A 144,179-nucleotide genomic window follows, 5' to 3' on the forward strand; every position below is an offset into this window, starting at 1 on the left:
CAGGACTCCCAGCCAGGCACATTCTCACAACTCTGTTCTGTCAGTCAACCTTCTACAATAACCAGAGGGTCATGACGTCCAAAGGTCAATGTGGAGGCTTTTGGAAGTGAATTAAAACACACCAGAGCCTGTCTATTTGAGGTGTGAACTGGCAGCAGATTTCTACTCAAAGCCTGTGAAAAGTTCAGAGTAAACTAGATAAAGGAGACAGAGGCGATCTCGTCCTACTCTGTAATTCACAGTGGAAAAATAAAAAACATGTCCTCTTGCATTGTTTAGAAATCACAGGCACGGCTGGCACATTCAGGATAGCACAAAATGTCACATATTTACATGTCAAAACCACTCCTCTCACTTCCCATTTGATGTGACCAAGAGTTAATAGTGTACCACCTTCCCTTTTAACCCCAGTAAACCTTTTAACACTGGTGATCTTTTTTTAATATTTTTTAGCAATAACTTACTTAGTTACCCCTTTTCTTTTATCTTTTTTTCACATTTTTTAATCTATAAGAAAACCAAATTCGAAGCTGTAGCATTTTTTTTGTTTCTTTTTTGTCAAATAACACATGATATAGCCCATACTTAAATTACAAGGGGAGTAAACCTGGAGGTTAAGGCACAAACACAACTCCATTAAGAATAAAGTTGATAACCAGGGAAACAACCAAACATGAGGGGGGAAAAAATCTAAATAACACTTAAAAATGTCACTTTCTATTCAATGACCTTGACACCTCTGTAGATAAGGAATGGGAAAGGATCCAAAAACAAAAACAAAACACTTGTCCTCTTAAATATAACTGTGCCTTGAGAGGAACATAGCATTATTGCCTCCTTTTAAACTTTTGGGGGACTTTTTTCTTCTTTCTTCTCAAAAACTGCAGCAGCAGTGACCTCTTCAGGTACATCCTTCTTTCACTGTCAGTTACATGGCAGCCATGTTGGAATGCTCTGGTTTGCCACATAGTAGTTGCTGAAGTTCTGGTCTCGAACATAAGGCGCCGGCTGGTAGTAGCAGGTGACACAGGATGCGTTGGGGATGATGTTCTGCTCTGCCAGGACTCTGAGGGCCATGACTGAGATGAGCTTAAGGGTCTGCCGCCGCTCATGGCCCATGAGGCACACGGTACTCTCCTTGACCACTCGCTGCAGAATCTGGAGGTATTCATATTTGCTCTTCTCCTCACCAATGAAGTGGCTCTGGAGGTAGGACTCCACCTTGCGCTGCTGCTCTCCGATGTCAGGAAAGTCAATGAAGAAGCGTGAGCACATGTACCGTTCCAGGCCCTTGAACTCCTCCTCACTGGTGGGTCGAAAGTCCCGCACTAGCAAATTGCAGTACTTCAGCAGGCCGCCACCCCGGATCTCCTCCGGCCGCTTAGTGGCAATGACCTTGTTCCGCAGGTGGCTCTGCGCTGTGTTGAAGTCCCCGTACATGCTCTCCCCTGTGACTTTAGGGTGAAAAGCCTGAGACATGGGAGTGTTTGGCTGCTCATAGAAAGAAAGCATAGAGTCCAGCACAATCTGAAAGGAGTCCACACTGAACTCAAACTGCCGACGTATCGAGTCCACAAACTTCAGCTCCACATTGCGGCCGTTATTGTTGGAGAGGGAGATGAGACTCCAGCGGTCCTGCTCTGTGTTAACCTTGACCAACTTTTGAACATAAGCCTCTTTCAGTGTCATGGGAGTGATTTTTTCTTTGTTCACACCCTCTGGCAAAAAGTCCAGCAGGGTACCAAGCACGACATCCTTAATGAGCCTGAACTCCTCTTCGTGCGGCAGGTCCACCCTAAAAATGACATCCAGGTCCTTGTAGCTCCAGCCAATATCCTGCACTAGAACATGGCTGGCTGTGGAGCCATTAAGGCGTACGTCCTTGACCCTGATGCCGCTCAACTCCAAGTGGGAGCGCACCCGAGCCACAATATCATTCAGCTGCACCTCTAAGGTTGGGAAGTTCCCCCGTCCATGAACAGGCACAACTTCGGTCAGGACTTCATTCAGTCGGCTCACTTGCTCCCAGGTCAGAACACTGACTGAACAACTGTTTGATTCCTCCTTGTTATCCATCTTCTCCAACAGTTCAGATTAACTAAGATGGCAGGACAGAAATAATATTAGCAACACAAGCATACATGAATTATAATTCAAATTTATTCACAAATTTCAAAAACTTTTGGGAATAATGGTGTGTTTTCAAAACATACGAAGGTTTAAATCAATTGTTAGTGTGTACATATCTCATGGTGTGTCGAATGACAAACTACAATCCTGCTATATTCTGAACTAGTATTTCAGCAATTCAAGCTCCCTCATCCTAAAGTATTTCATTCAAATGCCTCAAAAAGTCAAATGGTGGTTCACTGAACTCATGCTACCATGGTGTCACTTACAGTGTAACATTAGCATTTCCTCATCAAAAATATTACTGAACACATCCTACAAGAAGAACAAACAGATCAGAGGTCATCTAAGGCTACGTTCAGACTGCAGGCTGAAGTGACCCAAATCCGATTTTTTTGCACTAATGTGACCTGTATCTGATATTGTCATGACAGTCTGAACAGCTCAATTGCGATTTTTTTTATATCCGACCCAGGCCACTTTCATGTGGTCCTAAATCAGATATGTATCCCATTTTTTGCAATGCGACCTCAGTCTGAACGGCTATGCGGCATATATGCGACTTGCGCCAGTGAAAGGCGACAGACGTCACAATTCTGCGACACAGGAGCAGGCAGACAAGCAGTGATGTTAGCAACAAGCGCCTGTTGCCAGGAAGTAGAGCCCAACTCCAACGCGCTTGCTCACAGATGAGGGAGATGTCGACTCTCTTGCCATGAAAGTGATACAGAAAGGCGCTCGCAGACGTATTCAAAGGTTCTCGTCATTATGAAATTACGAATGAAGTCAGTGTGGCTAAAAGCAGTCACATCACTATCCCACCATGGTTGTAATTATGTTGGCTATGATCGTACATTAACCTAAACAAAGCTACACAAGCACACATTGTGTGACGTTGTGTCCTTTTCAGCGCATGCGGGTCACTTCAGGGCCGCAGTCCGTTCACACAGGAGTGTGGTAGCAGTCGCATATTATTTTGTAAACACAAAATAAAAAAAATCGGATTTCACCAAAAAATCCGAATTGAGCATTAAGACCTGCAGTCTGAACGTAGCCTAAGTAATACACGTAACACAGCATGATGCTGAATTTCTTGTTTGACTACAAAAACTCAAAATCTTTGTATTGTATTATTGAGTTAACTAAACACGGATATTTCTACCCACAACCCTAACCCTCACCCACATATCTAGTGGGAAAAGAAACCAAATAAAAATCTAGTATCAAGCCCTATGCAAAAACTGTCTAGTTATCCTGATAGCAGTATCAGAAGATTTTAGTAACACTGGCGAACAGTGGGTATCTCACTAGCTTTGGCTAATGTCACTGTTTTTAACCACTTCACCATCCACTGCTTTAGAAAGACTAAGGATAATTTATATCTAGTAGTAAGACGAGTCAAAACTAGCCAGATATTCAGAATTTAGCAACTAGTAAAGAAGAGGGCTCTGCATATATATAAAAAAAATACCCTTCACGTGGGTAAAAGAATAAATTGGTTAACATGGGAAACCACAAACAAATTGACAGTGTAATATTTTTTAATTTACTAAACGGGGTGCACTATTTTCTAATTTCCACTATTTGTTTTTCGTTTTAGTTGTGACTGCTGGAGAAGCTAGATAGTAAAAGGAATATCTAGTTGTTGTTAATGGTACTAAAATGTCTCAGTTAATAATCTGAACAGATTTTCTTTCAGACGCGGTCAATAAAACAATAAATAAAAGTGATAAAGTGAGAAGACCTGCTGCGCAGCTGCAGAACATGCCCGCTGAACAGCAGCACGAGCTGGGGCAAATTGTGAGCACGAGACAACCTGCTCGCGCTCCGTTACAGAGCCCGTGAGGTTTCTAGAACAGCTCACCGCGCGAGCCTGGCATTCATTCCAGAAACAGCGAGCTAGCTTAAAGTGTCGCTATCGTTTGTTTAAATAAAAAATAACCACGGCCGGGGTCAAACACGCCTGCTCAACAACAACACAGAATTCACTAACAGCATTTATTTGCTCCAGCTGACTTTTCAATTTAGTCGTGACGAGCCCAACATGGGTTTAAACCGGTCAAAACCCCTTAAAATATTGTTCTAATGTAGCGCAAACTCACTTAATCATCACCGTGTCGGTCCATATGGGCCGTCTAACAAAGCAGCAGTAAGTTACGTAAGTTACAATAGTTTGTATCACACAAAAACTAAGTTAAAACATCTCGCCTGGTTTAACATTTTTCTTGTAATCATGGCTGCGTAAACCTTAAATCTAGCTGCTACCACTTTACTAAAACGAACATTTACTGAAGGATTCCACTAAATAAGGCACTTACGTTTTCAAGAGGCTTCTCTGCGACCACTCAGAGTCCAAAAAAGAAGATGTTGACTTGTCTGTCGTGCACGCACCTCCGCATAATCTACTGCAGACAAATTCACACACGGAGCGTTTAACAAGTCAGCGTTTGAGCCACACACTCCGCTGAAGACACGCCTATTTTATACAGCCGAAGCACGACTCGCTGCGCCCGCTCAACGCCGTGACACGACACAGTCCCTCCGTGCCGCGTCACTTTCATTGTTTAAGATAAACACGAACAACAGTTAGACCGAGTCAATAACACACAACTCTTATACATAAAAACAGCTCATTAATAAACATTAAGTCACATACTAGACTCACGCGGTTGTAAAACTGTCAAGCTTGATTGTACCAATGCGCCCAGCGAGGCTTCTGATTGGTCGTCTGTTTGAAGTTGTGGCGTTGCCATGTAACCGGGGGCCGTCTCCGGACAGCCGACGTCCTCTGTGACTGTCAGCTGGAGTACAGCAGTGTTTATACTGTCAATGGCTGTTTTCTGGACTGTGGACCCATCACTGTACTCTCTCTGAACTGTAAAACTGATCTGATCAGTAAACAAAGATTTATGTATATGTAATAGTAAACAACACACCAAAATAATTACATACATATCATAGAATATATATTATATAATATATTCCTTTTGAACCAGGATCTTATAATATACCAGATTAACAGAAAAATACTAATGTATCAGTGGTAAACAGTGGTTCCACACAGCAGTATATGTTTCAGTTATTGTATATGATCACCTATTCAGAACAAAATATCACAGCTTGAAGTGTATTGAAACAAAACACAGAACTACTACACTATTATTTAAAAAGAAATGGAAGCAGCAGAAAATATGCAGCATGTTTATTTTATTTTTTTCTTAGCCCAATGTTCTATAATTTTGTAAGGCACATAGACACCGGAGCTTTACATCTACCACATGGATAATAAATTATTTATTTATTTATTTAAAGTATTTAAAATAAATAAATAAATAATTATGTTTCTGAACATTTGGCTGAGGCAGCGCCATGCTGGCCAAAGCTGGATATTTTATAATGGAGATATGTGCTGATTGAGCCACCAGAGGACATGTAGGGAACTGCAGTTTGTGGTTGGCTTTGAATTGCAAGTGTAGTAGAAGTTTTACAGTGTAGAAATCATCCAACAACTATTATGCATTATGACCTTCAGGACACATTGGCTCAGTAGCCCATACTATGGTTCAAAGGTATTATGAAATAGGTAGATATCTTTCTATTAGATAGATGTACCTATTAGTGGCAACTGCTTGCTAGTATCAAAGTACCAAAATAACTTGTCAAACCATACCTGCACCTGTGATGTAAGCAGTTGTTTTGGCTACAAGAAACACTGTATCAGGGGAAAACGCTCTCAGACTTCAACATAAGAACGATTGTTCAGTCATTTCAGCAGAATTTTAAAACATTCCTCTGTACAGTAAATCTCTCTCTCTTCTCCAGAAACAGCTGCACGGCTGATGTCCCCACAGGAAGCACGTTTCCCTTACTGCACCAAAAGTGCATAACTGTGAACAATGTTACGTATGTGAATGAGATGATTCTCTGGAAAGTAAAAACCCAGAACACCCCCAGGGGTAAAAGCACGTATCACGTGGGTGAAGCTGGAGCTGTCAGCTGTAGGGTTGGGGGAGGCCCCTAGAGGAGTGAACCGTCAGTGTTGGTGAGTCTGATAAGTCACAAAAGGGATTCCTTCATCATAATACAACAACAGTTTTACATTCTTCATCACTGTGATATCTCTGAAAGGCCTCTGAAAGACTAATTAATGATTTCAGCTCAGAAAAAAAAGTGTGGAGAGGTGGTAGGAGGCAAAGACAACTGAGACCAGAGAGTGGGTTCAGTTAGTGGCTGCTGACAGGAAAACACCTACCTAGAAATTACACAGTGGTCGAGTTCAGACAGTTCATTATATGTTCCTGAGGAGACACTCCTCTACACCTGTGAGAGAGCAGCCATCTCAGAAACTAGCTCCTCTCACAGTTAGTACCTGCTCACAGCACTTACTGGGCTTCCAAAGAAACTGTATTCCTCCCTCTGGATACTGAAACAGGCTGGGACACCACCGTCCATTCACAAATGTAAACATGTAAACACTCATTTGTTTATAAGGCTATCTACTTGATAGCTGCTTGGCAGCAACAAGCAGTAAACACATCATTTTCACTGTATAGATGTACAGTAACAGTTTGGTTTCTTTGAGGTGGGGTTGTAGGGGATGTCAGAGGTTGTCATACCGACGCACAAGACAAACAGCGAACAGCCACCGATGGGGTCAGCGGCAAACTGTTACAGTCACTCTGCCTTTTTCTGACTGAGACCTGAAGCTCAAATAATGAGTCCATAAACAGAAACCTGTAGTTTCACCTTGTGCTCACAGCTAGGATACAGATGTTCTGCCTCTGCTCACCTTTGCCTCCTTGTGAACTTAAAGAAAGCATAATGCCACCTTGGTGCCACTGTGGTCAGCTGTTTCCTATGGAGAGTTCCTCTGTGCCGGGTCACCATGTCATACAGCAGTACTGCTGCTGCCTCTCAGAGATGAATCAGACACACAACAACATGTTTTGCCTTTGGGTCTTTAGCATAGTCAGTGACAGTGATGGGACAAACAGAGTTCAGGCTGTGTATCATTGACACTTATCCTCACCCTGCAAGCTGAAAGCAGACACTAAAGAGTTAACTTGTACATTAAAACGTGAGGGCTGTATGTGACACTGGCTAAAATCCTACAGGCAGCAAACACTGAATGACAGACAAGACATATTTGATAAAAAATGTTTAGAGATATATGTGATTATTGTTTTACATTTGGATTTTGCAAACATTTTTTTGATCTCTTTATTTTTCCGCTTTTTGTTTTTCAGACTGGATGTCCAGCAAGTTTTTATTTAATTTGAACTTTTTGTAGTTTCAGTATTTTAAGCCACATTTTAATAAAGGTTTCAGTTCATTGTTAGTTTTACTAACTAAATATTTTACTAGCTAGAAACAACTATGGTGTCTTAAGCATTGCCTGAAAGTGATTCTATCATATTTGGCTTAGCCGTTTAGGATCACTACATACAATATATACTGATCCATATATATATATGTAGACACACACACACACACACACACACACCCACACACACACACATATATATACTGACAACAACCATTTAAAGTGAGTACTGCAGCAACGATTCATGTGAAATAGAGGATTCATATGCAATACTCTGCAAACAACAGATACACACACAGGTAAACAACAGGTACATCTGCAGCTGAGGAGAGAGGAGGAAGAACCTGAGGAGGAAACCCCCACGCTACCCGCACAGGTGTACTTAAATATGTACATAAAACACCAAATATAAGTATACAATTTCAAATAGTTCACATTCAAATTTAACAAAACAGACCAACCAACCTGGGTGCAGTGCAGTGAATACTCACACTTTATGAAGCTTGCTGTAGAAAGATAAAGACCTCCAGGACTGGATCAGGGACATCAGGGAGTCAGGTGCTCGGACCCTTGTAGAGTAAAGAGTGGCAGTGATTGGCTTGTGTACACAAAATATACATAAGATGTAACTATTAACAGTGCGTGTGTAGCTGGGTGTGCAGCAGAGTATCAGGTACTCTGTCTCATGTTTTGAGTCAGTGAAGAATACACGCGTGGTTTCTCTCACGTGTTGACTGTAGTACTAGTTCTTCAGCCACGCGCGACAGTGAACAACAAGCCGTGACCCGCCCGGAAGTGGATGTGACCGATAGCAATCAACGTTAGCCTGTGTTAGCATGACACCAGACGGAAACAATGACCGTGACCGCAACAGTCACTGTCCTAACAGACAAACTACACACAAAGCACTTAAACTTAAAGCATGGCTGCTAGTACTCTGAATTTATTTCAAAGGACGGATCCCTCCAAGTAGCCATGAGAAACTAGCGGCTAAACTAGCCGGCTAGCATTAGCTTAAGTTGGACGCTTGCCTCGCTTGCGTCCGTTTCTGGGCTTCGAGTTGTCCCGACGTCCACAAGTAGCACTAACAATAATCCGTGTTACACACCTCTGCTCATGGTGTGTTTTGTTTTTCAACGAGGCTGACGCTATTAGCTCGGAAAGAATCCGTTACCTTGGCTGCACTTCGCTTGCTGGAGTTTCATGGCCGCGGTCGGAAGAGTTTGTCACCTCATAGCCGGCAAAACCAAGTGTTAGTTTGTGTGGCGTTAGCGTCTGAATGTTTTTTGGGGGGGTGTTTATTCACCCTGGTGGATAAAACAAGTCACATAAAAATCATCGTCTTGATTTTGTAAACAAAGCTCTTGTTTACAGAAGATGTCTCACTCTGCTCCTGATCACTTGTCTCATCACTGCAGTGAACATTGGAGTCATTGGAGTGAGAGCTCGCACCGTCAATACAACATCTTTGTTCAAAGCTGAAGTTTTTGATTCATGTCAGCAAAGGAGGAGGGCAGGATGAAGAGTGAAGGTGTATTTACAAAATACCATAAAAAATGTAAAACATGTTCATTAAAAAACAAGATACATATTTCCTGTTTAAATATTATATTATTATTTTTTATTAACATATATGTTAATATTGTGGTGTGTGTGTGCCCATGTGTGCACGCTTACAGTGATTCAGTGTGTCCAAGCAGTCACGGGTATCAGTGGCCATTAACACATTAAACACACACAGCCGCACAAACACCATTGATTTGCATGATGCACATGATGTACCCAAGCTGGCGAACACACACACGAGAGAGCCATTACAGCCTGCAGTCCGTCCACAGACCAGAACACGTGACTCAGGACCGGTCATTAAATCTGCTTCCTCTGACATCATCCTCCCTGTGCACTCATTACAACCATACATCCATCAAACGTCATCACCCTCACTTTCACAGTCTACACATGAAAAGGAAAACATTCTGCTTTTTTGTTTGCCCCACAGAGTCACGTCTGAAATATTCACAGTGATAAATAAAGAGGATCGTTGGCAGTGGAAAAGGTCTGATGTTCCTCCGCATCCCTGGAGGACTGTGAGTGGGAAGTGTTCATGTCTGCCTCTGTCTCACCGCAGGAGGAAATCTTGTAGTAACATCACAGACCAGAGGCCAAAACTCACAGAGGGAAACCCAGCTGGACTCTGAGAGTCAGACTCAGTGTGGTGGAATAAAGAGAGCATGTCTCAGTGACCTGAAGCCTTCAGGAGGCCCTCAGACTGTCAGCTGTTCTGTCTGAGGCTCACAGAGAGAACTCAATGGAAACAAGTCTGTGACTCAGATGGTTCATTATATTTAGCCTACTGATGATTAATGGAGAAACTTCAAGTACCTAAATGTATCAACTTTTTTTCACTTGCACCAGCTGTGGATCGAAACCACTGATAAACCTCAGAGACAATATCTGAGCTGTACAGAGAAACAAAGACTTCCTTAAAACTACTTCTAACTTCTCTAAACTACTTTAATGTCATTATATTTGCTTCAAATTAAATTTGGGCAGCAGTGGCTCAGTGGTAGAGCAATATTGTCCAATAACCGGAAGGTTGGTGGTTCGATCCCAACTCCTCCCTAGTCATTGTTGTGTGTCTTTGGGCAAGGCACTTTACCCACATAGCCTCCAGTGCACTCACTGGTGTGTGGCGCTCTTTGCTGGGCTGCCTTAAGCAATTTCCCTGATGGCATTAATAAGGTATTTTAAAAAAATTTAAAAAAAGTTAAAGTGTCCAATCCGTAGTTGATTTAGTTAGATATTCCCACGTTGCCTGAGTTTACCGAGGTCAGCTGCTGCTCAGAGGCTCTGAGTAATTTGTTAAACGAGGCAGCTCCACAGACGGAGGTGGAGAATGGACAACAGGAGCTCCACTTTTATCCAGGAGCCAACTTGAAGCAGTCAGTTTTAAGAAAAAGTTCATAGTCTGGGTTAAAATTTTGTCCGAAGCCTAAATTAACACACTGAATTGTTCGTGTGCTGCATCATCTGCATCATCGGGACAGGAAGTAACTAACATGCTGACACTGAACAGATGCTGAAAATCTGCGGCTGTTCTGTGATCATTTCTGGCAGCACCACAAAACCTGCTGCAGATGTATTTCCTTTATGACAGCAGTTACACTGAAACTCACACTGCACTTATGTAAAGCTCTCAGACATGGAGGGAGGGGGTGTTAAATGAAACTCTTTTATGACCTGTTGATGAAGATTCTCAGTCATCCAGGTCATAATGATACGTAGAGAAGATTGAAGCAAGGCGTCTGGACTTTTTAGAGTTTTCTTGAAGACGTTTCGCTGCTCATCCATTGTTTGTAAGTTTTACCCAGACCCACCCACTGAGGTCCTCCACCACATACAGTGGGGAAAAAAAGTATTTAGTCAGCCACCAATTGTGCAAGTTCTCCTATTTAAAAAGATGAGAGAGCCCTGTAATTTTCATCACAGGTATACCTCAACTATGAGAGACAAAATGAGAAACAAAAATCCAGAAAATCACATTGTAGGATTTTTAAAGAATTTATTTGCAAATTATGGTGGAAAATAAGTATTTGGTCAATAACAAAATGTCATCTCAATACTTTGTTATATACCCTTTGTTGGCAATGACAGAGGTCAAACGTTTTCTGTAAGTCTTCACAAGGTTTTCACACACTTTTGCTGGTATTTTGGCCCATTCCTCCATGCAGATCTCCTCTAGAGCAGTAATGTTTTGGGGCTGACGCTGGGTAACACGGACTTTCAACTCCCTCCAAAGATTTCCTATGGGGTTGAGATCTGGAGACTGGCTAGGCCACTCCAGGACCTTGAAATGCTTCTTACGAAGCCACTCCTTTGTTGCCCGGGCGGTGTGTTTGGGATCATTGTCATGTTGAAAGACCCAGCCATGTTTCATCTTCAATGCCCTTGCTGATGGAAGGAGGTTTTCACTCAAAATCTCACGATACATGGCCCCATTCATTCTTTCATTTACACGGATCAGTCGTCCAGGTCCCTTTGCAGAAAAACAGCCCCAAAGCATGATGTTTCCACCCCCATGCTTCACAGTAGGTATGGTGTTCTTCAGATGCAACTCAGCATTCTTTCTCCTCCAAACACGACGAGTTGAGTTTTTACCAAAAAGTTCTATTTTGGTTTCATCTGACCATATGACATTCTCCCAATCCTCTTCTGGATCATCCAAATGCTCTCTAGCAAACTTCAAACGGGCCTGGATATGTACTGGTTTAAGCAGGGGGACACGTCTGGCACTGCAGGATTTGAGTCCCTGGCGGCGCAGTGTGTTACTGATGGTAGCTTTTGTTACTTTGGTCCCAGCTCTCCGGAGGTCATTCACTAGGTCCCCCCGTGTGGTTCTGGGATTTTTGCTCACAGTTCTGGTGATCATTTTGACCCCACGGGGTGAGATCTTGCGTGGAGCCCCAGATCGAGGGAGATTATCAGTGGTCTTGTATGTCTTCCATTTTCTAATAATTGCTCCCACAGTTGATTTCTTCACACCAAGCTGCTTACCTATTGCAGATTCAGTCTTCCCAGCCTGGTGCAGGTCTACAATTTTGTTTCTGGTGTCCTTTGACAGCTCTTTGGTCTTGGCCATAGTGGAGTTTGGAGTGTGACTGTTTGAGGTTGTGGACAGGTGTCTTTTATACTGATAACGACTCCAAACAGATGCCATTAATACAGGTAACGAGTGGAGGACAGAGGAGACTCTTAAAGAAAAAGTTACAGGTCTGTGAGAGCCAGAAATCTTGCTTGTTTGTAGGTGACCAAATACTTCTTTTACTGAGGAATTTACCAATTAATTCATTAAAAATCCTACAATGTGATTTTCTACATTTTCTTTTCTTATTTTGTCTCTCATAGTTCAGGTATACATATGATGAAAATTACAGGCCTCTCTCATCTTTTTAAGTGGGAGAACTTGCACAATTGGTGGCTGACTAAATACTTTTTTCCCCACTGTATAAACCCAGTTAGAACTGATGAAGCTGCTTGGATGAGCAGCGAAACGTCTTCAAGAAAACTCTACAAGTCCAGACGCCTTGCTTCAATCTTCTCTCCGTATTATTATGACCTGGATGACTGAGAATCATCTTTAACATTTTGTGTCCTCCATCGGCCACATCAGACTCCCCTCACTACACCATCCTGATGGTTATGTGTAAACACGCATAAAGCTCTTAGCAGTCAGGATCAATATTCTGCCTGTACGCTCATAATATTTGAAAGATCACACTTTCAGAGGTGTGTGTGTGTTTGTGTGTGTGTGTGCTGGATCACAGCTTTCCAGTTCACAGCCATCTCTACAACAGGAAGCACCTGTGTGCGTTCCCTGTGTCTCAGATAAACAAACACTTGACTCTCCACACCTGGTTTCCACAGGTTTGTTTCTCTCACAGACGTGGAGGCCGACTAAAGTTAATCTTATCAGAAGACTCATTTAACTTTTAACTTTACTACGTAGTGATGAGGGAAATAAATGAATAATAAAAATTATCATAGCCAAGATGGTGTCTCTGTGAGGATGTACTGAGGTATAATGAAGGCTGTATATGTTCAATACATCATCATGTTTGTGCTCGATGGCCTGGACGACACATCCATCATGGGTATGAATGCAACCAGGAGTCCACAGAAGGAGGCGGAGAATGGACGAATAGAAGAAACTTTTATCCAGAAGGCAACTTAAACCGTCACAAGACGTTAGTTTTAAGAAAAAGTGAGAAACAGCTGCAGTGATTGTTGCTGGCTAAATGCTAACAGTAGCTAAACTAAACTACACATAACAACAGATGGAATCACACAGATTCAAGGCAACTATAAATCAGTGATGTAAGAACCACCCACAAACAACGTTTCCCTCAGAGAAACTCAGACTTTCTGCTTGCTGGGGTAAAGAAACCTTTGATGTTTGATGTCACTTGTGATGTCAGACGTTTTGCGGGTTTCTGAAGCACACAAACCCATCACTGTGGTTTTGTTTTTGGTGGCAGTCAGGAAGACAGAAATCCCCCAGACAACATGTACAGCTCAGGTTTCAGCTGAATATGAAACACACACACACACAAACATGTTGGGCTTCCTTATTCTACAAAACTAGGCTGACTGGATTTTCTTAGCCTGTTTTTTTAAACATGTTTACACTGTAGCCGTCACTGTAACACTTCAGCATTCTGTGACTTCCTATTGTGTCCATAATCAGACAGTGTTGTATTCCCTCTTTGTTCAGTTTCAAAGGAAACAGGAAATGTTTCTCTCTCTCTCTGCTTTTGAGCTGAAGACCTACATTTTAAAATGATGAGCACCTGCTGACGTTTTATTTTTAACGTGTCTCTTTCCTGTTTGATTTTTATTTTCCTAATTCATGAGCTGATAATGGTAAAATGAGTCTACGTCCACTCTAGTAAATGAGGTGCTTTGAGCTAAATGCTAATGTCTGTATGCCGTTCAACTGGTAATCAGCTTAGTGCGGTGAGGCCATTTACATGCACACAATTATTCCACTATTACTCCAAGTATGTCCTCATTCTGAACCTGACACAGCATTAGGCCTCATATCATTTAATAATGAAGATATTTAGGATTCGTTGGTTTAAGATACATTCTAATTATTAGGTCAGTTGGTCTGTATGTTGTCCTGTGATGGACTGGTGACCTGAGCTGGGTTAGGCTCCAGCCCTCTGTGACCCTGCACTGCAGGACAAAGCGGGGTCAGATGCTGGATGGATGGTGTTAGTATAGCTTTAACAGGATTTTCTGGAGATACCTTCAGACCATTGGTATGATTGTGTGTGTGAAGAGATGCACACCCAAAATAAAAACCCCTGTTTTAGGTCAGAAAGTGACACACACATACTTTTCAGCATTATTAAAGATGTTATATGACGAGGTTTTTGGATATGCCAGAAGGTGTTTGAACAATGGGAGCGAGAACATTTATTCTCACTAATTTAATAAATTAATTAAGTCTCATTATTGCCACAGTAAAAAAACTAAATTTTCACAATAAAGTTATACATTCAGATAGATTTCCTGATCGTCACAATCTGCAGGTTTAATATCATCATATTATGACTTAATATAATGGCAGCTAAAGTTAATGCATGTTCTGTGTTTTGAAACCACTGACTATGGATGTAAATAAAGGAGGAGGTGCAAGTCCTCTCATCCTTCTGTTATCCCAGTGTCATCAGCGAACCTGCAATTCCTGGAATGTCCTGAAGAGGCAGGCTCCAACGGTGAGTCAATCTCCATGTTCTTCCATGGTTAAAACGTTCCAACCTTGCAGAAGAAATGAAAGATGTTCACACGGTGACACAAGAACAATCAAACATCTGTCCCGTCGCTACAGGGACAGGAACCAATGAATTTGATAACTTCATCCAGTGATCAGATACAAAGCCTGTGATATCATCCGTCCATCTGTCACACTGCTAATGAGGCTGAAACACTTTGAACACATGTAAAAAAAAGTCTTATTGATCTGCCTTTATGTTAAACCATCCATTTCCAAATGACACAGCACAGATTGAAACAGGAATAATCTCTCGTTTTCTGATCACTTTTCGTAACATCTTTATTGAATTTGTGTCTCAGTTTTAAACATATTTACAGATACTTTAATTTTATTTATTTTTTTGTAGCTCAGTAAAAATACAAATACAGAACACTCAAGTTTTCAAAATGGTCGCTCTAAGCGACTTGATTGGCCGCCCAGGATTTGCCTTGGGCTTCCTCCTTATCAGATATAGGTGATGATGATGATGTCAGCGTGATGTCAGAGACTGAAGGGAGACTGTACTGTATGATCGGAGCTGGTAATAATGGCTGCCACCAGAGATCAGATGAAAGACAGAGGGAGAGAGTGAAGAAGAAAAATAACAGAGTTCATGGGTCACTCTGAGAGGTTCCTCTAAACGTTACATGTTACTTTTCATTGGTTTGTCTGAGGTCATTAAACAGCCAGAGTCTGGAGTGAAGCTGCATGAACTACAGAGCAAGATGACTCACTCTTACAGGCTCTAATTCCAACATTTACACATCAGCGTGACTATTTTTGGGCCTGATTACCATCAGAACTGTTTGAACATCGGCTTATTGATGTTTAATAAATAACGTGTGTGTGAGTGATGTTGATCATTTAGCATTACAGAAGCAGCTAGGGCTGTTGGGTTAGCATTACTGAAGGGCAAACAAATTCAAAGTTGGTCGTAAAGTGAACTATCGTGTTTTTGTTGCATTTAAAAAGAGCGACTGATAAGTTTGTGGCCTAAGGTAGAAGGAGTGGAGTCATTCGGCTCTTGAACTTTTAGTTCAGGGAGTCACTGCAGTTCCTTTAAACGGCCACTTGAGGGCTGAGGAGTGAAAAAAAGAGTGAATCCCGACAGACCTCCGAAAACGTTTGCAACCAGATCGTGCTGACTGAGACAAATATACCAAAGATGTTACTGACTTCCTGCATTGTCATAGGGTTGAACTATACATATTTATAATGACAGCTGTGTAGCTCATGTCCTTCTACCTTACAGGCCATAAACGTATCAGTCATGACAGGCAGGAAGGAGAATATCCCAGGGTTAAAGCCTCTTTCCATCATCCTGATGCTCCGAGCTTTTCGTCCATCACAGTTCTTTCAGAGGAAAGCGTGTGCAAACATGATGTCATACAAAACACGATAAAAAAAGTGAAAAAGCACAATAATAGCCAAGGCGTCACATTTGATAATAAGGCTTGAAAGGAATCAAAAACCTACACAGAAAAAAAAACTTCAACTTCACCGCCTGCATAAAAAGCACCTTCAGTAGTCAAACCTGCTGTTTCCTCTACACCGGTCAGTGAAAGGCTGATCAATGAGCCCACAGACGGAGAGAAAATATAACACACACAGTCATCGCACAGATTTATCAGGCTCATTATTAAGACTGAAGTGAGTTTAAAACAGGTGGATGATTCATGATTGACAGACTGAGCAGAAATAAAAATAAATAAAATGAACTATTCATGTCGATGTATGTCGTTGTTCCTGTAATATATGACGTTACGGTCCCAAAAAGTGCTCTCATGTTACCTAAAGACGATGAATTAATGATAAATGACACCAATGTGGTGAAAAAAAAGTAACTGGAAGTTCAGCATATCTATGGCAGCAACTATTTAATTGATATTATAAATGAAAACAATAATTTCCAGACCTCATTTCTGTGTCTTTTTACTGCTGCACCCATTTTTTTCTGAATGATTGAGTAACTAGTGAGTGAGTATGGCCCCATGTTTGCATGATAAACATGCTTTTACTGCCATATTTTGAGTCTGAGTCACCTTTAACCTGTAAAATCAGCTATTTAGCACGCTGTGCTTCAATGTAACAGAGACAGCTGTGTGAGGGGGTGATCACTGGCAGCAGGACTGTGTGGTTTATGCAGTGACACTGACTTCTATCAACAAGGTTGAGGAGTCTCAAGTGAAGTATTCTGATGTTGACACTCTTACAGAGGAGAAATCGGGCAAGAGACGAATGTTTGAAAATGTAAACAAACATTTCCTTTATTAGCTGTGTATCATACCTCAGAGTTTCCCCAGACTTCAAATTAAATATTTAATGATTTAAAAGTTGGACAAATAAGTCGGTCTGTGCAGACGCTGGTTAGGAACTATGTACATAAAGAAATTAAAGTTTTATAGTTTGAGTTTTGGTGGAACCATCAGACTAAAGGCCTTCCGGGTTTTCAGAATTAGTCATGGTGAATTTGAGAGGTAGAGGTTAAAATGAAGGAGGGAGAAAATGGCAGAGAGATGACAAATTAGTTAATGATACTTGAAACTGATGATGTAACAGCGGAAAACATGAAGGTGACAGAAGGTTTCATTTAATCAGCGCTTTCAGTGCTACACCTCTACTCTTCTTCTTCTTTATAGTCCTCCCGTACAAAGTGCACAAATGATTTACAGCAGGGGTCGTTTTTTGAACCACCACACAAACACTTACAAAAGCATGGCTGAGCATGAGCTGCATCTCACAAGGTATAAACTGAGAATAGTGCGATTTATGAAAAAGTGGATCCAAAACTATGTGGAGGAGAGAGAGAGAGATTAAAAAAGCAGCATCCAACTGAGTAGCAGCAGAATGGTTCGGGGTGGCGGTGACGATGAGGACGTCTGCTGCTGTCCACGTGTAGTTACTGATCCACTTAACGATGGTCCACTTTTCTGAAAATGGAGGATTAGAGGAGGTGCCGCGACCCGTCCTCACGCTGATCAAGATCTGCTTAGAGTTCCAGGTCAAAGTTTATCTGATGAAGACTAAACAGGGAGTGGACTGTTGTGACACAGGAGTGGGTGGGTCAGGGAGAAGCGGAGGGTTTGATTCAACCCTGTGTCCCCATGTTGGATTTGTCCAAAACAAACAAAAATATCTCTCATCAACAGACCCTGTAAAGTCCTAAAGTCTGTATTCCAGGAAAAAAAACACTTCCTTCTATCAGCACAGTGTCAAACTGTGTAATCCTTCACTGGATCCCATATGGACTCTCAGTGCCTCAGCATGAGTCTCTATGGGAGGAAAGTTTGGTCAAATGAAGACTGAAAGTAACAACAAAAACCTAAACAGACCTTCTGGATTGGAGCTTCAGAGAAGAGAGTCACTTCAAAGCCAAACGTGAGGCTGAGCAGCTCACCCACTGTTTGATTTAAGCAGAGAAGACAAAGAGAGAAGCAAAGAGTGAAACATAGAAGAAGAGAACAGAGACGACTGCCTCCCGGCTCAGCGGCAGTCTGTGCTGGAGGCCAACTCTCTGTCCTTCTCTCTCTGCCTCCTCTGGATGATGCCTGCAGTCCAAAAGCAGTTAAGAGTCTGAATGTAAGTCTGTTTGGTGGGTGAGGGGAGAGGCGGGTAGTCAGGCAGGGTGAGCAGACAGGTGGCGCCCCCTGGTGCTGTGGTGGAGGAAAAGAAGGGCTTGTCTGTCTACCGCTGAGAAGGTTCGCTGCCAGGCAGGGTGATGTTGCCCAGGTGGAGGACAGGAAGTGGGTGAGCCTCTGTATTGAAGACCCAGCTCTCCAACGGCAACAGGTCGTCACTGGAGAACAACAGGTAAAGATACCTGAAAGGAGGGGGAGGGGAGAAGAAAGACAAACAGCTATGGTTTGACTTCAGAAGGTTTGAGCATTTTACAATTTAAATCAGTTTCAGGTGAACCCAGCTCCATTTTCTTTAGTAAAACATTCACATTGAAAGCTCCACAAAACTTTTTCTAGGACGTAATGAAAAAGGAGGACGTGGAAATCGATGACAGCAAATCCTACACTATTGACACCTCTGCTTGCCTCTTCACAAACAAATAGAAGCAGGAATAGGAACAGGGAGACCTGGGTTTGTTGAGGACGTTTAGGACAACCGACTGAACTCTTTTTTCCCCCTTTAATCAATAGACAGTGATAACAAACTGTCATTTAATCACTGTGTTATCTGTGAAACATGGAAATGAAGCTACAGCCCCCTAACTGCAAATGAATACTTTTGCTTAAGTCGAAGTCTCAAGGAGACAGAGCAGGTGAATCATTTGAAATGCAATCAAAGAACGTCCTTCCTTCTATTCATTTGTACTTGTTGCAGTTATTCGTACTTTTAAGGTTTAGTAGCGAGTGTGAAACTCACATTGTCCTTATTTCTTAACTTCTATCAGTGTGACTGGTAGCCAACCAGCCGCCTGCATGGCGCTGAGCTGTTGTGTTGCTTTGATGCCACTGGCCAGCAGCCAGCAGGGACAAAAAGCTGAGAGCAGATAGACACAAACGGTTGTGTAACACTGAGGCATTCAAATGTCACCGTCTCACACAGTTAGCAGGCCGTGTGGCGGTGACCTTTAACGACTCCGACACCAAAGACACATTTCACTGGCATTTGTGCGAGTTAATTTCAGGCACAGAGAAGCTTAGAATGAAGCGCTGATAAGTCGCTTCATGTAATTACAGAAGGCAGAGTCTGCTCAGTTTTATTCATATCTTTGAGTCGTCGGACTGAGTGACAGAAAACAACTGAATTACAGCAGGTTACACATTCAAAGAGATGCCAGCAGAGGGACTCAGAGAGCCACAGTCCATTTCCTTTCTGCACTCAGAGACTTCATCCATCAGTGATGATGGTGATGCACCAGAGACACAGGAGCTGCTGGCATTAATCAGACTGTAAACCGAGCCCGATGCCTGCTCACTGCGGCTCTAATAGAAAGAAATAACAACAGCTGGCAGCGTGCTAACATGTTATTACCCTCTAAAGAGTGGTACCGGAATAACCTGCACAGACACAATTTACAGAGAAGTGAAAGACGACAACGAAAATGGGAAATTATTTTGGAAGTTATATTAAATCCAGAAATAATACAGCATTTAAATTCTAATAATTTAACATGAATGTACCTATTTAAGCTCATCAAGACAAAAGGCCTATTATACAACCGATTGATATTTATTCTAAAGTAATTTTTGATTTTCATGTTCAGTTCATTTTAAAGCAGCACTCACAGGACAAATGACACAGTCATTAGTCACTGTAATTGTCCCTCTTGTTCATAGTGACCCTGCAGAGGTCCGTCTCTAATGCTAATGAGTACTGTTCTGTGCAAAACTAATAGATCAGCTCAAGTCAGCGAGGCTTCTGCAGTGACAGTTTTGTGTTTTGCGCTTGAAATTCTTTGTTTTTCTGGGATGATAACTTCATCCTTAGAAATAAACACTCCCCTAATGCTGGAAAACATGTATGAGAAGAAAGTAAATCACAAAGTTAGGGCCACAAAGAGGATCAACTGATATTAGTATTTTTCTGTTCATCTTCTTAGATGAGATATGAAGACGTTTGCCATCTGTTGCCATGGAGAGTTCTTACGCAGGCACAGAGTTGTTTATCTTGGTTGGCTTAAATCTTTTTTGGTTCCTACCACTGTCACCTTTTTGCTCCGATTATTGGCTATCAGACTTTGTAAGCGTGTCAGATCTTTAAAAAGGCTCCTTATTTTTGTGACATGAGAGGACACAAAGTTAAGAGGCGGGGCTAATGCTGAGGTGGTAGTCCAGGAGAAGGCTGTGATCTGACGGACTGAACTGAAACTACCCAACACAGTCAAAGCACAGCCTCGAGTTCTGCAAGCGGTTTAGAAACTTTAAGATGGAGCTAGCAGTTTTGTGGCCAATGGACAGGCGTCACACTCCAGGAAGTGGACACCCTGGTGCCAGACGCTGAGTTACACGCACTCTGTTCTGCTCTCGGTACGTTCTTTGATGTTGGTTTGATGTTTTTGGGGCTTTAAAATCCACAAATGCTCCATGAGCTGTGTAATAAGTGTGTAAACATCTGCCTCATGAAAGTCTGTGACTGACATGTTGAAGACACTTCTATTGGGCAGTTTAAAAGAAATCACTGTTGCAATCACTTTTCTCTGACGAGTCCTCACACCTACCTCTTAAATTACTGTAATTTTCCACAAAAGTGATTATTAATTGAAAAAAAAATACTTGGCAGATTGAGGGAATTAATCAAACAATTAGTGTTGACTTACTTGAGCGTCTCGGCCAGGAAGAAGCTCTGCTGCACGTCATCGTAGGTTGGGTTGGATGAGTAGACATCTTTGACCCCGGAGAAACCTCCGCTCACCCTGCAGTACTTGTCGATGGCCTGGAGCAGGAGAGGTGGAGGAGAAAACAGTTAGTGCAAATGACAGAAAGAAAAAGAAAGATGGAGGAGGAAAATGAGGGCAAAGAGAAAAGGTGGGGGGGAGCTCGGTTTTAATAAGCTTATAAAAGCATGCTATAATTAATTTCTGTGCTTGTGACAGATTAGAGCAAGTCCTGGGGAGACAAACAGGAAAGCAGCAGCTGCACAAAATACGAGGAAAAATGATTAGCACAAACACTTTGCACTGCCTCTCAACATTTACATTTCATTCTCCAAAACGTTTCAACACAAAGCGGCTTCGTAGCCAGCGCACACTCATTCGTTTCCTGCTGCGCTTCTTTTTTACTTGAGGAACAAGCTTGCAGCGGTCTCACGGGGGTCATTCTTTACAATCCCTGCATCAGCTTTTCAACTTCATCTGCAGGTTTTTCAGTCAAAGAGAAAAAATAAACACATCTTTTGTTGTCATTTTACTTTTTAGTCACGCAATGTTTTCAGGACAAAATTAAAACACATTCGTAGGTGGGTCGAACTGTGATGTAAATCCGCTCTTTGTGTTCACTTCAGAGTGTTAACGGCCGATTCTCAAACCGTGAAAGATGTGATGTCAATGACAATGTGTCAACATGAGCAAAACAACAAACATGGAGGACAGCCAGTTCGACAACAGCAGAACTAAAAATAGTTGGACAGCTCCACTTTGTGCACCGTGACACCAGAACAAACAGTGAATTAAGGATGATGTTAACTACAGTTCTTTGATGCTCCGTGTGTGTACAGGTCTCATCTTCAAAAAAAAAATAATAAAAAATTCCATCAGGAATCAGTGACGTTACTAAGCCGAGACTGGAGAAACCAGCTGTCAGTCACAATCAATTATCAACTAACTTCAACCAATCAGATCAAACAAATTGCTGAAGAGGAACCACAACAAGCTGCTGAGGGACTAAGAAATCCAGCATACAGTTTGTTTCAATTGTGGCGTTTCGTTTTGTCTGCCTCCAGCCATGACTGTGCTGTTTCCACAGATGTGTAGGACCTCATATTGCTGTGAGCCCACAGTGACAAAAGGGTTAACAGATGTATGTAACCTTCTGGGGTTCTGATTTTGATTCTAATCACACTAAACTAAAACAATTAGTCCTCGATAAATCAATCATCACAGTGTTAATGAATGCTCTGATAATGAATCTCGCTTTTGTGGATCCAGAGAACAAGCTAACATAATAGTTTTTCATCATGTCTAATATCAAAACCAAATGATCCAGATCATAAATCATGTTCCTCAGTACTCATATTAGTTTCTCTGAAACAGCTGCATCTAATACTGATGACACATTTCCCACATCATTTGTGAGCAGGTGCTGTACATATCTGAGCGCACACACACACACACACACACAGCAGCAATGCAGCTACAGCCCAGCTGGTGAAACCAACAGTCCACCGTACCTGTATGCTCTATTGATTTGCAATGAGGACTTGTTACATTTAAATTAGTGCTTCCATTAAAAAAAACTGCATCACACTCCTGCTCATACCTTATCGACTCTCACTTTTAACGCATGTAATTGAAAGCATTATCTGTGTCCTTGTCTTTCAGTCTGTCTCTCACACACACTCACACACACACACAAACACACACACGCTCTGTCCTCCTGTGACCATTGTGCTGTCAGCAGATTTCTGTCGTGAGGAGTTCGGTCCATAATTCCTGTTATTCATGGGCGGCTGCGCCCAACGTCCTTCTCCGTCCACACTGCAGTGCAATGGGCTGTACACACACACACACGCTGATATCAAGCTGAGTGTATCTTCCATTATATATGGCCGCTTATGTGACTTGGCACATTTAAACTCAAGTCACATCGACGCCTGAACAAACGTTTAACAGTCTGGTAACTTTAAATCTCATGCTGTGTAATGCCCAGTTTGGGGAAGCGTACATGTAGAACTCTCTCTCTCTCACACACACACACACACATATATATATCTCGACCATCTGTGCTACATAAATTATCTGATAAAAAGTCTACCTGTAGAGGGGGGAGGAGCAGTGAGGACACATTTTACATTACAGCAGCTGGGCTTCACCTTCACACACAACGCTGAAGTTTTACACACACACACAAAAAGCCAGCCAATGTTAATGGCTTTTGTGAACAGAGAAAGCGTGACAAAGGGATGCAGGTTTGGTGGTGTAGCAGATGGATGCAGCTGTGGTGTGTGTGTGTGTGTGTGTGTGTAGCTGAGGTTTTAAGCTACATACAGAGAAGACCACAGGTGTGCAAAGTATATGTGTGTGTGTGTGTGTGTGTGTGCAAAGAAGCCAATAGAAGAAGAGTGAAGTGTGCATGAAGGTGAGAAAAATAAACTACAATAAACTATAAAAATCAAAGGAGACATCAAATATATATTATAAAACTAATTCCCAGCCAACACCGACTAATTTTAGCATGTAGAGGTTTTGTTGAGTTACATTTGTCGCTTCGCTGACCACATTTCAGTCAGGATTTTAACATTTGTGCACATACCAGCTTTGCAGTGCATTCAGCAGCGATCCTTAATAAGCATGCTCTCATTTATGTTTGCGCCGTGGGGCAGGACAATTGTGTGTGTTTTTGGTTATCAAGGACATTTGACCATTTTCTCATTATACAGGATTAAAAACACATTCTAGAAAGTCCAGGTTCTAATCTAAGCTGAGTTTACAGACCCTAGAAAAATGTCTGTTCATGACAAATGACTATTTCTGACAGTATAAATTAAAGGCTGTTTTATAGCATGCAATTAACACCAAACAGTTATCTGCTATTAAAATGAACCTAAAGGCTCAGCCAAAACTTCATGACTTCTGAAAGCATCATTAAATTGGATGTGTCATATTCATTAGTATGTCTGTGTATGCAGTATTAAATAATGCAGGAGGGGCCCATCTCTCTTTTTAGTGTCACTCATGCTCAGAACAATCACACTCCATCAACACCCCTGCCAGTATATTTACTTGGCACATTTGCTGATACACACTCCCACCCAGAACAAAAAAAAAAACACAAACAGGATAAACATGGAGGAAGAAAAGGTGATAAGAAGATTGACAGAAAAAAGGAAGAGAACCGAGAGTACGACAAAAGCTGAAGAGAGAGAGAGAGAGAAAAGATGAGGACCAGCAGGTCGGTGGAGGTTTATACACACTGAAGGTGAACTCTTTAATCCGCTGTCAGAAGGAAGTGGAGCCGGAGAGTTAAAGGGATAGAGGGGGCTTTCATTTCTGTTTCATTTCCATAAAGATTTTCAGATTAAAGCACAAAAGGAATGTGTGAACATCTCACGTATTTCCTCTGCTGCTGAAATCAGCCGTTTGAATGTGTGGCAGGTATCTGCATAAATTACTGTGTATGGCCACACATGGTTAGGGCCCGGAAAGTGCCACATATACAGAGCAGAGGGAAGCTATTTAGCATCAGCATTAAACAAGAAATGTTGTCCAATAGATTTCAGTGGAAGCCCTGTAGCTTCTTTTCGGTTAATCTTGTTGAAGGGGAGGAGAGATGTAACCATGGAAACAGGCCCCTAACAATGATGCTCTTGCTAAAACTAACCGTGTAATGTAATCCCAAAAGTCAACCATTGAATTTCATGTCTAAAATCCAACAAAAGAGGGTGATTGAGTTAAAAAGTAGAGCGAGAGTGGTAATAAAACTTAAGCAATTGATGAGACTCGAACCTGGGTCTCCTCTTCCTAAGTCTAATTTGTTCTTTTCCTTTGATGCAGTCCACAAACTGCCTCCTTTACAACACTGCCAGTCTACCAGATACACTAACATAGATACACTATTGCTGTTTGAAGGTTGAGAGCTGCAAATCTGCTCAAATGGAGCTCAAAACACCTCACACTTCGTCGCAGATGTTCACTGTGCGACAAGTCTTTTAGCAGACAAATTAACACTAATAAAGAAGTCTGACCTTTGGACTCAAAAGTCAAAATTAAAATACAGAAATGAAGCTCTGCTGACTGTTTCCATCTTGCAGGAGGCACAGAGCAGAGAATGGAAAAAAAATCCTCCAGGAGCCAAATCAAATAAAGAGAAGGTAATATATTTGGAGTAAAACACAGCGGCGGTTTTTAATCTTTATCCACAACTAGAACTGCTAAAGGGAAGAGCATGAACCTGCCACTGGCGCTGCCTCTCATTCCATCGATAATAACATTACTGTATTTTTAATGTTTCAGCTCAGGCTATAAAGCATACTGAATGTTCTCATATCTCTAAGTGCCTCCACCATCAGCATTGAATTCACCCACAGATGCACTTCACCTGCCTGTAAGCCACTCTCCTGCTGTATTCATGCAAGTATTCATCACATTCTCTCTCTTGAGAATATCTTTTCAGTATGAACATGTTTAAAAGTAGACCAAAACCAATCTGTCTGAGGACTCGTGGTGCGCTTTTAAACAAATTTTGGTATACTTATCTAACCAAACCAAAAACAGAAACTGTCACAAACATGATCCTAAAAATCTGTTTATTTGACAACATAAAAAGAGGACAGCGTGCAACCAAACCAAATGAGCAGGAGGTATTATTTTCTGCTTTGCTCTGGATCAAAACAACAGGAAAAAGTAGAAAATAGCACCAAACTTCTGTCAGCCTGCTTCCCAATTAAATCTGCTACAGATGGATATTCTATGGCTGTGTGATTTGAAACTTTAATGTTTCAAAGAGTGGGCGGAGGAAGTTTGGATCATGAGATTTTTATTAACAACATATTACAGATGTGGGGGGAAACATAGGCCCAGTCATGACGGCTTGAAACGATGACATATTCTATCATACAAAATACATGTAGTCTTTTTGTTTTTACCTGTGCTGCCTCCCAGCCCCACTGTCGGTATTTGGGATCGTGGGTGAACCTCCACATGTACCAGTAGGTCTCGATCACCTCTGGTCGTAGGATGTAGTACTTCTCATTCTGCCGAACGGCCACCGCCTCCAAGCCGCTGTCAAACTTGAAGGCCTCCGGCCCGAGCTTCAGCACTGGAGAGAAGAAGGGGGAAGGAGGAGAGAGAGAGAGAGAGAGAGAGAGAGGAATGAAAGAAATGTATGATCGGTTTTACACACGTTCACACACACACACACACACACACAAACACACACACACACGTTCAGGAGTTTTTGGGAATGACTGCTTGTTAACTAACAGGCCAACTTTAGACAGTCTGTACGTCAGTCTCTTCTCTCGCTCTATTTTCTCCAACTTCATTTGTTGCCACGGCAACCTCTCTTTCTCAGAACAACCTCACGACGCCTGACTACACACAGTCCTATGATAGAGAATCACACACTTAACATTACTTTGCTGACAACTATTGATCCCTGTCAGTCTGAAACATCTAAAAAAAAAAACCAACAGCTATTAAAATTTTATATATATGTAACTAAAACAAAGAACTGTAAAATTAGGACAGACATAATCAGTACTAAAGAAAAATGATTAATATACGGCTTAGATTGGGAGCCACAATGTAGTTTTATACAACATAAAGTATTCTGTCTGTCATACACTGCCTCAGTTTATTATGCACTTTAACCCTTAATGCTCCTGACCAGCTGTTTGTAGCAGCAACCAGTAAAGAAGGTAGCTGTGGGTGCTAAAGTTTGGAATATCACAGCCTGTTTTTTTATGGTTCTACCCAAGAAGCGAACTATCATCCTTTCGCTATCTTCTTTCCTGGCTATCTCTGGACGTCCCCCGATATTTGCTGTTGAGTGTTTGTTGCCATCTTCTTCAGCATTTTTCACTTGCCTGGACAACATAACAGAGCCTACCTACACTCAACTGCGTACTCAACATGGGGTTAACACAACACCAGCGTGCGCTGGTATTTGTGTATGCAGCAGCCTCCGCCCTCCTCACCCGTCCTGTCGTAAGACTCGTGGCAGGTGTGAGCGATCTCAGCTCCAAGCTGCAAATAGTGTCCGGCCTTGTCGTCCGGCGAGCCATCAGCACCCAGCGCAAACATGCCGCCGGCGAAGCAGGCCAGGTGGCCCATCTTCCTCTCCAGGTGGCCGTTCTTCCACTCACCGATGAATGTCAGGCCGCCGTTGGACTTACGAACCAGGTGGCGCTCGATGGCCTGGAGGGAGAGAGCGTGTGTGTAAGTGCGGATATTTGTGGGAAAATAACATCCAAACATGGAAAGGAGCTGTCTGTTTGTAGGAATGTGGACAGAATATTAAGTATATGTAAGGGCTTTCCATTGAGCAATTCTATGCAGGAGTCGAACAGCACGCCTGAAATTCATTTATGTATGAAGACAAATGTGAATATTTCGAGAGGAAATGGATGTAGAGGAAGGTTGCGATGTGTCGATGGGTCATTGATATTGAGCACAACTAGCTCGAGTGCAGGTAGGGTCAAAAAAAAGAAGAAAAACAAAAACAAAGTGGAGAGTGTGGAATTTAAAATCCAGCCACATCCCTCACCCTTTGCTCTGCAGCATCTGTTCTGCCCGATCTCTGACACTCTTAACGATTAACAGACATCTTCATCAACTGCAGACTGTGAACATCTGCTGTCTGCTAAATCCACTCAACAAACAATGCAACATCTCTGTTTAGCAAAGGTGGACACTCAGACCAGAATGTAGATGGAGGGCGTATGCATTTCCTGCCTGTAAGGGTTGCGAAGGCTGGATTATATTAGCCTACCTCTATGGCGTCATCGTAGGTCTTGCGAGCCTCTGTGTCAGTCCTGTCAGACATGAGCCATGCCTTCAGCAGGTACTCATAGAAACTGTCCCCAAGTCCTCCAACTGAGGTGTGATCTGCAGAAAGAGAGAGAGAAAAGAAGGGTTAAAATAAATCAGGCTGTACGGAGAAGAATGGACGTGGAAGTGCCACAAGAGGAAAAACAGCAAGAGTGGGACAAATAAGAAAGCCGGAGTGAATTATTCATTCTTCGACTTTGCCTCAAAGTCCTTGGCGGAGCTCAAAATATGGCATCAAAAGCATCTATCCAAGCGTATGTTTTCTTTTTTCTTCTTTTTCTCCTTCACGTCCACAATAATATTGGCAGCGATGTTTTCTCTCCTTTCCTCGTTTTGTTTACCCTCTCCCTGATGAGCTCACATTTCAATGTCCCCCATCGTCCTCATCAAAGTTTACACAGCTTTTCATGGCTGTCCTAATTTGCAGGACAGCACATAGTGCCAGGATCTGGCAGAGTCGGATCACCAAAGAAAAAAACACTACATTTCCCTGGAGGGTGATTTTAGCCCACTTTAAAAACACTTTGGTCTATTTGAGGGGAAATGTCACTTTAAAACCACTAAAGAAGAGAGCTTAATTTGACTTTTCCAATTTTTTTTTACTTTTTTTTTTATACATTTACTACTGTATTTCATTGTTTTTACCAAACTTTGATTCTTCTATGACCTTGCACTGGTTGTTGTTGTATGTGTGCAGCCAGGATCAGCTTTGAATGATGACAGTTCTGTAGTAGGAATCACTGCACATCACTCAGGGTCACCTGTCAGTGAACACTGTTCATCTCTGCATCACAAATAACAATTTAAAACAAGACTGCGGACGTTTTGTGCTGTCTCTGTGCCCTGAGCTCATTTAAGATGGACTCAGACGATGTGCAAATCTGCCCTGTGGAAATCACAGATGCTGCTTTCTCCGGGCTGAAGAAGAGGCGGATTATGTGGATGAAGATTCTCAGTCATCCAGGTCATTTTTCATTCAACAGTTTGAAGCAAGGCAACTTTACTTGTTAGAGCTCCTTGAAGATGTTTTGCTGCTGCTCCGAACAGAACTGATGAAGCTAGTTGGACGAGAGTTTTCAAGGAATTGTAAGAAGTCCAGCCGCCTGGCTTCAACCTGACCATCCGGCTTGTTATCAGTGCATACTTAAAAAGGGAGCGTCCTTCATGGCATGAATAAATCACACATCTGTGAAGGAACCACTAGTGCAGAATGATGGATTGTAGAGCAATTGCGCCTCCATCCAGACATGTGTCTTTCTTTCTTTTCTTTCTTTTTTTTAAAGCAAGGCCTTTCAGATTTCAATGAGACAAACTATATTCTCACAGTGCTTCTATGTTGTCAAATCACACGATTTGTAGGATGACATCACTGCCTGAATTTTGATTACTTTGGATTTGGTCTTGGATGAGACTGTTTAAACAGGTGGGAAGAGTTGAAATAATTTTCCAATTAATCTCTCCTTTTAATGGCACCCCCACCTTTTTTGAAAACAGCATAGAAGAGTTCTTTCAGCCTTATTTTCTTCTCGGCCTCCTCTCACAGCAACATGAGCTCAGAAGTCTAGATAGGGAATTATGATCTTTTCATGGAGAAGGCCTACGTCTTTAGCCCTAACTTCACTGGCCGTGAGGACATCCTTCCTCAGCCTCTGTCTATAACTATCCCTTCAGCTCTGTATAATCATATTTGATATCTGAGCAGATGCTTTCTGTCTCATCATCAGGGAGATTCTCTGCTGTATGTGATTAACATGCCCGTAGGTAAATGGAGGGAAGATGAAAAAGCACCGAGCAATGAATTATTCATCTTTTGTCACGGAGAGAGTGCAAACCTCACAAACAACCTTGGAGACATTTCTGAGGGCAGTGTGTGCTGATGTGTATGTGCTCATGCCTGGAATTTACATGTGGCTGCTGGAGTTTGTGTATTTACTCAATGACAGCAACACAGCAACGACGTTAAAAAGAGCATAGCGATATCTCTGACATCTGACAAGCGTTGACGAGTCAACCATGGGGACCCTAATATGGTTACGACGGCTATAACAGGTCTGTGTGTTGCTAATTCAGGCTTTTTTTAGGAGTATTTTGGGGCAGCATTGGCATTTTTGCTGCAATAGATTGTGTAATTAACACACCTTTTATGAGATCCGTAACAAATTCGCAGGTGTTTCTGCAGCATCAGCAGCACTTAAACAGCCTCAGTGACATGTTCTCTGAGGTGTTAGGGCTTTTATTTGGCAGTTAATGATGCATATGTGAGGTATGAAATGCGTTCAGACGTAGTAATATTTCAAACGGTGCATCTACACTACACCAGACACAGAGAGCCAGATGATATTTTATGCCAGATTAATTATATGTTGCTGTTTTGGCCCACGTCACAAGGTAACTAGCCAAAGGAGTTGTTTTTGGTGGAAAGTTTTACTTAAGAGGACGGCAAGTGTCAAGAAGAAGAATATGGGCTGAACGAAAAACTAAGCTTGGCTGGTCGACTCTCTAATGTCAGCTCTCTGGATTATAGCATGGACTACATGAAACTTCGAGCAGAGTACCCAGTAGGACTTTAGAGGTTGCTGCATCTTTGAAGCATAATGGTTCTAGATGCTTCCAGCTGGAAATGTTTTTATATGTATGTATAATTTTGTTCAGTTACTTTATGCATAAAATAATGTAATGTAAAGATAGACAAAAGACAAGACAAAGACAAAGACAAAACTAAACATTTATGGCCATTCAAGAAACAGTAGAGTTATCTTTTTCTTCATGAAAAGCTTTTAAAACTTCACAAGAGATGGGTGATCTCTTTTTTCTTTTTTTCAACACTTATTATTTAAATTGCATGATTTGGTCTTCTCCCTTCTGATCTGAACCACAGTGACACAGCTCCGATTGTTAGCATTTTTTTCTTCTTACAGACAGGAGCTCAATATTAGCACCCCTAAACCTTTCCATGTGCACTCTCTCATCCATCGTACATATTTTCTTAGGGTTTGGGAGTGATTTGAAGATCAAGGCTGACACACGTGAGAAATCCTGCTCACTGACAACAAGCGTTTCTTACATTAAAGCCCTTTAAGTCTTGCCTTTTTTCTGTGTGTGATAAGTTCTTTTAACGTACTGGGTGTTTGATTTTTATGCTAAAAATGTGAGGGAAAAAAAATCAGAAGGAATTGGACATGGCATGTTTTTTAAAAAAAATATGATCTCTAGGTGAAAAACACAAATAACTGAAATCAGAGACATTATTTACAAGGCTAAAAAAATACACCACCGCTCGATTGTTCTTCACAAAAACACAGTTTGAAAGTGTAAGGGGAATAATAACCAGTCAGAGGAGATTAAAATACAAATTGGTCTTTCTGTTCTTTTCTTCTTCCTTTCACCTAAACCTCTGTTTCACAATCACCTCCCACACTCTTTCAACGTAGCATCCACCCCCACACACACAAATACAGGGAGTATATGTGTGTGTGTGTGTGTCTACTTCTCCATCATTTTTCTGCCAATCAAAGGATCTGGGTAGTGCAGGGAGTGCCTGTCAATCAAAGGCAGAGATTGCAGAAGGAGCTGGCTTCAAACGCACATTAAAGAGACATCTTTATAAAGCTTCAAACACATCCTGTGTATAAAGCAGAGGTCAAGGACACGGGCCTCCGGGGGTAAATGCTAATAACATCTTTGTATGATACAGAGGGTGACAGTTTAATTCATGTCTATGCAGCCTGGCAAAGATAGCCTGTAGTTTCCATTTTGTACACCACTCAAGGTAACCAGACAAAAAGAGAGTTTTATGTGGAATATTTTCCTTTTAACAAGTGGAAGGAAGGCAGAGGACCAGCTCTCCAATTTATCAAGCTCTCCAACGTCGGCTCCCCAGATAATAAAATGGACGACACACAGAGAGAGTACAGAGACTGCTGCATCTCAGCCTCAGACCCTGACACTCAACTACATGGGTTCAGCTTGTTTCCTGCAAACAGGCTGTGTTTACATTAACTAACTACTTAGTGACTAGTCTCTAATGGAGCAGTGGAAGAAAGCCCACGATTCATAGTTCTGCTTTGGGTGGAAAAATAAAATTGCTTGTTGTAAAAATAGCTGGGACTACTGATATAATGATTTGAACGCGACACATCAGGAAAAAAGTGACTTCAGTATCTAAAGGGTATTCACAGAAACCCCTTATGGTTGAAAAACATTATTTAAGTTTAATTACATTTTGTTTTGTGCTGACTTTTGTATGTGGGATGCATGCTGACTCTTAATTTGTTCATTCACAGCAGGTTATTTTTGTTTAATTGACTGAAAAATTAGAGAAGAAATTAATAACAAGTAATGCTTTACAGAGACCATCGCCGTGATACAGACTTCACTGATTTGTTGCCTCTGGCTGTTTAAACGGTTTGGACTTATCTTTGGTTGGAGTGTTGTTAACCCAAGTCTCATTCATGGTTATAAACTCAGGCAGATGTCTCTTGACATCAGCCCATGTCAACACCTTGGCGATTTGGAGTTTGTTGTGTATAACTGCATGGATACATTCCTCGGGGATATCCAGATCTGTGCCAGTGTATCACTGTGTTATTGTGTCCTAGTCCTTGAGAGTGAGAAAGTAAATAAATATTATTTATATTATGAATCACCCCACAGACTATACGTTCTGATTTTGTGGCTGATGGACACATCCTATTAACACTGTAAATCCTAATGTCTTTTCTAATGATCTGTGTGTTTGTTTAAGCTTCTGCTTGCGACATAAATACGGACAGAATATTCAATTTTCCTTCCTTTAAACACAATCCTCCATTTCAGTAATAATTAATTAAGATGTATGGCTATGCACAGATGTAGGGACGTCTGACAGACTATGTTTATGTGAGCGCCTGTGAGTAGGTTAAAACAGGGAGTGGGTGGTGTGTGTGTGTGTGGGTGTGTGTGTGTGTGTGTGTGTGTGTGTGTGTGTGTGTAGGTAGTGCTGTGTCGTAGTAAGACAGAGGAGTGTGTGGGTAATAAGACTGTCAGTCACAGCAGGATCTCATTAGGACAGAGGAGCTCAGACTCATTCCTCATTAGGTTGGCTTAACTACAGTCTACACACCTACACTCTGCAAAGAAGGAAACACACACACACACACAGATTTGTACACTGTAACACACATTCGCATGTATCTCTCACCCAGTACTAACAATCATACTTCTTCAAGCTTCCACCCACACTCGTCAGAACAATGGCAGGTGAGAGATTGTTAAAGTTTTGCACTCAAAGTTTGATAAACCAATTAGACTTTTTAAGACCAACACAAAAAACCTACAAATAAATGTTGTTTACTTGTCAGATGATGTTAGACAGAATTTGGCTGGTGGTGTTTGGATAATTTCTGATGTGAGTCAGCCTCGCTGCCGCTCTTCAGTTTAAATGGTCCTGTAATGAATTTAAATGGATGTGGCATGTGACTGTTTGACTCTGCCTCACTTACAGGTGTTCCAAAATATGCAAATGACAACCACATCCTGTCAGCAGCACGCTTTATACATAGTTTATTTTCCTAAATGTGATTTCATCTTAGTGTTAGTGCTGCTGTCCTCCTACAAAATCTCTGATTATTGCAAATATCAGAGCCCTGGTTTTAAATAGATGGACGTTGTGGACATCATGGAGTCAGAGGGCAACTCTGTGTGCCTGAAAAAGTGAGGGTTGAGGGTGTTGGCGCTTTGATTGACAGGTGGGTGCTGTCTACATAAACCTCCACCACTTTGCCTTGTGTTAGTTAGTTAACAGTTATTAAGTTAAGCTGTCAGAAGCTGACGGCCGGAGCCTCATACTTTGTTTACAGTCTTATTTTGCTGCTTATTTTAAAAAGTACTGCATGTAGACCTGCACATCATCTGCTTTAAGTCAACCATGAGGGAGCGTTTGAGGCTGTTTTCCACAGATAAAGGCAAAGTTCAAGAACACCATTTCCATTACAGAAATAAATCTGACAAAAGTTTGTCTCATTTACAGCTAGAGTGTACACACACCAAGACACAAAACTTTCATTTTGTTTTTTAAGTATTAGATCTATTTCTGGTCCACTGCATCACATCCATATTATGTTGTCTCTTATAGCGAAAACCAGCTTATTTCAAACTCCCTCAGCTGTTGTTTATACAGATATTTAGCTGTTTTTCTAGTTTATGTTGCTGAAGTTTAAGGTCTTCTTTTGCTTGGTGTGTAGTGCTAACATTTTGTGTCCATGCCCCGGGCTGCTTTTTCAGCAAAAACAGCTCATTTTTTTTCCCCCCACATTGCAAAGAGTCACCCGGCTTCAAGCACCAACAAAAAAACCTAATGTGTAGACAAGGGTACAGTAAAGGTTACGCATGACTGGACGTGTTTACTTCATAGCTTAAATGGCTAAACTGGAAACATGGTGATATATTTGAGGGAAAAAAAACTTTCGCCTCATTACTTTTTTTGTTTTTGTCACCTTTCAAGGACATTATTTGCCCAGAGCCCCTTCAAGTTACACATTAATTACCCTGCGTGCACCTAATCAATAAAGCTGGTTGAGAAAAACAAAGTAGAATGGCAGCTAATTAATGTGTCCAAGCTGCAAATACACAACATACATACATGTTACAAAGAATAAAGAGAAAGCATGTTAATGGAGAGGAGAGTGGTGTGTGCAAAGAAACACTGCTCATACACACAAACCCGCCCTCACACACACACAAACACACACACACAGAAACAAATAAAACATCCATCATCACCTGCCTAGTCATGCAGCTCACTATCCATCTGTTAATGCACTCATTCATCCATCAATCAATCCGTCCCCCCTCCATCTTCCGCCCATTTATTTTTCTCTGCGTTTGGCCCAAAGTCTGTGCACTTACAAGTGCATCACTCTGACTGTCAAGCCACCTATCCGTCCATTAATGAGCCCTTCCATTTATCTATCTGTCCATGACTGCTTTTTTTTTTGTACTTGTTGACTTGTAAAGACAAGAGCGACAGAGATTTCATCTGGTGGGCCAACTGCAGTCTTCGGTAATTCTTTTTGGTACCATTGCCTACTTTGTTTTCTCTTCTGAGCATAGTGTATTGTTTTCCCTTCCACTTATTTGTGTTTGGTAATTGATTTTTTTAAAAAAAGGCACTCACTCACCGAGTCGGAAACCCACAATATATTCAGATTTAAACAGATTTCATCTTTTCATTTCCTCCCAGTGAACGAAAGAGCAAACCCTGAGAATATCGTCATATCTGATCGACGAGCAAAAACTACACAGCTCTGTTTTAAAAAAATACTTCTGAGGGCATATAACAGAATATTTTATTATCCATGAAGTTTTAATATTCTGTTGGAGCGTTAAGATAAACTGTGACCCTCTACATATCTGTCATCCAGCATCTGAGTCTGTTAAACGTCCTCTCAGGTTTTAAACTGCAGAAAAATAAACAAAAAGAAATATTTAGTGCGCCTTCATGAATGCTGGGATTATAGCTTGAAATGTTGGGAGAGAAATGTATACACACTCGGTGAGTTTATATGAAAAGGGAATGTTCACTATCTGATCTGATTTTTTATTTGGGTGATGACTCAAAAGACTGACACTACACAGTAAATAAAAGCATATCGGTTCATTATCAGCTGTGTAAGTAGGACAGTCAGACAAGTCTGGATCAGGATTTATTCAGTAATTAGAATCTTTCTGCATCCTTTAAGGGTATAGAGTCACACTGTGAAGATAAAAGACACATTTTGGGGCAGCATCTGCAGCCAACAGAATGTACTAAAACCTGCAGGTCCATGATTGACAAGTTGAGGCTACTGGTTAAAATACTAGACATTAGCTAAGGCCCCATTCACACTGGAGAAAGTCAATCCAGGATTGAATCCGGATAGCCTTTAAGCTGGATACACTCAGACCTAATTTTAAATCTGGCCATCACACACGAGTGTCCATGCTCAATCCGGCTTAATCCGGCTTGTTTGTTGTCCTCCAAACCGCTAGGGGGCGCCTCGTAATATACAGAGTCTGTTCAGGGCGCGGTATGACCGTGTGTGTGAATGTGTCGTGCGTTTTTTTCATCCTGTGTCGCTCATTCTTTCATTTTTTTTTGGTTCAAAAAGCTTTGTTTGATTGATATGACAGGGCTTCTATTAAGTGCAAGTGACACCTCTTGTTTGTCCCTTTACGCTGCATGAAACTACTTTTCTGTATTTGTTAAAAAAATGATCAGGAATAAGATGTTTCATGGGGAGACCGACGAGTCATGCCTAACTTCAGTGAGAGAGCTGTTAATTTCCACAGGCACCCTGCCAAATGAGATCAATAATACTGGGAATACTGTAGTCCATGTCCTCCATCTTCTTCTACTCTGTTCAATTTGTTCTTATTAAAGAAGATTCATTCCCTTCCCTTACTTTTAGCGTTAATCTCTCCTCCACCTCTTCATTGCATATCTGACTACATGATCATCTAAGGCTCACAGAACATAGACGCTTTCTTCCATCAGTGAGCCAGAAATTCTCAGATTAAATACTGGAAACACAACAGAAATCACTTTTTTAAAAATTCAATGCTGTATTTTTATTTCCTCCTGATCTTAAGAGATCCTTAAATAAAAGCTGTACTTACGCTGGCCCCAGCGGCCTGTGCGGGGGTTCAGGTAGTTCGGGTAGAGCCCGTTGGGTCGGTCCATTTTCGCGAGCAGCTTTCGGATGTGCATCACCTGAGATGATCAAATGATGCAGAATAATTAACCTGATAGAGAAGGTGTTTTCATACACAAATTGCTAAGATTTTATGATAACTACAGAGTAGTAGTTTGGAATTGGCTGTCATCGTGAGGAAAATACGAGCAAAAATAGCCAATTAACAAACTATTAGCACATAAGAAAGATGTTTACACGAGAACAGTCGCTTCTCAGTGTCACTACACCTTCATAACTGCCAGAACATTCTCACAGGTTACAAACCATCAATGTTTTTGTTATATGTATGACCACATGCCAACATGGACACACCCTGTAGCAACACAGTAGCACAGCAGTACCTTCTGGTAGTAAGCAGGGTTTCCTGTCAGGTAGGTGACGTGAACAAACTCCATGTGCAAAGTCCCAAACTCAGCCAGGATGCTGCTGCCTGCTGATGCCCAACCCCAGTTACGGCCAACACCGCTGGAAAGGAGGAGAGGTAAAAAAAAAAAACAGACAAGAAGAAAGAAAAGTGAATTAATCGACCAAAATTGGGACAAGCAGAGGCTGCAGTACCACAAACGGCCACTTGAGGCTTGCTCCATTGATAAAATCGCAGAAATAAACATGTTTACAGCCTGGTGCAACATCTCCCCCGCTTATGATGACAGTATCCATCATTATATACAGACTGTGAATCAAATATTTGTGGATTTCAAGACTATAGTTTCTAGCTGTAAAATAAAAAAAAAACATAAAAAAATCATTAATTGGCACTTCAGGCAAGGCCAAAAAATTTGAAAAAGATAATTTTAACTATCTGTCAGATTCTGAGTCATCCAAGTCATGTTTTTTTATTCAAGAGCTTGCAGCAGGGGCAGGGACTGCTTAAATTGGATGTAGATAGTGAATTGGACTTGTCGGGGTTCCTTGAGGACATTTTGCTGCTCCCCTTAACAGCTTCATCAATTCTGTGAACTATTAAGCATATAGATCGTAGTCACTATGAAAACTACACCTAAAAAAAATAAATAAAAATGACTGCACACAGTTTTAGCTCTGAAATGTTCATAATTATGTCAATCGTTTATAGGAAATCTCATATAGGTCTTAAAGGATAAGACTATCACTAAACTACGGAATATATTAATGACCAGAGAGATCTGTCTGTGCGACAGGTTCACTACCTGTTCATGATTCACAGCAGGAGAGGAACGACCTTTATTCCTGACCATATGTGACACAGGAGGCAGCTGGAGAGGCTTCAATTTTATGAGTGCATGTAACATTAATGTGATGTGTGTGTATGTAGCACCTTATTTGTCCAATCTAATGGAAATGAGAGAGGGGCCTGTGTGTCTGTTTTCTGTTTAGTTTGTGCACAATTGGTCTTGAAGGGCATTTGCTTATGTATGAGCATGTGTAGCAGTGTTTTTGTAAGTATGAACATGCTTTGTCTGGCTCTGTGTTGTGTGTATTGTGTGTTTGTGTATGCTTTAACATGCTTTGGATCTCTGATGAGAGATTCATATAAAAGACAAAGCATCTGCGCTCTGACAATTCAGAATTACCTTGAGAAAAAGGACCGCTCTTCCTCTACACATATTCTCAACAACCTGCAAATGTCTATAACAGGATGCTAGGGTCACACACTCACACACACACTCACACACACACACACACACACACACACTCACACACACACACACATTCACACACACACTCACAGACTCAGACTGTGACTGGCTGCTTAGCAACAACTGTGGATTAATAAAGCAACTTCATTGTATTTTATTGTTTCGCACAATGAATAGGTACATGTAAGTTGATTATACGGGCAAAAGGTGCACACACACACACACACACACACACACACACACACACACACACACACACGAATATCACAGTGGAATGAAAAGAAAGAAAAAACCAACAGAGGGACCAAAAAGGAAATATTATGGCAATATTCATCATTCATATATCAGCAAAGTAGTCCACTGTGACAAGCTGAGTGGTAACATGGTGACTAAAAGATTCTCAAAGTTCAATGTAACACTTCTTTAAGATTTTCTGCAGCCGGTTAACACACACACACACACACTCCCCCGCTAATTCTTTCTGTACTTGAGGGCAGCTACTGTACATTGTGAGTATACAAGGTGACCAAATTATGTAAAAATAATAATGATGATGATAATGATGAAGAAAGTGTAAGTTGTCCTGCCCTTGCGGCACAGTTTGTACACACCCACACACTCCTGTGAAAAGGTCTAATCATTGAAAATGAATGTGTGGGTGTGTGGCACTTTAAAAATATGAGTTATTTGAGGTCAGAGCAGTTTGATTACTGAACAATAATTCAGGTCTCAAATGTCACATTTAGGCTTTGACAGTTGATAGTCATAAATCGTAAATCGTTGTTCTATGTTGTTGTAGTATTTCTGAGTTACAGTATCAGATATTCAGTCTCAGCCAAATAAAAATGCACTTAAAACTCACAAAACTATTGTATTTATGAGTCTTGCCAATAGAGTTTAAAAGTGCCCTGTAGCAAATCTTTAATTATTCAGCCAACAGCCAACAGCCAAAACACAGGTTTTTCGGCTTTATCTGCCAAATTTGGCATGTGCACCATGACCTGACTAGCTGTGTAGCTTGAGACTGAGCCAGATTCCATCCGAGTGTCATGTTGAGTTAGTCATAGCACCACCTACAGGCAACAATTGGTTTTAGCGTAGTCTGTTGGAAGCTGTCGTCATGGTAACAAGATAAATGTTAAAAAAAATGTTTAATGTGATGTGACTTCTTTTCTGAATATTTTAATTTAAGAGTTCAAGGCAGGAAGTAACCATCTAGTGGCTAAATTACACAGACAAAGGAAGTACCATTTAATAATATCCCATGCACACACAAAACCTTTCAACTGACCCCTCACTCGTGAAGTGTCAAAGCGCGGGTGCATATCTCTTTTCTTTGATGATTGATTCTAACAGGTCTGACTTCATAATAACAGCACAGGTAATAAGATGACAGGCTGGTTTCCTGTGGTAGTATTACTAACCTCTTTAGGTTGACCATGGCCCAGGGAATCCCAGTCGGGGTGTTGAAGGCAGGAAGCAGCTTCTCAGCTAGCTGGACTGCCTTCATTTTGAACACCTGGACAGAGAGAGAGAGAAGTAGAGGGAGAGGTTTGTCTGGTTAACTTAAGAATTCTCTTTCATCATGTTCACTTGCAATATTCTGCAGTCCATCAACTTTCCCTGCTTAATATTCTCCTCGAAAAACCTGACAAGTACAAGCATAAAACAACTGCCGACAACCAAAACAAATGCAGGATGAAGGCAAATAGAGCCGAGTGAAACATCGGGAGACAGACGATTGCTAAATGATGGGCCACAAAGTGTCAGAGCTGAGCAGATTTATGGAGGAGAGTGGCACCCTAATATATGCAAAACCTCCCCTTCAAATTGTGCTGCAGTAATATGAAATGTTTCAGAAAAGCTTGGAGGTCAAACTACACTGACTGAGCAGAGGGAGAGAGAATGCACAGTCAAAGTTGGATTTCTATTATCGTGACTGGCGTCTAATTTATATAGACTGATGCAAGGAAATGGACATGTGTTCGTTTTGAGATTACACAAGTTCTTGCTCTCGTTTGACAGATGAAGGCTCTGAAAAATCTGCTGCAGCCCTTGTTCTTTTCTCAGCATGCCAATCAAACAGATAAAGGGAAACTAAGGTTATTCCGCTGGCTGAACTGACGGCACACCAGCATCTGCTACAAGATTAAATGTTACTGGATGTTTTCAAGATGCTCAGCAGCAAATAAACTAACAAAACAAGCAACAGCAGCAAGTGATTAAGTTTCTATCATGTTTATATGTTGGTTCAAAAACTCAAGGTTGAGATTTCAAAGTTCATGACTGGTCTTTACTGGATCTTTGTTACCACAGAAGAACCATAGTTTGTTAAAGGTTCTCATTTCTATTGCCAAAAAGTGAGTGCATTGTAACATGGCTTTTCATGTCAGTTTTACTGTTACTGTCATGTAGTAACTTTATGTGAGGGACATCCAAAGCATGTGATGTTTATGCTCACCTGAGGGTCCTACTGCAGCAGATGAACAACACTAGCTAGCACTAACTTGCAGGCGACTTAAGGAAGCAACCCAAACACCGTCTCGAGACAAAAGCTGCTCTGTAAGTTCATGTATAGGTCACAAGTGTCACTGTTAACAAGGTGTAGGAGTCAAATGTTCCTTTAGTTTGCTTAAATGAGGTTATGTATTAGAGATCAGGTGGTGAGTGTTGAGGTATATGTGCTACTGAAAAACTGTCTTCACACTCTTTGTTGAACACAACCACTAGGTCAGCAAGTGTAGTAGCATCAAGTTTAGCATGTCAGCCAGAATGGTCTTAGTAGCTCCGTATTAGAGCAAACTTATTTAATACAAAGATTTAAAACCTTTAATTTTCTTGTAACCAAAGTATTAAGTACAACCTTCCACTATTTCACATCTTTGATAAACAGAGTTTTTTTTTCCTGTCACAGCTTCTTTGCATGAAAAGACTTATATTTAAATCCATATACATAAGTAAAGCATCCTAAATTCAAAGTTGAAAGGTAAAAAAAGAGAAAAAAAACACACACACTACAACTTTAATGGACATAAACTACATGTAGACATCGGTCTGAGCTGCTTTTTAACTGCACTCACGCAGATGGAAATGACACCCAAGATATAAAATGGATGACTGATTTTAATTTCAATGGTGAGAAAGATGGAAAGAGAGAAGTCTTTTGTTGACATATGAGTTTATGCTTCAGCATGTTATTCCAATGTAGTGGCATAACTTGGATGGGTATCAATTTCAACACCAAGACAAACTGACTTCAAAAAGTTGGCTCTATTGCACACTGCAGCTGTCCACATGGAGCAGCTGGTTGCATTTTCCTAAAATCACATTTAGTTGCTTCTATAGAGTTATGAATCAGACAAACCTTCAATCCTAATAAATGATCTATCAAATTAATGGAATATTTGAGCTTACAGAAGGGAAAACACTAAATACCTGCCAGATGGGGAAGAAACATGTTCATCAGACAAAATATCAAAATATAAAAGTTCAAAATTTCAAGTTTTGCAATGTGTATTTTACTTTTGGAGGACGGTCATGGGACAAATGCACAAACAGGGGAGTTATACAACAGGCAGACAGCAGTCAGGCAGAGCAATGCCACAGAGAAAAGCACTTGTGTGCAGGGCAGACGGAGGCTGATTCATCAACACAATCTGTCAGGGCTGAGCAGTTTTATAGAGAGACCAGATCTATGGAAAATTCCTGCTGTCTCACAAAGTAAGAAGGAGCAATAACACATGCTGGTGTTTGCAGAATACTTAAGCAGCAAGTGGGACACTGTACAGAGGACTTGGAGGTCAAACTGTGGAGCTAAACATGAAATGAATGCAAAGACAAGAGGAAGCAGAGAGAGAGAGAGAGAGAGAGAGAGAGAGAGAGAGAGGGGTGGGGGTGGGTAACAGATGCAGAGATAGACCTGAATATGAGCAGCGTGTGAATTGCATGAAAAGGAGGGAAGGCTGAGACAGTGATAAAAAGGAGAATGCCGTCTAAAAGAGAGAACACAGAGGGAAAACTCGCATCATTCCTGAGGACAGATTCTATCCAAACTTTTCTGATATACTTTAAAATCACACACTCAAGAAGGCTGGTTAAAAGTTGGGGATGTCCTGAAAAAGTTTTTTCCCAAATCCCAAATGGAAACATTTAATATTGAACATCTGCCAAGTGTTCGGATCTGAAAGTTGTAGTTTCCTTGTGCACAAGTGACTTGATTCAGACTACTAAATCAGCGACAAAATCTTTGAATTTAACACCTTCCTGTAGTGTTCTTCAGAATAGAAGAAGACATTTTAGCCACATGATGTGATGGCCGACAAAAACGAATGGCCCGGCTTCGGTAGGGAGATAGGAAGGGGCGGGATTGTGGCTAACCCAAATAAAACCACCAGTAAAAAGCAGAAGTGCTGAGCAGCTTTCCTGATTCTCTTGGCACAATAAAGGAAACAATACCAGAAATGGTTTTATATTGCAGTCTTTTAAGTGCACACCTCTATTGACAACGCCTGTGTAGAGATATGTTATGGCTTGTAAACCTGTGTCAGGTTGTGTACATGTGCTGCTGTGTCTGTACTAATGTCCCGTTATCATAAACCCTTCCATCCATCTGTGGCTTGTCTGTGAGCTGCACTGAGACCCTTAAACTTTTTACTGCTGCTAATCCCATCAAGCAAGAACAAGATCCAAACGAGCCATCGGAGGTGACAGTCGGCCATCTTCACAGATCACAGATGTCTACTTTATGAGAATCATCTTCTTCTACTGCCTACATGTGCAGACAGCAATAATAGAAAAAAAAGCTGCTCTCATGGAAAACAGGCCAGGGACTAAAGAGGTATTTTAAAAATACATCCACAAAGAAAACTAGAATTTTTGAATATACTGTTTAGAAATGCTGCTACTCCACCAACCAGTGGGGTTGGTGTTTAAGCACAGCATCATGACGTGTCCTTTAAGATTTACCAATGTCTAATCATGTCATCCTTCAAAGGCCATGCCTCCGTAGACAGACATGGATGCGCCGAGTGTTGTTAAATGAGACTGACCTATGGAAGATTTCCCATTAGTGTCTGTTGTCACAATGTGCGGCCACCCTGACAGCTGCAGGGGATTTCAAAGAGAACTCTGTGTCTGTTGGACATGTTTTTGTGGAGTTGGCTGCTCTTGGGGGGGGGGATCCAATCACAACCAGCCGATTTAATCTCGGAATGAGTTGGGCTAAAAACGATCCACCAACTACAACCTTTTGCTAAAAGGGAAAGAAACACTGCATTTCTGTGCCAGATTTGAGGAGGTCTTCAAAATGGAACAGCCTTGTTGCAGCTGGTGATACAATCAAGTCCTTAAATGCAGCCTTTGGAAGATGCTGTCCACAAATTTAACCTAGTGCTGCTCAAAGTGGAAATTCTGTCTAAAAATTCTTGATATCTTGCATTTGAAAAGTGTATTCAGTACAAGTTCCCCCTTGGGTCCAAGTGGACATTAACAGCAGATTTAAAGATTTCCATGAAGATATCAGATTCAGTGGTTAGCACTGTCGCCTCACAGCAGGAAGGTTCCAGGAGCCTTTGTGTGTGGTGAGTGCAGGTTCTCCTTGTGCCTGATGGGTTTTCTCCGGGTACTCCGGCTTCCTCCCACATTCTAAAGATGTGCTTGTTAGATTAATTGGTGACTCTAAATTGCCCGCAGGGGTGAGTGCAAGTGTGGTTGGAATGGTTGTTTGTCTGTGTATGTTGTTCTGGCGACGTGTCCAGGGATAGACTACAGCCCCCCATGACCCTGTACTACATGACAAAGCGAATTCAGAAGATGGATGGATGGACTGATATCTGATTTAAGAGTACCAAATAAGCTACCAGTAGCTAAACCTCATTTGTTATTTTATTTATAAAAATCAGAAGGTACCCTATCAAACAGTGTGAAAGACAAAAGTGTTTTGAGTCTAATCTAGTAATAATCTGATCAAACCTAACAGAAAAAAACATCAGTGACTACGACCAAACAGGAGAAATTTGGCATTGAGTTATTTCCTCATTATGCATTCCTCATAGTGAATGAAATTTATTCAACCCTCACTTTGACATTCTGTCCTGTTCTACTCATAACCACTGAATTGTGAAATCTACCTCTGTTTCAGCATCACCAACAAAAAAGTTTGTGTCCTGTTCTTTCCTTGACACATTTCCAAATCCACCATAGTATGCATCCCTTCTGTTGACATCATATTTACTGTAGCAAGAAGACAAGATTACGACATTGAGAGCTTTGAGGTGAAAATCCTTGGGGAGGACGAGCCCAGACGGTTGGTTGCCTGGCATTTCCTAACTTGTTTCTATCATTCTCCCTGCAGGGCTGACAGCTTTAGTGTCTAGCCTTTTAAAATGCATTACAGCACCCTTCAAAATCGATCACTGAAGGATGTACCCTCTTGGTGAGCATGCGCACGCAAACACATACACACACACACAACGATTTTAAACACACAATGTGGAATCAAGACAAGGTTAGGCTATAAATTTGGTCTGCCACTCAGTGTTTAAGTGTTTAAGAGGTTGAAGTAGTACTAACACGACATGGATGAAAGACAGGACTCATATCATCAGTAGGCGTCTATGTGTTGGCACTCAACCCTGCAGCTTCTGACATTATAGCTGCAGTCGGGGGCTTAGTTTGGAAGGGAGGTGTGGGGGTTACAGCCAGCTGGTTTTGTGGCCCTCACAGTGGAGAATGACACCAATACTGCCAGAGTGAGAGGTTTGATTCTTATTCGGACCAGCTGTGCTGAACACGTGAGCAATGGTCCTGTAAGGCGCTTTGAACGAAACCGTCTGCCAAATGGCCCGTCAATGTCGCATCCCAGGCACAGAGCGAGACGTAATCCACCACTCAAACGCATCCTAAACTCTGCCAATGATCCAGTTATTACACATGAGGATATAATTTGTAAGCTGTGACCGACTAGGGGAGACTAAAAATCACTGAAAAACAGAACCGGCTCTGAGTCTACACACATGTTGTCCATTGTCCCTTCAATCCCAACTTGACCACACCATTAACAGACATCCTTCTCTTATATAAAATTTACTATGTATGGAAAAAGTGATACTATGTATTTTTTCCCTTAAAATAATGCTTACAAAATCATGTTGATTGCATATCAGCTAATAACTATGTGAATGCAAGAGGCTGAACAGGTCTAAAGTGTACTAATCATCCCTATTGTGATGAATATGTGATTCTATAATGATAGTGATGATTATATCACTGTGTGTTTAGGGTAGGAATACACAGGAAACTACCCATGATCTATTGAGTATTAGCACTCATACCTATGATTTAGTGCTCCCAATTAACCTAACAAGCACAAGCAGAACACGCAAACTCCCTAGCTGGATTCAACCTTCTTGCTGTAGGGCGACAGTGTTGTGTGCAGGGCTGTAATTTTCCCATTATACTCCATTGTGTTGCTTTAATAACTTACCACTGAACACAAAAAAAAAATCATAATCCTGAGCATTTTGCAAGCTTGTCATTTTACCTTAATGTCATTCCTGAACATTGGTTCAGCTCATGGTTGTTGTTCAAATTATCTTGTAGTACAACAAGTTGTTTATTCCAGGACATTTTACTATTTTTCCTCAATTTCCATACATTTTTTGAACATGTGGGGAACCCTGCATTTGTATTTTAAACATGCCGGCAGGTTATGGGGTTCAAAGGGTTAAAATGCAGTTCTAATTTCTACCATTCAATGCAGGTAATATTAATATTTCTATATACTTAATCTCTTCTTACCGAGAAGTCTCCATAACAAACATATTGCGAGAAAAGAGCCAAGACTAAGTGCTTTCCTAAATGACTTAATGAGATTTTTCAGTTTTCACACTGCAATAAAGAATCCGCTCATACACACTGCATACTGTACACAATCCGACCCACACAGTCTCTGGTGTAAGCAGTGGGCCACTGTTGACATGTAATGGAGCCTCCTAAAGGGATTAAGGGCTAGACTGTGAAATGTGCTGAATGCACTTGCCTGGTAGGAAGGCCCCCAAGGGCCAGCAGGAGAGACAGGATTAAGTCACCCGCTGTGTGTGTGTGGTTACTGTGTGTCATCTCCATACTTTGTCATGCCACTTCACCGTCAGTTGATCCATTTGCTCATTTTGTTTCTCATCTAGTGGCCCAGCATCAAAGGCAGGAGGCACAAAGAGGTGCTGCCACGAAGAAAAACTCAAAACTAGTGTCAAATTATGATTGTTTTATTCGTTTCCCCCCACACAGTATCAAAATGACTGCTGTCACATCTGACAGGTGTTTGCCATTGAGCATTAATAGAAATGCTGCATTAATGTTTTGAAATAAGACTGAATGAATGATGAGTCAGTCTGCCTTCACTGTGGCTTTCTGTTTTGTTGCAAACCTGACGTGTTCATACTGTCTCTACTGTATTTGGCATTAGTCCACCAGACAATCGTCTCTTGCACGCTACTATGTTCTCCCTTGAGGACAGCTGAAAATAGAACAAGCTGATTTTTTTTTTCTATGCAAGAAAACATTAAGTAAAAGGAAAATGTGGGACAGACACAGTGGTGAAGTGAGGGATGTCTAGAATAGTTTCAGTTGGATTGTACGATTGTTTGGCGAATGTTGGCACTGAAAAGATGCCATAAACCTTGAGTATATATGGAGCATAAGTCGCTCTTGAACATTTTTGTTTTAACCTGTTCCTTTTAAAGATCATGATGTTTGTACCCAGCATTCCCCTGCTCATGTGTGGCCCAAGGCTTTTCGCGAAAATGTCTGTGATCCCAAAAACACTGACTGCTGCAGACAGCATCTCACCAGCTGTCCCTGCTCGGTACTAGGCAGCTCTGCATCACACTCCTTGCTGGCTGGCATCACTGGCCTTTTTTCTCCTGCCTCCAAAAAGTTTAGCATTAAGCTAGGAACTTCTCAAACAGTTGGTGAATAATGCAAAGCCAGAAGAGTTTGAGCAGCAGTGCTAGAGGTGACAAGATAACACATTTTGTTACTGGTAAATGAATGGGGAACTCAGGGAGCAGTCTGCAAGGAATGATTGGAGACATTGTTCATTCAGACATACTAACCACATTCTAATAATACAAAGCTTAACGTTGACATCAATCTATGTTACTCTGCTTAAGACCAGTAGATCCTGTACTTGAAGCTTACACCTGCATGTTGTCACTATTAATTCCTACAGAGATATCATTTCCCTCATTTCTCACCCCTCTACATCAATCAAGTCTTTCCCTCATTAACTTAATTCTGTTAACCTCTACCCTCTACCTGTTCCTGTATTCACTGTATGGTCCATTTCGTCCCTTTCCCCACATCTTTCAGCTTGTCATTTCCGCTACAAAAACCTCTCACTCTTTTTCCGTCCTCCTTTTTTCAGTTCACCCATTTCTTCCCATGCCTCCTCTGACTTAATCTCATTTGCACTAACCTCTTTTGCCTTTCAGCTCACCTTCCTGTGTAAGTTTGCACTTTTTTTAATCTGTTTTCCTGTTTTGTATAAGTACCGTATTGTATTTGTTTGCAGAGCGGAATGCATAAGGTGTGATTAAATTAAAAGTTTTCTCGTTTGTTGCACAGTCTTGGTTTTCCTTGTTCTCTTGGAGTGTGTGTGTGTGTATGTGTGTGTGTTTGTGCGTGTATGCTTGCCTGCTGGCACAGCAGCAGCCAGTTACTGAGCATGTCATCACAGCAATAGCTGCAAAAGATGGGGGGAGGATTCTCAGGGGACACTAGACAACTGCTGCTAGAAACTACTGGGGTGGCCTAAATATGTGCTGCTGTGTTACTGGCAAGTATGAGGGGTGTAATAGCACAGAAAATCGTTGTTGTTTGTTTTCAGATTTGAAGTCACAGTTTTTGGCATAACAAGGGAAAAGTACATATTTTGTATTTTCCTTTCCAACTGATGTCATTTGGCAATAATATTTTGTACTATGCTTTTCAGCATAGGAGTGCATTATGATAATAAAGGGCTGAGCGTTTTTCTTGTTGTCTTTTTGTCTAGATTGAAGACACTACTATCATGTGTAACAAAACTTTCATGGAACGGCAGGTGGGATAAAAAAAAAAGTGACAATACTTGTGAATGCTACACATTGGACAGTTGATGTGCAGAGAAGATCACACAAAGATTCCAGCCTTGCAGGAACACTAATTAAAACTCCAGCTGTGTCCAAATTCAGAGACTGCAGCCCTTATTTAAAGAAGTGGGTTGAAAATGCTGTCCCATTTTGAAAGGTCCTGCAAATGTGGCAGAGAAATGACCTGAATGAATAATTTTTAACCAGGTAAATGATCCATAAACCAAGCTAACTGTACCAACCAACCAGGGTGTCCTTCAAAGCCTTCAAGAAACAGAGCAGGGAAATGTAGTCTTCTCTGTGATCTCGTTTCCTGGATGGCAACGATGTAACATCTGTGTAGTTGCACACCAGTCTCCACAAACTGAACTTGGAGCGGCCAATAAGTACCCTTCTAATAATTCTAAGCATGGTCTGTAGCTATCAAGGTTGCAGAACCACAAAACTATGACACCGGGGAACATAATATATGAGAAATCGAAGATTCAGCCCCTAAACTGAGTCAGTTGGAGTACTGAACCAAGATAACTTCAGAATAAATGCATTACTGAAACAGTAGCTAGAATGTCAAAATAATAGGGATACTAGGGTTTTTATTTTGTGAATTGTTTCATGTAAGATTGTTTTACTCACACTGCACACACTGCAAAGACAACAAGCTAGATGCAGTGCTGGGCTGGAGCTTAGTTACAGTCTGTCAAACAGCAAAATAAAAAAAAATAAGAGCCCACACAATAGTGTGCTCCTAACTTGAAGACAGTAGTTTACATTGTACCATTTGTCACACCACATAGAAACAGTAAGCATGGCCAACGAATGACGACAGAACCACAACAATCTCATTATACTTAATAAGACCGCCCTAACAAGCTCAAACCGTTGCAGTCATCCTCTTTCTATTTTTGCCCTCAGTGTTCACAACTAATGAATGAGGTCTGATTTGTTAACACCCTGACTTCAGCATATTTATATTTAAATTTGGAATAAATCCTTTATCCCTCGTGTATGCAGTTGCCTTCCATGCTGGGCATCACTGTTAACAACCATCAGTCAGTGGGAGAAACCTGCCCTGAATTTGTTTGACAAGCTCAGCTGACGATAAATGAGCGGCATTCAAATGCTCCCAAGACAGCCTTTGGATATACTGCAGTATGCAGTCCCTTTATCAAAAGACAGCTAAGCCCCACATCAGAGCGCAGACAGACACAGTGAGAGGAGAGGAGGTAAAGTTTGGGGGTAATGAAAGAGATATGAGGAGAGGAAGGAGACGAAATAAAACGCATTCATCATAATATCTTCTGTCCATCTTCATCATTCCAAGTCCTTTTCGTGTCAGTCTGTCTGTCTCCTCCACTTCATTTGTTTTTTCTGCCTCCATCATTTTCCTCTCTATCTGTGATGTTTCTCCATCTCCACTTCTTTCCTTCCTTTTTCACATTGTGTTGCCGATATACTTTGCAGCCTCTGAACTTTCCCCCTCCACCCACTCCTCTCTCTCTCTCTCTGCTCTGGCCCCTAAAGTCTTTCCTTCTGTTCTTCATTCCCTACCTTCTAATTTCCTCTTCTTCCTTGCTGCGTTTTTCGGCCCTAACCATCATTATCTCTGCCCCTCTGTCGGCACCCTTCGCTTCATTTGATGTTCTATTGCTGTCATTCTCCATCTCTTTATCTCCCTTCCTTCCATCCGTCCGTCCACAGGGTGGCTGAGCTACAGTGTTTATGCCTGCAGAGTCTGCAGCTTTTCTTTTCAGACGCTCTCATCTCATTATCCTATATTACAGGGCTTGGCTCGCTCCCCTGACCTTCTCCCTTCTCTGTACAATCTGGTGTTCTTCCCTCCAACCACACCTGTGTTGCATTTTTCCCTCTTCGCTCTCACATTTTTATTCATTCCCCGATCAATACTGCATCGCCTGCTGCTAATTTCTTCTTGTTTGTTCAGTCATACACCCACCCAAAAACAATAAAGGAGTAAGGAATGGGTACATTTAGAAACAACAACAGGAAATTCAACCAACACTGTTGTTTTTCTTGTGAAGATAAGCTGATTCTTCATACTGTTTCCTATGTGTAAAACACGTGACATTCTTTATAGACAGTAAACTAATCCTAAATATGTTTACAGAAGCAGAAGTTGAAACTTGATTCTGTTTCAGTTAAGTTGCTCTAACTGCTCTTCCATTACTCATTAGTTATTCTGGGTGCCACTTTATTCCCAGTAAATCACGGTGATGTGCTCAATTTGGATGCCAACGTCAACCCAGTTTGTGGACTTTAGACACTTCAAGGTTCATTACCAGCTGTCAAACAGTGTATAGCCTGAGAATTATCTATAAACCACTAATGAAAGACTTGTTTGCAAGCTGTTAAGAGTCACCAGGCATTATTCCGGAGTTTCCAGTAAATGCTAAGAGCTGCAGGTATTGGCAGAACAAACATCACACACCAAAATAGCTCAAGAAAAAAAGAAATGAGAACAGAACATTGAGACTGATTAAAAGAGTTTGTGGTGAAGTATGCCAAAGAATAACAGGCTTTGTACATTCATCAGTCACTGTTAACAAAACGATCCTTACCCTGTCCTCTGCTGCCCACTTCTTTGAAAGTTAAGGGGACAGCTAACTATCACCCCAAAGGAAGAGTGTGATTAAAGACAAACACTATTCACAATATTTCTGCTGTTTTCTGACCTAAAACTTCCATACCTTACATTATCAAGACAGAAAAGTGGACAGTGGAGTCACTACAAGCAATTAGTGGGAGGAAACAACCAATACACTGAAACTGTCACTGAAGTCACTAATTAGCAGGGGAAAAACCGCTTAGCTTGGCTGTTTCACTTGATAAAAATCCACAAAAAAACAAGTGAAGAAAAAGAACACATTGTCAGGACAAGGAGCAACAGTGGGGAAAAAGGAGCAGAGGAGATGAGTGGACAAGCAGTGACAATACTAAGCAGTGTGTAGGAGAAGTAAAAACAGATAAAAGCACTTGATGCAAGTCTTTACAAAGAGGAGAGTGCAAAGGACAAAAGTAAAAAAAAAACTGAGATGGATGTTCAAACACAGCAGACACAAAGGAGAGAGACATTTGGCTGACAGGGACTTTCATGGAAGTCCACAGCCAGGGGACAGTTCAACAAGAAACAAGAGAACAATAAACAAAGCACTTCATAAATTCAGGCAGGAGTAAGGAATGCGATGGAAACATAATCACAAACAAGAACAAACAAATAGGGAATCAGCAAGATGAACAAATCAGAAAGGATAGGCAGAGCCAAATGTGGACAGGTGGCGAGGAGATCAGAAGACAGAGTGTGAATAGAGCGGAGAGGGGGGTGAGGGCATTAGAGAAAGAGGTAGAAACAAAATGAGAGTGTAGAAGAATAAAGCCGAGGACAGACAGAGGAGTAAACACAATCCATCACTGCTGCTCTGCTTCGACTCTCCCAGACCAACACATCCTCCTCCTGAATGCTGAAACTCTCCTTCTCCCCGTTCTTCTGTTTGTCTGTCTTTATCTCTTTCTCCCTGCTTGGCCTTTTTATCGCTCTGCTCCTGCTCTCCATCCTTTCTTCAATTTGCTTGAGTGTTCTCTCATTGATCTGTTCTTATTTTCTCTTTTCATTTCTATTCATTGTGTCTCTGTGTGGGCTGTGTTGATGCTGACTGACAGAAAGCTCAAGAAAACTTCATCTGATGAGTCTGACCTTCACTTCATCTACACTGGTTAGTCTTACAAACAGCTCCATAAACACCAGCAAACACGCCAAATGTGGAATGTGCAGATGGAAAAGGGGAGCCAGCACGGGTGACTCTAAATGTGACAAGAAGCCTCTCCAAACTCACTTCAGTCATTTTTTTGGATTTAAACCAAGCTGCCTCATTCTGCAGCATGTGTTTTTGTGTTATTAGACTATCAGGCACTCTAAGGTCCAGCCTAATATTATCAATGACCAACAAAGTCAATAATATAAAGAAAATACTCCACCACATCACATTAATTCAACATCACCACCACGACCATGTATGCCCCTCCCACTAACCTCTGTGGTCTCTTTAAGCCCACCGTTAATGCCAGCCATGTCTTAGATGCAGTGCTGTACTTACTGGCAACATTGTGCCGTAGAATAGAACACACCAATCTCTTGAGAGTGCACAGTGAAGTGAGACTCAGTGAAGAATAGGACAATACTGAAAGACAGGCTGAATGTCCCAGACAAAAGAAAAGACTAGAACAACAGAAAGAATATAAAAATGGTCCAAGTAAACTGGGTTTAAAAGAGAACGTTTGGAGAATCTTTAGTTTTTCTCATCTTCAGGGAAAACTGGACAAAACATATACACTAACACAGGCAGAAGACTAACACTGAATGTTGTTATCCAGAGACAAATGAGCCAAGACCGTGGAGCAGCAAATATTCTGGTAAACTCATGCACAAATTTTGCAAGTTTAATTAGGAAATAAAATATAGTAACTGTAGGTGTAAGTGTGTTATTCTACCATTTTGAGACATGTTGAGCTATTTACTAGAAGTCAAACAGATTTTAACCCCAGTGATGGGTTAACTTAACTGTTTATCCCCCCCTTTAACAAACTGTATCAGTGTTCAATGGGCAGTTTCATATTCATGCAGTCACACACCATTTCCCTCCTGGGAGACTCCCAGTGACAACCATCTATTCCACTGCTGGTTGACTGGAGCAGCTGGGAGGGTTAAGTGCCTTGCTCAAGGACATGTCCAGTAAGAGTGAAGAATGAGTCTCACTTGCTATTCTCCCTTCTGGGCCATTCATCACCTTCTTTCTCCACTCCCATCTCTTTATCAGGGACAATCACCTCCAAACACCCTCCACTCATCCTCACTGTCCCATCTCACAGTTTTCTCCACCCTCTGCTCTCTGCACCCTCCATCACTGTCTCTTCTTGCAGCCCTCCCATGCTCCATCTCCCTCCTTTCCCACCACCCACTGCTTCTATTATCACTCCAGTGGGTTCAGATGAATGAGTTTGACATGGGTGGAAGTGGAAGAGGTGGAACTGAGAGTGGAGGATAAGAGTGACATTAAGTTTGATTGTGAGGCAGAACTCCAACCCACAACCTCTGCGTCACTCACTGTGGGTGAAGTTAAGTAACTTCTCTTTGTTATAGCACTTGACAGGACAAACAAAACTGTCCACCAAAATCACTGGGAATAAATTATAATACTGCATTTGTGTTTTCTCAAGAAAATCTTTATTGTAGCTGAGACACAAAATCCAAAGCCATTTGCAACCCTCATGCCAATCTAATTACTTAATTTATACCTCTCCTAATTAACTCTGATAAACAGTTTAAACTTGGAATCGTTTTTTTTCTGGGAAACAATTCAACACTGCATTTTTTAAATTATTATTTATCCAACCCACTGAACCCTGAAACACAACAGTGGATTTGAACCATGTTTTCTCAAAAAAAGTGCAAAATTAGACTATTTAAGACTGCCAAAACCAGTAAGCAGTAAGTACCCAACAAACCTTGAATGCATCATCAAACTAGATTCTAGATCAGACCTGGGCAAAGTATGGCCCGCGGGCCACACCCGGCCCACGCACACAATATTAAACAAAGGCAGCAAAAGTCAGCTGTTGAGCACGGCATTACCGGTAACATCTTTCCAACCCTCCATGTCTCTTCCACGCTGCTGTACTGCGTAATCCCACCTACTCTCTGGAGAGACACCGTCGCGCTGTGTACACTTTAAAAATGCTGCGCGACTATGCTGAAATATATGGTAAAGCACACAGAAACTCCACGGCGCATTCAGATGTTACCTGGGTGCTGCAGCCGACACATTTCATCGTCATCTGCTCTTAAAAAGCTCAGATCTTGCCCGACTTTCAGAACTCTGGGAATTGCTACTTTAACTTTTACTTTAACTCTAATGGTTTTCTTCTGTAAAAATATCTCTACATCATCTATGCTGCTTTGCACTGTGTGTGTGTTTCAACATACAACCAGCACACACTCAAAATAGACATGGACACACACAGAGAGGACAGAGGAGTAACCAGAAAGCAAAAGATTCTTACAATGATGAAAATGTAACAGGAGCATATTTATAAAGGCAGATACTGTGCCAGTGGTCTCCAATTTATATTATTATTTATGAAAAAATGTGGCCCTCGCAAAAAAATAATTGCCCCTGTTCTAGATTCTATTAAAAAAAAAGGAAGAAAAATGCCTTTATTTTATAGGATATCTACGTAAAGTATTGCCACTGACTGGATATGAAAGGACAAAATTTTAATGATAATAGCAGCTTTTATTAAAAAAAAGGTCAATGTAAAATGATACTGCTGGCATTTATATATAAACAAACACTAATATCAGCTATAAAAAACCATTTTCCCCTGAGAATAAAATTACAATAGAACAGATAGTGGTTGTGGAGGCTGTGCTGAGCTCATTTTTTTAATGTATTTGCTCCCATTAAAGAGAGAGCACTGCTTGGCTGGCCATAACAGCTGAAGTGGGTGAGATGGGCACAGAGAAGGAAGGAAATGGGACAGAAAAGGGAGATGGATGGTTGGATTTAACTTTAAGGAGAGGATGGATGGGAGGTGGAAACATGAAGGAAAGAGCAGAGGAGGAGGAGGAGGAGGGTTTCCTTATTCCCTTTTTCCTACTGCACAGGTAATAGCAACACACACACACATCCATCTCTCTTGTCAAACACTTTTCATTAAGCACACAGACACACAAAACTACTTACTTCTTGTCCAGAGAGGTAGTAGGCAGCCAGTAGTCCTCCAATAAACCGGATGTTGACTTCGAACACTGAGACCTCAGCATTCTGGGGAAACGAGAAAAAAAAAACAGCAAAAAACATCAGCATGGAAATGTTTAGTTGTAGTCTGCAACCTCTCCTTTTCACTTTGAATGGAATTTGCATTCCTAAACAAATTCTGTGTCAGACAATAAAACTGTAAAGGAAACCTCTCCAAGTGAAATAATGTTTCAGTCACTGACACTCAACTGCTGTGCTTACAAACACATGTGGACCTGCACATTGGATAAAACCTTAAAATGCTGTTGGAGCTGCTAGGAATTAAAGAACTTTAAACTACATCCTCCACAAGCCAACTATGCGAGGATAAACAAGGTTTATGTGAATTTTATTCCCTAATTAAACTCGGAGTCAACAACCTGGCTATTGTTTACCTGCTGGAGGAGAAAGAGAGCTCTATGCTGGTGTTCACCTTATTTTCCTTGTCTGCAAAGCACAGCTTAATTGCGAATACATTTTATATAAGCTTATAATCACCTTACTATTCTTGCAACTTCCCCACGAACCACAGCAACCTTTGTGTCACAGTAAAGAGAAATTAGTACATTTCTGTGTGACTGAGAGCATCCGTAATGACAAGGCTACTCTGCTACAGAACAATGTCTGGTCTGTACATGCTGAGAGCTACGTGAAAACACACAAGAGATGGAGTTGAACCTTTAAAGTGCAGTCTGAGTGACCTTGGTGTACAATAAACTCTGTCAGAGAGAGAGAAATAAAAGAGAGCACATTGTGTGGCTTTAACATGGTGCAGGCTGGAAGCCAGACAAAGAGTTGCATGCCTCCACCTAACAAACACGTTGCAGTTAACATCCATATCTGTCCAGATTCATTTATTATAAAAAATAGAATAAAGACTTAATCTCACATCGACCTTTACCTTTGACCACCAAAATCCAACAATGAATCCTCAAATCAAAGTGAATATTTGGACAGATTTTGAAAGCTTTTCCATAAAACCACTTGTGAAATCAATAGTAAATTGTTCACTTCACAATAACCTATGACCACCAAACTCATGGTCAGGTCAGAGCTCCCCTCTGTCACCAGGTGATTGTATTCAAGAGCAGATGTCAACATTTATAGCTTAGCCGTGACTCCAGTTGGATCAGCTCTGATGGGCATATAAGCTGGCCTTGAAAGCAGGCTTCATTTATCTAACCTGCATTGGCTCCATTTAAGTGGCTGCATCCTCTTCTTGCCCCATTCATCAACCCAAACAGCCAGTCAGACATCTCTGTTACTGAGACAGTATACACTTTACAGTATACATACAAAAAATGTATTTTTTATCCACAGTTTTAGGTCTTCTCATAGAGTATTGATGCTCTCTCAGTGTCTTGTGATCTGTGAGTAGAGTGCAGCCGGTTGTATTTTGGCCTGAATCCCCCCCGGGATCACTTGCTTTTTTTTGCATCAATCACTATAAACTTTCACTCTGGTATGAGCAAAAAAACAAAGAGTGCAGCAGACCTACAGTCAACCTTGAGTTAAATGGTTCTGCACACTGTCAGAATGTGTGATAATGTACCAGTGTCACTTACAGCTGGGTCCTGCCTCAGTTCCCATGTGTGCAGTTGTGCTGGGAGGGGAGAGTGTTGAGTGCAGACTGTAAGCAGAGTGAGGTGCGCTCATCTCCACAGCACTTCATCTGCTTCCTCCTTAAGTGGATCTCACAAGTGCAAATCTCAGCCGTGCTGAGGTTTTTTTCCTCCTTATGTTTCCCCTCTTTGCTCTTACCATCTGTCTTGTGTTTGGATACTTTCAGAATTCAAATTGCAGATACTTGCATATGTATATTACATCTAGGTTTGAAAGAGTTCACACAAAGAAAAGCCAAATTAGCATACATACCATGGAATATTTCATTTTCTCAATAATCAGGGATGCTTTACATTCCACTCCTCTGGTTGTTTACAAATAGCTAGGAGTTTATTATGTACATATATGGTTTTAACACACAGCTGTGTGTTCATTTCTTTGTATACAACAACAACAACAAGATGTAGACTATACAAACCAAGGACCACTGTTTCCAGTGAATATAATGAACATATATTACAGTATTTTCTGGACTATAGGTCGCACCAGCGGACCAGCGTAAATTACTACGTTTTTAGCGTAACATTGCCTCTTGAATTCCTCTTAACTTAAGTGGTGCAGCTGCAGAGCATTGACAGTGAGACACACGCATTTCAACAAGTTCTCATGCAGAGAAATGATTGGCTCCACCGCACAGAAATTCCTATAAACATCCTGTAAATGAGTGAAAGGCAGACTACTGTCTGGAATGAGCAACCTATCGACTAATCAGAAAAAAGAATTCCTTGTTGCCAGGTGAGGTCTGAGGCTCAGATGCAAGCACACGTTTCATGAACGTCCGCGTCACTTATGCTCGGAATGCAAAGTGTGGATGAGCTGGAGGTGGAAGAGAACCGTCAGGAGAGGGACAGAACAGCTACCATTATATTTGTAATGGGACCTCAGGACACACGGCTAACTAATAAAACCAAGGAGATTGTATATTGTATATTTTTTGTATACAATTGTGTATATATATATATATATATATAGCTAGGAGCTCCGGACTTCCAATCCGGAAGTCCGGAGGCTGGGACCTCAGGACACAGTATGTCATTAATGGTTCACTTTATTCTATTAGACATTTGAGTAGAAATATATAATAATTTAGTGTATACATTCAGGAGTTACACACAGTGAACATGTCCTTTGACAACTAAAATCCAACCAGTTCATCCTCATGTGCCAAAATTTGAGAAACTACATTAAAACATGTTTAATAAGATATCAAGTTCATAATAACACAACAGACAACCCAAAAATATTAAGCCTCTGACCATGACTGTCCTCAGCAGAGAGGGATCAGGTCATGAGGTAGAAATTGATGAGGGTGTTAATAAAGCCAGCTTCATTCAGCAGCATCCAGCATCTATCTAACCCCCCATCTGTCAGTCAGCCTTACTTACATACAATTTATAACTGTGGTTTAGAGCTCAGAACCCAATAAGCAGAAGAGCTATAAAATAACCCTGATTTTTTTTTACAAAAAAAGCCTGCTGTGAACAGAGAGAGAGCAGGCGGTGCAATGGGAGCAGCACAGGATTATAAGTTTTGATCTAAATAAATTATTTTGTCATGAAGCTTTAAAATAGGACAGCCGAGTCACATTGTTCTCTCATCTTCTACCATAAAGCAGCCCCTAAAGACTTTGCTTCTTTATTCAATCCTTTCTAGTTTCTCTATTAATATACCATGCATTGGTATAAAGAGACACATGTCAACACATCTTATAAGCACGTCTTATTGCCTACCAAAAATAATCAGCATTTATTTAAACAGACAGGAATATTCTGACTAAAGCTCTGACCCTTGAGCAGGAGTTACTATTTTCCAAGAACCTTAAACATAGCACATAGATATATAAAAGGCGAGATGAAGCATCTCTCCTCTATGTAAATGCTTTATCAGTATGTTGGTTTTGAGATATATTGAGTCAGCCAGCAATGACTAATTTTAGTTTTCAAGGAATCCTGTCAGTTGCATTGACTTCTTATTTGGTTAAAATGTGGATTATTTTCTGACCATTTTGTGCATGCTCTCATCACCTTGACTAATTTTGTGGTGCATTCTCAAACCCATACTTTGTCACCTCAATATAAGGATTTCTTTCACACAGTGTAATATGTAAAGAAATGAATACCTCCATAGGAGGCAGAGACTACACACTGGATACACTTTCAGTTTTCATTCGTTGTGTAGCAGTATAAATGTCCTGCCATTGCTGGCAATGAGATGGCCACATACATATATATATCTTCTATTGTTTCATTCATAGTCTATGCTGCATCGTATCACTGTGCGCAAGAGTACCATGGTGTGGCTCAAAAACCTTCACCACAGCATGAAAAAATGATGATGGTCTTCAGGTTTGACAGAAAACAATTGAAAACATGTTGCGACTCAACTAAAATATTAAAACTCTGCAACGACTCGTCATTCCAGGTAACGAGACAGAGAGGGGAGAAAACAGAGCTGAGGGGGCCACTGTCAAAAGTCTTTCACCTTCAGCAAAAGGCAACATGGCGAGGGGGAACAGATGGGAGAGGAGGCATCTCATCATGCCAAACATGACAGCTTTCACTGTGTAAGACCATGAAAGACATATTTTTTTGACTGTGAAACACAAGTCTGCATCTCTTCCCGTCTGAAAAACCATGTAGCGTTTAAGTGCTGACGTTTCCACTGTGTCAACTGCAATAAAAAAATCTGACTGCTCATGTTATAATTGAATCCAGTAAATTAATCCGAGCTGAAATTCACTTGACACCCAGAAGTTAATTTATCTCTCCATCTCTGCTGTGGCGTCACTGATCAAATCTTCGCTTTAACCAGGGTTATTAATGCGCTAGTTAACAGAGTCTTTTAATTTGCTGGATCTCTGAGCCTGATGATAGGATGCCCACACATCCATCATCTGAGGGCAAGCTGGCTGTAGTGCGGGGGCCCAACCAGGACACCGGAGAGTCCAACAATGACTCACCGCTTGGCTCAGCCTGACATGGCAGCTACTTAATCATTCATTAGTGGTGAAGTTGGAGCTGGAGGATGAGGTGGTGGTGGTGGCAGGTGGGTGGCTGAACTGAGAGGTGTTGGAGCAGGAGTGAAACATATGCAATAAAAATGTGCATGAATTTGTTAAAAGCCTATGAGAACCATAAAATTGTGCTCAAGGACCGAATATTTTGACGTGACCCGAGTGAAATCGTGTCAAGGCTGCACTCGCATAAATTCGGACACACTGAGAGCCAAGATAACCCTTAAAAAGCTGGTTACTTTTTCATGTGCAGTAAGTGTGCTGAATTAAACTTGGAGTTCAAAGGAATACAGCTTAGAGCAGAATTCTTATTTCTAATCTGGTTATTTGGTTATGATTATCAGGGCCGAAAAATAAAATACCAACATCTGCAGTACCTCAAATGGCCACTTGAGGCTGGTCCCGAAAATAAGTCAATCTATATATCTATAATCTATAGACCATGCTAGCTGCCAGGCTAATGTTTGCCTATTTGGAATAACCAGGAATTAGGTGGACACAGGCACAACCAGATCATAACAGCCCGAGCCAGCATGGCTGAATATGCTGCACTTGGAACCAGAACAGCATTACATCAGCTCTGTTATATGTGCACAAACCAAGACCTTCAAAGAATTATAATGCGTATTTGTGCTTAGCATGCTTAACTCAATCTAACTCAAAACCCAATTTGAAGTCAGTCCCAACTGATGAGAGTAAAAACGAAAGGCAAACTTGCTCCGACAGAGAGACAGCACATACACAGCAGCAGTCCAGCTGCAATGTTGGAGGAACTTGTTCTCATATATGCACAGACGAGTGATTAAATTGAGTAAGACTGATGTCTTTAATCTCCTAAATGGAAATTCAGACTATAGCCGTATTCCAGCCCCAGAGCTCTGACTACAGAGGCTGGGTGTAGTTGCACCCTTCAGGCAGAGCAAATCTTTGATATTCACAAGGGCCAAGCTTAATAACACTTTTGCTGTCAATTACGCTGCCAGGCCACTGCAGGCATGAAAAATATTGCTCCCTGTGAGCAGAAGGAATTACCTGAGTAATGCCATGACCATATTGCTAAGATTTAGCCTAAGCTAGCTTAACCTTTCATGAATGTTACAGTGGCTGGAAGCTAATGCCTGAATCTTCTGCCTAATGCAAGCAGGTATAAGGGTATCAAACCATTAATGAAAACATAGCGACACACCTCCTTCCTTCTCTCTCTTGTTAAAAGTGCTTCATCCTCTCTTCTCCTCCTCCGCCTCCCTCTCCGCCCTCTAATCTCTTCTTTCCACTCCCTGCCTTTGTAACCACAACACTCTTCTCCTGCTTCTTGTTCTTATTAATCAACTCATTTTTTCTCATCGTCTTACCCCCGTCACTGTTATTGAATTCGTTTTACGATTCTCCACCTTTTTCATAAGGCACAAATCTCATACTGTGTGCTGCTAAGAGAAGTTTGATTGTATTGTCTGCTCCAGTGAGTATTTTGGATATAACCATGACATTTTTCTATATTTAATAAATCCAGCGGCTGCCATTGTGACGTGAAGAGACTAGATTTTGTTCATGTTTTGTTAGGTTTAATCATCCCTGTGTGCAGGTCATTTCTTCTTTTCTAGACTTCAGACTCAACCATCTTTAGTTTCAGAAGTATCATCTACCAAAAACAAACACATAGGTTGATGTGTTATGTTATATAAGATATTATAGGATAGGATTTTAGCACCAGCATGTGCCAGAGACTTTGTGTACAGTTCAACTCTAAAGCTGTCTTTTCTTTCACATCTCCACTGCCTCACATTCCTCCTCTATTCACCCAAACTGTGATTGATCATCACCAATCACCCTCCCTTTTTCCCTGACACTTTGTCCATTGTTGCATTTCTTTTAGTGCCTCTTCTCTGAGCAGCATTCCTCCCTCGCCCTCCTTTCAATCTTCCCCCTTTTTTTCCCCCTCTCCCCCACGCCTTCTCTTCATCTCCATTCCTCTTTCTGCTGCTCAACCATAGAGATCCTAAGGTTAATTAGCCCTCCAAGTGTCAGACTGTTAGAACCCCTCTGCCTACCTGCTTTCTGCCCTGTGATCGTCTCTGTGGGGGGACTAACAAGCTTCAGCATTAAACATTTGTGAAAGCAAGAAAGAGCGATGCAGAGAGGAGAAGACACTGAACAGAATGATTGGCTGAAGAGAGAATTAAGAGGTGATAAAGAATAAATAAAAGGAAGGATGTGTACATATAGAGGAAAGGAAAATGAAAAAAAAGACAAGAATACACAAGCAGTGAAAGGCGGGAGGGAGTGACAAGAAGCCTCATTAGGTGTGAATAAATGTGAGCAAACCAACAGAAAAATAGAAAATAATGAATACAGAGAGAGATAGAAAGACAGAAAAAGAGGGAAATAGAGCAACAACACATCAAATAGGATGACGATTGAGGGAGGGGTAACACGCAAAGTTGAGGACTAAAAAATAAGCTGGTCTGCTGCATTAAAAGAAGAGCCTGCCTTAGCAGAAGACAGAAAGTGGAAAAAATTAAATGCAATAGTCAGAACACTAAGCAACATATGAAGGAAAAAAATGCTAATAAAAGGGTATGGTTGGATGAAGATGGAAGTCAAGGGAGTATGCAGGGAGCATATTAAAAAATACCAGTGGGAAAATGATTGACAGTTGAAAAGGAGAAGGAAGCTAAGGATGGAAATGAGCAGAGCTGACGGACAAGTGACACAAAAATGAGAGAAAGCTATAGGAAAGGGATGATAGGAGAGGAAGGGGAATGAAAACAGACCGAAAATGTCAAAAAGTGAAATAATGTTTGAGCCTCATGAACAGACTCAAAATCAAAAGTGTGCAGGAATAATGACTGATAACGTTAAGTGTAAATGGTAAACATGAGGATTTAAATTGCAGATTCACTCACTGGTAACAATACGATGCCAACACTCACAGGTTGAGAAGCTTGAATCTTTCCAGAACAAGACAGAGTCTAATACGCCTAGATGCCTTGTTGAAAAACCACGCCAAGAAAGCAGCACGAACTGAACACACTAATCAGCCCTGGGAGAGTACGTGGATCATCATATCAGTAAACACATATATGCGTCTGCTGACTTGGATTAGAAATGTTGATGTATGACTCTTTAGATCTTTTTTATTTATTTATTTTTACACCATAAACTGGTACTCGAACAACAAATCGTTCTATTATCTATCATTCAACTCACAGATGCAGTGCATTTTGAAGAATGAGGTCCTTAAATGACCCCATCAGGATCAAACCCTCATGTTTTAGAAATACCTGAATTCACCAACTGTTGGTATCAAAGCTACATCCATCCATCATCACATCCACAATAAGAAGATACATACCACACCGAAATCCAGATTCTGTTCGATCCACTCCTGGCCATCCTTGAACTCCTCACGCAGACCCATGATGTACAAAGTGTCTATGGCATCCACGATGGTTGCACCAAGTTGAGAATTACCTGTACAGGACACACGAAACAAAGGAAAAAAATGAATAATTTGATCAGAACAGTTGGATATTCAACACTATAACCCTGATATCCAAATTCAAAAAGACTATTAAACAGGAGCAATGATCTCCGCCAACCAGTATGAGGTGCTGTGACATGAGTTTACTCAAGGAACACTGCGCATCTATAGTTTAAACTCCTCCATTAAAAAATGGTGGAGCTGAAAAGATCATATCTCAGCAGATCAAATGAATCTTCTCATTAATATGTCAAACAATGCAGTAAGGTGCCTTCCCCGCTACTGCTGGGTAGGGTCAGCCTAATGCACATGAATTTATACCACATTTCAGCGGTAAAAGTCAGTGTCACTGCCCTTTAAATTCTTCCTTCTTTCATATCAGCCACAGCATGTTGCTGCTAAAATTCCTGAACCTGCCCGCCATCCCTTCTTATCTATGACTCCATTCAAAAGGAGAGCGTCTGGCTTCATGCAGAAGCTGCAGTGTTATTATCATTATAGACAGGAACCTCTAAATCACTCTAAAAATACACTGCAGTCAGGCAGGCAGAGCTGATAGCAAGATGCCCTGGCCGCCTGCCGGATCTTGACAGATTGGCCTGGCTATTGGTGGAGCAGCGCCCCTCTGCTGCACCACACACCCCCACTCTCCCCTCCCTTCTGTCACTTTCATCACCTACAGACATGCTGTAGGCTCTTACAGGGATGTGACATCATGGATACAAAGATGGAGGCTTGTCGGAGTCATTGAATCATGTTCCTTTAATGTCAAGGCTTTGTGTAACAACTCCTTAATGCAAAGCTGCCTGTGTGTGTGTGTGTGTGCGCACAACAATCAATGCTATAAATAAAATAAAATGCCATATTTCAAAACTCAGTTGTGTTTTTATTCTAAAATATCAAGAAATTATTTTAAGGCTATAAGCAGAAAGCTGTGCAGAGAAATTATACTGCTAAAGACAGCGGTGCAGAGTTGGCTAGTACCAGGCACGGCGAGCTGGTCTAGTCGCTGTCCGTAATGGCCAGTTTGTTTTAAAGGTGCTCGATACAAACTTCATGATGCTTTTGCATTACTTGTAGTGGTAAATAATGCTCGTACTTCAAGGTGCTTTACAGTGCTTCACATTCACCCATTCATGCACACATGCACACACGCTCAAATGCAAATGGTGAAATCAATGTGAGCAAGTGTCCTGCCCAAGGACACATCCCAGTCTTGGGATCCAACCAATAACCTTGTGGGTGGACAAAAACCCAGATTGTAATTTATGTTAAGTTATGTTAATTAAAAAATATTTTAGATATTGCTGAAAAGCTGAAGAAAAATACAGTGTGCAATACATACAATGAGATATATGACTATATGAATATGATATATGTGCTTCCCCAATGATAAAATCAGTTATTTTTTAATCATCACTAATTTTTTTTAATGCTGTAAAGCGGTCTTATGGGGTGTGTATGAAAATTATATATACACAGTTGCGTAAACGTTCTTATATTTTTACTTTCTTTTGTTAAAATGAATTATACACCTCTCAAACAGCTGCACATTTAAGAAGAACAACAATGAGTAAGTGTGGACATTTGTGTGGACAGAGCTTACGAGTGTGCTGCTGTGAACCAGACAAGGTTTTAGCCAAGTGTATTTTCTATTGATTTATTTGGCTAAAAATACAATTTTGGTGCCAGTGTTTAATAGATAGGCTCAGAATCCGAGATTCACTTCTCCCCTTTAGAATCATTAGACCCTGGACCCACAGCTAATCTTCTAAATCTAATTAGAGCAGTGTAGAGACGTGTGATACAGATAGAGGAACGCACTGTTTAGAGAACTGGTTTTTAGAATGTTTTGAAACAAACTTGTAATTTTAGTTGAAAAAATTGGAACACAATACATGGCACTCACAGCTTGATTTCCCAGTTTTCCTAACCTTGAGATATTCTGCTCACCTTCATGACTGAAAACAACCTTGTGATACTACCTGAAAACATTCCCTTCTCTGTCTCCTCTCTGCTCCATCACACCCTCCATCTTTTCATCTGCCCCTCCTTTCTGCAGCAAACCATCTGCTTGTTCTCATTCATCACCGTCTTGCTGTGTTTTTCCTAATCTTTCCTTGATCGCTCCATTCAGACCCTGATTCATGGATCCTCCTCTCGCCCTCCTGAACATGCTTTTCTCAGCTGCCAGTTCATTTTGTGATGAGCATTGTGCCTGGATCATTGCATGCATCGTTTTGTTGTCCCTGTCTGTTGCTTTTGGGTTTCCACAGCTAAACTGGCACCTCCAAGAGGAGGGGGGGTGTTTAGGGTTGCCAGGCACTGCTAATGTGAGACAAATTGGCCAGGATCAGCTTTATATATTTGGGGAATTATTGCACACACACAAAACCTTCTTCGGAAAAAAAACACTTTCTCTGTCAACATACATGGACCCCTTCCCTTTCCTTGGACTTATTCACAACACACACCTTCTCACTACCTCAACTGAACTCTCCCTCCACTCTTCAACATCCTCCCTCGATCTATCACAATTTCACACAGCTCTCTCTCGCTCTCTCTCCTCTTCCATTATCTATCTCTCTCAAATGCTCTCTGTCTCGGCCCCTGTGCCAGTTTCATTAGACGACAGGTTCCAGAGCTCTCTGCTATGAATTCACACGAGGCAGGAAAACGTGATGCCATTATTCAGTCTCCCTTCTCCCTGTCTTGTAAACTGTCGGCTCTGGGAGAATGGGAGATGATGGAGCGCTCAGGTGTGTGTTGGTGTGTGTTTCAGAGATGGTTGCGTATGTATGTAGGTTCGGTCTGTGCGTGTGTTGCATAAATCGATTTGGTATTTGGGTTTGGACACAACATGAAAAACAGTGTGTGGGTGGAAACAGGAAGTGTCTGCAGTTTGTGTGAGTTTCAGTGTGTGGCATGTGTGACACCTCCACACAACCTCCAGCTTCATCCCTCTCTTTTTCTACATTTAACACTAGGAAACTGTAATAGTACACCTGATCAGGGACTGACTCTGTCTGACTGCATGTCAAATGTTTCACTAGATTGTCTAGAATATTTAATACTACACAATTTCCTTCTTTAAGTGAGAATATTGAATATAAAAAAACTGTAGTCCGTGCATCATCAACAATCTTGCATCAGATGCATTTCCTGCTCCTGCAGACAGATGTTTACAATCATGAAACTTTACAGTGTGTGGGAAAATAACTGGAGGCATTGAAACACCCGCAGTGAAATAAGTGGTTAGCATACAATATATATGCAATATTTTGTTTTATATTATTTATAATATATATAATGCATAACTTACAAAGTTTCCAATGTCTTATTGTGCTCTAGCCAGATTAGCTCCCAGCATGTGATGCTTTCCCCTCCAGTGTGTTGAAATTTTGATACCGTTCTAAAGAGAAGTTTTGGCTGTCAAAGCAACTGTTATAAAACATACAAGATCAGATGAAGGATGCCTCCACATGCAGCCTATAATAAAAATGATCAAAAGCCTGGGATTTATAAATAATGAAGGTGTGCAACATCCTTCTTTCAGTGTAGTTATTCAGGCTGATTTATAAATAGACGAGGCATTTTGCCACCAATTGATGATAAGCCATTAATCAGCTTTGCTGTATTTTGAAAGCAGTTATTACACAGAGAATGTGCGTAATATGGCCTTTAAATGCAACTTCAGTTCGCTTTATGTCTTTATTGTTTAGCTGAGTGTTTAAGGAGGGACAGCATTAAAGTAGTTGGGTAAAAAGCAAGAAAAACAGTCGCTAAGTTGCTGATAGTTTCGTTGTATTAAAAACCTGGTTTTCACACTTGAAAAGATGCATTATTAATAAACATAGTAACAACTTTTATTTTAAAAGTAAGGATTGCCATTGTATCCTTTTGTATACAGCCCAGTCCTTTTAGTATGTGTTTCAACATGCAGGTCCTTGACGATTAAAAATAATGTACCACCACAGCCACAGTTCTGCCCCTGCCAGTCCTGAGTGGCCCTTCAGTCTGTTTTGTAATAAGTCCAGCAGTGACACAAAAAAGCCAAGTCAAACCCCAGGCCAATTCAGACCAGTCTGGCTGGTGATGGACGAATGGTTACCAACTTATTTGGCACCAGAATTAAACATCTGCTGTGTCCTGTTTTCTGCCTCAGAGGGTTACTGGTCAGACTGGGCCTTCCACTCAACATGAGTTCCCTGGCTGAACCCCAGCCTGAGTGCTTGTTTACTGGCTGGGAGCCGAACAGTCTCAAGCAGTTGTAGTTTTACTGTAAAAGTTCCAGACACACAGAAAGTTGTGTACACACAAGGTAAACCCCTGTAATACTCACACAATATTTCAACAGGCTTGCATCTACAGTGTAGGTTTATTTCTGTAGAGCCTCCCTTGAATAAATAGTTGTAAAACAATGTATTTTAAGCAAGAATCTCCTTCAAAGCCAGTATAATAAAAAAAAGCAATTTCCATCATACTCTCCAATTCCTGATGAAAAAGCATCTAAATCACCCATCTTTTAATTAACAGAAAATGAAAGTTTTAAGCTGTTAACCTGGGAAGTAATTCCCATTTTCTTCTGTACATTCTGTGATTTAAAAAATGTGAGATGTTCCTTATATAGCTACCCATCAGTAACTTAAATGGAAGTCAATTTGGGTGAGATACAAGGTGCAGTTAAAGAGGAAATGTGAGCTTTCATGTAATAATTTTTCCAGAGAAAGGTTGGAAAATCCTTCAAAAATATGACGCCCTCTGCCTGACATATTCCGACATATTCCCACACCTGTCAAATCACACATTGACAGCATGGTCAATATCAAACACAGTCAAATGACAACTGAAAGTCATTGGCACATGTAGCATTCCTGCCCATGAGGTCATCAGAAAGGCATCCGTAAAATCAACAAAAAGGCTTAAGATAGATGTAGATATTACAATTTCTGCACCTTTGTTTTGTTTTCAGATGCAATTTACTTTTGCTTTGTCTTATAGTTCTAGATAGTTTAAAACTAGTGGACCAAGGTGACCAAAGTAGCGTCGGCTGAAGCAGGCAAACAGCTCTTCCAAAATGTGTTTGAAGCAATTACTCAATACCACTGCTTACAAAACTCCAGCCTTGATCATCCTCTCTCTCACATAGACAGACAAACAAAACAAACCAAGACAAAAACCTAAAGCCTATGGGTACAAACGCACAAGCAATGGTTTTCATTTTACTTCCCCCCCTTTTTCTACTCTGTTGGATGGGCTTATACACATTCCTGCTGGACTCAGCAGCAAGCAAATCCTCCTGTTTCCTGCTGTCCAATTTGGCACTGGCAGGCTTACTGAAAGTTTAATCTGAAAAAGAAAGACAAGGGAGTGAGGGAGGGTCACATTATCAAAGATGAAGAAAACATCTGTCTTGCTGGAAGCAGAAATAAATTTGGTTTTCAAAAATCACCCAAAAATATCTGCAAAATCTCACATATCTGATCCCATTGTGGCTAAACTTAGACCACACAGCAAGACAGCATGACAAGCAGGGCAACAATAAGAGGAGTTTTGACTTGTCTGCGCTTTCCCCCATCTTACCCTCCTCCTCCTCTCATATAAGGCCGCAGCCTTGGCGGGCATTCATTCCAAAATGATCATCAGTCAAACCTCTCACTCCACTCCACTCTTCCCTCAGTCATCAAGATGTCCAAATCTACACAGTGTCTACACAAATCTACTACAATGTGTGGTCCTTTCAAGAGCATTACTTTTCATCAGATTAGTAGTCTGTCACATTGAATCTAACAGGTAAATTGATTTTAATCAGAGAGCAGGTATTAGCTAGTAGAACACAATTTTTTACCGCCTCCACAAGCAGTTTTTCACTGTATTCTTCACAACTACTCTAGGTTCTTGAAGAGTTGAGAGAGAGAAGGTCCAACATTTCTTCCCCAACTCTTTAGATTGATTTCAGAGATGAGCAGACACGAAGGCAGCCACTGGATTTTGTGTCCACCAGACTAAATTAGTCAAAATTATCCTGGTCATCTTAGCAGCAGAATAACTGATAACTCCATTTAGTCCTTTTTGTATCCAGCTCTTCACACACTGAGGCTTTGTAGATGTGCGTGACAACTCTCTCATGCATTGCACGAACCAATCTGTTTCACTAGTCAGTCACCAACACATTAAGCAGCTTCATTTAGGTCCCTTGACATGGACCTCATAATCTGTATGGCCTGACTGTGTACAGTTACATACAAATATGTTATTCCTGTTGTTCTGCTCTGCTGTGTCTAAGATAGTGGTTGTCACCCATGGGTGCACTACCATGGTGCACGACTATGGTGCCACCAGGCAAACCAGGATCCAGGATGCAACGCACCGTTTCACCCCAGGGAGCCAATCATGTTAGAACATGACCTAGATGTCGGATGGAAAGCTACGGAACTATGAGCGGGAGCACAAAAACTCTGCAGGGATACTGTGAGAGCGAATGAATATCTAGTAGGTCTACAAAGGATTACACCTATTGATCTATTGATTACAAAAGCTGGGAATCAAAGTAGGGTTTGATTTGATGTAAATTTGCAAGCGTTTCTGTGGTAGTCCGATATGGTGATTTCCATTTTAAAAAAAGAAAGGTCAAAAAACCCCTAAAACAAGCAGCAAATGTTTTTAACCCCAGAACAGCATGCATGGTATTTGAAACAGAGTTTAAGGTGAGTTTAAGATCATCTCTGCGGGCAAACAGCCAGAGTAATCTTATAATGGAGGAAGCGGGCGACATGAATAATGAGTAAGCTCTCTCTCCAGAACTGAGAGACAGCGGGGCCAGGTGTCCAACTTTCATCCCCGTTTTGCATCATTCTCTGTCGCCTCCTACCTAAAAGGCTGCTAGCAACTACAGCCCCGAGGCAGTCTGTGATATCATTTACTGAGAGCATGTTGAGCTGCCTGTGGGAAAAGGCCATGTGAATGAGATGTGAGAGATTCTGCACTAGAAGGGTTAGATAAAAATCAAGCTTTGAGGGAAACCAATAAAGCAATAACAGCCACTAGAGAAAGAATGTATTACAGACCTCAGCCACAACCAGATTCCTCCTCGTGTAAGCAGACGAGGCTAAATCCAGTTGAATTACTTCAATACATTCACTGAAAGCAATTGAAAACTACAAAAAGTTGCAGAGCATGGAAGAACACTTGTGATCTTTGCAGACGGGAAACAAATTTTATCACATCTAGGGCTGCAAATTTTAATTAGAGTTAATAGGTACAGCGTGGAACTCCTGTCTCCTCGTTCTGGCAGTGAGAGTAATTACACAAACACTGGTGATATCACTGAAGCTATAAGATGCTTTCTCTTCTTAAAGTATGGATGGAAGTCTGTGGAAGCTTCTGTTTTCTTTCTGAACCTAAACCTGGGATTTTCCAGAGACATGACTGTTACTGAAGCTGTCTAATCCTTACAGTTAATGCAGAGCTTCATCTTCATTTGGGGCATCAGATACTCATGAGGGAGCCTTCCTAGGTTTTTCTCACCAAGCCCTTGGTTGGTGTTACTGTGGTGTTTAAGTGCATTTTCTGTTCCCAGCTTTAAACAGTTTGATGTGGATCTTCACATTAACAAAGTGCAATCAAGCATTAAGGCTTTACATTTTTGAAACATCTGGACATGTGTGCATTTATATATTTATGTTCATGAGTAAACCAGCTGTGTTTAAGATCATCCCTCTTTTAACCCATCTTGAACCACGGATCCTTTACACTTGAACCACATAGCCTCAAGACAAAGGCCTTGTTTGTATCTATACTCCAAATCAACCCTACTCAGTCTCCACAGAAAAGGAGAGAATTTAGAAAAAAAAAATCAAGTCAGGCCCAGGCAGTGAACTCAAGGTTATCTGAGCCTAATGCCACAATGAGAGCCCTAGTTCTCCTGTTACTACTCTGGCCTCTCTGCTCTTTGGACAGATTAAGGCTGAGCTGTAAGGCATGTAGTAAGCACACAGAGTATTTTCTTTTCAAAAAGTTCACAGAGGACCAGCTTGGTCAGAAACAGGAAATCATTCCATATTTCGTAGAATAAATGTTTGCCTGCCCTTTAAAATCAACATGTAGGGTCAATGCACATAATAGTTCCAGCAACAGGAGGCTGCTGCAGCATCTCCAATTGATTGCTTTCTTCATTCAAACACACACACACGGACACACACAATCAATAACACCAAGTTCTGTTAGAAGACAGGATATGCCTCATCAATAATGAAAGTGTGTTTTTTGAAGACTGTGTTTCTTCTGCCCTTTGTCAGGCTTTTATTTTACTGGCCACCCTGTGACTAATAACCTGCACATAACAGGCACTACCTATTATAAGGAGTCCACGCACACACAAAAGGACATGCTGCAGATGAACAGTCAGACCAACAAATGGAAAATACACACACACGCACAGCATCTATCCACCATTTAGCAGTAGCTCATAAAAGAACACAGACGCCAGCGGCCAATTTACCAGATGGAACATTCCAATTTGACACAAAAGCCTCATAAGCATGCATCCTCACAAAACACACACACATCCAGCAACCTTAGGCATAACATTAACACACAGAAGACATCCAGGGGAACACACACATCAACCTCGAAACTTATGAACACAGGTTTAAAAAATGCATAAAGCAACACCCCAACATGTTAAACAAAACACTCTAAGCATCAATCAATCAAAGACCAATCGTTAACAGAATTGATTACATATATTTTAGCCAACAACTGGCCGTTGAACACAATGAAGCATCAGCTAAGGCTGCCAAACCAAATTCAATGGTGCTTAACCGTATGGTTAATCTCCATTTTTTTCCAAAACATCCAAAATCACCATAAAAGTTTAAGCTTCAACATTTTTTTAACCAATTTTTAGAATAAAGTGGTTTAAAAACCCTGTGTGAGATCTGTGTTTTCATCAAGGAGGAGGCTGCAGAGGTGGATACCAACAAACAGCCTCCAAACACAAATCACAGATGAGAGGCTGCACTGGCTTGACCTCTCTGTGCAACAAATTATCACTGCCAACGGCAATGTCTCCCTCTCTCTAGCTCTCTCTGCAAACTAAAATTCCCATATTACTGAAATACTACATAAAGTGTTTGCAACCTATCTAAATATATCACTGCGCGCCATTTCTCTGTGTGACAGATTTATTAAGGTTTAAATATTAATGTATTTTCATTGTAAACAGTAACTTCCCATACTCCTCAGCTAGAGTTCAATAAAAAAACTACTATACAGAAATTCATACATGAGGACTCGTGAAAAACTGCATTACCAGTACTTCAAATACATCATGTGATTTGCTTTTATCTGGCGTCTCAGTGGCGTGTGTTCTCTTGTGCTTTTGTTCACACTCTTTCTAAAGTGATATGTATCCCGCTGAAGGCATTATCACGTAACCTTGTCCATGAGAGATAAGACAGGATGTGTGTGTGTGTGTGTGTATGTATCAGTGTTAGCAAGAGACAGAGTGTGCGTGTGTATGCGTGTCTTCATGTATCCATGTATGATTTACAGCTGTGTGAGCAACCTGCCAATGGGCACAGACAGCAGTGGGAAAGAGGGCTTTGTGGCTGGCTTACCAAAGATATTGGTGGAATGTCCTTTCTTGGCAAGCGGCTTCAGCTCGTTGTGACCCCAGCCGTACTGTCTGTAGCTGTCCCATGCGTGCTTCATCATCTGAAAGGAAGACAATGAAATGGCTTATTAGAGACGAGCATGACTTCACAGTTACAAATCCTGCAGCTGAGATGATTGTACCTGAGCAAAGATGGTTGAATGATTAGGCTTAAGTTAGCATCGTAATTGCTGTTTACACTGATATACGATTTACATTTTTGCATAATGTAATTTCAGACACAGCTGTTGTCACAAAAACTCATAAATACAGAACAAAAGTTTCTAAATCATGAAACTAACCGAAAGTAAATAACAAAAAAGACTATAAAGAAGATTATATATTTAACCCTTATCACATATTTGATTGCGGTTTCTTCATTTCTTCCCCACACAGTGCAATATGATGTCCTACACTCTTTATTGAAACAACACTATCATAGCTGGAAGGAGAGAAAACACATCTTTGCACAGTGTATACTAATACAGATAAAAAGATATAAATCATTAAAAAAAATGATTAAATTAAAGAATTTCGCCTCGGGGATAAATAAAGTAATTCTGATTCTGATTCTGAAAATGAATAATTTCTTAGACATCACCAATCTTAAAAGAAAAGGAAAAGAAAAAGAAGCTCCACATGCTATAGATATGTAACTACTTGTGTTATTAACAGCAACATTTTTTTTCCTTGCAATCAATTCATTAGTCAAAGTATGTACAATAAACTTTACATCACATGTTTTTTTTGTTTTTTTTTAATCTACATCTGTTAACAACATTTAACCTTTGTAGTCCCTGAATTAAGATACAGCTTACATGTAGACATCTCTTAAAACAAAAGCAAATCAGTGAAAGAAACAATCTACATAAAAACAAGGACAGGTCTCAAAGGACACACACATACTGCAAGATGAAATCTTTGGTGTGGTTCTAACCAAATTTTGAAAAAACTGAGGATATATTGTAAAACATTGTCTTTCTATTACCGCATTACTTTCTCCCCTTCACCATGTATCTGTAGACATTTGTCTTCCGGAAGGAGGAAAATAAATTTCTATTCTGTGTATGACCTTTGAAAGGCGCCTTGCAAAGGATGGGGCTGAGGAGAGGAAGGAGAATAAAAAAGAGCAAGAGATTGTGAGATGAGCCCTGACACGGAGGTTGATGCTGAGAAGAGGTGCTCCAGGGCAAACAGAGAAGATGACACAGCCAAGGAAGGAAAGAGTGCCAGCTTTTTTACTGAAGCAGTGTTGCTCTCTTTCAATTTCAGACCCTTTTTTTTCCTTCTTCCACAGCCCGTACACAAGTGGCATCAACATCTTCAGAAAAGTACGCTTCCTGTCTATGTGGTCACGTCAGTCACTGTCTGCTTCTCTGGTTATCTGTTGATTTCTCCGTCTGTCTACCTGGCAGCGTTCCTATACATCCATCTGTCAGCCTCTCTGTCTCTACATGCTGTTAGCTTATCGTTTCATTTCAATGATGATCTCGATGTTGACAAACTGACTGAGCCGTTACTGGTGCTCTCCCTGCTGCGTCAGACCAGCACACTGTTGTTCCTACAGTGTTTCTTGTTATATTGTAGTAAAACAATTACTGAAAATTAAAATACAAAAGCACTATGTAACAAAAACGGAATCCAAACTGGGTCCTAGTTCCAAACTGCGCCCTCCCAATTTAAATGGCTTTTCTTTTTATATGTGCAAGCAAGCGACTGATAAATTTGTATATGTCTTACTTTGTATATTGTGCACAATAGTAGACACTGTTCTACAACACTAATTGAACGTCATACCAGGAAGTAGCTTGGTGACTGCCCAGATACTGATCAGCCAACTTGTATTTCCCTTCTACCACGCTCTGCCAGTCTCCCTCCCTGCCCGCCTGCCTTTTTGCCACAACATGGGGATGAGTCGCATCCTCTTCCAACTCTGTCTCTCTCCTCGAAGCAGGCACACAGCCAAGCTAATAAAAACAGGGGCCAGAAGTTTCATTGTGTTCTTGGCCTTGTGGCTTTCCATGACGTACACTCCATGCAGACACCATGGATTATAAATCAAATTAATACACACCATGACATGGATACTTAAGCGTTGGCTGACTCCCTCTGATACGTCTTGATTGGATGCTTCATCAAAATCTGATTGGCCCATATATGCCAAGGACAGGTGCTACAGTGTGGGGTGCTTGCCTGCATTGACAAACTGCTTGTTTAAAAGGACCTTGGAATACTAATTGGACATTAAGCAACAAAATTTCTGTGATTGATTCTGACAACTACTTTGCCATCACTGCATCTTGGGGACCCCAATGAATGGATGAAAAACATTCTGGTTTGTATTGGTCCGTGTGGCTGGTTTTATCCCACAATTCAAATCAAACCTCATTAGTAATTACCATTAAAAAAAAAAATTTAAAAAAAAAGGAACCTGTGATCTCTGACAAGGTTATCCAAACCTGGAACAATCAATATCCCAATCAAATGCTCTGCTTTATGTCATTCAGGTGTTAATTAGAGTGGGTGTCTTGCCAACAACCAGCCATTGCCAGTGTGTGTGCAGAGGTGTGTGTGTGTGTGTGTGTGTGTGTGCAGCACTGACTGCTATTTAATACAAGTTAAAAAAAAACCCTAAACCAAATAAAAATCAATAACCCAGCACACAACTGACATGTACAGCATGGTGGTTAGCCGTCACTCCTCGGGTACCCCCGAATGTAAATGCAGACAACATATAGTCTGTTCCTTTAGTATCATATTTTCTGTGACAGGTACTTACTGAGGCTAAACTTGTCTTCCCAAACATATAACTTCTGAAACCAACCATTCAACCATTAGCATCCTTTCGATATACAATTAGTTTTATCTAACTTGTTATGGTCTTCAACCTCAAAAGTGCCTGTCTTGATTTACCAGCCTTGCTACCGTTTTCAAGTGGATGCAGCGCCTGAGGCACAAAATACTTCAAATGCAGGAATATGTAATATTTACGTTGTCAGGTGAGTTGATTTTTTTTTTTTAGATAGAAAACTAAAAACTGCAAGGTGATGCAAGGATTTAGTAACGCAGGGTAAATGTATTTATCACTGAATGTCAAATTGAAAGTTCAGCTGGTGCTAAAGTCACATAACAGAACATTTTAAATGTAAAATGGTAATAATGTACTGCATATCTCCTGTATAATTAATGTGGATCTTTGACTGGCTGTCAAAGATCTTGTTATTTTTCTACCTATTTTATGTCTATTTTTAATAGGTAGTGGGGGTCATGCATTTTATCATCATCTATCAGTACACATATCTCAGTCAGACAATTTGCCAGTTTATACACACACTCACAACCTCATATATATCAGTGGCCGAGGACAATAGAGCAACCTAAAATCATGGCTTGTCTTACTCTGTACCTCAGAGGATTGGGGAGACTGTCAGTGCAGACATTTATTATCACCTTCTACAGCGATCTGCTTATTTTTCTGCAGCCCAGTCTCAATATTGCCGTTGTAAATCTATTAATCATGCAACATTATACGCTCAAGCTCACACCGGAACAAACTGGCAGCCCAGGGTAAGGTCGTAGTCAGAGGGGGATTAAAAAACATCTCTTTTCCTCCCTCTCCCTGTCATTTGATGAAAAGAAAGTGAAGTTTCAAATATGGTTCTGAGTAGAGCTGTAATCAGGCCTTAAAAGTTAGGCCCGACCCGGCCTGAGTGTGACAGAATTTGGCCCGGCCCGAGCCTGACAATTTTGATTGACAGCTTTTTAAAGCCTGAACCCATTTTTCAGCCTGAGATTATTCAAATGTACACATGCACACAGCTCTTTTGCCTTGTATCAAGAATGAGTAATTTATACATGTGTTAACATAATTTATTCCTAACATAGGCTATAGGCCACTTGGGAGTTGGAACAAAAATATAAAATAAGTCCTCTGTAACATCGTAATAACAATAATAATCGAAACTCATCACGACCACTCATTTAGTGCTCAAGCCAGAGCGCAAGCCTGAGCCCGGCACAGCCCATGTAAAATGATAGAAATTAAGCCTAAACCCGACTCGTCCAATCGGGTCCCGGAAAAGACCTTCAGCTCTAGTTCTGGGTTTGATCTAAAAGGAAGCTCAGTTTCTCACTTGATGGGTTTATTCGACTGATTTTAAAAACCTGTAAAAACAGTGCACCATGCAGAGTGATTTAAAGGTCAAAGTGAATGGTGATGGGTCATCTGTAATTGCTGCTTTAAAAAAATCTCTTAATGCTGCCCAAGGTCAACGACATACATTAAACTTTAACAAAAAAACCTCATGAATCCCAAGGACGTGACGTTTCTTAGATATTATTAAGGAAAATCGTTGAGATGTGTTTGAAAAAAGTTGCAGAACCTTTTTTTTGGTGAAAGCCCTGAAATGCTTAAGACAGTTTCATCACAATTGTGTTGTTTTTAGAATCAAAGAATAACACGTGCAGACAAAGCGTAAGAACTGATTTCAAACAAAACTACTACTGCTTTTATATCATCATCCAAAGCAAAAATATCAGCTGTCAAGTGGATCCACAACTCCACGAGTGAGACAAAGAACCAAGAACATACACATAGACGTCACCATAGCTTTTGTTTATTCACAATGGTTCTTTAAAATTGCTCCTTAAATTAAAAAAAAAATCTAAATCTGCCTCCATTTTGATGTCACACGGCTGCAAAGTATATTAGAAGCTGGAAGTCTGACCTTCACAAAGGCAGCCTGGCAGGCCATTTGCTCCCTGCTCTGGAAGAAAAGTACAATCTGCCTGTGGCCATCGTTTTCCCAAAAGACCCACAGCCATGATTCAGACACCCTTATCCCTCATGTGCCAGTCTCACAAATACACACACAATTACAATATATGAACATGGCTGGACCAAAGGACAGTAAAATATTTATAAGTCAATTTCTAGCCAGCAGCTGAGACCAAGGCCATTACTTTTCCACTTGCAAAAAATAAAATAAAATAAAATAAAATAAATCAGCTTAGCTCTGACAAAAAAGGGACAAGCTTTTGGAGGTTTGGGGAGCTGAGCAGGAGTTATGTGCAGCTCTGAGTGACCTCTGAGAGTCAGTCTGACTGATTTAAAGCACCCGTCCGCCTGCCCTCATCTTTTTCATCCCTTTTCCAACTCACCCCATGGTGGCTCCCTATCTGGCTTAACTGAAGGCCTTTCAGAAGATGCACGAGGGTGCCGAGACTGTGACATCTGAATTGCCTCTTGCAGTAAATACATTCATGGCACTTAAGCAGAGGGTGGCAATAAATTCCCCATGAAATTGAGGCAGTAAAAGAGTCTAGATAGGCTGTTTCAAAACAGCTCTCAAGCTAAGAGTTAAAAAAAAAAAAAGCGTTTTACAATATGGGTTTCACAGTGTAGTGTATACATTATGTTTAATGTCAATTTCTGACTCAAATTAAACATGGTAGGAAACAGTCAGCATCTCTAAAAATATGATTTTTAGAAAATATGATTTGAACACCCCTCACAAATCCTGGTCTGTGGGAAACACTGAACCACAGCCCTCTACCTTCCTGTGAGTCAACTCTGACAGCATCAGTACTGACAGCAGAAAGTTTTTCTGATATTCCTCATCAGTAGGCATGGCACAAACAAACATCCCATTGTGCAATAGAATACCTAAACACGTGACTCTTCTGTGTCTCTATAAACACATGTTCACAGAATGATAGTGTTGAGATTTCTCTCACTGATCCAGGTGGAGAGAAGATTACTTTGCTTCCATTCAACCCGCTCTGTTGTATTAACAGCTGACAAAGAAGCAAAGCTGCCGATAGAGCTGTTCTACTGTGGCAGCAGCCCGGAGGGACAGGCCATTGTAGGGCGAGCCTGTCCTCTGCCAGCTTCAATGTCACCTGCTCTCCATCACCTGAGCTTTAATTAGTGATGCTCATTATGTCTGCCCTGTACTTTGGGATGGGGATGTTCTCCGTCTCACACACGGAAAGGGAACTTACCACCAACTAGCTGTAATATAGTATAGAAAACTAACATCAAAATGGGATGAATGTGTATAATTATAGCATGTATAAAGCTTTTGAGAGGAGTTTTTGTTTTTTGACCATGACTGTGACATGATGTTGCAAAATATTCATTTTACTTTGAATATACTAAAGGAAGAAAAGATGATGAATACAGAGAAAGGGAGAGTACTTTTATAAAGGCCATATTATATTGAAGCAGGAGCTGGAGAGTGATACAGCAGAAGGAAAGGAGATTAGACAGAAATAAGACAAATAAATCAATGGTTTCTATCCAAAACAAAAAAAAGAAGAAAAAAATAACAGCAGAGGTTGGATTACTTTAAAGGTACCCAAGGTAACCAATGATTGACAGATGTTTTATAATATTCAAATCTGTATAATAACTGATTCACACCGTCTCCTCTTAGAAGCAGCATTTGTTGCCTTTCAAGTTTCTCACACGCACACAGAAAATGATCAGTATTATGATCAGGAGCCACAGGGGGTTGCAGACACCCAGAGAAAAAAAATAAAAGGCGTCTACCTGAAGTCAACGACAGAATTCCCGGCTTATAGTTGTAAATGCCAAACAATTAAGTTCCAGGCTATATCCTTTTTCATTTGAAAGCAAGGACGAGTCAAAGAGCAAGGAAGATAATTAAAGGACGAGACCAGATCAAGCAAGAAAAAGAAATGGTTAAATGCAAAGATAGGAGAACAAGCAAGTATGTGAGGAAAACAGAGCAGTGCTTTATCGTGGAGGGAAAGGTGCTACACACACTAACAGTATAGATTTATATGTGCAGCCGACATACAAGGCCCCCTACCAAAAATTGTTTAGTGAAAGCTGCACATGAGAAGAAGACCGATTTGTTAAAGGTGATCCTCCTCTGGCAAATATTCCACATCTTCATCTGAAAACTTTGCCGTCTCTTTATGGACCAATACATCTGGATAGCAGCAGCCTTTTAAGCTGCGCTTACAGAGAACAGCTCTGGCCATCGATTTATCTGGGCTTTACAGCCACAGTCCACAGCTCTGTAGGGAAACGCACACTCTCTCTAATGCCAGCCACAAATCTGTAATCGTTTGCTTCTCACTCTGCAGTCACAGCTGAGCGACTAGCAAGCCAAGTGGGCAGTCAGCTCTACGGCCCTCAAACACTGTACTGCCTCCTGATGAGCCAAAGTAGGCCATGAGACGAGGATCTGAGAGATTCCTCTTTGCTGTTCGAGCCGGCAATTATCTGAATTACGGTCTTTGCAATTACCAGTAATTACCTGTCAATTGGAGGAAGTCGCCACGACTTCCCTGCAATAAATCATTAAAGGCTATAATGAGAATACAATCAAAAACATAGGATACAGAGGAATAATTCACATTTTTTTGCTAAAATGTTGTAATGTAATAAAGTAGTCTGACTTTAATGAGTAATCCTTGATTGCATCAGTTAAGAAAAATACACTACTGTACTGCATTAAAATCTAATTTAAAGGTAGGGTAGGAGATTTCATTCTGATACACTATTTGTTAAATTAGTGTAACTTCAGTTTACAATCCGATAGCAACCGATTAGTTCGGCAGTTTCGCTTTAAAACAAAGAATATTAAACATCTGTGGAAGCTATAAAACACTAAAAACATCAGCCAATCCTGTGAGGCGCCCCTGCATGGCGAGTTGGCTGGTTGGCTGGTTGGCTGCTCTCTTCCTGCTCTGCGCGCACCAGAGAGGAACGTGCATGATGGCCGTAGTCACAGACTGCAGCTAGTCTTCAGGTAATGCATGTCCATGTGATTGGGAGGCGTGGCTTCGGGGTGAGCTCCGAGAGAAAGGGGCGCGTGTTTACTTTTGAAATCTGGCTGACTCTCACTGAGTTTTCAAAATCTCCTACCCTACCTTTAAAGTGAACCATTTGCATTGCAATCAAATCAAAGAATTTTAGCTTTTCAGTTTGAGCTATGATTTCCATACTGGATTTGGAACACATTTATAGTCCATAACTGGCTCGGTGTCTCTTTGATATCGTCTCAGTAGTTCAGCTAACATCCCTATCATGGACTCTACAAATTGCCCAAATAAACATGTGTTTCTTCCAACATTATTAATGAAGAAGTTTGACCAAACATGAACTGTGCCTTTGAAGCACAGCCCATTATCTACATCAGCAAGCTTCTTTCAATCGCTCTGGGCCAACCATGCCTCACAATGTGACAGGTGAACAGTACTAAAACAGCCAATAATCAAATTCATTCCATTCCTTCGCTTTACTGCCTTAATGGTCTATCTCTCTGCAGACACAGGCTAAACTGCCATTAATGTCTAGGTTGCATAATTAGCAGAACAGCAAGAGAGCTTTGAGCTACAGAAAGAGGTAAAAAAAAAAGAAAGAAAAGTTTTTCAGTGCAGTCCATGAAATATGTATTATGGACGCATAAAAGAAAGCTGATTCCTATTTCTGGACCAACAAAGGGCTTGAGAATTGTGATTCATCAAAGTGCAGCAAAAGTACCCTGCTGGATCTGACCAATTTTCCCTTTTGTGCCACGCCCCTGTTGGACTAAAGAAACTCAAAACCTCCAGTCTGAGAAAATAGCCTGAGCTGCTACTTCATTTACAAATTCCAATGCTGAAGAAAACCTTCACAGTTTTTAGTCAAAACCATAAAAAAATATAAAAGAAATACACAAACAGAGCCACTGCTGTTTATTTGATGACAAATAAACTGAAAGTCACTTTTTGATTACTTCAAATTTAATAACAAATAACACAGTATGGCTTAATAGCATCTATTAAAAAAATGGGGAACACCAGGCCTAATTTCAGGACAACCCTAATGAGAAGAATATAGATGCTGAAACTCCAGATCACTTGAATGTTCAACATCATGCAGCCTGTAGCCTGGAAGCTACAGTTAGAATCGTTTTGCAGTGTGCGATTATGTTTTCTCCTTGAAATCACAAGGCAATCAGGAAGAGGGGAATGTGCGGCGCTGTAGCCCATACAGCTGCTAGTCTTCTTGCTCATTTGGGAGTGTATGGCATTCTCTCTGAATGGTAATTATGAAGGGAACAAAAGGGGCATTTAGTGACAAAGGCAAGTTTGGAGTGAATGGGCCTGCTTCCATGCACAGCGAGTGTTCTGACTCCAAGTGCTGTTTCAAGAGAGATGATATGAGGTAATTATGCAGGAGAACTTGCAGAGGGGAGAGAGAAAGGAGGGAGAGGAGCACAGAGAGGGAGATACGCTGGGGTTGGCTCGGTCTCTATGGAGAGAGGGAGAACCATCTGCATTCTGCACATGCACTGTCCGTCTGGCTCTCTGTTGCCTTCAATAAAAGCTGGCGCTGAAACAGACAGCCGGCAACAGAAAAGTCTTCAAACATACAGTATAGTCAGGCACACACTGGTCCTCGCACACACCCACGCTGGGATTCAAATTGCAGCACAAACCAGTCCTGTGGATTCGACCTTTACCCCAAGTCTAAATGGACTTCACAGGAGATAATGTGAATGGGGAGCTAATGGCATTGATTTAGAAACGTTTGAAAACACACAAAAGATCCAAATGTGCCTCTACTAACCACCTTTATTCAAGATACATCATGTCTGGGGCTTTGGATTTTTTTTTTCCCCAAGAGTATCCAAGCACCTAAAAAAACTAAAGCCTGACTCATGTATTGATCGGCCACATATATGTATATCCCTACATGTTGGTTGATGTGTGCCGATCTGAAAACTTTATTTTTACAGAACATTAAGTAAAAATTCATATATGGTGTCATCACAGTTTAAAGTGCATGAGCTCCACTGCTTACAGTACTCTCTACATCTCTAAAGTACATGTGGCAGCTGAGCAGACGTACTGATGGTATATTGCTCCCAAGGTTGTCAGACATGCAGATTGTTTTTTTATTGTGACAGTCAACGACCCAGACAAGAACCAGCTCATTGTATTTGACAACACTCTGTGTTCTCATACGGCCTTTGCAGACCATATCCTTTGAAGGATACAGCACCCCCTTTGAGACACAGCTGTTGTTGACAGAATGGAAGGTATTTGAAACCACAGTGGCCTTTGACCACAAACTTCCTATCACTTCAAATAAATCATTTTAAATCTTTCCTTAAATAGCAATAATTTCCTGTAAACTAAGGGGCTGAGTTAAAAATAAGCGTAACTTGCTTTTTATACTGTACTAGTAGTTTTACAGAGCCATTATAAACACATGCTAAGAGTCTTATACTTCTGTAAGTGTATAAAAATGTTTGAATTCTTGTAGACTAGGAGGTTGAGATCTACCAGACCAATCTGTGCAGAATCTGTATTCACATCAGCAACAGAGGGAGGAGAGCCAAAAAATGGATGATGCCACAAAGTTCAATGTAAAACAGCTTATACCCTTTTTAAACTGAATTTTAAAAACTGCTGACCATAGCATTAGACACTTCTAAATTTTGCCTGTCTGGATGAGGCAACACTCCAAAAAGCAGTTAAAGAGCAAATCAAAGAGATGTGTAACTGGTCAGTAGTAGTAGTTCCTCTTACCTCTCTGATTTTGTCGCGTTTCTCTTTGACGTCAGGCTCTGGTGGCTCCCCATCACTGACACCCACCACCATAGGCATGGGGACAGGTGGTAAGGGTTTAGGCCCTGGATCTTTTTTCTTCATGTCCTCCATCACTTTGTTCTTCTCTGTCTGAATCTCAGCCTGCAGTTCCTCACGAGACTTTCGCAGCTTCTCTTTTGCCTCTTGCAGCGCTCGCTCGTGATCTGCACGAATCTTATCTCGCAGGCTCTCCTCATCCTCCCTGCAGGAAGAAGAAAAGAGCTGGGTAAGTTTTAGTTAGTGAAGAGAGTGTAAACTCTACACACAAGGAGTTGGCTTAGCTCACCTGGTTAAATAATGGTTAAATAAATAAATAAAAATTAGCCACAATTGACAAAAAACATGAGTATAAAGGATGCACAAAGTACTTAGATTTCTGAAGCCAGACATAGGAATACATATTGGTCTATGAAATATGTAGCACCACTTCCTGGTATTACATTCTATATTTTAATATAATAGTAGAAGGCGTCACCAAATCAGCAGGTTGACCAGCCTTAAGAACAAAACCATTAGAAACTTAACCCCCAACCCCACTGGTCTGCAGTCACATCAGCTACAGGAAATGGGACAGGTGTGGAGGAACACAATGAGCAGGCAAGCAGAACTATAATGACACAAAAACATCATTTGAAGGTTCCACATGGTGGTAAAGCCCTAGGGTGTTGACACAACTCCACCCCACGAAGATGTGGGTCAGTAATGAAAAACAAACATAGCAGGGTGCTGAAGCAAAGGTGACAGGAGGACAATAAAGCTGTGCAGAGATGTAAGAAAATCTGCCTTTGAATTTTTTTTTTACATCTAAATAATCCATCAGATTTTTGAGATGTAAACATCCCATGATGACACATGCAGGAGACATGCTTTGTTTTTCAGCTGGGAAATCTGCAGCTAGTAACACACATCGAGCTGACATGAAGTAAACAGAAGACAAAAAATACAAGTAACTTAGTGCCTATTGTACTACATCACATATGAGTGCTAAACTGGTGTTAGTGAGTAGTCATAATTGGTGTGTCATCTAAGTGCAAATGTCTGAGTCTGTTTGTGACTTTGTGTGTTATAAATGCAGGAAATGTGGAAGGAACTGACAACCTGCTGAGATCCATGTGGATCCAGCTGCAAGTGAGCCCACAGTGACAAAAAAGCAGAAGAAAAAGACATAAAATCAGTAACATTTAAAACAACAAATAGTAACAGATGGTCAATAACTTAATAAAGCAGCCTTAGGTTCAACAAGAGTAGATGTTTTCACATTTTGTTTGTACTTTTACTTTGTTCTTTGCTTTAGTTTTTTGACTCATGTGTCTAAAGACAACAACAAAACTCTTTATGTGGCTCAGCCGGGTCTTTTTGGACCTGTTTGTGCTCATTAGTAGATACTCCTTCACGTGCTGTTTTAGCATCCTGCTCCTAGTAGGATGGATTCTTGTTTTTATCTTCAGCTCCCATTTTCCGTACAGCAGGTATTTTAGGCTAGCGTCCCTCACATCTCATGCTTTTATGTGGACTTGTTTACATCCACATGCAGTCTATAACTAAAATTACTACTGATCAGAAAAAAGACGAGGGACGAAGAAGCAGAGAGATGATGTGAGTCAGCCTGCATAAGAGCAGATGTCTTCATTGTATATCCGGTTGATAAGGGAGTTCAGAGAGAAGTACTTCAGATACCTAAAAGGCCACTTATGATGAACCATGTAACATATCGACCGCTCTAACCTCAATGCATGTAATGTACTATGGATGAGAGATGATACTAAGAACTAATTCAGCCTTTCTGGTATCACCGCCATAACCAAATGAAAGCACGTTTTACAAGTATGTGTAATCATATACTGATTAAAGAATGTATAATGAGAGTGAAACAGGAAAGCAAGCATTAACCATTCATTTTCTTCAAACTACTTATCTTGTCAAGGTTCAACTTTCCAAACGTTACTGAGCAGGTAAACCCCCAATTATTCCCCCTTCTTACCAGAGTGTGTGAAAGCAAAGTACAACAATAACAATAAGGGTGTGATGATAAAAAAAACAGACAGTGACAAGAAAGAGATGAGGCATTTTATACTAATTATCCTTCACCCAACACAATGTGCATCCACTTTATAATTCTATCATAACACTGGATGTGAGGCCAACAGAGACTAAAATAAACAACTTCCATGTTATGCAACATCGCCCTGGAAACAACCCATAAATATTCATATTCTGCAACTCAGCGTGTGACTTTAATTAATAGAAAACATATTTTGCGACAACAAGGTGGAAATTGCATTGTGTATGGAATTGTGGAAGTGAATGTCTACATTTGTAAGGATGTGTCGAATGTGCTGCATTTACTTTACCCATGTGTGCATTGCACTTGTTTGATGTATCCATGATGTGTCCTCTATTTCAAGGTCTTTGATGTGGTTTCTCTGTTGTTATGGTTTAAATCTTGCAATTCATGCGAGTGTGTATATACACCCAAGGGGCGTCAAGGGTGCCTTCAGCAACATGCATTTCAATGTGATATTTAGATGCCACTGAGTGTTCGCATACGTGTGTGTATGAGATTTTAAGAAGCGTGATAAGAGAAAATGAGGAGGTTAAAGCTGACACATCTCTGACAGGGGTTGGTTAATTCTGCGCCATGTACGTATATGTAAAGAGCCACAGAAACACAAACACCATTATACAAATTGGACAAACACTCCTTCACCCCCCCCCCCCACACACAGACATTAAGCATTAGCCTTCTGCCCCTCAACCTGCCATCCTCCATCTTTTATTTCATGTCACTCTTTCCTCCTCCTAAGCCATTATCATGCTCACTCTAGCACTGCTGGTGATTCCGTTGAACTCTCATTTAATGTCAAACATGCAATCACAAGCACATCAACAACTGCCAGACTCAATTACCTTGACAAAGTGATGCAAAGCTGTGCACCCAGGTGACCATGCCAGCCCTTAACTATCAAATATAATCTATGAAACATGCACAGAAATGTGAAATCATTGCAAATAATAACATAACATATTAACAAGGTATATGAGCTGGAATGTTCACATGATATGGCAAATTCACACCTCACCTCTGCAACTATAACCAATCACCAGAAGTAGTAAACTAAATTACATGCAAATGATCAGTTGCTTCAGTCAATTTCAGTCACTCAGCCTACAAGCAACCGTCAACTTTCTTGCATTTCACTGAAATTAATCTTCTCTGGCATCATCAAATCTGATGCTCAGCAAAGGCTCACCCTGTTCCATAGCAACTGCAGGGAAGCAGCAGTCATCTAACTGCCTGGTGGGGTATCTAAGACAAGGTTTTTAGAAGCAGAGGAAACACAAGGTTCTGGGGAAGAACGGCAGCGGCTGGCTGCCATGTTACTATGGCAACAACCAGACACACAGACACACATATAGACACACAGAGAGGGCATGGCAAGCAAGTAATGTCTTAATTACTTAATTGACTCATTTATTCATGGGAATTAGACTGCTGGGCTATTAGTGACTGCACAGTGTCTGAACGTGCTGGTAGTCCAGTTGCAGGGGCAAGCACAAATACAGTGTGAAGGGTGACTATCAGACAAGATCTGAATCATCAGCAAGCTACAGTGTTAGATGCATAGTGTCTGTAAGAAAATCAGTTTTTATCTCATCAAGAGCACGATCCTGCTGCGACACAGTGAATTATTTAAATTAGGGGGTTTTAAGTCATCAACACTGAAAAGGTGCATTTATAAATAAAGCTACATCTAAAGCTAAATCTTCTGTGTCATCACTTGAGGGTTTTCTGACAAGTCTTTTGAAGCTCAGAGTGTTCATCGCCATCTTGGCAGAGGTCTAATTCACAGTTAATCAAAAATTGGTAAGGTAAAGGAAGCCTTGAATTAATCAGCTGAGTTATAAAAGCAGTTGTTATTGAAGTGGAAAATACCAACAGAGACCAAACCAGCCACTCAAAGGACTGCAGTTTTATTTTTTTTTTCATTGGCCTCAGCTTATCTACACCTCATGTCAGAGTGCTCATGAGTGTAACTCTCTCAGTTAAATTGAGTGTGACAGTGACTCATGATCTGAGTGACTGATGAGATAGTTTGACCCTTTTCACAACAAGGCTGGAGTGTGGCCTCCCCGACGCCAACTCAGGTTCAACCCTCTTCTGTTAAGATTGCTGCAGTCTGTAACTGTACACACTGCAGAATCGAAAAAGTCAGTCTATTTAAGAGTTGAACTATGAGTACATTCAGCAGCATGAGAGCTGACAGCAGCGGAGCAGCACATAGAGGTAGAAGAAAGCAAATGTCACCAGTGTTTACATTTCTATAAGGCCAAGATTATAATTCTTTGTGAGGTTCACACCTATGGTGTTATTCAGTAAACAACAGAACACAGAATGATGCTTCAACTTACTATGTAAAATTGGGTTGGGCTTGAACCTAAACATGTGACTAGGTAAAGCAGAATGACTGTTTTAAATGCATGTAAATGTCATAAACACTTAATAAAAAAGTACTGTTTTCACATAATGACTCCAGCAGAGGAACATTGATGATGCATTTCCGCTGTTCTTCGAGAACACATGAGCTGTATGTGTTTTTGTCTTCACAGTTCACACACTGCTTCACCAGAGAGCTCTCGTGTGAATAGTGCCCAGTATTTTAAATAATCTGGACAAGTCTACTTCCAGTCGCATCAAGAGTGGAAAGAAGTGGGCCATGTTTAAAGGTTGGTAAGGCAGCAGAATTTTCTTGTCAGTTTTGTCTTCAGGGGTTCATTCTACAGGAACTCAACTTCAAATTCTTCATTTTTGTTTCCCAATGACCCAGTTGGCTCAAATGGAGGATGCAAAGCTGCACGTGTGTCGGCTCACAAGCCTCAATGTGGGTGTGTAATAGTATCCTCTCTCTGTTTTACATTCAGTTCTCATACCATCAATGTACACAGTTACCCTGTCCTCAAAAATATGTTCAGTATCTCTTTCTGTTGTTGCCTGTCTTGGCTAGAAACCTTTGCATGTCACTTCTCTATTTTCCGAGAGTCGCCAACTTGGCAACACTCATCTCCGTGTCAGTGGGAAAAAAAATGCCTCTCTGCACTGCTTGATGCGCATGTGCTGAACCGAACAAAACACACGCCTCGAACCAAGACACAAGTACCGAACAGTTCTGATTTTTTCCTGAACCATCCCATGCCTACCTCCCACACATCGAGTGTTGCGTTGCACTATTATCCAAGTAGGAGAGATGTCTGTCCTCTATATTTGAGTCCTATATACCTTTTTCACACACATGTGTACAAACACACATATATAATACTGTATGTTTCAACACCTGAGCCCTCAGGCTGAACCCATACCGACATTCAAGCCCCCTGACCTACATCATGCCTGGATGACTAATGCCTCCATTCCACACACAGGAAGTCCATCTCCTGCAGTTGACACAGGTCCAGAGATGAAACAAACAGGCACTTCACCTGGCTGGTTGCAGCTTTGCCAGATAAGACTGAAATGAGTGTGACGACTGGACTGGAAGTTCAATCACCAAACCGTTGGACAGAAGCAACCCTAGGGGTGCACTTATTTTCCACTTCAAAAAAGCACACACACAAGAGCAAATCTGTCAATAGTAATTGTTGCATTACTCTGATTATGCCGTTTACTATTCACTGACAGTAACTGGTGTATAACAGGACTGAGAGATGCCCTGCTAACTGTGGATTGGTGAGTACCTAGAGCCTCTAAAAAAATACACTTTCACAGTATCTAATCACAATGCAACCTTAAAACCCTTCACCATTTTTGCAAAATTAGTCTAAAATGCTGAGTAAATTAAACGCTGATCTTGTACCCTCTGGAGTATATGCCACATTTTTGGTCTATTTTAAAATGTAACACCACAGAGGATACTGGTTGTTTCAACATACAGAAATAGATGTCAGAAGATGATAAGAGCTCCAATGTGGAACCATAGAATGAAGTCAGTACAACAATAAAAACTGGTATTTTACATATGTCATGGCACACAACAATTACGTTATGACATACCAAGAAGAAAAGAGCCAAGTGTGACACTTCAATATTCAGCTTCAGTGCACAAGTACTGCAGACACTGTAACTGCTAGCATAAACATTGTGTCAGGATGTCAAATGTCAGCAGATAACTTTAAGACTACTTTAATGGATTGCTTCAGTTTTCTTTATGGTGTTGATTGAACCTACTGTTGTGTTCAATGCCAACTATTTTACGATAGAACCATATAGAAACCTTTCAGTCAGGTAAAATCATAGGCTTGCCTGTTTGATCCTCAGCCCTGCCACATCCCCAGCTGTCTTTGTGTGTCATGTGTAAAGAGTCTATTCAGTAGATGTGTACATGCACAGTCAATTTTATCACACACAACAATTTTATGACAAATGTGGAGTGCAACCACAAGTGTAACAAGACTTGCTCCCAAAACTTATACAAAAGCTTTTATTCCCAATGATTCTGTCCTAGTTTAAGATATTGTCTATAATTCAAGTGTTCTAGCATGTCATGACACAGACAAAAAAAGAGATCCTATGTCCCATCCCCAGGCCGATCATAAATCTGACAGCTCTGGCACAAGTCGCAGTAATTATCAGGCCTGTGTTGTTATACTGGATGCTGAAATCGCTGTTCACTTCAGAAAAGGTTTATCTGAAACTCGAGCCATAGAAACCTGAGGGCCAATTCTTAATTTGGCGTTGAGCGATCTCACTTTGATCCCATCGCTACAACTGACAGAGAGCCATTGTGGAGTTAGGCTGCAGCTCCGGTTTTTGGCAGGCACAGGATTTGGTGAAGAGCTTTGTAGTTAACCATGGTCACATCGCCCCTGAAGACTGAGAGCCTCTCTCCCTCTATAACTTACTGTTTTTTTACTTTGATTTTGCTTCTTTTTTCGGACTGTGTGTCGTTACGTATTCTGTCTATCACTGTGAACCTACTCGTGCAAACCAATTCAAACAAGTGTCCTTCTTTTTCCTTTTCTCTGGCTTTAAAGAGTTCCTCTCAGCACTGCTGCACTCCAAAGTGATGATGAAAGAGAGAGCGAGAAAGACACACTCCCAATCGGCACTACTGATGTTTCACACACTTTTACTTAAAGTCACACATATACACACACGCACACAGAACTAACACCAAAGTTGACACCAGTTTGAATATATTAACATAAAAAAATCACTCTTTTCACTTATTTCCAAAGGGTTATAGGCAAATTATAAATATATCAGGAACCAATGTATCTATTCAAACCTGAAAGGTGTAATGTAAGGTTTGCAGTTGGAACAAATCTATCAGCTGTTGACCACATTAATGTTCCCTCTCCTTAAATATAAGGTACGATTAAACTGGCATCCAGAGGCCATATCATGCACGATCTTTGTGCTTTTTTAGGAAACAGCACAGGTGATTGATGACAAACTATTTTCAGTGGTCGCTGTCCAATCAATTGGTGCAAAAAAGCCTCATCTAGACATAAATCAACTTAAATACTTACACTAAAACAGTCACGTTGCACACCTTTATTATTTATACATTCCTACTTTATGGTAATTTACAGGCTGCATGCAGAAGTGTGCTTCTTCTTATGTGTGTTTATAAAGTGCTATATAAATCAAGTTATTATTATTATTATCAGAGTCTTTTCACAGACATTTTACTCAGCACGCAAATGAATGTATCAGCAGACTGATGGAATAATGGTGGCCAAAACCTAGTGTAGTGAACAGTACTGCTGATTCCCCCGTCAAGGTATGAGGGTCAATTAGTTTTTCAATCAATTCCTCCTTGCTCTTTTCTGTGTTAGCAGGTTTTCCACAGGCTTGCAGAACTGCAGAGCTCATAAGGTTTTGGCAAGCATTCATGTAGTTACATTAGAATTAAGTATATCACTGAAATGGAAATTAATCTTTTCATATTAGAATATTTCTCATAAGAATGTTTTTCTTCATATTCCAACAGAAAACAAATATTAAAGATCTCATTACTAAACAAGTCAAAGCCAACCAACACCCACATATTGCAAGCTTTTGGTTGCTGTTGTAGTTTCTTTGGCTGGGAACCCAGACAGAGTTTCCTGCTAAGGAAAAAAATGTGTGTTTATGCATCATTTGTCTGTTTTTCATCACCTTGTACATTGTGCAAACATGATTTCTGTGTTTGTTAAAACTGACTGGCATCTGAGTGCACGGAAAAATGTGCTACGACCTTGTCACACACCCACCTAACAACAAATACAACTATCACAATATGACCTTACAAAGTTCTAAAAATGAGTACGGACATTTTATGGCTTGCTCCTCTTTCAAGACCTTGAAGTGAGGCAACTGGATTGTACATGAGCCGCAAAAACATCACCGAGATGACAAAGTGACCTAGATGACTGAGAATCTTCACTGACATCTTGCTCCGCTTTGTTATAGATCAGCATTCCATAGACCAACTGTGACTAAATATTTATCCATTCTGTGCTTCCTCTCACAACAAGTGAACAAAATACATATTCCAGTGATAGGTAGACTGGTTATTTTTGTCTTTTCATCATCATATATGCTATAATTCAGTGCCATACTTTAATTTAAATGCACAGCTTTCAGTATATTAGTGTTGAGTAGCAATGCAAACAACTTTTTTTCATTTTTTTACTGAATGACAATGTCTATGAAAGTTCACAAAACACACAAATTGAAATGTAGCTTTCACCAAAATATGGCAAATCAAACACATTTCACTAATATCTATAACAAGAGGAGCTCATTTTTCAGAGCTTAGAGATTAGTGGCACCTATCGAAAGCTTTTTAAAAAAAGTTGTAGATAATATACTGATACTTGTTTATTCCTATTTTTGTAAAAATCTATATTAACTATAACTTATCTTGAGGTGTCTCGGCTTCTAATCATCATTGTACCATTGCCATAGAGATAAAGGACTCGGACAGAGACTAAAAAGTGACAGAAGCAGCAAACGCCCACAAACTGTGTGGTGTTAGAGTGGCATCAATCTAATGAGATGCACAGAATAAATATGCTGCAATATTATACAATAATAATGAACAATTATATCCTCAACTATTTATCCTGTATTGGCTTATTCTATCTTAATGGAGAGCAAACCATGAATCCAGAAAGCAGTAGTCTTTGGCATGAAACCACATAGAAGACTGAAAAAGTGCATCGTGGCCTCTCTCTTACACACACACACACACACACACACACACACACACACACACACACACAGAGCTCTCCAGCCATTCTGAGAGGCTGCAGCTGTGTCCCACAGAGAGAATAGCATTATGATCACATGAAAAACATGGGAATGAAACAAGAGAAAAAAAAACGGGAAATGAGATACACAGGGATCAGATCCGATAAAAAGCAGCAGTGCTAATGAGGAGATTATGCTTGATGGAAGTCCACTACTCATTCTGCAGGCTGTTCACTCTAACTGCACTGATAAAATCTTCTGTAAACAAATTCATTAGGATTAATCTTCATGAAATTAGCATGAACATGGATCTGAAAGATGGATTTGTGTATGGTATCTTGTCTAAAAGGAAAAGGAAACAGATGGGCAGTTTATAATAAGCTTATAATAAGTTAAAATAAATTAGTTGTTAAGTTAAGTTGTAGTTACTGGAAGTCAACACAGTGACTTAGAGTCAAGGAAAAAAAAGAAAAATACAGTAAAACACCATCAGAGTGAGGGGGAAAAATAACCCTTGCCAAATCCTTCTTGCAGCTGGAAATTAACAGAACTCTGCCAGCCACTTAAGCAAGCAACCAGAAATCATGTGGAAGTTGTGTGTTCTTCTAAAGGCCAAGCTGGCAGGTAATACCACAAAAAAAGGACAATGTATTTATAATTTAACAATGCAGGAAGTATAACTACATCCATGTAATGGCCTTCACAACTGAAGGTGGTTAACGGTAAACTACAAAACATGGGACTTCCTTAAGAAAAGACTTTTATCCTCACTCCTTACTACCTTGCTTCAGCTATGCTCCCTACCTATTATAGCAAAAAACCTCAATTATCTGAACTCAACTGACATGCTCATTAAATCAACTAGATTGCCATATGCAAATTTCCTTGATAGCTAACATCACAAAGCCTGCAACATTAGATAAATGCAGTGTGGTTAAATCACAGCAAGCTGGCTAAGCTTAGCTTGCGCTGTATATTTGTCATTAGCAAGACAGTCGTAATGCATGACCATCCCCGCATCAGCGACGGTCTACGCTTAGAGTTACAATCTGTTCAGACACTGGCAATAAACAATAAATGTACATTACTTTGCACCTTTACACACTTTTAATGGTCTGGATAAAAACTTCCCATCATGCTCGGCACAGTAGCCATTCTACATTTGATGCAAATTGTGAAACTGTTCAACAGATATGTGGAAAAACTCTTGTTTTTTTGCACCAGAATGAAACAGCTACACTCCTGACACTAAACAGTGTGGGTGGATTCACGAGCCCTCTGCACTAACTGCAGCACCTCCATATTCTTTCACAGTACTAGTTTGTGTGTGTGTGTGTGATGGGGTGAGCTTCTGCACATACAAACCAGTGCTCTTTTATTAGCACTAAGGTTTTAACACACAAAGAAACACACACACCTCACACAAACACTAACACGCAAACCATCCTAGATTTACTTTGCAGCTGACAGCCAAATGAAGCATGAAGACACAGAAATGATATCTAAGATCCCACTAAATATGATAAATAGGTGCACTTTCATCTTGGCCCAAGTCTTAAATATGATCTGTGGGGTGGTGTGATGCTGATTTATGGCGGTACCAGGGTGCAAAAGCAAAGCTATGGCCCTGCAACTCTAACAATAACTGGCAAGGCAATAAATGGTAAAACCAGGCTAGGTGTAGTCACAGCAATAACATCCATTACCAGAGGGATGCAATGTGAAAAGGCTGCACCTCAATTTGGGCATTTAATATCATGAAATCTGGGCTTCCACAGTCATTCCTGTCAGCAGCTAGGTGTTGGATGGCATATGGGTCGTACAAATGACACATTTGTAAAAAGGTGGAATATTTGAAAGATTCAGAGGAGCTGGTGATAATACGCTCAACCTTCCCCAGACACATGACTTCTGTATCTTATTAATCTCCTGCTATTATTTCATCACATAAAAACAAAGATGGATGGATGTCTCAGGAAGTTCACTAAGCATCTGGAAGCACCAAAGATGCGATGTACAGTAACACCAGGGCCAAATGGGCATTCAGAAAACAGGATATTACAGTATTGACCTCAGCATTTCCTGCAACAGGCTGTTTTTTTAATCAGCTGTGAACATGTCGGAGTTGATTAAACAGACAATGTGGGGAAATGTGCTGCCCTATAAAACCATACACACATAATATACATTTCCTCTCATGATTACAAGGCAATAACTGACAATTACACATTCACTAAAAAGGACAAGCACAGAGCCAAATTCTGGTTAATTCTGGTGGCAGATGGCAAGCCTGTCAAACCTTCTGAGCACTTTGGCAAGTGCCCAGCATGAATGCTCATGTTGTAATTTCCAAACCTGGACAGTTGAATACGAGTCTAAATGGACATATCTCTGCTGTCTGATAAATACGTAGGGCGAGAGAGACGGTATTCGATTGGATCAGTAATCGTTTTCTTGGTTATAATCCTGTTTTAAATAGGTATTAAAATGGACTGTATGCATAAAATAAATGTTTTAAGAAATCATAACATAGTAAGTGTTCCAGATTTCCCTGAAGTTACAATAGACCTTAAACATCACCAATGTACTCCATTTTCAGATAATTAAAATTGCTAATGTCCCCAAAATTCAGAGGAACACTTGGATTACCCCACAGCAAACAGATTAATAACCTTTGTTCTCTCAGAAGCTTTTATAAGGCTATTAACAGGTTGAACTTGCGAACAGAGAAGCGGTTCTGTGGGGTATTCTGTGGCCAAATAAAGTAAAGGTGAAATTATTACGAGGCTGTCTGTGTTCCTGAGGGTCTCTTTAAATGCTAACGCGCCTCATTTTCCAGGAGCTATTTGAACCCTGTTCCTCTGGAGCACACTGTGATGACTTTAAGAACAGCTGAGGCAGCCATAACAAAAAGTTAATTGAACACATTTCCATAAGCACAGCACAAAAAAACATGTTGCATCACACTGAAGGCACACAGCTTTACTGCTCAACATTTAAAATACATTATCACAGGGACATCTCAGTGGCTGATCATACCTCTTAATTTCAATCAAACACTTGCAGATATCCTGTGTGAAGTCAATGAACATGCTATTAAATGTGCATCATCATGCACCGTGTAATTAATTCCAAGGAGGTGAGTGAATGTGCAAAAAAAAAACATGTGTGTTTATAATAGAGGAAGAAACACACTCTGGTAGGCCGGCCGTGATGAGTCAACATAATCAACCGTGTGGACACTGATAACACTTTATCATCAATATTTTAAATTGACACATCATTTTATATTATTGTACAATTTCAATTTCTTAAATGACTCTTAACTGAAATAGAAGCTGTTTTCCTCCAAACCACTGGTATGTGCTACATTTATGAAGTCAGTCACATTTGGCTACAGTCGGTTCCGTGTAAGCTACAGTTTTAAAAATCATATATAAAAAAAACAATGCCATTAGCTGCTAAGGTTAGACTTGTCAGACTTTAACTCTCTAAGGAATCAATGCATAGCTTGTGATGTATGATTCAGTCAGATTAGAACCAAATCAAAGCTGAAAAGCGTCCAAAAAATGCATCCAAGTCATTTTTCTGTTGCAAATGCCTCCTGCCACTGCCACCTTAACAAAACCAAAAACAATTCTGAGCCTCCTACGGCTAACAGTTAAAAAACAATTCCGACTACAACTCACAGCACCACTTCAGCCCCATGCAGTCTGTCCCGTCTGACTCGCCTGACTCTCTGGACAACAATAATTATGTTATTTAAAGCAGGCAGCATCCTGAGGCCTTAAAGGCTTTCTGAATGTAAATCTGAAAAGGCACCACAGGGGACAAGAAGGCAACACTTAGTGGGTCCCACTGTGAAACAGACTGATAAATTGCTTTTAACACCTTGTTGAGCACAAAAAAAAAAACATTAATGACCTTCACTACTAGCATGAAGATGACCTTTCCTGAAAAGTACTCTCTCCTCTTACACTTTGCTATTATGTTTGGTATAGCCTTTCTTCAGGTTACACCCATCTTTGCCAAAAATACAATGCAAAATGGCTCCCAGTACTGATTACTTACACTGAGTGAAAATTGCTTGCGGCCCTTAAAGTGGCCAAATATGAATTAGATTTAAGGGAGGGGAAAGAGCCTCCAAACGGTGGCTGGCAAGCAGCCAGAGAGGCTGCACAAAGCAAACAACAAATGTAAAAGCTTCAGTCAATATCTAACAGTATTTAGCTCGTGGCAGGTAGTAATTCCTGAGCAGTTACTAAAGCTTTTCTGAGTGTTCTAGCTAATCAAGTTCAACAACGTCTGCCTGCAGGACAGTGAGACAGAACTTAAGTCCAACATTTCTTTTGTAAAAGAACTGGTATAAATAAAGAAATCTTGTATCTTCGTATATTTATGACTGAAAACATCAACCTGTAAAGGGTTTTTATATGAAGTAAACCTGTCTGGTGGGTTCTTACCTGTGTCTGTGCTCATCATGTCCTCCCTGTCCATGTATGACCACCTGTCCTGAAGCATGCTTTCCCTCCTTGGGAGTGTCAATATGAGGGATAAGCACATCTTCCAAGCCCAGGTCGAAGCGCTTGTGCTTGGAATTGTCCGGGAGGAAAAAGAAGGCCCCGAAGCATAACGTGATGAAGGCACTGAGGATGAGGAGGAGGATGAACTTCTCTGACAGCCTCAGCGTAGCCCTGTGATGTGGGAAAGAGGAGGCGCCCGGCGACAGAGTGGGTATCCTGCGGCCTGACAGTGGCAGTAGAGCCGGCGTCGTCATGGTTGGGACTGCTTGCAATGAACTTAACTTAGGGTAGGGTGTGGGTGGGGGTGGGGTTTATCACAGGTGCCACAGGTGTTGTTGTAGCAGCATGCACCGACTGGTTGACTTTATTATCTCATCCCTGCATCGGTAAGTCCAGAAACCAAAAAGGGCCAAGGTCCCTCGATGAAGGAGCGACTAGTCAGCAGGAAAACAGTCATGACGATTCTGAAAAGAACACAGTATAAACACAGGGTTAAACAGGGATCGGATCTACTGGAGCTTTGTTGTCTCTATGTTACTTCTAACCATGCTGAATTATAAACACATTGTGATAACACAAGAAAGCAGTGTGTTATATATCAATGTGAAATATTACAGCAATAAATAGCAGTGTCCCCCTTCCACACACACACACAAAGCACTTAATCTTCAGACCATGAAAAAAACATATTTTCAAGAGGCTTAAGGTATCAAGAGGCTGTGCAATATCTGTGTGATCAACTGTGTTTGTGTCCTCTGCCAGAATAAACCCCATTTTGCTGCTTTATTGTATCACAGTGCTGTCAGGACGTACAATGCGATAAATAAAATGACTGAGATGAGGAGCAAGATCAACCTACATACCCTCTCTCTCTATATATATATATCCATCGACCTGAATAACAATTCATCCCCATGTGTTTGACACAAACCTTGACAAAAGGAGCAGGGCATGGTGACAAAATAAGACTGCATGCGTGTCTCCTGTGCACTATTACATCTGAATTTTACCTACCCATGTGGTTGCACTTAAAAAAGATGTGGCAACAAGACGTGGAGCAAATGTTTGATTGCGATCAGCAAGTGCGAATGTAAACGATGGATGAAAATCGAACAGCGCATTTAAACAGCCAACATCCTACTATCGCCCGAGGGGTCCGAATCCAGCCACCGCTGACAGAAGATGTTCATTTATCCTCATTTTAGCTTCCCATTAGGTTGGTATGAAACTACGACGTCTCCACACAGAATACCAAGTTCATTCACTGACAGTGCCAGCCTGTGTGAGGTGATTAGCCGATACAAAATGCTAGCTAACAAGCGACCGAGCTAACTTATCATGCTAATACTGGATGCCAAATAAAAAAAACCGACCAGCAGAAAATAAGCATCTCACAGAAATAAACATCGATAAGACAATGACAAAAATAATGTCCCGACATACGCGTAAGGGCCTCACTGACATTTTAGCAGCCCAGTGGGAGGTATAGGCTGGGCTAGCTATGAAGCTACAGTGCTAACGCTAGCTAGCTGGCTATGAAGTGACAGAGGCGGTCTCTTGTGTAGAGACGCCGCTCTGCTGCATCACCACCTTTCTCATTTGCTCGGTGAAAATCGATGCCAGTCAGGATTCCCAGTCCGCCTTTTGGAAGAAGTCTCCGTAGCAGGTGTCCTCATGTCCACGGATATTACAGCCGTCGTGACCCGCTGGCGCTGCTGCTGCCGTCAGAGCCACATAGCGTTACAGCTTCGCGGACGTCGGGAGGATGATGATAACCAGCCGCTATGTTGAACTGCAGCGACGGACTGACTGAGCTGCTGCTGCCGCCGCCACCGCCGCCGCTGCTGCTGCTGCTGCTCGATCCAACATCAACTACTCAGCCTGCCTCACTTAGGGACCGTCTGACAATTACGTTAGGCTGACTTACAGGATGATGTGATGTTAACCAAGCCCACCTTCAGCATGCAACAGACAGCTTCAGCTGTAACTTCCCTTACAATCTGACATATTTTATAAAGCTGTGGAATTTACATGAATCTTTTATAAACAAACGAAATCTGCACTTAAATACTGGCTCAAGCAGAAGCATGGTTATAAACATCCTGCATTGTTATCTATTAAAGCAACCCATCAAAAATAAAGACATACTAATAACACTTTAAAAATGTTTTTCAATCCCTTTTAATGGAAAAAAATACATTTATATTAAGATATTCCTTTATTTTTTGCCAAAATATGCACTGTTACAGCAGCAGAAATAGTAAATAATAACACATTTATCAGAACAAAAGTACTTATAATAGAAAAAAAGGACATTACATGGGGATCACTGAGGTTAAAGTGACTTTATTCCACCCTGATGACCTGGGCACTGTAAACATTAAATGGTACATGTTGAGAATTTTGTACTATAATGCACAGGATGTAGTGTGGTATCAGGAGGATGTTTTCCCATCATCCTCTAATCTTCCAGCTCCTTTACAGGTTCAAGGGGGTGTGTAGGTGAGCACAAAATAACAGAAATCCAAAAAAATAGAACTAAAGGCACCAAATATAAAGTACATGCTGGTGCATCACAGAGACGGAAGATATTCCATACACTAAAAAGAAAAGAAAATGCATTATTGTATTAGTATTATTATGAAATGTCACACACTTAGTGTTTAATATGCGGGAAGGTGGGATAACCACAGCTACTGGGACCCCAACAAGTCTGTTGCTGGGGTCCAGTATTTATTAGGGGGATTGTAAAGCAACAGAATTGCTCGGAATCTAAGATTATGCTCATCTCTCCCATGGTAATCAATAGTTTTAGGATTTACAGCTAGTCTCCTAAAGGGGCGGGGCAGTGACAAAACCCATGTGACATTGAAACAGGAAATAACCGCTGAGTGAACTGTCTTGTTTCTAATACAAACTTGGACATATGCATTAAAATGGTCTCTGCACAAATGTAATTGTCATCAAATGCACTCTCAACAGGAGCTGAGTTTCCAGGAAGGATACAGTTCATCATATTTGTCCCTTGGAGTCAGCCTAGAACTTTCTTTTCCTCCTTTGGCCCCGACAACAAGGGCCCTGTCTCCTCTTTTCTCTTGCCGAACACGAGACAGGTGTCACTTTGCTTTCAGGAGCGTTTCTTCCACTCTCAGAGCAGTTTTCCCTTCACCCCGGCCAAGAGCACGCTCACAGCCAAGAGCTCGCTCGGCTTTTCTCCACAAGTGAAGGGTGTAATTTGTTAGAAACCTCAGCGATGACACTTCTCCTGCTGTTGAATAGCTGGCTTTCCTGTGGTGGGACTTGGGCGAGGGCCACAAACCTGACTGAACCACAAACTCTCAAAGACATGCAGCTGAGAAAGGTGACCACGGTTTGTTCCACCAGAGTGTGGAGCTGCAGTTTCTCATACTGCTGGCAGAACAAGAGTAAAGTACAAGGTGACCGCATAAACAGACAACCCGCCACTTCAACATAAGTATACGTTACACTGAGATGAAGCAGGTCACTGGGTAATGTACGTGGGTAAGAACAAGACAAGATAATCTCTTGTTTTTGTGGATGAAAACAGCTCAAATAGTGACATCATGTACAACAGCGCCACCTAACTCTTGGTTAAAGCAATGATTGTGGTTCGAGCATGGACGTCACTAGGGTTGACAGATAGGGGGGCTTAGCCCCCCTAAAATAGGGCTAGCGACGTCCATGGGTTCGAGGCTGCACCTGTCTATTACTCAACATGGTCATGACTCACTTTTGAAGCCATCCCCTAGAGGCTGTGTGAAGAATTGCAGTTCTGAAAGTAACAAATATGACAAGCAAAGGCCAGGTTGGTCCAGGTTAGCATCAGCATTTAGGACTGGGATTTACACTGCAGACGATTTGGAGCGGGAACTTAACAAAAGAAAAGAATATTTTTCATTATGCTTATGCATGTAATCCCATGATAGGGATACAGATTAAATTAGAGGATTAGTTTTGGGGGGGGGGGGGGGGGGGGGGTATAGTGTGCATCTCTGTTACCATGGTTACAACTCCTATGATTTACTGCACGGAAAAGATCGACTGATACTGTCTCCTTGTTTAATACTGCAGCCCAGAGGGCTTATATACATGTGATGCATGTCAGCGGAGGGAGTGAGACCAGCCTTAATGAATTCATTGATTTTGGATACGTGATGATGGATCCTTTGGTCGCTCCTTTTGCTTCACAGTGAGGTTGACATTGTTCTTTTTAAGTAATGAAGACATGGCCAGAGGATCATTCTCCTTGATCTCCAGTGCAAACTGAAGATCTCAGATCTCTCAGATCTATCAGTCTCACTTTGTGAGGATTGTATTTCTTTTGTCTTTGCTTTGACCGCTCCACACTGAAGCAGAGCTCAGCAGGCAGTTAGTCTGCACCATGACACTAGAGTGAGACCTTCTCTGACAGGCAGTCTATCCACGTATGAAGTCCAACCATAAAGACAGCGACATGTTTTTTTTTTTTTTGCTGAGTGTGGAGACAGTGAGCCGCTGAGTCCTTCACACTGGTCCTTGAGCTGCCACCGGCCGTGGCAACAGCGGGGCCACCGGGGCGTCTGATTTACAGGATACCCCTCAGTGAGTGAATTAGTGGTGCTGCAGAAGTCCTCCCATCTGTGAGGCATCACCCACTCTGCACAGTGAGGTGAACTGGTGAGATGTGTATGTGTGTGTGTGAGTGAGTGAGTGGGGGGCATGCACACAAAAATCCCAAAAGAGCTGAGCAGACACAAAAAGGCTGACACTTTCCAAATCAGAGCCAAGTTGCAGAGAAGGAGGGTGTGAGCTGGTGAGTGGAGGGAGGGTGTCCTTTGCTTCAGCGGATCTTTGATTATCATTGTCAGAGGGATGGATAGCTGGACTGGGAAGGATTTATCACACATTTCACACCCACGAGGAACAATGCTGCAAAGACAAAACACCTGTTCTGAACCCCCTCTGTGGAAAGCAGGAAGAAGGAGCAGGCAAATGTTTACAGGAGCTCTTGGCAAGACATGAGATGAGCTTGTAAACATCACCAAACTCCACCTGCCCTTCTGCTCCATGTTTGACAGGCTGAAGTGGTGAATCATGACAGTTCCACCCCTCAATGATGTTCTGCACCGCAGCTCCTGCCAGAAACCGGCCTGTCAGCGCTCAGACGAGGTTAATCGCACCTCTGGTTCTGGTGGACAGCGCTGTGTGTGTGTGTGTCCATAGGGAAAATGTGTTTCTGAAGTGTTAATCCCACGCTCTGGTGGCGACAACTGCTTATAGTGCTGAGAAGGGAGGATTCTTTTATACACATGATTTTTGACATTCCAGTTAATGGTGCGACACAGCAGCGTCACATGCTGCCTGTAGCAGTGATCAGACCCTGCAGGGAGTGAGGCATGATGGGTAGAAAAACAGAGCTTGTCTTTATACAATGTTTGGATACTCTACAGACAACAAATTGCATCTCAATGTTAATTCTTTTAGGAGTATCCTTCCACACTTATGAGGCAGTGCCTTTTAATTTCTGCTTAAATACGTATAATTCAATAGTCCAGATCTCTCTCAAAGTGATGAGCATCTGCATTAAGAGCTAAAATCGCATGATGTCACAGTAAAATTGACCTTTTGGATTTTAAGTGTGACTTCTGTCATATTAGACATTTGTGCAAATGTTGGGTCATTATCTTCCAATACATTTAGAAGTGCAGAGGGAGAGCCTGTTGTGACACCTTCAAGCAAGCAGCAGAGGTAGTCAGCACTGTAGAACATGCAGCAAGAAGAAACTGACACCATTGTGTCCTTTGGAAGCTTTGTGTGTTCAAAGGCAGCAGAAAGAGCGGGGGTTCTAGCATCTATGTGAGACAGTGGCCCCAAGTACAAGAAGACATTTGCACCAAATGTAAAGGAATTTGACCTTCGACTATGCAATTCTGAAGAGTGGCCTCCAGCACAGAGGAATGATAAAACAACACTGCTGCTATAATGCTGCGGTTCTGTTTGCCCACAGCTTCAGGTTGTCAGACACCTTGATAACATTCAAAAATGAATTGTACTTTCATGTCATTTTTGTGTGAGTAGATATTTCATTTTCCACTTGATAGCAGCCTTATTTTACAATCCTCGAACACAGGCTGTGAAGATGAGAAACAGCAACCCCAAAGTGGCTTTCAAACATGGCTCACTCTGAAATAATAACAGCAGAGAAAATGAACAGATTCAGGTGATCTGGCCAAGAGAAACCACAACTTTGTATGCAGCACGGAGAATGTACAGCATATCATTCGCAGCAGCAAACAAGCTCACGGTGCAGAGTGAAGCTTCTTCTTCACCTTCACAGGCTGAGTTTCAATATTTTATATAAAGTAGCCTTGTCAATTTATACATTTTTAAATATGACAGAAACAGCAGGATGAGTCAGAAGAGAGAGCACAATAACATGTTCAAGTGGAAAGTCTCACAAAACAGGTTTTTTAGTGAATATTTGAAGATGACCTCCCTTTAAGCTGCATTTCTCTCTCTCTACTCTCTACTATTTATGTGCATCACACACACAGCGCCTCTCCTCTTATTTCATCACTATACATTTAGGTTCTTTGTTGTCTGACTGTGTGTGGGTGTGATCAATCATTTCTCTTGCACTATTGGAAAACGATACACGTCCATTTGCAAACACATCCTCTTCCATAATGCCACTATTCAATACCATCAAAACACAGGAGCCAGCATGGGATAGGGTTACAGTCTCATCCGTGACTCATGGCCTCATAAACTAGCAGAATGACAGATTAGATGGAGCAGCTTGTGGTGCTGCAGGACTGTCTGTAGTCGGCCCCTGTAACAGAGTGACCCTTTTCCAAGTCGTCCACTAGCAGCACTCAGAGAACAGAGGCCATCACCTTGATGCAGACCTCACTGATTTGAAGACGCTGCCTGTCTTCACTCTTTTGATTTGTTCTCTGGTCTCTAGTCAGAAGTCTCATCCATGGTTACAAACAGCTGCAGAAATCTTTCAGGATTCACCTCAGAAATGTCAGATTGCATCCCTGAATGTGACTCACAGGAGTTTCAGCATCCAGCAAACTGGCAGCTTGGTCTCGTTTGGCCACGTTCTCTGATCAGTTTCATGCTGTAAGTAGGAGCTCCCCCTGCTAGTGATGCCACCAGACCGAGACAGAAGTAGCAGACGACTGTAGTGCTGACTTGCAGTTTTTTAAATACTACAAATGAAACTTTCCGCATCAGCATTTAAAGTAGATGTGCATGTAATCAGAGGTGCTGCTCACCACCTGGCAAGGAGGCAGAGAAATGCTTGGGACAAGTTGGGGGCCACAATTGGCCACATAGCTGCATGTTCCTGGGGGCAGAGACGTGTTGCTATGGTAACCGAAACTGGTGTCCACTGAAGATAAGGGTTTTCCTTGTAAAATGGGTTTAATGTTATAATTTTGTCTGTTTTAGGGTGATCGTCACCTAGCTCCTTACCCTCCTAACTCCTAATCTTTGCCTTATGAATACACAAAACAGCTTACAGTGTCAGAGTGACTCGAAGCCCAGCCTCCTGACTGAAAGTCCTCCACGTTGCCTCCTAACACTGTAGGACCGTATAAGCCTAATGATCGAACGATTATATGTTCTTTTAGCATGTTTTGTGAGGATGCATTGGTCGTGCATGTCGAATGACAATGAAAGCAAAAGAAAATACAGAAAATTTTTGTTGGTGTCAGATTATTTACAACATAATGGACACTAGTTGGAGCCCCCCCCCCTTCTGTAAAACTGTTGCCCAGGCTCCCAGCAGACTCTAGAGGCACCCCTGCATGTAACAAGAGTTTCTTTTTTCAGCTCCTATCAATCACTCCTCGTGGCTGGTTAGTAAGCTAATCACGCGGGAGACCTTAATGTTACTGGGACTCGCCTACTACAAGCTGAAAATGTCAAACATGTTTACAGGTTGAGTCTGACAGCACTCTTGAAAGTGTCGATTTGCTCTCTGCTGAATTTATTTGAAAATTCTGTTTAGGATTCTTCTGGTTCCTCTCCTTAAGACTTTGTGTTTTATCTGCTCCACATATTTCTGATCTTTTTCATACTCAGGTCTGGCAACTAAATGCTGTTAAAAGTTTCACAGCATACTGTTAGTGCCAACTCTCTGAAACTAGGTCAGTGCCACATTTGATAAGCTTTTTTATTTAATCTACCTGTATACACTAACTTTTTGTGATGTTGTTGTTCATTTTTATTTAAAGCTACCATGCAGAACATCTGTCGCCACCTTCTGGCAGTGAGGGTAACTACACAAACTCAACGGATTAAAAAACAGATTGAAGTAAAGTGACCTCCACCTTCAGGAGCTCCATTAAAAAAGCAGACTTTATTGGCTTTTACCAACTGCACTTCTTTCTACTGGGAGGTGGTTAGGCTCCATTTAGAGCCCTGTAAGTGTATTACTGTCACGACTGTGCCCTAACCAGCTTGTCTGTAATTAGGTTACGCAGTGTTCAACTCGAATGACCTGCAGTCTCTGCAGATCACACACACTCATGCAGGCACACACATGAAAGGTTAGACTGAAGGATAGTGTAGTTTTCTTACAATATCAGGGTTCCCTCATTTACTTAAATACATCAAGATGAATGATTTACACAATTTACACCACAAGGAATTACCTTAATATTATATATATTATATATAATATACCCTACAGCAGCCAATACATGACCACAGTCAGGTGACCTTCAGTGTACAGTGTGTGTGACAAAGATGGAAGCCTGTGCTGCTCCCTTGCAGCCCAGAGATAAAGTATCTGTCAAGGAAAGATGTCAGATGCTGTCATAACACTGGATTTGAGGTGACATGATGCTGTGGTAGGGGACCTGCATTCCTGTCCTCAACCTCAGCTCCTGTCTTTACCTTCTTCTCTTTTTACACTTTATTTTACAGCTTTACAGCTAAGCTCCTTCATGTCAACATGTAACACTGCAAATAATACTCACAATGCAAGCAGGCAACAGCTGGGAGGTTTCCCCGGGACCCCAAATAATGCAGACTCTTTTTTTTGCTTATTATTAGTGTACCAATTACACTTCAAAATACAGACAGGTTTCCAGGCCTTGTTGTTGCCTGAGGCCGGTGAGGATTTTGGCCGATGTGAATGGAAGCAGAGGCAACAACAAAAGGGCTAACAGGATGGGCACAGCATCATCTAGGACAGCAACCAGTCAGACCCCCTCCTGCTGTTCTCGCCAAACTTTAAATACAACTTGACAGCCCGAAGTTAAGCTGATTGGTCTGAACCAGACTACAAACAAACTCCAGAAGCTTCTTCTTGTGTTCATCCTAAACAAATAAATTGGGAAGGAATTTAGTGTCTACTGTGTTGTTGTGTTTCAGGAGTCCTGGATGCCTAGATGGTGCAGCAAGACGTGCTAAGACATAAACAAAGGGGGCCAGTCAAAAATAATACATGCCAGCTGCACATTTTAGTTTTTTTAGGTGCTTCATGGAAGCAATTTTACTCTCATTTTAACTTGTGGTTAAATAAGTCATTAGAAATACTTGACACATAGCCTACATGACCAAGTCTGATTCTGATTCCAGATAAAGTACCGTCTCCTGCTAAATGTGTTGCATCACAGGAGTATTTTTCCAGAAAAATACACAATGTGTGATTGTGACACAAGGCAAACATCTGCAACAAGGTTTTCTGCCATTGTCTGCCCTATGAGTAGTGGATCAACTTGATGATACAAACTGCTTCCATGATGGCTGCTTTTACTGCCAAAAAATATGTGCTCTTATTTATCATGACACTATGTGACATTTTCTTTATTGACTGGTGAGATTATAACTGTGATTACTAAGGAAATGTCATCCTTCAGGCTCCTCTGCAGCTTGCAGTGTGTGATAACTCTTAGATGTTCAGAGCAGACAAACCATGAACACATAAAACAGCAGCGAAGGTAACGGATTAAACAGAGGGAAAGACGCCTTTCAGCTGTGAGACAATATTGTATCATGATCATTGATTCTCTCAATTACAGGGTACATTACTTGAGAGCTCAATGGTGGGTGAAGGAGGTTTATGAGGTCTGGCGTCAGAGCATCCCGTGGTACACTGTCATTGTTCTGTTCAGTGTGTGTGTGTCAGTGGATGGGAGCAAAAAGACAGAAATCAATAACAAAGACAGGATTTGAGCCACTCCATCATCTTTAACCCACACCTGCCCTCACCTAGTGGAAGTTTGTGTGCTTTTGTTTCAACTAACAACCCGCCTCGCCCCCTCAGGTGTTTGAAAGATCGTCAGGTCATCACTCATATTCAACTTACTGTAACAGACCAATTACAGTGTTTGATTAAGCCCTGTCACAGGTCACACACACACACACAGCTGATGTAACTTCCTCTGAGACAGCTTTTAGTAGAGCAGGTCCCCATTCATCAAACATTCATGGTGAGAGAGTCGATCTTAAACTACTTGAGACACTTTTCATGATAATGCAGTATTCATCAGCTCGGGACGGTCGCGTTCAGGCGGCATTTGAGATCGCTGATTATGAATGATTTGTAGGAACAAGTTCAGAAAAATTTAATGCCACACACAGAGGGAGATGATCTTCAGATCAGAGAAAAGTGACTCTCTGCTGCACCCTGCTGGTTCACAGAGGTATTTTAGTAAGTAAGACTGGTTTGTTGGAGTAAAAATACTACAGTGTATAATTAAATTATGGTTTATTCAATCAATAAATGAATAAAACGGGATTTGAAAAGTGGAAATATCTCTTTAGTTTATTGTAAAGACTTCAGTACAATAACGTCACATGTGGAAATGTCTCTGTGGAAACAGAGTTTTTGGACCACGGGTCTGAGGTTAGTGGTGCTGTGACGCAGCCTCCAAACAGCAGGAGGCTGACTGCACCTTCGCAGTCATGAAGCATAGGAAGATACGCAGGAGTCGGACTGCCGAGGGAAACTATCTTTATACGGAGCTTGATGAGCAGGTTTAAAGGAAACGTCGTGGTTCACAAAAATAGTAAATCCTGTGGATCTACGGGCATTCCATGTCAGAGTTTATGCTGTAATTTTAACATTTGTAAACAGAATATGGCACCACATCAATAAAACACATCTAATAAATCATTTATGATTATTTTAAACCATGATATAACAACTTGAACAGGTGTAAGACACGCATAGGAGGTAATCATTGGTTAGTTTTTCAAATAAGGAAACAACCTGTTTCTATTACTAATATATATATTTAGTAAAAGGCACTACTACTACTACCAGGTCAGTCGCACTTACTGCTACAAAAAAGGAAAACAACAGTACAGTAATGATGTGAATGGAAAACCCAGGTTTGTGTCGTAAAAACAAATAATTCTGAGAAAATATGAAGAAATATTAACATTTTGCTGGTATTACAATGAAAACACCTGACACAGGAGAGTGTATTTGGGTAATATGTTAAAAAACAGAGATGGAAATTATATTCAGAGAAAAAAAGTCTTAATCTCTGAGATTATTGAGTCATAATGTTACTTTACAGAAGAGGTGCAGGAGTGTGGGGTATAGTGGACTCACCTCCTTATGATGCTGGTATTTTTTAATTTCATGCACTAAACTCTCTTTACAGGTATTTTACACCTTTTATTATATTTTTAACATATGCCAGATTAGTGCAGATTTATAGCTGAATCTAAACAGTGTATGGATTGTCTGGATTACAGGTTTTGCTTGGTAGTCACACATTACTCTGTAATTGTAATCTGTATGTAATGTATTACTCTGTACTACTCTGTAATTTTACAGCATCATGATTGTAACTGGAATACACTTCAGCTGAAATTCCTCTGATAGTAGGACAATAAAGAAATGTTAAAATAGGTTTCGACTTTAATCAGGTGGGTTGTGAGCTGTATAGACACCGTGACAGTGTTTCCTCTCTCCTTTGATAGACACAGATATATATACCATTATCATAAACTTTTATGAAAATCTAATATCCCAGCAGCGTAACCGCTGAAATTAAAGCACCTATTATGTTTAAAAGCAGTAGAGTCTGGAGAAAGAACTGATTTCCGTTTCTGCTTCTCACCAACAGAAGCTCTGTCTCCTTTGTATTATCCCAGGTTTGAACATAAAGGCACTTTGTTACACGACATCTTCAGTCTGACACTTTGGTGTTTGTTATGTCTCTGAACATCACAGTGACCCACATTTTGCACCAACCTGAATCTCACTTTCTTGCTCTTGCATGCTGCCGTCCTTCATACGCTTGCATCACCTGAGTGTCTCAGAGCTCCACAGTCCGCAGGTGGCCGCGAGGGGAAACAGCAGCGATCACGCTCGCGGGCAGACACTCAGACTGCTCCACGGTGCTGCCGCAGCAGGACCAGTGCGGCTTCCCGGGGTGTCCCTTATGACCGTGACCGCAGCCTTTAAATCCTCCTGCAGGCAGCGGAGACAGGAGATCAGGAGCACGATTTCAACAACAGGAAGCAAAAAAAACAAACTGAAAGATAAAGTACTGCTGTGTTCAACCACATTATCTGTAGAGTGGAAGTGTGTGTCAGAGCTGTAGCTAATGAAGCCTGTCCATCTGAGCACATCTTCTGGTTACCTGGCATAGTTCCTGCACAGCCACAGCGAGCCTCTTTGGCTCCTCCGCTGGAGCAGAAGGAGCAGCAGTGATACGTTCCACTGTGATGCCTGAGCTTCCTCTTCACGTTCAGAGTGAACGGAGAACCCTGCAGGAAGAGCGGATGTGTTTGTTCTGCTTCACATAACAAAAACACAGAGAAGGTGCAGAATTCTGACAACTCAGGGTGTCTGAATGTTCAGTCAGAGCTGCTGCTTCATGCCTGAAGAGTTTCATCCAAACACTTCTGATTAGGGTGATGTTTAAAGCCCTGCGTTCAGTTTTACCTTCACATGTTGAGCTTTGACACAGACCCACACCGAATACGTTCCTGCCTCTTCGGGTGTGTATGAAACGCTGTAGGAGCCGTCGTCGTTGTCAGTCACTGTCGTCTCCACTGTGCTAAAGGACAAAAAACCAGTTAACCCTTTAATAAAACGTAACATCACTGACAGTCATAAATGCCATAAAAGCACAATTTTGGCTAGAAGTTGAGACAACTGAAGCCTGCCTTTGTTTGCATTACAGATCACAACATGCTGTGTTTAAACAGTTATAGTAATTACTGACATGTACGCATCAAGGTCTTAAAGACTTAGAGAGCTTTGTGTACTTTTTAACTGGTTCTACTTGACTTCTACCTGCTGTAGCTGCAGTTTATCCAAACACAGAGACCTATTTTTTCAGAAATTCAGGTAAGGTTCATAAGGCCTTTAATCGAAAAGAAAAACCAAAAGGGCCGTTTATGATGTTGGGGAGGTCAGAGAGAGATGCACCTACATTAGCTAAACAAAAATATTAGTGTGCAGTGGTCTGCTTTGATCAGCTGGTACGCCACAGAACTTGTACCACCATCTTTATTCTGCTTTTACATCTCTCATAACTCAAAAAGTTGCCGACTCAGCTGGTCAGACACTGTCACACACCATTTCTTCTTCTCTCTGTGGACGATGCTGATGAGGACGTGCTCTCCGCCTCTCGCCATGTGTTCTCCGGCTGAGTCCCGGCACACCAGGGTGAAGCAGCCCTGCTGGCCCTCCACGACCCGCTGCAACCCTGCAGCCATCAGAGGTCAAAGGTCAGACAGGCACACTGAGCAAGAAACTGCACACACAACAAAAAGCCAAAAGACACATGCCAAGCCAGAAATATTTCCCGGGTAAAGGGCAGAGGGAACACTTGACTGATGGCTTTACTTCCCAGCATCTGCAGCCAGTTTAAGTTCTACAAACCTTCACGTCATTATTCAGTGTTTCATTACCTCCCTCGCTCAGGTTATTCATCAGCTGCTGTGTGGTTGTTGTCGTGCTACAGCTAACATTGTTTGTGTTCACATCGATGATTAATGTCGCTTTGCATTTTCTTGTCAGAGTCTATTAGCTGCTCAGTAACAAATCATCCCACACCATGTTTTTTTTTCTTCTCTTTCTACTCAGCAGCAGCACAGAGACGCTGCTGTTGTTAATGAAACTACTTTAAAACACATCACACCTGATGAACACAAGTGAAGAATGAGAGGATGAATCATCATGGAGCAGCACAAAATCATTTCTGCAAGTGAAAGTTTGCTTTGACTTTTTTTTTTTGCACTCTCCTCTCTTACTTTTACACACTTAGTCCACTTGACCTGTACGTGTTTACATGAACCATCAGTTCAACACACTACGCTTTGGAATTCAGAAACACACTTAAAAAGGAAAATTTTCTGTTATTTGTAGTAAAACGTTAGAATTACTACCACTTACACATCTAATCTGCCCTAATTAGACACAGCACCACTGTTTGCTATTACTGCTATCAGTGCTGCTACTAATGGCTGTGCATTATCTCCAGATTTATGTGTATGTGTGCGTGTGTGTGTGTGTGTTCTCGCTAAGCTGAGCAGCCAGCAGCTGCCACCATTACAGACGCAGCTGTTCTAACCTACACTTCACCTGCGCTTCTCAGCCTCGCTGTCCACTCCAACCCTCTTATCACACACAGAGAGGAGATAATCATCTGTAAGCCTCTGTGATTCCCACTTTCTCAGAGTCAACACTGATATCTAGCCCTCCGTCTGACCCCTTAGAGGAGGGAGACTCACTGAGCAGCGCTGATGGAGGAACAAACGGCTCGACGTATACAGAAAAAGAAAACAATCCAGAAAGGAAAAGCGGAGGAATGAAAAGATCATCGCTGAGCCGAGTCTGAGCGAGAAGCCAAACAAATGGCTGACACAACACACAACAGACCGACCTCCTGGCAAACATGAGCACAATACATCTTTTGACTCCGGTGAGACTCAGCACAGAAGTCTGTGTTTACTTTGGTTTAAACTACACTCACACAAGTAAACAGACAGACACAGAAATGCTGCTACAAATCTAATGTCGGTATGAATCTGTGTGTGTGTTGGGTCTTTGCACCTCTCATTATTTCATCTACTTCACACTTAATGTGTGCAGATTATTCAGAAAATAAGTACAGTTTAAAGCTGAAGTCATCACATAAACCACAGCAACGCGTGTCCACAGCATCCTGTTGGCCATCCAACACCATTCACATCCTGTTACTGATCTATAACACACACAGCTTCAGGGATCATTTGTCAACTAATCTGCAGGAAATTATGTGTCATCATGTCAGAAACTGTAATTCCTCTGGTGTCCACTTGAGGGCAGACTCCAAAAATGAATCAGTCCTCTCAGAACTCCATGATAAAATGTCCAACTTTACAACAGAGGTAAACAATCCTCTCCACTTCTGTTTGGATCAACCATGAGTCAGGTGCCGCCAAGATGGCGACGGCCTGTGTGAGCCTCCACATTTAGCTTGAAAACCAATCTTAAGAAAACATACTGTGACATCCTGGAAGAGCTTGTTTATCTTCACTCAGTTTCATCCCATACAGAGATAAGAATTTGGCAGTAAAAATGTCAAAGGCCACTCGTGGATGTGACACAGAAGACTCATTTTGACAAATATTAAATTAATAATGTTCTGTGAAAACAAGTTTCCCTTTTACTGAGTGTATTAAGGTACACAGTCAGAAAAGGGGAGTGGCACCATGGCAACATAAACATTTATTTTACAAAACTTACAGAGACAGAACACCAACGTTTCTGTCAGACTGTGGTCATGTGTCACTGAGTGTGGGGTAGCTACAGCCCTTTATAAGAAGTCAGTCCTGTACCCACTTGTATGTTGTGTTTATGTGTAAACACGTCCTCTGTGCAGCGCCTGCAGGCGTGTTGAGTCACCTCAAACATTCTTTCAGGCCCAAAGGAATTCCAGCCCTCAAGCCACAACCACCCAGAGAGGGAACAAAGGTCTGAGACCTCCCACCTCTCACAGAGCTGACCTGATTTTTACGGCTGTTAAAAATATAAATTCTGTGTGAAGACCGAAGAGAAAAAGAAGACGACACAAGAGTCTTTACCTTCGCCTTCGATGGTGCACCTGCTGACATCCACGGTCTTTGAGTTGATAATGCCGACTACAGGGTAGCCCTCCACCTCTCCTGCGGGCTCCCTGGCCAGGAAGCTAATACTGCTGCCGTCGTCGGGGGTTACCGGGTGGGGGTCATGGCAGCTCTTAGCCAGACTGGTCAGCCTTCTCAGAGTGACTCCTTTGGCGCTGAGGATCTCGGCATCAGAGCCACAGCTCAGCAGTCGCTCTGCGAAGTCCACCCCACCACGAACGTCCAGTAGGGCCTGCTGCAGCTGCGCCCTCTGCAGATGGAGCTGGTTCCTGCAGACAGTGTGGATGACAAATAGTTAAAAGGCCACTTGAAAACTGAGGTTGGTCCTTTAAAACAGAAGTCCACAGTGCAAAATTTGCAGCCCATGAAGGCCACTATTCCAGTCTCGAAGGCCAAAACCCACCCATGTGGGTTCTACATACACAAAGTTCGCACTTTCATCCTGATAAGGTCATGCCTCTATCCTACACTAAGGCCACAAATAAACCTTTGGCCTACAGAGGCCATGCCTTCAAAGAATCCTTTGAAAAATGCATCCCCTGAAATTTGGGCTGCTGCAAAACACCTGTGTTTCGTACCTGCGTTGGACTCGAAGCTCCTCCAGGCGCCGCAGCAGAGACAAACAGTGGGATTCTACAGCACTGGCGTAGCCTCGTGCGAAAGCTCTGACCTCATTGGCCATGGCCTCCACTCTGACCTGCAAAGTCTCCTGAGAAGCTTCCACCTGGAGGAGAGCGAGACGTCAAAACAGCATCCTACACCATGAACCAAATGATGGAACCCTGAAACCGTTCACCTTCTGCAGCGACCCCTCCAGCTGCTCCAGCTGGGGTCGTATTCGTACAGCGACCAGTTCTCGGATGCTGTCTCCGTGCTGGTCAATGACATCATGTGCGGGGCAGCATCGGTGGTCACGGTGCAGCGTTGTGGCACAGTCCAGGCAGACGGGCAGGTCGCAGGGCTGACAGAAGAGCCGCAGCTCCTGACCAGGGTGGAGGGAACAGAGGACGGGCCGGCAGAGACGACCTCGAGCCTTCAGCTCCTCCAGACCCTGAACGGAGTGAGACGCTGTTCGCTTCTGCCGCCTGATGGAGAGACAGAGATCATACATTTGTAATCAGATTACAAGAGTAGCGATGAATGATGAATAGAATAGAATAGAATAGTTGACCAGAGTTACTCAAACGCAGCACTCCTCCAGGCCAATAGAATAGAATAGAACCGAACAGATTGGACCTGTGTGCCTGGCAGCAGAACTCGCACAGGTTGACGCAGCAGACCTCGCAGCGCCTCTCTGCGCCTCCTTCGCCGCACAGGTCGCATCCCAGCGGGCCGTCCGTCACCAGCGTCTCCAGGAATACTTCGTCCAGCGCCAGGTGGTCGGTGCTTAGACCGGCCGGCCCCGAAGCAGGGATGTCCACCTCGGAGTCACACTCGGGACACAGCACCGTGACGGTGGGTCGGTCAGCTGCCGGGTCGCCGCTCCTCCTCCTCTGCCTCCTTCCGTCCTCCGGAGCTTCCAGGTGTCCACCACGCTCGGACACGGAGAAAGGCTCCAGCTGGGCGATGCAGTCGCAGCAGAAAGTGTGCAGACACGGGAGGATTTTCGGGTCCCGGTACAGACGCTTACACACGTTACACACCGCTCTGGCGTTCATCAAGACGCCCGGTTCTCCACGTTCTGGACTCGGTGTGTGTTGTTCTGTCTCCTTTAGTTCGGTCTGAGACATTTTGTCTGTTTGTGGAGACTTTGGAGACACAAACAAAGTAGAAAACACACAGCAGCCTGACACGCACCGAGCTGCACGGCGCGGTCAGAGGAGGAAGAAAACTTCTGTACAAACTTTCATCACACGGACTGAAGCCCTGCGTCCTGCCCCGCGACACCAGCAGGGGTTCAAATTCACCTTAATCCAACTTTGACTCAGAAAAGTCCCAGTTTACTTCGAAAGAACTATGAAGGCTGCGTTCAAGGCTCCCTGGGACATTTGACACCTTTACTCAGCGCAGACCAATAGGAAGCTTCCCCCGGACTATCCGGGGTGTTCCAAAGACTTTCCCAGGACTCTGTGGCACCGGTGCAGGACTCTGACTGCCCCCATCTACTGGCAGCTCTCAACAATGTTTGTTAAAGCATGAATGAACCAGCGAGGCCTTTGTGAGAGTTTATTCTTTAACAAATGTGTGCTGGTTCTTTATTTTTAATTACAGCAACTTGTCCTGTTTTATATCAGAAGTAAAAGTCAACAAAATAAATTTGTACAGAAAGTTAAATAACTGACAAATATACAAACATAAATCAATGGAAAGAAAAAGAACTTAACACATGACTGATAAATTATTACTGAAATGCACCACAGAGATAAATGCTGCTATAAATACTGCAATAAATTAACAACAGGCACTACTCATGCACTCGTTATAGTTCTACGCTGTGTTGTTGGAGGATATTAAAAGTCATATTAGGCCACACAGTAGATGCTGAGGAGAGTGGTCATCATGTTCAGGCAAAGTGAGGAGAGCAGAGGAGAAGCCACGCTGAAGCTGAAGTAATTTCTCTGGTTCACAACAGAGCCTGAAATAAAATACAGGAGACCAATGAGTTGAAAAGCAGCGGACTGCTCCTTTAAGGTTCTGAACCTGTTCTGGTTCTGTGGAGTAATCATACCTGTTATCATCACCTCGGAAACAGCAGCCACCAACTCATTTTGCACAGTGCAGGTGTAGAGGTATTCAGCAGAGACCGGCTGCAGCGTGCTGACGGCAGTGAAGAGCCCTGAAGAGCTTGTTGAGAACGTCATGTTCCCGCCCAGGAAGCTCCCGGTCTCATTCTGCCACTTAACAGTCGGTTTAGGGAACCACCTGCTGGCCTCAGCAGTCAGGGAGCCGTCAGAGAATGTAAACGTGGGGGTTGAATAGGCTGGAACAGGAAAAGGTGGAAAGAGAGTGAGTCATAAAGTTCAACTCCTTGACTTGGATGAGCCACAAAATTATTTTAAAGTTGGTAAACAAGATGAAGGCAGTTATCCGAGCAGTAAAAATGAGTGCAGCAGTAGAAAGATATCTTAAAAACACAGGCACTGATGAATGGATGCTTTTTGCCTAATGTGTAATAAAGAATTAAAAATTTTAAATGAGATAAGCTCAGAGATTTTTAAATCAGTCTGGAGGGTATTCCAGGCTGAAGGGGCAGAGTAGCTAAAGGCCGCTTTCCTAGCTCAGTCCGCACATGAGGGACCTGCAGGTGGTAAATGCCACTGGAACGTAGGGCATAGTGGCTGGTAGTTCGCTGGAGAAGAGCACACAGATAAGGTGGAGCCAAACCAAGGAGGGTCTTATAGACCAATGCCATCCAATGAGTGCGCCTCCTTGTGCTCAGGGAGGGCCACTCAGCTTTGGCATACAGTTCACAGTGGTGGGTGAGGCGGGTACAGCCAGTCACAAACCTCAAGGCACAGTGATAAAGTGATAAACAGTGTTTAAGGATTGGAGGCATTTGGACGACGCAGTCATGTATACAACATCACCATAGTCGATCAGTGGTAAAAAGGTTGCCGATACCAGAAGTCTGCGGGTTCTAAGACTATATTATAAATTATAAATGACTAAAGTAAAGGATTACCAGTTTTCTCAAGTTGAGGATAAATCATGAAAGTGGAAGGACGAGTGGTCCTACCTGCTGTTCTCAGGTAAACCGTGACCTTCCCGCTGCCGTAGGACGACTGGATACTGCAGGTGTACTCGCCTGCATCACTACTTCTCACACTCCTCAGCAGCAGAGAGGCGTTCCCGCTGATGATGTCATCAGGGGACATCCGAGCCCGCCCCTTGAACTCTGAGGCCTGGTCACTGAGCTCTGGAGCCCCCTTCTGGAATCTGTAAACCACTCTGTTCTGGTCCTTCTGCCAGGTGACGGACATGTCACTGAACTTGTCCTGAAGGACAGCGTGAAGGTTGCAGCTGAGGAGCACGTCCTCACTGATGTTGGTGATGGGCTTCGTGTTGCTGCTCATCACGCTGCCAGTGGAGGTGTCTGTGTGACAAGGACACCCATGAGGTTCAGTAACATTTAAATGTTCCAGGGTGGGGTTAAAACATGTATTCAGAGAACAGCACACATGAGGCTCAGCTGGTTTTAAGCACTTGATGTTGTGTTGTCAAAGACTTATTTTTCTTTAGTCAACACAAACATAACATGTGCTCAACACAAATCATCAAGGACTCACAGGTCTTACTTGTGAAGGCCAGGACCAGCACCATGATGATGATCGCCGCAAATATGACAATGAGGGTGACAAGGCTGAAGAAAAACACAGACAGGAACCAGTGAGGCGGCGGCCATGTTGTCAGCTAAAAGCCACTCCATGCTAACTGAGCAGGACGGAGTCCACATGGTAACGTAACAAAAAACAAGTCTATTGGCTTTCAACCTAAGGCTTGTGGACCCTGTAAAGAGTCAAAAACCAAAATGATGTCCCGATAGAGCAGAGAACTGAAGTAATTTCAATACTTTATTTTGATCATTTTCTAACTTTTAGACTTTGGAAATGCAGCAAAAACAAATGTAAAAGCTTTAGTTTAACCTTCAACAGTTTTTCAGTATTTTACACTCTGAACCGGTTCAGTTTGGAGTACAAAGCACCAGCTGTCCCTGAACTCCTGCATGCAGCAGAGTAAGTAGCATTTAAGCAACTCAAAACTGCATTTAAGTAGAGTACACCGTCAACAACTACACCTAAAACTGCTGCCTTCCTCCCCACAGGCACAGAACTCATCCAAACCTGACGACCACACCTGTAGAAGATGATTTGCCCGAACGTGGCCATGACTCCTTTCGATTAAAAGAAGTTATTCGATGCTGTTGTTGAACTCAAAGATCCGGTGTAACCATCGCTCGTTCTATAATCCTATGATAATTTCCACAGAGGCTCCTCAGTGCTGCACAGACACAGTGTTATCTCTCTGATTCCCTTGCAGCACTTTAAGCACAACACCATGAGTAAATATGACTTTGAAGGCGTGTGCTTTGTGTTTATTGACTTGTCTTCAGGAGAACTAATTTGTGTTATCAAAATAAAAAAAAATAAAGTTCTGCAACTAATAAAAACACAGAGGCTAAGTCAGCAGCAGTTTGTGTAAAACTTTTAACAAAGTTTAATAAACTGATGACATCATGAAACACTGATGATGAAGTGCAGCTGTCACTGAACATTATGATGGAGAATAGGTTAATTATAGCACGCTGGTTGACATTCAGTGTGTGTACTTTATACATAAATGCAAAAGAATGGCATGTTCTGTGGGCTTGGTGTTTACTCAGGGTGGAGTCTTTACAATCTGTCATTTAGCCTCCAACACCTTCAAGTCTTCACAAATAATGATTTTTTAAAGAACATTAATGTCACGAAGGCTGTGATGTTTTTATTTGGATTTCATATCCTGTATAATAACAGTGAGCTTCAGCAAAGCAGCTGTGATAGAAACAGATGTGAAGCGTCAGACCATTTTGTCACATAATACCTGGTTTGTGTTGGTTCTGTGATGTGTTGTGATCTGTTTAATATGCCATTTGTTGATCTAAAATATCTTCATTAATTTAACACACACACATATATATGTATATATAGGTATATATAGTTTTCACCTTCAGTTACCCGACAGGGGCAGGTATCTGCTTCTTGTACTCCATATTAGAGGCAAATATTACATTAAAGTATTACCTTTTAATTGGTTTTTCTTCTTCTTGAAAAATTGAAGTGTTTAACGGAGAAACGGAATGGAAAGGAGTGTTGAAAGAGGTAATGTTATGTTCCGTTTACCTGGTTTGGGTTCATCCTTCGTTCTACCTTTCCAGTGTCATAGTTTAATTTCATGTTTCCTTGTTTGTGTCTGTTGTTTGCTCTTGTGTGTCCCTCCTGTGTGATTGCAGGTCTGTGTTTTGTTTTGTATGTAACACATTTTAATTTTAAATGTAATTTAAACTGATTAAAAAATAAACACCACAGCACCATCTGCTGGGCAGAAAATAGCACAATAGACAGGTTAAGAAAATAGATGGATGGATGGATGGATGGATGGAGGGAGAGAGGGAGGGAGGCATGGACAGTACAAAGGGAGTGGAACTGGGGTGTTCCTACTGTATTTCAAACCAACCAGCAATGAGAAGACTTTATTGGACTCCTGTTGTTGATCAGGGAGAACAGAAGAGGTTTTAAAGGCAGCTTGTTGAAACACCAATACTTGATACAGGAAATTGGGAGTGTGTTTTTTGAATTGTTGATCCTCGCAAATTCTTCTCGCAGGTAGAACTTGACTTGACTTGCCTAAACCAACATTAAAGGTAAACGGGTGAGACCAACCTTATGAGTTTTTTGTAAAGAAATGATTGCCTGTATGCGTTAAACTAAGAAAAAAAATGAGCAAAGAGAGAAGACTTCTGGATACTTGCCAACATTACCACGATCACACAGCAGCCATCATGCCTCACGATCCTAATTTTACTCAAAGATTTTTTAACATAATTAGAAATGCAGTGAGTATTTTACTGCTGATCATCCTCATCTTCATCCTGCAGTACATTTTTGACTTGGCATTTGTTTGCTCCTGTAAACCAGATGATCTCAACATTGTGCTGTACATGGTTCTTCCTCCTGTCATCCTCACCTTTGTTCTGCACATCGCTCAGCCGTTTCACAAACGAAAGTCTTTTTCAAGCAGCTCTTGGTTTGTTAAGTATAAATGCTTCAGTAATTTTTGGTGCAGCAGTGGTTTGACACTTGTCAGTGTTTTTGCCATGTGGGCCTTTGCTGTCCTGCTTGATGGAGACTGGTACCTTTGTCTGAAGACAAACTTAAACATCAATCAGACTGGGATTCCATGCAAACGGAAAGAAAGTCTGAGCTATGAGGAGGAACGCATCGCAGACGCCTACAAGACTAAATCACTTGTAAGTAAATCAGCAGATGGAAAGTTTATAATGATTACCATTCATCTGTGGGTCGCCTGACCTGCTACTCATGTGTTGGTCTGTGGGTTTTTTGTCAACACTTCTGATTATTAGCAGGTATAAATTCATTCTGTTAGATATCAAAAGCTCTCTTCAAAGAATCTTTTATAACTGATCTCTTTCTGTTCTAGGACATTGGATTAGGTGTGATCTCTGTTTTTCTGTTTATTTGGTGCATTGCTGAGACCAGAAGACGCTATTGTACATGCTGCTGTTCTCGCTGGTCTTGCTGTCCCCGTGGCCCCTCCCCTTGCACCGCTCCACATTACAGCGTGGTTTATGAAGACCTTCTAGCAGCAGAAGTCAGCAGCCATTTGAACATCAAGCTTAAAGAAATAGCTGCTGAAAAAGCAGAGATAATCTGTATGCCACATGTTGATGCTATAAGGGCTCATGAAGTAAATGGTTTAAATGTGTCTATTTCTGAATCCTGGAAAAAGATTTCAGCCTCAGATTTCTACAAATCAGGGACGCGACAGTGACATAGACAGTGACAGGGACACAGACAGGGCCACAGTCAGGGACACCAGCACCAACAGAGACAAAGACAGTGACACGGACAGAGACACCAACAATAACACAGACACAAAGAGACACAGAGAGAGACAGACAGAGACAGTAACACAGACCAGAGACCCAAGTCATAATTTGTCCACATAAATTAAATGTCTAAGTTAGGGGTGAAAATTTCAGTATCGATCCAATACCAAGTAAATACAGGGCCAATATCAGCGATACCGATACTTATACTTTGAAATTTCATGATCATAGAATAATTCTTTTTTGCCTTTAATTAGTTGATCGTAATTAGCAGAATAATAAAACACAAGAAACTTTTGTTAAGTAAATCAAGCTGCAAACAAAAGTGCAGAACTGTAGGTGAAATAACAAACAAAACAAATAACTCTGCATGGAGCCTAAAAACGAAGTTTCACAAAAGCATAATTATACTAACCATATACCGAAATACATGTCATATATATATATATATATATATATATATATATATATATTATGTTATTAGATATATTTTGGAATTTGAGTAAAACATTTATTTCAGCTGGTGATATATGATGACATTTCAGTCATTCAGGTAAAAGTGCATGTCTTATCACTGCACTCAGTCTGCTCCTGCCATTGGGCTCCAGCAGAGTGGAGACAGAGGGGGAAGGGCGGAGTGTGCGTAAATATGAGGAATGTTGCTGAAGGTATTAAGAGAAACAAACACAGAAATATCGATCTCATCACAATAGTATCGAGTAAATACTGATCCTAACTTTAGTATCGATACTATCGATATTTAGACTCACCCTTGTCTAAGTAGGTATCAATATTGATTGAAGCTTTCTGTCTGCAAGCTTGGACACACTCATTAAGTGATGTTCAAGTTCTTCTTCATTCTCATTAAAGTAACAGGATGTTTTAACTCTAGTATTCTGTTTTAGGTGTCTTCTGGTGCTATTTGTCGATCTAAAATGTTGAGTCTCAAATATTTTACATTGTATATTAAACTACTACACCATTTGGACACAATTTGAAACAAGCTGATTTAATGTAAAATATTCTTTTTGTTCTTAGCTGTTTGCATTGTGTTTCCTTATTAGTACATTTATTGTCAACTAACAGCATTATGATATGATTATCTTAATGCATTATGATATACTTTGACTATAAAATAAAATATATTAATACCACAATATAAACCTCCTGCTTTTCATAGTTCAATTGTCCACTGCTGTATGTGTAAATATATTTTCCATGTTTACAAGAAAATATCTGTATTTTCCTGTAAATGTTTTACACTGTAATACTCTGAGTGTCTGTATATTGTAGCTGCAACAGTGAAATTTCCCAGCTTGGGATGAATAAAGCACTAGCCTATTCTACTTATCGTTTTAATTTGTATTCTTTGCAGCTTTATTGCTGCTCTTATTTATTTTATTGGCCCTTTGCAACCAAATATTCATCCTACTACAAACATGTCTGTATTATATTTAACCATGACGTTTGACCATCATATCTCTGACCTACCACACACTGTTTTCTACAAAAAATATTAGCAAAGCTCACACACATCATGTCTGCAGCATATCTGTAAATCCTTCCACACCTGCCCATAAAAAGCAAAATGATCTGACACCGGGAGTCAGCTGAGCATAACGTTTGACAAAAGGCAGACAGCTGGTAGACCTGCGTTTTCTATGCACATAGATACTGAGTGTTTTTTTGTCCTTTTCTTTTTTTAATGCCTGCATCCGGACACACATCAGTTATCAGTTATAAATTATTATTATAACTGTGTTAGAAAGTGGAGTGATAATGTGTTTATTTGTCACTTTGAAAACCCTGAAACTCTGTGCAGGCTAGCAGAGTGACTGACTAAGGTATGACTGTACTAAGTCAAAGGGTGTAAACTTCACTATAAACTCCATGGATTGGGAATACAATTCAAATTAATAACATGTATTTGTGGCCATTTCTTATTTATCCTGGATAATTTGCTGCATTACTCTGTCTCATCTGTCAGCTTCTCTTTATTCACTTTCTGATTTTACTTTTCACAGCATGAGAAAATTCAATGGACTAGGAACAATGGACTAGGATGGCACAGTGGTGCAACGGTTAGCACAACAGCATCAAGGCACCTGATAACATGGCAGCTGGTTCACTCTGCAGCTGCCATGTTATCCGCTACAGCCATCAGCCTCATGCTGTTCCTGTTGCTGCGTCTCTCTTTCCTTAAAAAACAAGAATGCACTACAAAAACGTGTTTATTATGCTTATGGCACTACATGACCGTTCTGATCTCCAACAGTCTGCATCCTGACACGGAAACATTCTGCTGCCTGGAATTTGCATGTGACAGACAATGCAGTCATAAGCAAATGAATGTCATCAAAACCATGTAAACTAGCAACATTACTACAATTAACTAAATCCAATGAGTAGAAGTACAAATATTATAAATGTGTGTGTTATAAATGAATGTTATAAATTAAACTGCAGTTTCTGTCTCAGCTTCCACCAAGTAGAAATCTTCTGATGATATAATTTTCCAGGTTTGAGAAAACAACTCATTCAAAGGGTCTTCTTTCAGTTCATGAGTCTTTATAACATCAAGGTGGCAGAGTTCCTCTGTCCTGGAAACAAAAAAAAGGTCTATTATAAAAACACATTCTTTAAGGAGAGCCTTTAATGAGTAACACAACAAAATGATTACTATGATCAGAAAAGGATGTGCTGAGACAATCTAACAACCCACAGAACAACACACTTCATCAGCAGGTCGGGGGATAATTAGCAATTATTATTACCTTTTAAATCACAATTGCTGATACTTACAAGTGATTCAGTCTTATAGGCATCTGTGATGGTCCTCATAGCTCAGACTTTCTTTTGGTCTGCATGGAATTCCAGTCTGATTCATGTTGAAGTTCGTCATGAGACAAAAGTACCGGACAGAAAAGACCCACATGACACAAAGACTAACAAGGCCTGTGTTCTAGGACTACGGCTTTGGTGTGATGTTTGTTTTCAGTAATGTATGATGTTTGCTGCATGTTTCTTCCTCTCTCTCTCTCTCTCTTTCCTTCATCCTCTCTGTCCTGTCTCCCTCTTCTTCTCCTCCTCTACCCGGTCGAGTGTCAGCAGGAAGGTTCTTCCTTCTGAGCCGGGACCTGTTCAAGGTTTCTTCCTGATAAAGGGGAGTTTTTCTTGCCACTGTTGCTCTTAAGGGGGTTCAGGCTCTGGGTCTCTGTGAAGCACTTTGAGACAATTTCTGACTGTAAAATGCACAATATAAATAAAACTGAATTGAATTGAATTGAATCTGTGGTTTTCTGCTTCTCTGGAGCTTTGCTGTAATCAGAAGAGTCTATTGCAAGTGCCGCCCTTCTCTCTGCCCTCCATACTACAGAGTGGTTTATGAAGACCTTCTGGCAGAGGAAGTCAGCAGCCATTTGAACGACAGGCTGAAAGAAATAGCTGCTGAAAAAGCAAAGAAACTCTGTCAGCCATTTCTTGATGTTATAAAGACTCAGGAACTGACAGAAGTCAACAGGATCACTGTGTAAATGTGTCGTTTAATGAATCCTGGGTGAAGATTTCAACCTCAGGTTTCTACTTGATGGAACCAAAGACACAGACAGAGGCAGAGACACTGACAGAGACACTGACACAGAGACACAAACAGGCACAGAGACACAGAGACAGAGACACAAACAGCATTTAATAATTTTACTATGTGCTGTACTATGTAGTGCTATTTGTTAAAATGAATATTTTGCATTGTCTATAGACCTACTAAACTGCTATACTAAATCTTTTTTTTATCTTCTTTTAAATACTTTAATTTAAAATATTATTTTTTCCTGTTTCTATTTAGAAGGAATTATTTTTGCAGTGCTGAACTTGAAACTTTTGTTTTCATCTTTCTGTTTGTATTATCATGTTATACTTTGACTATAGAAATAAAATACATGTATAATGTGGTATCAACCTCCTGCTTTTGTTCTTCTCTTTGTGATAATGTGTCATTTGTTATGTGCTTTGGGTGAAGCCACTGTGGTAAAAATGAATGAACATTGATGAAGCGCAATCTTCCTGTGCTGCAGCTTGAAGCCTGATCAGAAGCACCACAACACCATCTGGTGGACTGACTGTGTAAATACCAGTTGGCTATATCTGTACAGTGCAGTGACATATTTGAGTTTTAAAACAGCACAAGTTGCCTGAAGTGCAACAAGTGACAGCGATCCTTAAACTGAAACACACAACAGTGTACCTGCAGATTATCCAGATGTAGAAAAATAACCTGAATGAATCACTAACATGAAGAAAGGTGCAGCTTAATGACTTACAGACTACAAACAAAACTGGAACAAGACAAACAAACATCTGCTTCCAGAAGTTCTACATTTCTGTGGATTTGTTAAGGACTCACAGCAGCTTGTGTGTGCACAGATGTGACTTGAGCTCCTGAACTCTTCAGGCTTTACAGGTGGAGGGTCTGTATCTGAGGCAGGCCCATTCATTGGTCATCTCTGTGCAGTCTGCGCTGAGGTGGTTGATCAGATTACAATAATGTGGGCCACTATCAAGAAGGCTGGAGAAGCTGAGAGAAACAGACTGACCCTGAAAACACAATGAAGATATGTTTGATTTATAATGAGTAACTATATATGGGGGGTTTTTAAGTCAATGCCAGTATGACAGTAGCATTGTACATTCAAACGTAAGAGCACCTGGAGAGCGATTTTCCAGTAAAACTCCAATGTGTTCCTTTAATAAAATGTGTCTCATCTTAACAGCTTGAAAAGCAGCACTTGTAAAGAACAATCTAATTTGTCATAGATGTGAAGAGAAAAGAGACAAAGTGTGTGCAGTGAAAGACTTTTGAACATATCATACTGCAGGTGAAAAAGGGCAGAGAGTTTCAGAGCGACACATCAACGTCACTGTAACCATGAGCCACTTCCTGCCTGCATGCACATGCACCAGAGGAGAATGGCCTTGATCTTGTCCCCTTAGAATAACATGCTGCTGGTGCTGCATTACTGCGGTCTCATCTCTGCAGTGTCAGCTTCTCTTTCTGACTTTATTTGTTATGAACTGATTTTTTCACAGAAATTAGAAAACTTAATGGAAAACATTATTATTAGTTTTCTTAAGTGAACGGCAAGTTTGTCGCCTTTGTAATCAGACATCCGCGCAAGCCGGCAAAATGATTGTGGCTTACCATCAGTGCCAGTACCAACGTAAGAGGGTTTTAACCACAACAACAGAGAGAACACTTCCACTGACAGTCACACAGAGCAGCTCAGTTGAAGAAGGAAAAAACACAAAAATTCAGACCTTTCTGTGTACATTGACCATAAGATGATTTTGTACAGCATACTGAAAAACAAGAGAAAGTTTCAGAGATTGTCACTTTTTATTTTGTGTATATTTACAAGTACATTTAACACATTGTAAAGCCTGAAACTGCTGTGCAGGCTGAGCAGAGTGATTGACAACTTTGTCATGTGGTCAACTGGTATGACTGTACCAGCTCAAAGGTGTCTAGACCTCAGTACAGAGCAGATAAGCGAAGACTTCTGCAGGCTTCTGCAGTTTTCTTTGTCAAACAGCTACTAAAGACAGCCACACATTTCAACCAGGATGACTCTCAATCCAGAGTTTACTCAAAGATTTTTTAGCATAATAACAAATGCAAGTTTTTCACTGCTGTTGGTCCTCCTCTACACCCTGCAGGATGTTTTTGACTTGAAGTTTGTTTGTTCTTGCAAACCAGGCCTCCATCTGAATGATGTTCTCACCATGGTTCTTCCTCCTCTCATCCTCACCTTTGTTCTGAACATCGTTCAGATGTTTCAGCACCGAAAGGTTTTTTCCAGACGGTATTGTTTTCCTAAATTGAAAGGCTGCTGTACCTGTGTGTGCAGCTATATTTTAACGTATTTGAGTTTTTGTGCTGTGTGGGTCTTTGCTGTCCTGTTCGATGGAGACTGGTACTTTTGTCTGATGACAAACTTCAACCAGAATCAGACTGGACTTCCTTGCAAAAAAAGTCTGAGCTACGAGGAGGCACGCATCGCAGACGGCTATAAGACTGACTCACTTGTAAGTATCAATGTGCAGGAACTGTTTATTATAATTATGGTGTAAAAGTTATGATTGGTGCTCACTGCCAATAATTTGTTATTACATATAAAAGAAAGATCACATTTGAACTTGACCTGTTTGTGTTCTAGGACTGGGGCCTTGGTGTGATCTGTGGTTTTCTGCTTCTCTGGAGCTTTGCTGTAATCAGAAGAGTCTATTGCAAGTGCCGCCGTTCTCTCTGCCCTCCATACTACAGAGTGGTTTATGAAGAGCTTCTGGCAGAGGAAGTCAGCAGCCATTTGAACAAAAGGCTGAAAGAAATAGCTGCTGAAAAAGCAAAGAAACTCTGTCAGCCATTCCTTGATGTTATAAAGACTCAGGAACTGAATGAAGACAACAGGAATCACTGTGTAAATGTGTCGTTTGATGAATCCTGGCAGAAGATTTCAACCTCAGGTTTCTACTTGATGGAACCAGAGACACGGACACAGACAGACACTGATACCAACAGAGACACCAACAGAGACACTGACGCCAACACAGACACCAACAGAGACACAGACACCAACATAAACACAGACACCAACAGAGACACTGACACCAACAGAGACACTGACACCAACAGAGACACAGACACCAACAGAGACACAGACACCAACACAGACACCAACAGAGACACTGACACCGATAGAGACCCCAACAGAGACACCAACAGAGACACAGACACCAACAGATACACTGACACCGACAGAGACACCAACAGAGACACTGACACTGACAGAGACACCAACAGAGACACAGACACCAACAGAGACACTGACACCGACAGAGACACCAACAGAGACACTGACACCAACAGAGACACTGACACCAACAGAGACACTGACACCAACACTGACACCAACAGAGACACTGACACCAACAGAGACACTGACACCGACAGAGACGCCAACAGAGACACTGACACCAACAGAGACACTGACACCAACACTGACACCAACAGAGACACTGACACCAACAGAGACACTGACACCAACACTGACACCAACAAAGACACTGACACCGACAGAGACACCAACAGAGACACAGACACCAACAGAGTTTACATTTGTTTATTACCTCTGAATCACTAATATGAAGGAAGGTGCAGCTTAATGATTTACAGGGTACAAACAAAAATAACCAGGAACAAACGATTTGACATGCAGAATCCCAAGAAATCACAAAACTGGACACTCAGTGCTATCTTTTTGATCGGTTTGTTTTTATTCACACGACAGCAAACCAGAAGCACACCTGCAGACACCGCATGTTCTCTGACATACAGGAGTCAATACCTGCTACACTCTGTAATTCTAAACAATGGACATGCCAGGGTGCCCACCACAAAGAACCAAGAAACAAAATCCAATGACGGTACTTTTCTATCTAGCTTCTTTAGCACTTTTAGCTGGGGATGTGGAGTTAAATCCTGGACCGCAGCCATTACCACGATACAACCCCATGCAGGAAAAAGGAAAACCTTGGCTCACAACCGAGCCTTGACAAGCAGCTGGATTGGACCTTTTGCCAGATGCTGCCACCATGGTGCCGGCTCCATTAGAGGAGTCACGTCAAGATCTAACTGCCCATCAGCTAAATATAAATTGCGACCTGCCACAACCGGGTACTCCCGACGTAATTCCACAAGTAGGACCTTATCGATGGATAGCAGCCCAGCAGCGGTCGGGGACTGCAGACAGTTTGTTGCAGCTGAGAACTACTCACTCAGCGATGGCTCTCCTGTCAGCTCGCGGAAAGACAGCAACATGTCAGTTCCAGCAGCAAAAGACCATCGATGATCAGATGAGAACAACCGACACACAGGGAGCAACGTTAATACAATCTAAGACTATTAAAACTGGCAAACCTGGTTTGACAAAGACAACATCGAAAGGAGAAACAACCAATAAGAACTCACTGGGTAAAAATCAACAGTTCATAAAGTCATTTCTCATCTCTCAAGGGTCTTATGGGACCCTAAATTAAAACCAAAGGGCACATTTGGTGGACATCTAAACATAAGAAGCATTGCATCTAAAAGAGAGCAACTCCAACAGCTACTTGTAAATTCGAACTTGGATTACCTATGTCTTTCAGAAACATGGTTAAAACCTACTATGCCAGAAAATAGCCTGGAATGTATTGGGATGAAAATCACATTGTCTCCAGAACGACCTTGAGAACACGCTCAAATTACATAATGCCAGGAGATTTCATATTGAATTGGCTAGATAAAACCCATAGAAAAAAACTTAAAGATATTGCTGGTAAATTTAATTTGACTCAGATGATTAGCACCCCATCCAAAATAACTGGCAGCTCGCAAACATTATTGGACCTAATCTTTGCTAACAAGCCAGACCGGGTAATTAAAACCTATAATTTAGTCTCTGGTTTATCTGACCACAATCTGACCCTCATAGTCCGAAAACTGTCTACATTACGACAAAAGAAAGCAAATAGGTCTAATAGAGATAAAACAAACTTGTTCATGCCAAAGAAAAATATGACATTTCTGGAAAATGAATTGAAACAGATCAATTGGGACAACAGGATCCAAGACGCCAAGTGTGAAGAGATAGCCAATGGACTGATAATGACAATCAAGCAAATTTGAATCGAACAAGCATAATAAAAAACAAACCCTTCCATGGTTCAATGAATTCTTGTGGCTGGTGATGAAACAGCGGGACACCGCACTGAAGAAGTCCCTGAAATCTGGGACAAGCACTGATCGTTTACTATTCAAAGGTCTGCGAAACAAAGTAACATCAGAACATCGAAAAGCAAAAGCTAATTTCTTTCTAAATATAATCAAAGAAACCAGAGGAAATAATACCAATCACTCAAATAAAACACAAAGGAAAATTATACACAGAGAAGCTGGATATAGCCAACACCTTCAATAGTTATTTTATCAATTCAGTTATTGAACTTAGCCACAAATTTACATCAACACATCACTGCAAACATGCTGATATACACCACCAGGAACTGAACCTTGTCCCCACTAATGAACTGAAGGTAAATAAAATACTCTCCAGCCTATCAAACTCTAAAAGTAAAGATATCTATAGACTGGATTCTGCTCTCCTTAAGAGGAATCTAGAATATCTCATTACGCCAATAACAAAATTAATAAATGCCTCTATTACACAGAATATCTTTCCAGACTCCTTGAAACATGCAGTAGTTACTCCCATCCATAAATTGGAGGATAGGCTAGAAATATCAAACTATAGACCTATTAGTATACTTCCAGCATTATCAAAGGCTATAGAGAAAGTGGTGACTGAGCAACTGGTAAAACATTTAGAAACATATGACATACTACATCCCATGCAATTTGGATTCAGGAAGAATCATTCAACAGAAACAGCTCGTTGCTACTTAATTGAAAATATAAAACAGTCATTAGATAAGGGGGGGTGTAGTGGGAGCCATTTTTCTTGATTTGCGTAAACCATTTGACACCGTGAACCATGAACAACTTTATTGTAAACTCAACAAAGCTAGCATGTCTGCAAACACCACACAATGGTTAAAATCCTACTTATCCGACCGCACACAGTGTGTTAAAATAAATGAAACCAAATCGACACCAAGATCATGTCAGACAGGTCTCCCACAGGGATCACATTTAGGACCAGTACTCTTTACAATATTTATCAATGATCTACCATCAGTATGTGACAATGTTAATATACAAATGTATGCTGATGATACAATAATCTATCCAAATGGCAGAAATGGTACAGAAGTTGCTGCAAAGCTAACATCTGCTATGGAAAAGGTAGACCAGTGGCTCAGAGACTCCTGCTTGACACTGAATATTGGGAAAACAGCACTAATATACTTCACAACCAAAAACAAAATGGAAAAAAACAAATGTAAAAATAATGGAGTCTCTGTACAAACAGGCTCTCAAAACTCTTGATAAAAAACCTCTACAGTATCCTCATTGTCACATACTGAGCAAATACAAGATGTTAAACTTTGAAAACTACATTAATTTTTCGCACATACAATTGGTCTTTAAGATTGTTCACAATAAGGCCCCTCCTCCTCTCAAAGAATATGTACACCGAACCGCAGAGACTTCAAATTAGACTAACACAGAGTGGCTCAAGAGGGCAGTGCAAAATCCCAAGATATAAAACAGCTTTCGGGCAGTCTGCCTTTTCCTATAAGGCTATTAGCTGGTGAAATAAACTCCCCAACCATTTGTTGAGCCAAAATGATTTTATTATTTTCTCGAGAGAAGCAAAATCTTGGCTTTTAAAAAAACCAGCATTGTACACACTGATATTATTACTTTAATATTGCTAGTACCTGTGTACTTTCTATTAACTATTGTATTGTGTATGCCTTTGTATAGAAGTGTTTTTAGCTGTTTTTATGTATATACATACAGATGTTCTTAATCTCCTCTTATGATTATAAGTAAGATGTCTGACGTTGATAAAATGTATGATGTGATTGTTGTAGCGGGACTACAGATGGAAATTACCTTGTGAGCTACAATCTGGTACAAGCATCTCTGTTCTTTTGAGCTTAATATTATTGTACATTGTCCCAATAAATAAACTCAAACAAACAAACTCAAACAAACAAGTCAAAGATCTGCTTCCAGAAGTTCTACATTCCTGTGGATTTGTTAATGACTCACAGCAGCTTGTGTGTGCACAGACTTTAGCTCCTGAACTCTTCAGGTCTTACAGGTGGAGAGTCTGCATCTGAGGCAGACTTTTGTATGGAGGGTTTTCAGTCAGAACCAGTATGACAGTGGCATTGTACATTCAACTGTAGTTGGATAGAGCCATGCAAAGAACAATCTAATTTGTCATTGATGTGAGAGAAGAGACGAACTGTGTGCAGTGAAAGAAATTTGAACATGTACTGCAGGTGAAAAGGGCAGAGAGTTTCAGAGCGACACATCAACATCACTGTAACCATGAGCCACTTCCTGCCTGCATGCACATGCACCAGAAGAGGAATACAAGAACTCAGCATGGTAATAAAAAGCAAAGTAATTAATCTGTGGCCATTTCACGTTGATCCTGATCCAGTAGAATAACTTGCTGCTGGTGCTGCATTACTCTGTCCCCTCTGTCAGCCTCTCTTTATGCCCTTTCTGACTTTACTTTTAACAGCATGAGAAAATTCAATGGAAAAATGCAGACTAGGATGGCACAGTGGGGCAGCAGGTAGAACTGCAGCCTCAGAGAAAGAAGGTTCCAGATGGGGCCTTCCTGTGTCTGCATGAGTTTTCTCTGGGTGCTCCGGCTTTCTCCCACATTCTAAAGACGTGCTTGTTAAGTTTGCTCTTGATAGACTGGCGACCTGTTCAGGGTGTCCTATAGGTCATAGTAAATATTTTCACAATGTTTATGTCATTTTTGACTTCTTTAAAAACATACATTTTGTTATTGTGTTGTATATATTTTGACTTAATTAAAAATAAATTCCCCTGCTAACACCTGGATACAGCTGGTTCACTCAACCATCAGCCTCATGTTGTTCCTGGTGCTGCGTCTCTCTTCCCGTAAAAACGAGAATGCACTACAATAACCTGGTGATCACATTTATGGCACTACATGACCTTTCTGATAACCACAGAAACATTCTGCCAACCACAAACTTACACATGACAGATAACACGGTGCAGTCATATGTTAATGAATCCAAACCATAGGAATTTCCACCAATAGGAAGTTTGTAAGTTGTAGTTGCATAACACTGACTCTAACAATGAGCCTTAAATAAATTCAAATATCAGCAAAGCTCCTGTGATAGAAACTATAACCATGCACCTTCTTAAACTATTTGACATAATCACAGGCAACAAAGAAGCTTCAAGACCACAGGAAAAATGCATGTTTCAGTTTCAGTTTCTGAATGACAGTTCTCATTTAATCACACACTTTCATGTGAAAAATATCAATGAGTGCAGAGCCGATGGATGGTGCTGTGCCAGGATTGACCAGACTGTGCTGCAGTGAGGGTCACACATAAAGCCAAACCTGTAAAACCACCTGTAATTTACTTTTAGGTATCACAAGGTGGCATTACTAAGACAGTATGCAAGATCCAACAAAATAGGACACATTTTTGTAAGTGCATTTCCCACATTGCTTAACCGTACTTTTAAAATGATGGAGGAGAAGTGAAAATTGGCACATTGTGATTAACCACAGCCTGTGGTCCAGTCAGAATAAAATAGACTTCCAGTCTGTTGAGGAGAGAGCATCTCTAAGTCTTCTGAGCACAAGATAAAGACGGTCACACAGCAGGAGCCGCTTTTTTTTTCAGCCAGGATGACTCACAGTCCAGATTTAACTCAAAAGCTGTTTGAAACAATCAAACATGCAGTGAGTTTTTTACTGCTGACGGTCCTCTTCTACACCCTGCAGTACATATTGGACTTGAAGTTTGTTTGTTCTTGCAAACCAGGCCTCCACTGGAATGGGGTTCTGTACATTGTTCTTCCTCCTCTCATCCTCACCTTTGTTCTGAACATCATTCAGCCGTTTCACCACCGAAAGGTTTTTTCCAGACGGTATTGTTTTCCTAAATGGAAAGGCTGCTGTACCTGTGTCTGCAGCTATATTTTAACGTATTTGAGTTTTTGTGCTGTGTGGGTCTTTGCTGTCCTGTTCGATGGAGACTGGTACTTTTGTCTGATGACAAACTTCAACCAGAATCAGACTGGACTTCCATGCAAAAAAAGTCTGAGCTACGACGAGGAACGCATCGCAGACGGCTATAAGACTGACTCACTTGTAAGTATCAATGTGCAGGAACTGTTTATTATAATTATGGTGTAAAAGTTATGGATTGGTGCTCAATGGCAAAAAAGTGCTAATTTTGTTATTACATATACAAAAGAAAGGATCTCTTTAAAGGATCATATTTGAACTTGACCTGTTCTAGGACTGGGGCCTTGGTGTGATCTGTGGTTTTCTGCTTCTCTGGAACATTGCTGTAATCAGAAGAGTCTATTGCAAGTGCCGCCCTTCTCTCTGCCCTCCATACTACAGAGTGGTTTATGAAGAGCTTCTGGCAGAGGAAGTCAGCAGCCATTTGAACGACAGACTGAAAGAAATAGCTGCTAAAAAAGCAGAGAAACTCTGTCAGCCATTCCTTGATGTTATAAAGACTCATGAACTGAATGAAGACAACAGGAATCACTGTGTAAATGTGTCGTTTGATGAATCCTGGGTGAAGATTTCAACCTCAGCTTTCTACTTGATGGAACCGAGGACAGAAACTGGAGTTTAATAATATAAAACTTCACCTTTTGACTTCCAGTTATTGTATTTATTTTATTGGTGAAGACAATCCTGCAAAACAAAATGTACTTTATATTATTTACTATTTATTTACTTGTTCATCTTGGCCTTTGCCTGAGTATTGGCAGCTCTTGGGGATTTTATGTTTCATGATTGTTTCATTGTATTTTACTGCACTTTTATGTATTTTATTAGTTTGAGTTTATTTTATGTATTTTAATGTTAAGCACTTTGGTGGGCGATGCCCTTATAAATGTGCTATATAAATAAAACTGACATTGACATTATATGTTACTCAATAAATTGGAATCTTCTAAATTCAAATAATAAATAAATAAATAATAATAATAATAATAAATAATGTATTTAGAAGGATTATTTTTGCAGTGCGGCACTTCAAACTTTGTTTTCATATTTCTGCATTTGTATTATCATGTTATACTTTAAGAAGCAGACTGACCCTGAAAGCAAAATAAAAATATGTCATTTATAAGGAAAATTTGAAGGCTATTAAGATTCAAGTTTGACATTTTTTTGCTGTTGCCATCTTGATTTTTAAAGTCAGGAGGGTGGCGCTAGAGACGGGCAGAGGGACAAGCTGTGGGTACAGTCACAAGGCAGCCATATGGATGTTTAAAACAACCCTGGCATGTCCTTATAGGCTTCAATGAGCAGTCTCCCCCTGCTGGCCATCAGAAAGAACGCAGGAGTGAATTAAGAGTTGTCTATAAAGCATGCAAGCATCAAAGCATGTATAATGTTGCACAACTTTAGATCCAGTTCACTAAGGCCAATTCCTAGTATATATCTTCCTTAGTGCTGGGAAGTGTGGGTAAAAAAAAGAAAGCGGTCTGGCTCTCACCGTCACACAGTCATCACAGCCGTTCAGAGGGCTGAAGGCCTCGATCTGTTCCAGTAGCTTAACACTGATTTCAACACAAGACACATCAAAGAGCCTGGAGAAACACACAGTAACTCGGTCTGTACGTTCACATGGACGAAATGAACCAGACGACTGAGACATACTCACCACAGACTTGTGCTGATCGTGACGGAAGAATGTGCAGTGGTACTCCTTGCCGGTCTGCTCCCCGGGTCTGAGTGGACGTGTGGTGTCTGTGCAACATGGAGAAAAATTGACTTGAATGTAGACAGTGATGAACATGAACATGACAGACAACTGAGATGGTGAATTATGTATATTTGAATTTTTCAGCATTTCATTTAACTCATTCATTTCTCCCCGATGAGGATGATGAGTCTGTGGCTCTCCTGTGGGGGGCGCTGGTACAAAGCTACCTCCTCATAGTGGGTGGACATCGCGTTGCTGCTGGGTGAGCAGGATGTGCAGGACTGTTGTCTCTTCCTGACAGACGTCCTCCTCCAAAGACGGAAGCTCCGTCGGAAACCAGCAAATGAAGAAAACACTCCTCAGCTATTCACCTATTGAATATGTTTTGGTGTAATTACTCTCACCGCCAGAAGGCGGAGACAATGGCTCCAATAATTCTTTTATAAGAAGCAAATAGTTTCCATTCTGTTTATTCTTTTATTGCAGAGCAGTCACTCTCTGTGTGTTCATCATGTGATGATTAAATGTGTCTTACCCAGATAGAGTCCATCAGTGATGTCAGAGTCAGCCTCCTCTGAAGGAAGCAAATGGTTAAACTGACATTCCTGCATCCGGACATGGGGTGGAGGAATGGAGTGCTGCAGGGGGCAGTAGTCCACCATGTTTATAGTGAGTGTAGAGGACAGGACTCTGTGGCACCGGTGCAGGACTCTGACTGCCCCCATCTACTGGCAGCTCACAACAGTGTTTGTTAAAGCATGAATGAACCAGCGAGGCCTTTGTCAGAGTTTATTCTTTAACAAACGTGTGCTGGTTCTTTAATTTTCAATTTTCAATTACAGCAACTTGTCCTGTTTTATATCAGAAGTAAAAGTCAACAAAATAAATTTGTACAGGAAGTTAAAAAAACTGACAAAAATTCAAACATAAATCAATGGAAAGAAAAAGAACTTAACACATGACTGATAAATTATTACTGAAATGCACCACAGAGATAAATGCTGCTATAAATACTGCAATAAATTAACAACAGGCACTACTCATGTACTCACAGTTCTGCACTGTGTTGTTGAAGTCATATTAGGTCGCACAGTAGATGCTGAGGAGAGTGGTCATCATGTTCAGGCGAAGTGAGGTACTTTCTCTGGTTTACAACAGAGCCTGAAAAATACAGGAGACCAATGAGTGGAAAAGCAGCGGACTGCTCCTTTAAGGTTCTGAACATGTTCTGGTTCTGTGGAGTAATCATACCCGTTATCATCACCTCGGAAACAGCAGCCACCAACTCATTTTCCACAGTGCAGGTGTAGAGGTATTCAGCAGAGACCGGCTGCAGCGTGCTGACAGTGAAGATCCCTGAAGAGCTTGTTGAGTACGTCGTGTTCCCATCCAGGAAGCTCCCGGTCTCGTTCTGCCACGTAACAATAGTGGAGATCAGTTTTTCTTCCTTCAGCTGGACAACAAGGTTTCATATTTGTTGAATGTTTTTAAATGACTAAAGTAAAGAGTTGTAAAGAGTAAAGATAAACCGTGACCTTCCCGCTGCTGTAGGACGACTGGATGCTGATTGTAAAGCAAAATACCATTCTGTCCCATAATATTCGGTTTGTGTTGGATCTGTGGTGTATTGTAATCTGTTTAATATGCCACTTGTTGGGATTTTACTGCAGGAGACACTTATTGTGAATTTTTTTGAGTTCCTGTTCCTATTGTGGTAAGGATTCCTGTGCTGCCCTACTACTACTAGTACCCCGTTGTCCCCAGGTGTCCTCTGGGTTTAAGGGTTGGGTTTGCTGTTGTATTTCGTTAGATCGTCTTGTGATTATTTAGTATATTATTATTATTTATAGTGTTCCAGCGACTATTTCTAACCTTGTATTAAACCTTTGAATTTTGCCTCACCACCTGTATTTTATTCACATCTGTATTTTAAGTCCATCCTCCTGGGTCAGCTCCTGTGCACCTCATTCTCCTAGGGAGCACATCCGGTTCTTTAATATCTCCTCCCCGCACAACCCTTGGTACTGGGACACTGGTGCTTAAACCTGCACAATCCAGTTGGGGTACAAGGTGTTGCACCACCTGCTTGCACTCCACTCAGCACCCAGCCCTCAGTCCAAACAACCCAGTTTAGGCATCACTGGCGCCTGACCTGTCTAATGTCCCGGAGGCCTACCATGACCTAGCTAAGGCCTTTAGCCATTGACGTGTGCTGGGGCCACCCGACCCAAAAGCCAGTTGTACCGCTTAGCTAGGCATAAACGATAGGTCATGGAACGCTATATGACTCACTCAGCTCAGGACTCATCAGACTATCCACCTCCCCTGTGGTTGCAGGCTTCTTTTTTTGTAGAAAAAAAGAATCATTACTGTATTGATTACCAGGAGTTGAACAATATTACTGTTAAAAATAAATACCCATGAACTCTGCTTTTGAGTCCTTACAGGAGGCCTGTTTTTTTTCAAAAAGCTAGACCTGCGCAACACCATTTAGTGAAGATCAGGGTGGAGAATCAATTCTCCGTCCTTTTCCAGCACCTTAACTTTGAATTTTACGGGGACACTGTGTGTTTCCTTGGGTTTGTCATTGCGGGAGGGGAGCTGAGACCTGATCCAGAGAAGGTTAGGGTTGTGGTGGAATGACCTACCCCTTCTGACCGCGAACAGTTACAACATTTCTTAAGGTTTGCAAACTGTAAAAATTGTACTTAGGGTGCTGGTGGTGACAACTGAACAGCTAGGTGGTGTGGACATTTAAACACACAGGATCCATCAGTCAATTCCAAAGATTTATTTGACAGTTGTCTATCTAAAAAGTTGTTATCTAAACACAAAGAAAATACATAAACACAAATGAATAAAAGGCAAAATAAATGTGAGCTTTTACAGCCCAATGTCAAATCCAAAACTCACATCAAGAATGCATCCATATGTCTTCAAATGAGGTTTAATCTGGTCTGGTCATGTCCCTTTGTTCTCTGCTGGTTTGGGAGTAAAGGCTTTGCAGGCCGAAGGGGGCGTGACTATAAAGCCTCTCTGGGTGTGTCCAGAGACCACCAACACCAACTTTCTGTGGCACTTCTGTAGGAACTATAGTTCAGTCTGCCTTTAGCAAGCTTAAGCAGCTATTCACCTCTGTGGCAGTGTTGGTCGAACCTGACACTTCCAAACAGTTTATTGTAGAGGTGTTTCAGTAGGGGCGGTGTTGTTGCAGAGAACCAACCCAAATGATAAATTGCACCCTTGTGCCTACCTTTCACACCACTTCATGCCTGTTGAGAGGACCTATGATGTGGGAAACAGGCAGTTGCTGGCTTTGAAGTCAGCTTTGGAAGAGTGGCGGCATTGGTTAGAGGGTTCTGAGCATCCATTTGTGGTCCGACCATAAAAACCTAGCATAGATTACACTAGAAAAGACTAAATTCTCGACAGGCTAGATGGGCTCTGTTCTTTGGTCGCTTCAGGTTCACTCCTACTGTCCAAGAACATCACACCTGTTACCCTGTCAGTATGAGTGTGTGGAGTCTAGGGCTGCACCTAAGCCCATCACCCCACCTTCCTGCATAGTAGGGAGACTCATCTGGCAGCTGGAAGCGATTAGAGCTGCACAGGCACGGGAACCAGATAAGGGAAGGGGTCCCCTAAACACTACACTACACTACTACTACACTGCTCAAAAAATAAAGGGAACACTAAAATAACACCTCCTAGATCTCAATGAATGAAAAATTTCAGTTGAAAATCTTCATTCATTACATAGTGGAATACTCAAAATAAAAGTGGAAAATCAAGACAAGTCAAAATGAGGCTCAGTAGTGTGTGTGGCCTCCACGTGTCTGATATGACCTCCCTCCAATGCCTGGACAAGTTCCTGATGAGGCGGTGTTGTCCTGAGGGATCTCCTCCCAGACCTGGATTAAAGCATCAGTCAATTCAAGTCTGTGATGCATGGTGTATGGAACGAGACATGATGTCCCAGATGTGCTGGATTGGATTCAGGTCTGGGGAACGGGCAGGCCAGTCCATAGCATCAATGCCTTCATCATGCAGGAACTGCTGACACACTTCAGCCACATGAGGCCTAGCATTGTCATGCATCAGAAGAAACCCATCCTGGTTCTTAATGGCAGTCAGGGTACCTCTGGCTAGCACATAAAGGGCTGTGTGGCCCTCCAAAGGAATGCCTCCCCACACCATTACTGATGGTGTGATCTATGTTTTTTTGGCTTCTATGGAACATCATTCCATGTTCTGCCCTTCTATTTGCCCTCCATACTACAGAGTGTTGTATGAAGATCTGTCAGCAGACATTTGAACATCAATGTAATATTACTTATTTGCTTTTAGAAGAAATTAAGTTTACAGTTAATAGTTTTTCAGTTTTTATATTATTTTGACCTATTTAAATTACATTTCAGAGTGAAACTTCCTCAGACTGGTTACAGCTGGTACAGCAGTTCTTCCTGGGGAAGCTGAGGTCCTTCGGCGTGTGCAGCAAGATGCTGGAGATCTTTTACCAGTCTGTTGTGGCCAGCACTCCTGGCCACAACAGACTGGTACTGGAATGCCTTTTCCAAAAGTATCTGACAGTTTCAGCAGTTTGAGAAACAAAAAGTCCAGATTCCAGAACATAAAAGGGAAACAAACAAGCCTCAAGACCACAGAAAAAAATGCATGTTATTCAGTGTTTCAGTTTCATTTCAACACTTTTAAATAAATCTGCTGCCGCTGCAGAACTGGAGTGTGTGTGTGGTTCTTCAAAACCTGCATAGTAAATAAAATTTTTTTCAGATGACAGTGAGTCTTACTTAAACAGCAGCGATCTTTCTGATCTTGACAACGTGTTTGTGAAAACCTGTATAATCTCATAATCCAAGGAGATGACTGAGGACCACATGCAAACAGTTGTTGCTGCTCATCAGGCTGAAAAAGTTACACAACCATGTTTAAACAGTTTGGGCTACACAAACCCACATACAGACAGATTTATACATATGGAGGAGGTTCCAGTGTTACTCTCCACAGCAGCAGTCTATCAACAAAGATCACACCAACAGGTCATACAACAGGCTTCAAAGTCACAAAGGAATCTAGGGTAGCAGCTAAATCTCTTGTTATGATTCAGTGTTTCTTTGATTCAATGGTGTAGATTTGCTTTCTGGCTTTTCGCTGTCTTGCATGTGTTTTGGCCACCAATTTAGTAATCTCTGGACTTTGGTGGGGACGTGTCACCTCACCCATGCTAAAACTACGCCCTCGCTTTGATTTGTTTTCTGTCCAGTTTTCATTCTGTGATCTCTGTGTTTCTTATTCTCACTGACAGTTCACCTCAGCCTGCCTTTGTGTCTGTATTTGGGTCGTGTAAAATGAGTAAACCTAACACCTCTCTCACAATAATGTTAATTTCCACTATCAGAAAGGCACTGAAAAACCATGATGTGCATTGCAAAGCTGCAAGGAGAAAGTCACTGCTCTCTAAAAAAAAACACTGCTGCCTGTATGCTGTTTGTTGCAACTCACATGGACAAACCAGAGGGCTGCTGGGAAAATAGTTTAGAAACAGATGAGAACAGAATAAACTTATATGGCGCAAATAAAAAGTCGAATGTTGGTAGAACTCCATTTACTCCATTACATGAACCTATCCTATCTGTTAAACATGGTGGTGGTAGTATAATGGTTTAGACCTGTTTTGAACCCAGATGACCTGCGAGCATTGATGGAACAATGACTTGAATTATATGAATTTTACCCCCTTGCTATTGTGGATGACTGGCCTTTAGTTGTTGTTATTACTGCACGAGGGGTCACAGATGATGCATCCTTCACCACTGCAGCCTCCATGGTTCAGATGTTTTGATGTGTTGACAGTCTTTAATGATGAAGAATGATTCATTGTTTGTCAAACTGAGAAAAAACGAAACAAAAAATAACAAAATACAAACACATAAATGTTTTGGTGATACAAATACAGAGAGGTTCACAGTTTGGCCACATAAAGCCACAGCTCGCAAGCAAAAAGGAGATTTACTTCCAGGTAATTCACCTTACTGTTTTTACCTGTAATATATCTTTAGGTACCAGCAGGTGGCACTAACAAAACAGTCTGTGGTGGTACTTGAGAAAACCCTCAAAATAGGAGAAGTAAAAGTTGCACAGTGTGATTAACCACAGTCTGTGGTCCAGACACCCAGTCAGTAGTCTATTAAAGAGAAAGCATCTTCTGAGTCTTCTGAGCACAAGATAAAGACAGAATCACACAGCAGGAGCAGTGTTTCAGCCAGGATACCTCACAATCCTAATTTTACTCAGAAGCTTTTTGAAATAGCAAAACATGCAGTGAGTATTTTACTGCTGATCGTCCTCATCTTCATCCTGCATGAATTTTTTGCATGTCTATATGTGTTAAACTAAGAACAAAAGAGAGCAAAGAGAGAAGACTTCCGGATACTTCCCAACATTACCTCTGAACAACGATCACACAACTGGAGCAGCCATCATGCCTCATGATCCTAATTTTACTAATTTTTTTGACGTAATTAAAAATGCAGTGAGTACTTTACTGCTGATCATCCTCGTCTTCATCCTACAGTACATTTTTGACTTGGCATTTGTTTGCTCTTGCAAAGCAGATAATGTGAACACTGTGCTGTACATGGGTCTTCCTCCTGTCATCCTCACCTTTGTTCTGCACATCGCTCAGCCGTTTCACAAACGAAGGTCTTTTTCAAGCAGCTATTGTTTTGTTAGGTATAAATACTTCAGTAATTTTTGGTGCAGCAGTATATTGACACTTTTCAGTGTTTTTGCCGTGTGGGCCTTTGCTGTCCTGTTTGATGGAGAATGGTACCTTTGTCTGAAGACAAACTTAAACATCAATCAGACTGGGATTCCATGCAAACGGAAAGAAAGTCTGAGCTTTGAGGAGGAACGCATCGCAGCTGCCTATAAGACTGACTCTCTTGTAAGTAAATCAGCAAATGGAAAGTTTATAATGATTACCATTCATCTGTGGGTCGCCTGACCTGCTACTCATGTGTTGGTCTGTGGGTTTTGTGTCAACACTTGTGATTATTAGCAGGTATAAATTCATTCTGTTAGATATCAAAAGCTCTCTTCAAATAATCTTTTATAACTGATCTCTTTCTGTTCTAGGACATTGGATTAGGTGTGATCTCTGTTTTTCTGCTTATTTGGTGCATTGCTGAGACCCGAAGACGCTATTGCTGTCCTGATGACTCCTCCCCTCGCTGTCCTGATGACTCCTCCCCTTGCCGTTCTTGCTGTCCCCGTGGCCCCTCCCTTTGCACCACTCCATACTACAGTGTGGTTTATGAAGACCTTCTAGCAGCAGAAGTCAGCAGCTATTTGAACATCGAGCTGAAAGAAATAGCTGCTGAAAAAGCAAAGATAATCTGTATGCCACATGTTGATGCTATAAGGGCTCGTGAAGTAAATGGTTTAGATGGGCCTATTTCTGAATCCTGGAAAAAGATTTCAGCCTCAAGTTTCTACAAATCAGGGACACCGACAGTGACACATACACAGACAGTGACAGAAACAGTGACAGAGACACCAACAGGGACACAGACAGTGACACAGACAGTGACACAGACAGTGACACAGACAGGGACACCAGCACCAACAGGGACACAGACAGGGCCACAGTCAGGGACACCAGCAGCAACAGGACCACAGGCAGGGCCACAGTCAGGGACACCAGCAGCAACAGGACCACAGGCAGGGCCACAGTCAGCACCAACAGCACCAACAGGGCCACAGTCAGGGACACCAGCAGCAACAGGGCCACAAACAGGGCCACAGACAAAGACAGTGACAAAGACAGTGACACGGACAGTGACACAGACACCAACAGAGACAAAGACAGTGACACGGACAGAGACACCGACAGTGACACTGACAGAGACACCAACACAGACACAAAGAGACACAGAGAGAGAGACAGACAGAGACAGTGACACAGACCAGAGACCCAAGTCATAATTTGTGAAGATAATTCCACATAAATTAAATGTCTAAGTTAGGGGTGAAAATTTCAGTATCGATACGATACCAAGTAAATACAGGGCCGGTATCGGCGATACCAATACTTATACTTTGAAATTTCATTATCTTAGAATAATTCTTTTTTTGCCTTTAATTAGTTTGGATCGTGATTAGCAGAATAATAATAAACAAGAAACTTTTGTTAAGTAAATCAAGCTGCAAACAAAAGAACTGTAGGTGAAATAACAAACAAAACAAATAACTCTGCATGGAGCCTAAAAATGAAGAGTAAAGATCCTTCAACAGTTATCACAAAAGCATAATTATACTAACCATATACCGAAATACATGTCATATTATTTTATTAGATATATTTTGGAATTTTTTGAATAAAAACATTTATTTCAGCTGGTGATATATGATGACATTTCAGTCATTCAGCTAAAATTGCATGTCTTATCACTGCACTCCAGCCATTGGGCTCCAGCAGAGCGGAGACGGAGTGGGAAGGGCGGAGTGTGCCTGAGCACTGAGCAGGAGCGCTGTTTGCACCGCGAGTAAATACGAGGAATGTTGCTGAAGGTATTAAGAGAAACAAACACAGAAATATCGATCTCATCACGCTAGTATCGAGTAAATACTGATCCTTACTTTAGTATTGATACTATCGATATTTAGACTCACCCTTGTCTATTTAGGTATCAATATTGATTGAAGCTTTC

The 144,179-nt window shown here is 41.3% G+C and overlaps 4 protein-coding genes across 6 annotated transcripts; all 4 read right to left on the reverse strand.

Moving 5' to 3' along the window:
• Positions 1-214: 214 nt before the first annotated feature.
• Positions 215-4,586, reverse strand: tent5c (terminal nucleotidyltransferase 5C). Its single transcript, XM_028393814.1, has 2 exons — positions 4,449-4,586; positions 215-2,098 (listed from the first exon to the last, which is right to left on the reverse strand). Exon 2 carries the CDS (start codon positions 2,074-2,076, stop codon positions 925-927), a length of 1,152 nt encoding a protein of 383 aa, XP_028249615.1. The 5' UTR covers positions 2,077-2,098; positions 4,449-4,586; the 3' UTR covers positions 215-924.
• A 12,759-nt stretch (positions 4,587-17,345) lies between these two features.
• Positions 17,346-99,238, reverse strand: man1a2 (mannosidase, alpha, class 1A, member 2). 2 transcript variants are annotated; one of them, XM_028393639.1, is made up of 14 exons: positions 98,928-99,238; positions 97,278-97,801; positions 83,523-83,784; positions 72,934-73,030; positions 63,185-63,303; positions 55,143-55,223; positions 39,685-39,779; positions 36,983-37,106; positions 36,565-36,658; positions 27,872-27,987; positions 27,078-27,297; positions 26,025-26,197; positions 21,043-21,158; positions 17,346-18,591 (listed from the first exon to the last, which is right to left on the reverse strand). In XM_028393639.1, exons 2-14 carry the CDS (start codon positions 97,589-97,591, stop codon positions 18,456-18,458), a joined length of 1,947 nt encoding a protein of 648 aa, XP_028249440.1. In that variant the 5' UTR covers positions 97,592-97,801; positions 98,928-99,238; the 3' UTR covers positions 17,346-18,455. The 2 variants fall into 2 exon arrangements, with proteins under 2 accessions (XP_028249440.1, XP_028249441.1); XM_028393640.1 differs by lacking the exon at positions 98,928-99,238 and adding an exon at positions 98,352-98,850.
• A 9,056-nt stretch (positions 99,239-108,294) lies between these two features.
• Positions 108,295-115,422, reverse strand: trim45 (tripartite motif containing 45). Its single transcript, XM_028393527.1, has 8 exons — positions 114,672-115,422; positions 114,232-114,520; positions 114,014-114,159; positions 113,394-113,704; positions 110,902-111,031; positions 110,263-110,377; positions 109,958-110,084; positions 108,295-109,785 (listed from the first exon to the last, which is right to left on the reverse strand). The coding sequence occupies exons 1-8, from the start codon at positions 115,163-115,165 to the stop codon at positions 109,631-109,633; spliced, it is 1,767 nt and encodes a 588-aa protein (XP_028249328.1). The 5' UTR covers positions 115,166-115,422; the 3' UTR covers positions 108,295-109,630.
• Positions 115,423-115,809: 387 nt separating this feature from the next.
• Positions 115,810-118,394, reverse strand: vtcn1 (V-set domain containing T cell activation inhibitor 1). 2 transcript variants are annotated; one of them, XM_028394072.1, is made up of 5 exons: positions 118,230-118,394; positions 117,671-117,735; positions 117,112-117,468; positions 116,104-116,355; positions 115,810-116,010 (listed from the first exon to the last, which is right to left on the reverse strand). In XM_028394072.1, the coding sequence occupies exons 1-5, from the start codon at positions 118,259-118,261 to the stop codon at positions 115,898-115,900; spliced, it is 819 nt and encodes a 272-aa protein (XP_028249873.1). In that variant the 5' UTR covers positions 118,262-118,394; the 3' UTR covers positions 115,810-115,897. The 2 variants fall into 2 exon arrangements, with proteins under 2 accessions (XP_028249873.1, XP_028249871.1); XM_028394070.1 differs by having other exon boundaries at positions 117,662-117,735.
• Between the last annotated feature and the right edge of the window lie 25,785 nt (positions 118,395-144,179).

This window comes from Parambassis ranga, chromosome 21 (assembly GCF_900634625.1).
Source record: "Parambassis ranga chromosome 21, fParRan2.1, whole genome shotgun sequence".
Taxonomy (NCBI): domain Eukaryota; kingdom Metazoa; phylum Chordata; class Actinopteri; family Ambassidae; genus Parambassis; species Parambassis ranga.

What these genes read in the sequence shown, in the direction of transcription:
- tent5c (XM_028393814.1), bottom strand. Translation starts at nt 2,076, where the DNA reads ATGGATAACAAGGAGGAATCAAACAGTTGTTCAGTCAGTGTTCTGACC.
- man1a2 (XM_028393639.1), bottom strand. Translation starts at nt 97,591, where the DNA reads ATGACGACGCCGGCTCTACTGCCACTGTCAGGCCGCAGGATACCCACT. An exon ending in AACGCGACAAAATCAGAGAG is followed by an intron (nt 73,031 to 83,522) that starts GTAAGAGGAACT and finishes TCTTCCTTTCAG; the next exon opens with ATGATGAAGCACGCATGGGA. An exon ending in ACCCTGCTTACTACCAGAAG is followed by an intron (nt 36,659 to 36,982) that starts GTACTGCTGTGC and finishes TGATCATCTCAG; the next exon opens with GTGATGCACATCCGAAAGCT.
- trim45 (XM_028393527.1), bottom strand. Translation starts at nt 115,165, where the DNA reads ATGTCTCAGACCGAACTAAAGGAGACAGAACAACACACACCGAGTCCA. An exon ending in GAGCTTCGAGTCCAACGCAG is followed by an intron (nt 113,705 to 114,013) that starts GTACGAAACACA and finishes CACTGTCTGCAG; the next exon opens with GAACCAGCTCCATCTGCAGA. An exon ending in TCAAAGCTCAACATGTGAAG is followed by an intron (nt 110,085 to 110,262) that starts GTAAAACTGAAC and finishes CTCTTCCTGCAG; the next exon opens with GGTTCTCCGTTCACTCTGAA.
- vtcn1 (XM_028394070.1), bottom strand. Translation starts at nt 118,261, where the DNA reads ATGGCCACGTTCGGGCAAATCATCTTCTACAG. An exon ending in GGGCAAATCATCTTCTACAG is followed by an intron (nt 117,736 to 118,229) that starts GTGTGGTCGTCA and finishes GTTTTTCTTCAG; the next exon opens with CCTTGTCACCCTCATTGTCA. An exon ending in GGTTTACCTGAGAACAGCAG is followed by an intron (nt 116,356 to 117,111) that starts GTAGGACCACTC and finishes TTCCTGTTCCAG; the next exon opens with CCTATTCAACCCCCACGTTT.